General features: G+C 43.1%; 2 long non-coding RNA genes across 2 annotated transcripts; both read left to right on the forward strand.

Moving 5' to 3' along the window:
- Window positions 1-55,239: 55,239 nt before the first annotated feature.
- LOC149868799 (uncharacterized) lies at window positions 55,240-119,137 on the forward strand. Its single transcript, XR_016441032.1, has 2 exons — window positions 55,240-55,313; window positions 117,021-119,137. It is a non-coding gene; the product is annotated as an uncharacterized LOC149868799 (long non-coding RNA).
- Window positions 65,066-85,868, forward strand: LOC149868800 (uncharacterized). Its single transcript, XR_016441033.1, has 3 exons — window positions 65,066-65,188; window positions 66,137-66,324; window positions 85,754-85,868. It is a non-coding gene; the product is annotated as an uncharacterized LOC149868800 (long non-coding RNA).
- Window positions 119,138-144,179: the final 25,042 nt, after the last annotated feature.

The raw sequence follows: 144,179 nt of genomic DNA on the forward strand, positions 1-144,179 counted from the left end.
GTGAACATACCAGGTAGATAGGCGTTAAAGTACAGACACTTAGAATAAGGATAACAGCTGGTAAACAGTTGCCCAGTGGTAAAAATTCTTCAGCAGTAGATAACAAAATAAGTAGTGACACTAACAATTAGATATTTACATGGAGGGATCCTTTGGCTCTCCTACATCTCTGGTGGAGCTCTCAAACCAGCTTCAGATCCTCCCCTGAACACCTGGTTCCCACGCACCTGGCTCTATGCCTAAGACTCTGCTGCTGTGACCTGCCAGATCAGCTCTGCTGCACATGTGGGCTCCCCACTCACGCTCCGCACCTCTGGCTCACTGCGTCAGCCCCTCACAGCTCCTGGATTTCTCCTACATGTCTTGCCAGCTGCAGCCTAGCAGTCTCTGCTGCTCGTTTCACCAGCTGCAGCCATACAGGATCAGATCTGATGCAGCCTCTATGTCTCTGCTGCATTATTTGCTCACTGCAGCCTACTGCTCCCACAATCTTTCTCCCAACTGTTAATCTGCACATGCAAACCCCAGCTTCCCTTTGGCTTCCTTCCCCTTTCCCCAGTAAGCTGCTGGGAAATGGAGTCCAGCTGCCATTGCAGTCCATTACATCTCCTTATACATGTTATCACCGATAACCCAGGTCAAACTGGAGTGTAATAAATACAGTTGGGTGCCACTGGGGCTCACCCAATTGAACACTTTCATAAAATTCTCTTACTAAAATACATTCATAATTCTGTTTGATGATACAGGACACTAAATAGATTTCTACTCTCAACAAGCTACATTGCTATTGTCTCAAGGAAATTCCAGGCATCCAGCCACAGTAGGGGCACTGAATAAGGCTGTTATTTTTTTACTTTAAGACTAAGTCATAGTGTAATAATGAAAGGCTCTCAGCTGTATGGGACAAATGTGCTAACCATCCAGCCATGCTGATCTTTGGCGCCCTGTCACCTTGTTTATGGTGGATTATTACTGACAAGTTGTAAATCCAGTCTGTCTAGATTCAGATAGGAAACTTGATCCTGAGAGATGCTGAGTACCTCTATGAGTTGAGCTGACTCTTCAGTAAGTTAGTACCTCACAGAAAATGCTGGGCAAATTGCAGAAATAATTCCCTGATAAACCCCTGGTAGGATACAGGGACAGCAAAAGGTGATTCAAAATGGCAGCAGGCTTTAGCCCTCACTTTTGATTTGCTCCTATCACCAAAAGCAAGCAAACAAAAAAAGGGTGTGCAATTATTATAAGTAAATATCGATTGTCAGAACATTGTAGGCCTAATCCTGAACTTTTGACTATTGTAAGCGTGTCTTTCTGCGGTAAATTCAAGAAGGCATTTTCCTGCATGGGACCTGAGCCAAGCACCTCCCATCCCCAGGGTATGATTATTCACTTCATTAGGCTCTCCAAGATGTTTAGTTTTAACCATTGTGAGAAAAGACAAAATTCTCTCATGCTAATGAAAAATAGATCAGGGATGCAATTTTTTTTCTTTTCTCTCTTTTAATACTTACATTTTTCATATTTGTTCAAAATGGAATCACAGTTTGGCAAGTTACCCTTAGATCTTAATATTGCCTTCCTCATTTTGCAACCTCCTAAGAAGTCAGTGATTTTAGTATCTCTATTCTTTCTGATCAATATCAATGCATTATTTGACCAATGTAGGGATAACTGGATGAAATTCTTTTACCTCCTAAAAAGGCCAGAAAAAACCCACGATAATGTTATGCCTTAAAATCTATGCGGGAATGAACAAGAGATAGCAACAATTACAACTGAAAGTAACTGTCCTAATTATGAGAAGGGATAAAAGAAATGTATAATGCAGAGAGGTAGTGCAGAGGGGTAGGTGAACTCACCTATTGTGATTCAGAGCAAAAAAGTTTATGAAGCAACGGTTTTCAAGGGGTGACAAACTATAGTGGTGGTTTACTTAAAGGTATGATACTCTCAAAACAAAGTAGATCAGGAAGACTTAACGGCACTCAAGTGAATCCAAGGAGACCAATCAGGACAGGTGGGATCATCTGTGGCATGTTTGGCAGATTTATGAGCCTCTTGAAAGGCTTTGCATTGCTAACTCATGACAAGATTGTAGTACTGAGTTACTGAGCTGCAGGGCACCCTGAATTCAAGCAAGTTCACGTGTCTGAACAGTCTACTTCTTCCCTTGATTTGGTGTGACTTGTTACTTTATAATTTGTCAGCTAGCTCTGTGTTCCCTTGTGGAAGGAGGGTGATTTGTAACTCTAGGAACAGATTCTGTGCTAACCCTAAGTGTCAGAAGTGCAAGTAGTGAAAAGTAAAAGGGTATATGATAAAAACACAAGATAATGAATGGGTCAAAAAAGACAGGCAGACGGTAGGGCAGGTCCTTGACTGCTGCCTGAATTCAGATTAACATCACTAACCATCTCCTTGTGTGTAGGGAAGATAGAGTTGGAACTTCTTTACTCCCTCTCTCAAAAGAATGAGGATATTCAATTAAGTGATAAGGTGGTACATTTCACGTGATGAAAGAAAATACAATGCACAGTTAAACTGCAGTAGATAGGGTTAGAGAGGCAAGGTCTTTTTGTGGTATTTTTTATTGTACCAACTATATAGTTGGGGGAGATTTTGGACAATCTTTCATGCACACTATACTCTTATTCAAATCGGGGAAAGAAGCAGGTATAACCTATATTAAAAAATAGATAGCCCCAAATACAGCAAGATTCAAAACGTGATTTCATGTTTCTATGAGTAACCCATTGAATATTCAAAGCTACTAGGCTTTGAATATTCAATAGATTACTACTAGGCTTTACCACTTCCCCTCACATAGAATACCTATGTGAGGGGAAGTGGCAAATTATCATTTATCTTCCTGCTTCTCTGTTCCTCTGAAGTATCTATTTCTTGGCCTCTATTGGGCTAGGGAACAGACGTTACACATAAACCAGTTTAAGTGATCAGAAACTGGTTTAAACCTGTAACAGAACAGATGGTCAGTGCATATAAACCCGTTTGAGAATGGCTGAAACCGGTTTGAGATAAACCTGGTTGAATATAGTATCAAACTTAACTGGTTTGGCACAAACCGGTTTAGGAATGTCTGTCCCAGAATGTCGGCTAGTTGGATCCTGAGTGTGGTAATTCACATGTTCCTAAAAGAAGTGTAATTGAGGGGGAAAAATACATTGATAATATTCTTTCTTACATACTCTCCCATACAGGTATCCTTAAAGAAGGACACAAATTCCAGTATGATTAAACAAAAATGAATCTACAAGAATGGAAACGTGCAGGAGAAGCAGTCAGAGAATAGGTCCTTGTATGTCGTTGCTGATTGAAGCTATTACAGTACCTTTCAAACTGTGTTCATTTCAGCACTTGTAGCCACAAAATACAAATATCTCCAGAAGCACAAGCTTTAATTAAATAAAAAAAATAGGGTTTTACTGTTCTTTTGCAAAGATAATGTTTAACATCAAAAGTAGAGTTGTTTTGTTCAGACAGTCCTGAAAACTGAGCCCATAATGCAAGATGTTGGCTTAGAAATGGTCTTTTAAAGGTTTATTTTTGGGGAATTGTCTTATAGGTATAAATATACACATTATAATGGTTCAGGATAGGCACCTGGGTTTTACTAATTTCTAAGAAGCCTAGGTCTCACACATACAGTTTCTCCAGCCTTGGAAGCAGGCAGGCTGTCTAACACAACAAGGCTAATGGGTGGACACATAGCCTGAGAATTGAGGGGGGCATGCTATACTATGAGATCGCAGCCTTCAAGGCAGACAGGTTGTTTAACACGACAAGGACACATAGTCCAGAAAACAGTCTGGGAACTGGGAGCATATACCATGCTGTCCCATAACACAAGATAAAGTTACACCAGCAACAAGACCCTAGAACAGGGGAGCCTGAGTCCCAGTTTTGGGGGAACAGACAAAATTAGAAAAAGTCCAGGGATGTGAGCAACAGCAAGGCAGCCTGCAGCTGGTTGCTATCCCAATTAGGCACAGCTGCCTGATTGGGGAACAGGGCCCAGCTGTTCCCTAAAAGCACTGGGCTCTGAACAGCACGACCAGCAGTCTGCTACTTGCATCTGGGAGAACACCACTCAGCTGGAGCTGTTGCTCATGACATCTTGGAGGTAAGGGCGGGAGCTATGGGGATGGCTGGAGGCTCCTGGTCCTGGGGCATGACCTAAAACTGCACCCTGCTGGGGCTGGATGGTATGGTGGGACTGCCAATGGTGGGGCAGTCTCCAGGAAATGCCACACCTTGGGCCTCCCCAGTGAAGGGTGAGTATGCAGTGCCAGAAAGCCTCAGCCTTTGCTGCCTTGTGGGTGACCCTGTGGAGGGGAAAGTCTAGGGGAGAACACCCCAAAGGACAAAGCAGGAGCTTAGACTCACAATGAGCTCTGAGACAGGGCCCCAGGTCAGGAAGGGACCTGGGGTAGTGCCTAGACTCACTGCAAGCTCTGAGGTGGCATTAAGGGAGCTGGGAGTGAGGTTCCAGCGGTGTGGGGCCCTGAGCCTACAGGGGCTATGTATGAAGCTCCTGGGATAAAGAGATATGGGGATTGTAGCCCACTGTGGGGCAGGGGATGAGGTTCAGTGTAGGTCAGGAGATGGGGCTTGGAGCCCCGAGTGGGAATGGGGTTTTGAGCCAAGAGTTGGGATGGGGCTGAATGGGTAGGGGCTGGGAGCCCTGAGCAATGGACTGAAGGAGAGCCCAGTGTTAGGGCACAGGGACTACGAGCTGTAGTGGGGAGTGAGAGTCCCATTTCGGACTCTGGAGCACAGATCTGAGTGTGAAGCACTGGAGGAATATGGAGATCATCTGTGAGGAATGGGACATGGTACAAGGAAGGTCAGAGCCATGTACCTGCACTTGGCATCAGGGCAGGTAAATGAGCAGCCTTCTGCCTTATTGACATTTTTTTTTTTGCAGGTGAAAAATCCTGCTCACTGTAATAAATAAATAAAAGAAAAAATAAAGACAAATAATGAATCTGAGATAATTAACAGTTTTCATTTTTTAAGAACTGCCTCCATGTTCATACCCAAACCTTGGTTTCCTGGGAAAGGGAAGAACTTGTTCGGTTTTTTTAAATCTAGATTGAGTTCTGAAGTCTCCCATGTCAAAAATCTGAGGTTTTACTGATGATACAAAAACTGATAGTTTTATGTTACCTCCAACCCTCTCACACAAAAATAGTCAGGATCCTTATCCCCTTGAAATAAGAGCTGTGAGCTTTCCGTAAGCATTAGTTGGCAAAGAGAATGATCCAATCTATACCAGTTCCTCCCATACAACTTGCCTTCTGCATCATATGAACTTGTTTCTGACCCTCTTACCTTGGCCAAGTTCCCATTGACCTTGGTGGGAGTTTGACTTTAGTAGTGTTTGCAAGACGAGACCAGTAAGTGTTATATCATAAACAGTCATGTTTTATTAAAGATGGTGTTTCATTAGAACCATGTAAAAATTTGCAGAGGCACTTTCCTCATTATGTCCTGCACCAGCTTGTGACCTATAAATCTTGTTTTTCATGCTGTTTCCACATCATCACTATTTATACGCTGAAGCATGAAAAAAACCTCAGATTTCACATATTTCAATGCTTTTTTTTTCCACACAAAAGTGAGGGTACAGTGCTGCAAAGCTGTATGACTCCTCCCAGCAAGATCTGGGTGGGGGGGCTCCAGTTTTCAATCTTCAAACTGAAAATCAGTGTTTTATGAAATAATTGTGCGAGGTTGCTCCAAACTCTTATGCCATTTGGGGAGAAAGGAAATTCACTGAGGAGTTGCTCTGCTGCCTGCCTCTTTATTAGCATGTGCAGAACCCCACTGTTACTGAAAAGTATGGTTCAGTCAGTAGGAACCTGGCAAAAATCCAAGATGAGTTATCAGTAATGACTGTCCCTCCAGCGCTTGTTTCTTAGCCCTGAAGTAAGGCATGTCTTCTCTTCAAGGCAGCAGCTCATTCTTCCATGCAGTGCAAGCTTTTTAAGGACCCAGACACTGGCTACAGTGCAGGCCTGTTCCACTAGTCCAATCCCAAAAGTATCTTTGAATGTCAAGGTAACCAGTACTCAAAGGAGAGCTGGCAGCATGAAGCAGGGAAAGGATATATTGCCAGCTCTTTAACTCAGTTCTGGGCAGGCCTGCCCTTTATAGCACTAGGGAGTTTCACAGAAAAAACCCCACACATTGTGAACAAATGTGTGTACCTTCCCAGCAGAAGACAGACCATTCTGAGCCTCTGAAATGAAATGGCAACATCATGAATATTTCTTTTCTTTTTTAATACCAGAATGAGATTTTTTCCTAATACACCTGCTTTTCACCATATGTCTGCCCTGAATTCAAATTGTTATATTCAGCTACCATTGAAAACAACAGGGGTTTTTCTACGGCTTTCAGAAGAAGTTATCTGCAGGCCTACATTAGCAAGGGTTGTCTGTGCCGGGGAAAAATCCCTAGAGGGCCCCTATCCAGTTACTGTAAATCATGAATTGCAAGCAAGTTAGGGTGATGTTAGCTGCCAAATATCATTTAAGATGTACCTTTATTCACTCTGACAAAGCCACATTGCTTTCAAAACCCTTCCAGATTTTCATAAATGAACTCCAGAAAACATTAAATTGGAACCGTTCAGGGCAGGTCCTCATTACATCTTGATCTTCCTGTAAAGTACACAAATTAAACTATTTTTATTAGGAAATTGTAAAAAAAAAAAGAAAAAAAGAAAAAAAAAAGGGGGGGATGATTAATGGTAACACTGGTTTTAATGCATTTTTTTTAAAAAAGGTTGTAAACTATATTTGTGGTGATCCATTAGTGATTTGGGATTTAATGCCATACTTAACTCTTTCAGGGCCCTTGAAGGCTCCATTTAAAGTGAATCTATTATGTGTATATTACTCATGCCTGTGTTCCCTTCCTGAAAAGGAATATAATGCTTTATAAATAATAATATTAACAATAAAATGTCAGCCTTACAAAAGACCCATATATTTTCTTCCTGCATTTAAAGTTCTGGGAAGAACAAACCTCTTGCAAATCTTTGTGATTTCTTTTTGTGTATTGCTAATTCACCACATGTGGTCAGTTTGGAAAGGCAGATCTGGATTTGCAGACAGAGAAGGAAGGCACAGCCTACCAGACAAAGAGAGAACTTTTCAATCCTTGCCTGAACAAAGTGATCTCCATTGTCTCCTCACCTCTTCCAAACTCCAGAGCTATTATGGAAGCACTGCTTGGTTAGTTCTTGCTTAATGGCTTCCTTGTTGCTCCTCCAAGGTCAGTCAGTACCTCTGAGTACCTTTTTCCTTCTTATTTTTTGTTATTGGAAGGGAATGAGGTCACATACAGAATCATTCCCTTTGCTACATTGCTTTATTCCCATCCCCTGTGAAGCACCAGACATATGGGGTGTGTCCACACATGCAAGCACGTGCGCTTGCAGCAGCTCAAATAGAAGCAGTTCAAATTTGAACTGGGGCTTTTTGCTTCAGTGCACATGCTTGGACATGCACTTTGTTGTGGAGCAAACTGTGCCACTTGAGGCAAAATAACCTTGTTTTGGCTCCTCCAGGACCTTCAGCAAGGGGGAGCTAGATCCCAGGGCCAGCACCTGTGCTGGCCCCAGTAGTATAAAAAGCCGCCCTGGCAAGTCACTCAGGGCTACTAGCTCTCAGGAGCTTCTGGGGCCCAGCCAATTGGTACCTGGGGACACTACCCCCTGTGCCAGCCGGACTGCTGAAGCAGCTCTGAGAGTTCCCTGCCCCCTCTACCCACTGCAGCAGTCTGGGCCAGCTGCAGTGGACTGCAGTTGCAGGTTTGGCCTTTGTGCGGTGCTACTGCCCTTTGTGCCCCCTGCCCAGCCATCTGGGAAGCTATCACCCGGAAGATGTTCTGGGTGTGGTGGCCTGCTTTGAACTGTCAAAGCACGGCCTCCTGGCCCCATTTGGAGATTGCTTTGGTCAGGCAAGGATTGAAAAGTTTTCTCTTTGTCTGGTAGGCTGGGCCTTCCTTCTCTGTCTGCAAGTCCAGATCTACCTTCCAAACTGATCATATGTGGTGAATTAGCAATACACAAAAGAAATCACAGCCAGCTGGGTCCAAGGTGCCAGCTGTAAGCAAGCAGGGTCTTGCCACTGGCCTCCCTAGCAGGAATGCTGGTGTTCCCTATTGGAAAACTGAAAAATCCATGATAATAAAGATCCCAAAGTCACTCTGTAAAATACCCGCAAATCCACATTCCTCCACAAGTAAAACAAAAGACCACTATGAAGACAGAGAACAAGACAGAGACAGCAATCAGTTTGACAACGTTTTATGGATATAACTTACAGTGTTAAAGCAAGTCTTTTATTATAATAATAAAGTGAATTCTAAATACATGTTTCATGAATACCTGTTTTGCTGCCCTTCCACAGGGCAATGGCCCCCACACAAGGAGTTTGCCCCCCCCAACAGGGTGTTCAACCCCAAAACAAAGGGTATGGGCCCCCAACAGGGATTCAGCCCCCACACAAGGGGTACAGCCCCCCAATGGGGGCCAAATGGGCCCCCCCTTGCAAAGCCAACATGCCCCAACCCAGCCCCCCAATTGCTGCCCCACCTAGCCCCATCCCCCACCAGTTGCTGAAGCCCCCCCAATGGCTGCCCCACCCCAGCTCCCCCAGACCCCCCAATGGCTGCCCCACCCAGCCTCACCCCCCAACATGCACCCCCAGGCCCCCAAGGCTACCCCCACAACCCCAGGCACCATCACTTTTAAAAGAACAAGAAAAAACCCCAGAAAAAATGGGGCAAAAAGCCTCTGTTTACCTTAGAAGCAGGGGTGGGGGGGGCTCCAGGTCCTCCTGGCAGAACCCCCTGGGCAGCACAGGGCAGTGGGAGGGCAGCAGGGCCCAGGCTGGGGCTGCTGGGGCTGTCACCCTGCCCCACACTGTGTGGGTGAGGCCCCAGTCAGACAGAGGCAGCCAGACTGCAAGTAAGTACCAGGGTTTTTTTTTTAAACTATGGGGGTGGGAGGGAAGAGATTGGGGGTATTGGGGGGATGGGGCCAGCCAGGATGGGGTCAGGGCCTCGGGAGGGGCTGGTGGGGGGAGGGGCAGGGTCCAGTAGGGGTCAGGGGCCTCGGGGGGGCGGGGCTGGCAGGGGGAGGGGACATCCCCAGCAGGGGATGGGGGCCTTGGGGGGGGGGGGGCTGGCTGCAAATTTGCAGCACAGGGAACATTTTTTTGTTCCTGCACATGCCTGTTGCCCCACCCCAACGGGATTTGAGGTGGGGCAACAGGCACATGCATGCTCATGTGGACACGCCCATGGGCTGTATCCACATATGCAAGCACGTGTGCTTGCAGCAGCTCAAATAGAACTGGTGCAAATTTAAGCCAGGGCTGTTTGCCTTAGTGCACGTGCTTGGACATGCACTTTGTTGAGGAGCAAATTGTGCTACTTTGGGCAAAATAACCCTGCCAGGCTCCTCTTGGATCTGCAGCCAGGGGAAGCTAGAGCCCAAAGTCAGCACCTGTGCTGTTCCCAGTAGTATGAAAAGCTGCCCTGTCGTGGAATCAGAAACACAAAAAGTTGCCCTGTCAAGTAACTCAGGAGTACTCGCTCTCAGGAGCTTCTGGAGTCCAGCCAATTGGTACCTGGGGACACTACCCCTTGTCCCATCTGGACTACTGAAGCAGCGCTGAGAGTTCCTGGCACCCTTTACCCACTGCAGCAGTCTGGCAGTGGGGTCTGCTGCCTGGCTGTGACCTGCTGCACACTTCCCAGACCCAGATGAGGACTGCAGAGCCAGTAGAGGCATCTGCCCCTCTGGGCCAGCTGCCAGTGGACTGTGGCTGCAAAGTTGGCCTCTGTGCAGCATTACTGCCATGTGTGCCCCTTCCATCTGGGCAGCTATTGCACGGAAGATGTTCCAGGTGTGGTGGCCTGTTTTGAACTGTCAAAGCATGTTAGCCACAGCCAGCTGGGTCCAAGGTGCCAGCTCTGAGTAGGCAGGGTCCTGCCACTGGGCTCCCTAGCAGGAATTCTAGTGTTCCCTATTGGAAAACTGAAAAATCTCTGATAAAAAAAAAATCCGAAAGTCACTCTGTAAAATACCCGCAAATCCATGTTCCTCCACAAGTAAAACAAAAGACCACTATAAAGAGACAGAGACAGAGATCAGTTGGGCAATGTTTTATTGATATATCTACAGTGTTAAAGCAATGTGGAAGCCTACCAGTGTCTCTATCATAATAATAAAGTGAACCCTAAATACATGTTTCATAGATTCATGAAATATAAATATATATATATATTTTGCTGCCCTCTCACAGGGGATACAGCTCCCACACAAGGGCTATGGCCCCACACAGGGACGACAGCCCCCCAACAGGGGCCAAATGGCCCCTGCAGAGGCTACCACCCCCCTTGCAAGGCCCACTTGCCCCACCCCAGGTGCCCAACTGCTGCCCCACCTGGCCCCAACCCCACTCCCTCAGACCCCCCAATGGCTGCCCTGCCATGCCCCATCACCCACTTGCACCCCCAGGCCCCCATAGCTGCCCCGACCCCAGGCACCATTACTTTAAAAGAGAAAAAAGAAAAAAAACAGAAAAAGGCCTCTACTTACCTTAGAAACAGGGGCTGGGGGGGCTCTGAGGCCTCGTGGCAGAGCCCCCCCCAGGCAGCACAGGGCAGCAGGGGGCAGGAGGGCCTGGGCTGGGGCCACTGGGGCTGTCCCTCTGCCCTGCACTGTGTGGGTGGGGCCCCAGTGACCCAGACAGCATCTGGAACTGCTGGTAAGTGCCGGGGTGGGGCTGGTTTGTTCTTTTTGGTATGGGGATGCTGGGGTGGTGGGGCAGGGGTCAAGGGAGGTTGGGGGTGGTGGAGGTAGGGCCAGGCAGAGCAGGGGCCAGGGGCCTCAGGGCGGGAAGGCAGGGGATGGGGATGGATAGAGCAGGGGGCAGGGGTCCTTGCAGGGCAGGCGGGGCGGGGCTGGGCAGCACGAGGATCAGGGGTTTTGGGAGAAGCCGGACAGAGCAGGGATCAGGAGGCTGGGGGAGTGGGCAGAGCCTTTGGGGGTCCCCCCCATGGTTCCCTCCCCCTGCTCCAGCCCCCCGACCTCTTACATACCAGCACTGGAGCCCTGGTGCTGCACTGCCTGGCAAGCCTTGTGTTCAACACCAGGGCAAGGGGCCAACCATAGAGATGCTCTGGCAGCCAGAGCATCTCTGTGGAGGACCCAGCCTCCAGTTGCCTCAGGGCATGGTCCGGGATTGTGCCCTGCCCTACTTTTTCAAATTTTGTTTTTTTAGGCCCCTGGATATCCAGGGGTCTAATTTTCTACCCACGCTGCAAGTTTGCAGCATGGGGAACATTTTTTCATTTCCGCATGTGCCTCTTGCTCCATCTCAAACGGGTTTGAGATGGGGCAAGAGGCACATGTGTGCTTGTCTGGACACCCCCATGATAGCCATGCTGGTTGTTACCAAAAGAGAGCTATTGTTATATAGCTGCCTAGGTCTTCCACATGTACCTGTTTCCTGACTCTTGTTTGCACTTCCACAGAGTGGCCACTCAGTGAGGGTGGTGAGTAAATGCACCACTCATTTTATAGCACCTTGTGAGGTGCTGGCTGTTCACACTGATGTGGGACCACAGATTTTTTCCTGACACATTGGCTAACATGTCCCTATCCAAGAGCAGTAGCATACCTAGAGGTGAGTAAATGGGACACCCAAAGAGTCGTATGGGCCTGCAGATGCATTGAGATGATGCTACCTAAGCCAGAAAATGGAAGGTTTCAGTGATAATGTGTTAATTTTGTTGAATTAAATTTCCTGTAAAACCAAAAGATCTGGCCATCTGTATTCACTCTGATTTGCCTGATTGATGGCTAACTTTTAATTTAGTTTTATTGCATTTTACATTGAATGTTATCCAATGCAGGTATTTATGATGCAATAAACTACACAATATCAGACACAAAGAAGTTAATGAAAGCAATGCTCCTCTGTTTAAAGATTCCTCCCATACCCAGACATAGTGAATTTGGATTGTAATATTGAGAGAGAGGCTCAAACAGCTACCTCTGCATCTATCTTTTTGAAGCTGGGTAAGTTCAGTTATATTTAAATTTGGCGATTTTCTTTTTTGGGCTAAGGATGGAGGTTGGTTGGTTTAACCCATTTGATATATATACAAATTTGCCAAATTTAAATATAAGTCAGGCATCTCAAAAACATTTCTAAGCATGGGCTTCTGCTTGGGCCCATATCACAGAATCATAGAAGCAGGGTCAGAAGGGACCTTGTAGATCTTCAAGCCCGACCCCCCGCCTGGGCGGGAGAAAAAGACTGGACTCAAATGAGTCCAGCCAGGTAGTCATCAAGCCTCTTCTTAAAGACCCCCAGGGTAGGAGCCAGCACCACTTCCCTAGCTCCTAGCCGCCCTAACTGTGAAGTAGTTCTTGCGGATGTCTAATCTAAATCTACTCTCTAATAACTTGTGTCCATTGTTCCTTGTCATGCCAGGGGGTGCTAGGGGAAACAGCGTCTCCCCTAAACCCTTCTGGTCCCCCCTAGTGAGTTTATAGACAGTCACCAGGTCCCCCCTCAACCTTCTCTTGTGAAGGTGAACAGGTTTAGGTCCCGCAGTCTTTCAATGTAGGGTCTGCCCTGTAGTCCCCGGATCATGTGGGTGGCCCTCCTCTGGACCCTCTCCATGTTGTCCACATCCCTCCTGAAATGGGGCGCACAGAACTGGACGCAGTACTCCAGCTGTGGCCTGACCAGCGTCGCATAGAGGGGGAGGATCACCTCCCTGGCTCTACTTGAGATGCACCTGTGGATGCACGACAAGGTGCGGTTAGCCCTGCCAACCGTGACCTCGCATTGTCGGCCCATGTTCATCTTGGAGTCAATAATGACTCCAAGATCCCTTTCTGCCTCCGTGCTCTCAAGAAGGGAGTTTCCCATTCTATAAGTGTGCTGCTGGTTTCTACTGCCTAAGTGCAGCACCCTGCACTTGCCAGTATTGAAACACATCTTGTTTATGTCAGCCCACTCCTGTAACCTATCCAGGTCTTATTGCAGTCTTTCCCTCCCTACTAGCGTGCTCACCTCACCCCAAATTTTGGTATCATCAGTGAATTTAAACAGGTTGCATTTCACCCCGTTGTCCAAATCACTGATGAAGAAATTGAACAGCGCAGGCCCCAGGACCGAGCCCCAGGGGACTCCGCGCCCACTTCCCCCCAGGTCGAATATGACCCATCCACCACCACCCTCTGAGTATGACCCTTGAGCCAATCTGCAATCCATCTGACTGTGTAGGCATCAATGCCACAGTCACCTAGTTTTTTAATGAGGATGGGGTGGGAGACAGTGTCAAAGGCCTTGCTGAAGTCTAGAAAGACTACGTCCACGGCAACACCTGCATCCATTGCCTTTGTGACCTGATCATAAAAGGCAATCAGGTTGGTCTGACAAGACCTGCCCCTAATGAAACCATGCTGGTTGCCCTTGAGCATCATCCCTGAAGCCGGCCCATCACAGATGTGCTCCTTGAGAATCTTCTCAAAGAGTTTCCCAAGGATAGAGGTAAGACTGACGGGCCTATAGTTGCTTGGGTCCTCCCTCTTCCCTTTTTTGAAGATGGGGACCACATTAGCTATCTTCCAGTCATCTGGCACCTGGCCCAAGCACCACGAGCGCTCGTAGAGCCATGCCAAGGGCCCTGCAATAACCCCAGCTAGCTCCCTCAACACCCTGGGGTGGAGAGCATCTGGACCCGCTGACTTGAACGCGTCCAGCCCCTCCAGAAGCTCTCTAACCCGGTCCTCCCCAACCTGAGGTCTGGAGGCGTTCCCCTCGAGTCCATCTGGCATCCCAGCGGGGAAGTCCCGGTCCCTGCACAAGAAAATGGACATGAAGAATTGGTTAAAGAGTTCCGCTTTCTCCTCTGGCGCAACCACCAGATTGCCCAGTGTACCTTGCAGGGGCCCCACGTTACCCGGTGCCTTCTTCATCCTCCCTATGTATTTGAAAAAGGACTTTTTATTATCCTTGATCTTGGATGCTAGTCCTAGCTCTATGTCTGCCTTAGCTTTCCTGACAGCCCCCCTACAGGCCCGAGCAGAGGAGGTATACTCCTCTTTGGAGATAGCACCCCCCTTCCACTGGGTGTATGCCGCCTTTTTGGCAAGCAGGCATTCCCGGATGCCCTTGGTGAGCCAGGGGGGCTTCCGGGCACTCTTGCCCCCCTTGCTTCTTGTTGGGATGGACTCCCCCTGGGCCCTGAGTATCGTTTCCTTAAGGAACGACCACTCGCCCTGGACACTGAGTTCCCCTGCCCTCAAGGACCCCAGCGCCTCCCCCACTAGTCTCCTCAACTTGTTGAAGTTGGCCCTCCTAAAGTCTAGGGCTACCGTCTTGCTGCAGGCCCTTGACACCCTGTGCTGGATGGTGAATTCCAGCAAGCAATGATCGCTATCACCCAGGGGATCAAGAACCTGGAGGCCCCTTACCAGGTCATCGCCTGTGGCCAGGACCAGGTCCAACAGGGCGTTTCCTCTGGTGGGACTGTGCACCTCCTGGATTAAATGGAGGTCCTGTATCTCAGCTAGGAACCTCCTGGAACGGTCCGCCCTGGCTGACTGTTCCTCCCAGCAGATGTCTGGGTAATTAAAATCACCCATGACAACTACATCCCTTGCCCTAAGTGCCTCTGCAAGTTGGCCCGAAAATTTCCGGTCTAGCTCCTCACCTTGGTTGGGGGGTCTGTAGTAGACCCCCCACCATCAAATCACTCTCCCCACGGTCCCCTTGAATGTTAATTGCTCAGTAGCTTACTAATACCGGACAGTAGCGTGTCACAACACAAACAGTGCTGATACACTACTATGCAGTATTATAGATTAGTGCGCAATACTGTCACTAAAAAGGCATGCATTGGTGCTACTGTGCAGAAATGCCAGTCATTGCACGTTTCAGGTTAGGAAGGGGGAGACGGATAATATCCTCAGAAGTTTGGCTGGTTTCTACCTAAAGTAACAAACAGACTTTGGTTTGCTTCAGACTTCCTCAAGGCTCATCGACAGTCCTGCACACCCTCATGATCTTGGCCAAGATTCCTGAAATGAAATGAAGCTTTCTTACGAAAACCAATTGTGACTCATTGTGTGGACAAACTCATCAAAGAAGCCTCATTCTGACCACCAGTGTGCACACATAGCACACCCTACACTTTTAAAACACTCCCATCTCAATAGCAGGTGAAAGAGATATTCTAAATTGCCTGTTTACATGTAGAATACTAAACCAAATAGTGGGCTTGACAAGTGTAATTTATATTACCTAATGTAGAAAAAAAAAAGATATTACTTTTTCAAACATGCCTGTGGTAGTGGATAATGCTCAAAGTATATGCATTTAAAGCTGAGCATAGAAGTATGGAGGTGCCATTTCTAAATGCCTCCCTTTCAAGTCATATTTAGACCCATAAGGTACATGAGTACCAGGTCTCTCAGAACCCAGTCCAAGAGCAGTAGCATAATTAGGGGTGTGTTAATGGTTCTTCCTCAGGCCTTTGAGAAAAGAAGCAGACACATGAACTGAATAGCATATAGAACAAAGGCCTGTGCAAAACTCTACGTGTCAATAAAAACTGGATATAAGAGACATTATTAACAGCCAAGAGAAATGCAACAGAAAGGCTAACCTGACAAGCGGAAACCAATTCAAGAAGGTTGTTCTCTGGTGCATAGTTTTTGGGTAGAGTGTTCAGTAGGATCTTGGCATCATTAACTGTGAGCAGAGCATCAGTCGCCTGGAATTGAGTATCTTATGCATTCAAAATTCCTGTGAATTGGAGAGCTACAGAATCCAACCCACAATATCATAAATATGTTTGGCTAAAGTTAATTCAAAACCACAGACAGACCTTTCAGTGGCAAGAGCATGGGCAAACTGATAACAGTTGTGTCACCTACAAAATGCTGAATACTAGATTTTGCTCATTTTTTAAACAGATGATCTAATTGGTTGCCACCTTTTTATTGTACAAACCAGATTCACCTTGGATACATTAAATTTTTATGTTAACATTCCATAAATGCACATTCCCTTCTCTATTTTTTGCTTGAATTGTTCTGCTTTTACTTCATTTTATTCCCCATATCGTATAATTAATTTTTTTCACATTGTTTCTTTCTGTGGTCAGGACACATTCACTTAAATCCACTTAATTCTAAATCAAGACAGAGGACAAATGGAAGCAATTAAAAGTAAGGACCAGTTCCCCTGCTAATGCAGAGATGCCTCTTCTGTAATCTACTCCAAACTTTGCCAGTTCACACTCTGATTTTACCTCTTTGTGTTTTAAAAAATGAAAAGCCATGGAAACACTAGGAAGTGTGGTATCATCTATGTGCAAGGGAAGGATTCACAGAAGATTCACGTAAGATTTGATCTGTCTAGCTGATCATTTTTTGTAACGGCATAGCAAAAGCCAGTTTCAAACGTGGAAACTTAGTAAGGGGGGAGGGGTGTTGTAGCAATATTTCAGTAGGTGGCGCTTCAACACAGTTCACCTGCACGAGGGCTCTGATTGTGTGCTAAACCTCATAATACCTGATGTGTTTTCAGAGTCTTGTGGTGGCCTAGTTCAGTAACATTACAGCAAGATTTTTATCTCAGGCACTTACTGGCTGAAACACTGAGATGTTATTCTCCATTCCTTGCAACCAGGGTTGCTACTACATTTCTTGACTTAATGAATTAGGTTAGGGACACATGAACAGAGGTAAAGCTCAAAGCATAAACCTGGAGCAAATTGCACTGTGGCAGCTGTGCACAAACAAGCAGGCTGTGCATTTGAAGGCATGAGAAAAAAGCAGGTGGTGCATTCAGGCTGTGCATGACAAAACTGTCCCCGATTCATCCCTGGGTGAACTGGCCACTGGTGCGGCAGAGCTATTTCATGTCAAGGACTTGTGTCATATGTTTACATCTTATTTAAATGGGGACATCTTGACCTGTTACAGATTAATCCATTCACACATTCCTGGTATTAGAATAAGGCACCCTGTATCTAAAAATATGCAATTACTCCTTAATATTTCTGTTCATTTATTGTATATTCCTGATTTGATTCACTGTCAGCTTACATTCCTCTTGTATATTTGTTTCCTTAAAAAAAAAAAAGTAAAATAGCCATTCACTCCCTTCTTCCCCCCACCCAAGATGGGCTTCCTCTTACATAAAAATGCTATCAGAGAATATCAGATCTCATTTAAAGAGAATCAGTTGCAGTAGGAACCCCAGTAGACAGGCAAGTCAAGGAGTATCCAGCTCCATATAGTTAGTGGTCAGTATATTAGGATCCACCCCTAAATTTGGTCATTACTAATGAGGGAATCCTTCTATCTAGTAAAACTAAAGAATCATCAAATCTTCAAGTTGGAAGAGACTTCAAGGATCATTTAATCCAATCCCCTGTACAGATCCAGACTGTGCTGTTTCTAAACCATCCCAGACAGATGCAGATCCAGTCTCTTCTTGAAAACCACCAATGAGGGCAGGAGAAGCATCTACCTGGTCTAGTTTATGAACAGTAAATCCTGCTCATTGTCACAACACCCAAGTCTATTTACAGATTTAGCTTTTAGTTTCTCAGTGCCTCTGATTCTGTAAAAGGGGGGGAGGGTAGTTTCCTATCCTCCAGAGGATGTTGTAAAGACCAAGCCATTCAAGATTTTGAGGAATTCAGATACTGTTGTGATGGGAGCGATATAGCTATATAATGTGGACATTATGGACCTGACAGTCGGACCTATACGAATCTGAGTTTGCCTATTTTTTAATGCAGAATTTAATTAGAATAAGCTAATTTAGCCTGCAGATTTCTGAAATTCTAAGGGTTTTCTTTGTTAGCATATTTCATTTTATGAAAAATCTGCAACATAACATAGTACATGCTTGTAAAGAGGTCAGGAATTTCAATATTGAATACCAATCTTTTTTTCTTTGGGGAGGAATGATAATGAAAACAATCAAGGCACTCACTCTGCCTTCTTTGTTATTTCCACTTATTTTTCAGTCACTTTTGACAATAGCATCATTTAAAGAAACTTCAATTCAATGCTTGTTTTGAAAAAAATGGAAGTTTCACTGCAGCTTCTCCCAAATACTCTAAGGTGAATAATGCAAACCGTGATCCTGAAATGATTGTCTGAAGGAAGATGAATTTGTTTCTCTTTCAATGCCTGTTGTTCCACTTTTGTACATTTTGAACTTAAGAAACTGAAGACATGACATGAGAAAGGGGGTGAGGGGGGAGGAAATCACATCTTTGTTATTAGAATATATTGACATCTCTTGCTTCATTGACTTTTTATTACAGTCCCGAGGTTAGAAATAATTATTGTCAGTGACAGTTTTCCTTGCTTTCTGCTGCAGTTTCAAATGATAATTCTGGGCATTTCTTGCTTCCTTTCTACTCGCCACCCCTCTCCCCCTCCCACCTCTTGTCTTATTTATAATAGGAGAATTTTTTTAAAGCTTTCTCTTGAAGGTTTAGGGCCGCAAAATGCCAGCATAAAAGACAGCACCAAATCAAGCTGCCTTTGCGGCTGCTGCTGCTGTCTTGGCATCTGTCAGTGAAGAGAGCTCCAATCTGAGATCCCTGCTGAGGTGAGATATGGCCACGTCCCCAACAAAGGACCACATGACACCAGTGCCAAAACACTGCGACCATCTGATGCAAGTCTCTCCTAATGAAAGTCCAGCATGGGGCTAAATGAGTTTCCTCCACTGCTGGGTGAGGGGCTAATGATAAAAGCGCTCCCTGGGCTCACTGCTGCTGTTGGTAGCTTTGTCAGGGCATATGGCAGTTGGCTAACTGCAGCTCTTGTGAGATTTCCATCGCAGCTTTACCTCTGGAACTGGCTTGCAGGCTCGGTTTAGAAACCTCTGCCTCTTTCCTGTGCGGGGGTTGGGATGAGCAGGGCCAGGGAATTCAGAGCTTGCTCTTTTTTTGGGCATCTGGCAATTGCTTTTGTTGGTTTTTGGTGCAGCACAACCATCGGAAAACTATTCACCAATTCAGGGGGGCAAAAGCTTAACACTCATTTGCTAGTACAGCTAGCTCTTCCCTCCCCCCTCTGAATAAAAAAGGCATCTGGTGTTTTTAAGCCCTGCATTCATTTTCTTCTCTTTAAATACCATAAAATAATAATAATGACGATAACTATCCGTTATTTGTAAAGCACCCGTGGCCAGAAAACCCTGGGCACCTCACAAATTATAATTTGTAATAAGGAGAAAAAGAAGCCAGATTGTATCCTTCAATCCCAGTCTGTTTTCACTGGGTAATCCGGGAAGAAATGAGTTTGGAGAAGCACAGGCAGATTTTCAAGGGAAATAAACAGACGCGGTTCATTGGTGGAAAGTAACCCGCATAGAAACTACTCACAAAGCCTGCTGAAGAAAGGAGTGATCTTTTCTCACTTGTGGAAATTTCTTCCTTCTCTACCTTTGTAGCTCAAATTACCATTTGGCCCATAGTTTTTCTCCAAACCTGGCAGCAGGCATGTTCTCTGCATCTGGTGGTTTTATGATTTGCTTCTTGCCACAAATCCTTTGTTGTTAAGACATGATCTGAATTACAGGCACTGAATCACCATGTAAATAAAAACATAGGTGGGTTCAATCTATTTTTCAAAAATCACCTCCCTTTTCAGCCACCTCTCATTTTTTTTTCCCTTTCCTCCTACCCACAAGTTTTCCTCTCCAGCAATCCAATCTGCTTTTGCTCTCCCCACTTTCCATTTCCCACCTTTTTTCCTTCCCATTTAATTCCTTACTTCCCCGCTAAATAAAACCACAGCAACAAGCAAAATAAAAATGCTTTAATGATATAATTGAAGCATTAGTTAAAACATACCAGTCTTACACGCTAGCTACACTTCAAAAGTGGTAAAATGCGGCTTTATGCTGTTTTTCAGGTTCCCCCCCCCAGTAAAGAGCTGACTTAGGACGGTTTTAGTGTTTGATGCAACTCAGGAAAGCCCAAAGTCTGCTTTAAATTTACACCTGCTTGTCCAGGGGCTTTTTTGGCAGATGGGAAAAGCTGAGTACAGAGGCACCTTGACCACACCCCATACGTAATGGCCTGGAGGGGAAGTGTCATAGATTCACTATATGGACTCTATGCCACCCGGGGAATCCTCCTTGTCAGAGGAATTCCCAGGTTCTGAGCTCACCCGGCTTTTCAGGTACTTTTCACTGCTGGAAGGGCACAAAGTGGTTAGGCCCATAATCTGGCCCATTAGAATTACAAAAACACAACTATTCCTACAACCCTTGTCTTCCTTCCCTCCATGTTTTATCTTGTTATTCATTTTAGGTTGTGCTTTCCTATAAATTGCAACCTCGTCTTAGCAGAGGCCTCTGTCTTTTGTGTAACATGTAAAGCACCTAGTATCTTTCTGGGAACTGTCAAGCAAGCAGACAATGGCAGCATGTGCTTATGTAGCACATCCCATCAAAGCTTCTCAAAGCACTTTTCCATCATAGGACACCTCTGTGAAGGTAGATAGGTTCATACCTGTTTTGAAGATCATCAAATTCACCTTTGAGGATCTAGCCCCAAGTGTCTCAAAGCCTGTCTGCTTCCCAGGATGTGACCTCTCCCTCTTGCTCTGCGTGTGCCAAATCCTGTGAATGAAGCAAGACAGTAGACTTAAAGCAGTACTGTGTGTTTAGCAGCATGCTTAAGTCCTCTAAGGAAGTGTTTCTCAGAGTGCCACAGCACCCAGGGATGCCTTGAGCTTCCTTGAAGGGTGTTGCAGGGCACCACATAATGTCAGCACTTTTAAGTATACAAACATGATTCGTAAGATAAACCTAGAGGGCATGTTCAGATAAGCATGCCCATGTGTACCCTGGGGACAAAGAGCAGTGGCACATAGTTGTGCTGCTGCTACTTGTTCCTGGAAATGCCTGTGCATGCGTGCTCTGGCATGCAGCAAGTTGCCTTAAGTGAGGAAGGGGAGGCTGGGGCCAGCACTCAGGCTGGCTCCAGCAGCCTTACATGGAGTCCTGGGGGCCTCCCAGGGTTGCAGTGGCGGTGACCGGGCACATGGAGCTTGGTGGCAGCCAGAGCATGGCTCTGGTCAGACAAGCATACTGCTGCCATATGTGCCACCCCACTCAAAAAAACCTGCTGTGCTGCAAATTGGCAGGCTAGCAAATGCCCTGCATGTGCAGCATGCATAGACAGCAAGAGAAAATATTATTTGGGGGGTAGGGGAGAGCTGGGTGTGTGGAGGGGGCATTGGGCACAGTGCTGCTGCAGCGGGGCATGGTGGTAGTACTGTAGTAGTGGAGCTGCACGGAACTGAGCGCATGTGGAGTGCTGGAGCCACACAGAGCTGAGTGCATATGGGGTGCTGGAGCTGCACGGAGCTGAGCGCATGTGGGTCGCTGACCTGGCTGCATGCTGAGCTGTGCTGGGCATTGTGGGATGGCAACGCTGTGGTGCTGCTGCTGTCACTGGCCACCTTGAAATTATTTTAGGGGAGCTAAGCCCCACTAGCCTGGCCACCTGCCATCTATGGCAGCGTGTATGATTTGCAGCCCCACAGATGGGCCTGCAGTGCCACAAATCACATGTGTACATTCATTTGGATGCACCACGAGATTTCAAACAGGGATCCACAGTGTTAAAACTATTCTGACCTGTTGTGACCTTCCTGAGTTTTTTTGCAACAGAAGAATTGTTCTGTTACATTTTCTTAGTCAAAAAATGAGTGAAAGCTAAGAGCTGAAATTTTATGAGGGGTGCCTTGAACCTAATGAGGTTGAGAACCACTGGTCTAAGGAGTGCTTACGGACTGCTCTAAGGCAGTTGTATGGCATCAGTTCCAAGATTTGGTGTAAACAGAGTAAAAGGGAGGACATGGGGCTTGATTCAGGGTAGAGCTCAAGGGCACAGCATGAAGTGGTGTAAACAAGACTTATTTCTCTTTTAACACTGGAACATAGGTGCTTTGGAAAATTGTAGCCCTGGATCCTATACTTTTCCTTAGTGGTGCTCTCATCTTGGATGCTAGCAGAAGTTTTCAATAGGACAGCATGCCATACACCCTTAATATTCTCAAGCATTTCCCTTAATATTATCAGTATCAGGCAAAGTACAGACAGAAACAAACTGTATTTTCAGGCACACGTCACAAGTTTTTCCAACTGACTTTTTAAAATTAAGCTACAGTTTTGGATTAAAACAACACAGGCATTAGCAAATGCTTCCTGTGAGCTTCAAGTGATTCCTGTATGTGTACACTATGTTGGTGATATAATCTAAATGAGATTGCTTTTTAATGGAGTTTGCTGTTATTCAGAATATATTGTTGTGAGTCATGTGGCAGGGAAACTCTATCAGGTACAGAAAGCTTTTACCCCATTTGAATTATTCCCATGATAACATGCTCAGGTAATATCATTTTGAAACAAAGTGAAATGGAATGGAATTTTGTGCAAAACCAAAGCACCTTTCCTGGTAAATATTGTTTTTTCTTAATTGTTGATAGAATATCTATATTTATATCCTGCATGCAGAAGTATTGGCTCCAATCACAGACTGTATCCCAGGTCCTTGAAAAAGCTGGGAAAAGGGAAACTGGGTATGTCATATTTCTTATGTGGAACTGAGGCAAACTAGAGACTGGCCCAGTTCCCAGTGTAAATAAGAACAGCCCAAGCGCTGCTCTAATTTGTGCTTGCCTGCCTATGGCTCCATCTATTCCTATGGCATTCCAGCAGGTAGGAATGTTTGGGTGTGTCAGGGCAACTTCTCTAATTTTGCCCTGGCTAGGGCCCTCTGTTTTGAAAATCCTGCTGAAGGCGCTGCCAATTGCAGAAATGATTAGATCAATGGTATTGTTTCCATTTAATTTTATTTTCACTTTTTCGTCTTCCACCTGGAAAAGGGCTGTAAATTTGTGTATGATGCAGACTGCTTTCTAGAGAAAGAGCTCACCTGGAATTCTGCTGCTGTAGGTAAAAGCAACGAGAACAGACGGCTGTCGTACAAAACACCAGTAAGTGTATTCCTTTGATACAATGTGTGTGTGTGTTTACAACTCTCCTTGTGGGAATGCAGCCTTTTACAAAAAAATATAATGCTTCCTTTCTTACATATATGAATGGGCCCAACTCTACCTCATTTAGCTAATTAAAAATTAGATGGATTATAATGGTATGTATATTATTGTAAGTGAAGGGATAAGCTCTCCAGAATCCGAGTGCTGAATCTGAAACATGGAGTATGACTGTCTTAAAGCATTGTTTGTATGTCACCTTTTATTATGCATCTGTTTATGAGAATATGATCTTTCTCCAGCTACCTGTTATAGTTTTGGAATAAACTTCTTATGAGAAAATGCTGTAATTAAACAAAATAGATATTTCAGAATTGACTGTAAGGATTGAGGAAGATATGTAACAAGCTTGTGTCTTTAAGGGTGAGTGTCTTTAAAGACAAGGGCTCAGAAATGGAAAAAAAGGAGGTATTTTCTTGGCAGCTACCATTTTCTGCAGTGCCCCAGATAAACGAACTACACAAGTTGAATAGCCAAAATGAAAGTGATTAGGGGGAAAACAAAACAAAACACAAGATGCCTTTAACTGTCCTGGGAAGCTTTTCTTCTTTAGGGAATCCCTTTTTCTATTCCAAACTCATTCAAATGAATTCTTAGGTTCATTTATGAATAGAACTGGTCAAAATTTCCTTCCCCCTACCAGAAATGTTAGAAATAAAATTTTTCACATGAAAGGAAAATATCAAACCAAAGGTCACTAGAATGTTTGCTTTATTTAAATTTGAACTGGAAAAATTATTACCATTTGATTTGAATAGTACTTTTGTTTCAAATCAGAATTTTTTGAAAATATGGCATGTTTCTGGCCTCCCTACATTCTGCTGCTTTTTAAAGTATCATCAACTTTTAAGAGCTAAACTAGTATATTTACAATGTTTTCTTTTTTTCCTTTGGACTCTCATCTTTTCAAGAGTTCAGAAGTTTTGGAAAGTTTGAGAAAAAGAAATAAAAGAGGAGGAAAAAGGTAGGGGCTCGAAAGAGTTAAAAAATATTCTGGATGCTATTCATTTTGTTGTCCTGAGAAGCAAAAAGATATAAAGATGGAAAAAGATGAAAAAATAAAATTCTAATAAAAAAACCCTTTTTTTAGAGATCCAAAGTGCACTAAATATTTAATTAGACAGAACAAGGGCACATCCATTAAATTCAAATTTTACCATCTTAAAAAATGGAAAATTTACAAAACTAATATTTCTCACAGAAAATAGCATTTTCAATTAAACTCTACAGCTGTTTACAGACATTTAAAAAAGGGTGCTTTACTTTAAATTTGGTGCGGCCCTGCACCAAGCGCAATACATGCCAGAAGTGCCATTGTGTTAGTTTCACTTGGCTCACCCAATAAATTGGGTGCTTCAGCAGGGCTTTTTTGGTGCTTTTAGCTAATAACTGATTGAATCAGCTTTTGGATAAAAGTGCCAAAAAGCCCCATTGAAGCATGCAGTCTATACAGATGCTGAAGGGCTGGGTCAAACTAACGTGCTACCTGTTATGGTAAAGTACATTTTGTGGGTTTTTTCCCCCCACATCTGTCATCAGCCTACTTTTTAAATGAAAAACTCTGACCAGCTCTACCTATAATTCTAATAAAGTACTAAATAAAGAAATAAGGCACTTTTACACTACTACTCAGGAATTCTGTAGATGGAATCTGCCGCTAGTGTAGCTTTACATATGCTATAGGACTTCACCTTAGTGATAGACATTTCCAAGGAGTAGTCAACGGTATGTCTAGATAGTCTTCAAGCTTTAGCTATTTCTTTGTGCTTGGAACATTCCCTCCCTGAAAGCCATGGACTCCTAGAATAACACATACTGCTGAAAGTCCTGGGAACATGTGTTTAAGTTTGTCTCATAATTATAACAGCCAGGAGTTTGTATATATTCATCCACAGTAAGCAAGAAAGTGCATCTACACATGTGCTTTGCTGCAGAGTTGGCTAATTAGCTCTGCAGTAAAGCATCACCATCGACATGGGCACTCATATTAGGTCATTGTAGATTCATTAACTCTACTGTACGGTAATACTGTCCAGGACATGTACTATCCTACTGCAGAGTAATTTACACTGTCACAGCGCATATGTAGACGGTGACCAGCACTGGCTGGGGCACAAAGGTACAACAGTGTAGGGGGCTGCCTACTGGCTAGCCCCACACCGTAGCACCTTTGTGCTCCAGCCCGCCCCTCTGCCACTTGACGCTGCCACCCAGAACCTGGGGCTGACCCCCCAGACTCCCTGCCAGCCTGGGGCTGCTTCACCCCGGCTCAATGTACTGTGGTCCTGGGTGCACATATAAATGCTGTGCCCAGGAGCAATAAACTCTGGTGCAAACTGTGCTGGAATTTATTTCCTCACCCTAATTGCATATATAGATGCACATACTGATGCTTATCTGTCACTGATCGGTTCTATTTTTGATACAGGGGTGACCAACCTGCAGCTCCGGAGCCACATGCGACTCTTCAGAAGTTAATATGAATCTTTGCACAAGCACGACATGACGTAATGGCTATGGAAGCTGGTCACTGTGTGCTTGTGCAAACATTCAAGGAGATGCATATTAACTTCTGAAGAGCCAAGTTTGGCTCCGGAGCTGCAGGTTGGTCACTCCTTGTGATAGAATCATTACTTTGACTCTCCATTCTTTCTGGGTCCCTACGGGATTCTTCAGCCTTTTTAAAATTCCAGAGTAAGAAATTGGTTTGACCAAAATGAAACAGGAACACAAACTGTAATGCTGATTTGGTGTAATGGCTGCTACAAGAACTTTAATTCCCAATTAACCTTTAGCCATATTTTCAGCAGGGAGGAAAAAAGGAAGTGATTAAATGGAAGACTATCGGTATAAAGTATAAGATTTGATGACACTGTCTTCTGCCTCAGCCTGTTCAGCCTCTCATAAACTAAAGTGATTTGGATTACAGAAATAAGAACTCAGAAGTTTTTCTCCCGCTGCTTACATTTTTTGCATGGTTTTCACTAAATCCCTTAACTTTTGTCCCTCAGCTTCTTCTTCCAGCACGTGAGATTAAGGGTGCCCTGCAGTTTCTTGTCTCAAGGAGTTGTTCTAGAATTTAGCTATGTTATGTTTATCAAGTGCTTTATAAGTAAAAAGACTATAACATTAGTGAGTATCCTTTTTCTGAAGAGGAACACGATAAATTCAAAAAGAAATGTGTAAACTGATTTATAAACTGAGCAGCTTTGCTGAAGCAAGTGGGAACAAGTTAAATGAGAAATCACTGCTGCTATGGAACCCAAAGAATCAATGACTGAATAAATTTGCTTTGGAACACACCTAGCAAATCAAAATTCTGTCAAACCTACACCTCCTCATTTAGTAACACTGGAATTTATGACGACTCCCACAGGATGCACTTTTTTCCTTCTTATTTTAACTATCTTTTTGAAACACAAGTTTACTTCTGCCCAGGCAAGTTGAAACGTTGTCTTCATGGGATATACAATGATTAATTAATTCTTAAGTTTTTTTTCCCCAAGAAGAGTCTTCCTGTCCTAAAAATATCTTCCAACGTTTGTTTCAGTATGCTGTCAACTCCACATTTATCACATTGCATTTTGTTTTGTTTAAAAATTATGTTATTTCAGTAAGTTGGGTTCCTGCTCAAGAAAACCTTAACCACAAGTATTAACTCTAATTTTTAAATGAATTCAACTATGTTTATGCACATAGACATTCAGTTTGTTTATTTATTATAAGTTAGTATTTCATATAACTTGTGGAAAGTAGTCTGGATTTCTAATAATGAGATTCCCACTGGAAATTCATATCTAAAGATCATGGTATAGAAAGTTACTGAATTTAAACATCCAATCAAATCAGCTTAACTTTCAAAGCTCAAATACTATAAACAAGATAGTCACAACCAAGCAGTAGTCTAAGCCTCAGATTTATTTTGTTGTTTCCAATTATCAGTGCATTCAAAAAAATATCAGTCTGTGGATAATTTGTATGAAGAGCTGAGCTTCATAAGATATATTATGATATATTAATTATATTACTTATGATATTACTGATATACGATCATATTTATTCGAATACAAAATTAGATTTTCTCCCCACCAATCAGCATAGGAAAAAAAGCCCCCCATCTTATATTCATATATAAAGAAATCACTTTAAATATATTGGCTAACATTAAACTGCTGCTAAAAGCAACATGTGTCCAGTAATGTAAACCAGCTATGAAGCTGATTAAATGCAGCCAACGCTGACTGTGACTATGAAACACATGGCCCATATTGGGCAAACATAACTTTCTTACAAAAATATTTATATATATATATATATAGATAGATAGATAGATAGATAGATATAGATATATAAATAGATATATAGCTATATATCAATTTCTATAGATATCAATGTATGTGTGTATATATGTATAAAACTATATGTACATACAAATACATAGATATATGTATAAAATTATACACACACACACACACACACATATATGTCTGTGTGTATACTTCTAGCAACCTGTCTTCTGATACTATTTTTCACTTGACAGTCCAAAACATTTTTACAGTTACACCATTCTTAGCCCCATTACGAAGACCATACCATATACCAGTGCACCTGCACTCCTGTGCGCCCATCACCGTAACCTTTAAACCATCACAATTACACAAAGGACTACTTCAGTCCCCTCTCCCCTACCCCTTCTCTCCTCCCTTCCCAACTCCCCTGACTGTTTGCTCAGCCTTTTTCACTCCTTATTGTATTCATCGCTGTCTCCATTATCATCGCTGTAACTTGCCTCTGAAAATCTGTGCCAGTTCCCTCTTTTCCATATGCCTGCAATCTCCTTCCCATTGTCATCAACCATCTTCCTATAGTACTGGTACTTTTTTTTTTCAAGGAAAATTTTTCGTGTTCCAAATCAAATTAGCCAAATCAATTCCAAATCTATGAGTCATTCAAGAACAAAATGTGGCTCTACTACCAGCAAATATTCTCTCCCCCCGCCCCCAGCCTGAGGCTTCAGATACTTCCAAGTCCTTTGGCAGGCACCCTACATACAGGCCCAAGTCTGGAAGCTTGGGGTTTGGATGCCCCCAAATTTGGCTTGCCCTCAGCCACAGTAGCAAGCTAGGGAGGAGTCTCCCAATTCAATTATAGCAGCATTTAAAAAATGGACCCACCTGAAAGACTAGGAAGGGCTGCCCAGCAGAAAGACAGAGTTTGTCCCAGCGGGGACACTGTAGGCTCTGAGGGCAAGTGAAGCTGTTTTGGAGGCAGCCCTGTTGGAAGTGGGAAAGGTGACGTAACCCCAGCAAAGTTTTGAAATAGAGCCATTAGCAAAAGCCTGGGAAGGGCTCTGGGCTGGGATTGGCTGAGAGGCTTGGATAAAAGGGGGAAGTAGTTTTCCAATGGGGAAAGAATGAGGGGGGGGGGGACAGGGGGACAGGGACAGGGACAGGGACAGGGACAGGGACAGGGGCTGAGGGACAGGCTGGAGACAGAGTCTCCACACAGTGGTCCCTCGGAGTACCCCTAGGAGTACCCTGTGGAGCAGCAGAAAAGGCTGCCATGGGAGTGATACAGTATCCAGGTCCTCTCTCCAGCCCAGAAGCCTGGGCAGGCAGGATCAGAGAAGGGCTGACTGTATGGAGACTCCAAGCCTGGGAAGACCCACCTGCAGCCCAGTGACCAGCTGGGTGAGCACAGCAGAGCTGGGGGTGGGGGGGAGGGACTGCCCGAGTCTGCCCTGTTTTACCTGATGGGTGTGAGGCTCCAGGGGCAGGCAAAGCCAAGGGAGGGGCTGTGTTTTCTGGGCTGTGAGGCTGTGCGGGACAGGAGAGTTGCTATAGCCTGCAGCTCAGACATTGCTCCCTGCTGAGCTGGGGAAGGGGGTCAAAAGCAGGGGAAGGCTGTCTTGCAGGGACTGCAGAGGAGGAGCCACCACTTGATGCCTGGAGACCCTTGCTGCCTGGAGACCCCAGGAGCACGGAGACGGACATCAGTCGAAGCATTGCCAATAGATCTAGAGTGGTACTCTTCCCCATCTCTTCAGCATTGGTGAGGCCACAGCTGGAGTACTGTGTCTAGTTCCGTGCACTGCACTTCAAGAAGGATGTGGATCAGCTTGAAAGAATACAGAGAAGGGCCACCCATATGATCAGGGGCCTAGATGATAGACCCTATGAGAAGAGACTCCAGGAACTGGGTTTGTTCAGTCTGAGTAAAAGAAAACTGAGAGGTGACTTGCTAGCTCCTGACAAATATGTCAACAGAGAACAGCAAGATCTACGGGAGCATCTCTTCAGAAAGGCATCTCTTGGGAGGACAAGGTCCAATGGGCACAAGCTAGCTGAGGGAAAATTTAGGTTGGACATGACGAAAAACTTATTTTTCATGACGGTATCTAGAATCTGGAACACGCTTCCAGCACAGGTGGTGCAGTCACCATCCCTGGGGTTAAGAGGAGGCTGTGCAAAACGCGCCCTATTCAATTTGGATTTGGATTTGGCCTGAATCAGGGACAGTGATTCAATTTGTTGATTCGGATCACTGTCCCCCATTCAATTCAGTTGAATCTGAGTCTGAAGATTTGATGGACACACTTATTAAAGGGACAACAGTGAACCTATACAAGAATATGTAGATGCTTACAAGTTGGGCAGACTGGAACCAGATGAAGTTCAACATCGCGAAATGTAAAGTGCTTCACCTGGGGGCAAACAATCCCCTACACACCTACAGGTTCGGCAACGCCATCCTGACCAGCACTACAAAAGAAAAGGACCTGAGGGTAATAATGGACTATGAATATGAGCCAACAGTGCAATGCTGTAACCAGTAGGGCAAATAATACTCGGCCAGTTCTTTCAGGACTCTTGGATGCAGATCATCTAGCCTGGCAGACTTGAAAATGTCCAAATGTTCTAAGAGTGCTTTCACTTGTTCAGGACTGATTTTATGTGGACTGCTGTCTTCCTCATATTCTCTGGGCATCTGGACAGGTGACAAGTTCCCATCTGATATCAAGAATACTGATGCAAAGTAAGTATTTAGGGGCTCTGCCTTTTCTCAGGGATCAACTCTATGCTGCCCCTCCATATTCAATAGGGGTCTGATAGCACAGCTTGATTTTTTTTTCTTGCTTCCTATGTACCTATAGAAGGACTTTTTGTTGTCTTTTAATTTGGTTGCTAGCCAACTTATCTCTGTGCATGCCTTGGCTTTCCTTGTCTCGTACCTGCAGATCCTGGCCATATGTGTATATTCCTCTGGATGGTGCCCCATTTTTCCATTTCATGTATGCTTCTTTTTTCTTTTTGAGAAGTTCTCTAATGTCCCTTTTGGACCAAGTAGGTGTTTTGGCCCTTTTCCCTCTTTTTGACCACATGGGTATGGACTCTTTTTCAGCAGTGAGATTTGTCTCCTTAAAGAAGGACCACCATTCCTGAACTCCCAAATAATCTAGTCACTGGTTGCAAAGGGTCTTTTTAAGTTCTGCTGGCAGAATTCCTAACCTTTCAGTGGATGGTACATCTGATCAAATCGTGATCACTGTCGCTCAAAATACCTCCAATTTTCAGGTTGCCTACCATGTCTTCCCCTTTGGTCAGTACCAAGCTGAGAGTGGCTTTACCCCTAGTTGGTCCCTCCACAGCTTGTGTCAAGAACAGGTCATCTATAGCTGCCAAGAAGTTGATTGATATGCTGGAGCTGGCTGAATGGTCTTCCCAACAGATATCAGGGTAGTTGAAGTCACCCATAACTATCAAGTCTTTAGTGCTGGGTGCCTGGTCACTTTCCTCTTCTTAGTTGAGAGGCCTATGGTAGACTCCCACCATCAGGTCCCCTTATCCTGAGCCCCTTTGTTCCTTGACCCAGAGGGTCACAAGGGGCTTCTCCATACAATCAAACATAATGTGCAAGGATGGGTATTGCTCTTTCACATAGAGAGCTACACCTCCACCATTCTTACCTATCCAATCCTTTTTGTAGAGCCTATAGCTCTCAATATCTACTGCCCAATCATATGTATTGTACCACCAGGTCTTCATCACCCCCATGAGGTCAAATTCCTCATCTGCCAGAATGAGAGTCAGTTCATCCTGTTTATTGCTCATGCTTTGGGCATTCCCATAAAGACAGCTGATTTTGCCTCTAGTCTTCTCAGGCTTTCTATCCCTCTGCAATTGTCTCAGGGAACTGGTACTCTTCCAGATGCCCCCTACTTGAATATCCTCTTGCTACCAGGATGTTGAATCACTTTCTCTCTCTCTTTCCCCCATACCAAGAAATCCTTTATTATTTTATGTAAAGTGATACTGTTTCAGCAGAAGGGGATAGGAGGGCTATACACAAAGACTGGTAGCTAGCACACTCTTTCTGGGAGGTGAGAGACATGGCCCAAGTCCCCTTGGAGAGATGAGGGACTTGAAAGTGGGTCTCTGACATCCTAAGTAAGGGCTTCATCTAGTTGAATAGAGGGACCACTCCTCCTCTTCTTATTTATATGAAAGGGCTGGTTTAACTGCAAATCCCAGAGGGAGGCATTTCTGCAGTTAACTCCTTATGACACACCACCTTGGTTGTGTGTGTGTGTGTGTCTAGGAGAGACTATACACACACACACACACACACATATATATATATCTATATATCTACATAGATATATAGATATATATATAGTCCAAAGGCTATTTAATTGGTCAATGCAAACTGGAACAACTGCTGCCAGCAGCGAGAGCACCACCACAGAATGTATAATATACAGCAGTGGTTATGGGACTCACGGTGAAGGAAGATGTGGGTTCAAGGTGGTTGGGGTGGGGGAAGGGATTCAAGCCCCCTCAAGCAGAAGAGGAATTTGAACTTCAGTCAATTCTTAACCTGGGTGGGTCAATACTTTAATCTCTGTGTTACTGGACAAAAAGGGACTGTCACTTCTTCCTGTTTCATGCAAAGCCCAACCCAGTATGTATCCTATGAGAATCTCTACTAGATTAGATGCTGCAGAAGTAAGATGTGGGAGAACACCTAGCATTTGGTCTCCATGAATAAGGCACCTAGTTGCTCAGCACTGTAAAACTTTGGTAACTCTGGGCATGCCCTGGAGCAAACAGAAATTTTATTGGTGGAAAATTAATTTCCTAGGGACTTCAGATTCCTCCAGGTTTTGGTAATAGCTGAATAGGGGTTATGAGGATGCCTAAAATGGCAGACACCCAAAACCTTTTGTGAGTTAGCTTCATTAAATGCAAGTGTTTTTTTATTCCTACAGGGCTAGATCCATATTAGCCTCTAGGCACCTCAATGCCTAAATTGTAAGTGGCATACCTGAGGTAGGTGATCCAAGTGGACAGGGTTAGGCACTAAGGATGTTTATACTCATGGTCCAGGAGTGGAGGGATAGGGCAAGGGTTCTTTAATTAGAGTAGCTCAAACAAGCTTTAGATAAAGCACCCTCACTGCCATTTTGAAGCTCGGGGTGCTAATACATGAGACTCTGGAATTCCAATGGATCAGAGAAGCCTCCCTGCTCATGTATAGGCACCCTATAGCTTCAGGCTTCTAGCACACTTTCCTATTGAAATTAGGCCAGTAGGCAACAAAGAGCTCATCTACACGTGCAATACATTTGAAGCAATAAACTTCGGTGCTTATCACAACAGACTGTATGGGTCCCAGGCATGCCAACTGCATGTGCATTCAGGACTGCAGCACACTGAGGTGGGTCAGAGCAGCGCCAGTTAGCAGGGTCCTTAAGGGGTTACCCTGCCAGCCTGGGGCAGCTCTGCCCTCAACATGCTGTGGAGGGGCTGGCTGGGCTACCAGGGTGCTCCAGTGCAGGGATAGCAGGCAGGAAGCACCCCTTTGAACCACCCTTGTGCCCCAGCCAGCCACATCAGCATCTACACATGCAGTGCTGAGGAATAAAAAACTCCGCAATATTACCCCGCTGCAAAAGTAATTAGTTTCCTGCAGTCTAATAAGGCTGCACATGTAAACACTGAGAAGTTTACTGTGGAGCTTATTAGTCTACCCTGCAGTAAATATCTGATGTAGCTGCACCCAAAGAGTGCAAAATTCATGAGATCAGAATGAGAGCAAGAGGAGGCACCATGGCTGTCATTTCCTTTAAGCTATGTGGCATGTGTAGCCACATAGGTACACCTGGCAGAGTGGCATAAGCGTGCCTGCACATACCACGCAGCTTAGCGGGAATTCTGACTATGACTCTGTTGTCCAATGGAGAGGGTTTTTCTTTGGAAGAACTCGGTGGGTGCATCTACACATGGAGTTAATGTGAAACAATAAACTCTGGATCAGTTTGAGCCAGAGTAAACTTCTCCTGGGTGCAGTGTCTATGTGCACCCAGGACAGCAGCAATCTGAGCTGGGGTGGAGCAGGCCTAGGCTGGCAGGGGCCATAGGGGTTCAATCCTAGACTCCAAGTGGCAGTAGAGGGTAGTAGAGAGGCTGACTGAGGCATGAGGGAGCCACAAGTGTGGAGCTATGTGGCTAGGCTGGGCTTACCAGGCACAATTTATGCCCAATCAGAGTCTATGGCCACGTGTTTGTGCACAACACTTCAGTGCGGGCTAAATTCTTTTGCACCACTTTAATGGTGTTGGTGTTTGCATGCCTTGGCAGTGTATTGTGCATTAATTCCAGCAAGTGTAGGAAATTTGGTGGCATAATGTGCCTTAAATGACTTAGGGCACAGCAAACTAAAACTCCCTTGAGGAGTTTTAATTTGCTGCCCCTACAGCCATGAAGCAAAGCATCAGGCTCTGTGCAGCCCTATGGCTCTGCAGGAAGGTCTGCAGGCAGCCTGGCAGCAGCCTGGCAAAGCAGTCTCTGCCCAAGCAAAGAAGCAAGCCTGATCTATTTCCACCCCTCAGAGCCTGTCTGCCTGCCTGAGTTGTGCTGGGGCCTGGTGCTTTCCACCGTGGCTGCTCCCAGGACCACCTGAGCCAGGTATCTGTGTGTGGGTGCTGTCTAGGGGAGGTGGGGAGGCTGCCACTGCTGTGGACAGAAGAACCATCCCCCCCACAGCCCAGGGACCACTCCACCCACGACAGCTCACCCTCCCCCCCAACCGCTGGAGAGGCAGATAAGTCAGCAGGGTATGTGCACAACACAAGAGTTTAATCAGCCCTAAATTGAAGTGGTGTTTTTGGAAACCCACCACTTAAATTTACGGCCCATATTTCATCTACACATGCCCTACATGTATGTTTCATTTCAGTTATTTACTCTGCCATAAGATAGTACTATCCCCGAGGATGCAAGTACACGAGATGTTTATTGTGGTGGAGCTGCTTAATTAGCTCTGTAGTAAAGTCTCTGTATCTACATGGGCAGCCCTATTAGGTCAGAGTAAACTAATAAACATTGTTGTAGGTTAGTACTTATAAATACAAGTAGTATCCTGAGGCAGTACTATTTAGTGTGCAGCAACGCATGTGTAGACACTGAGGGGGTTGGCTGGGGCAAGAGGGTACTTCAGTGCAGAGGCTGCCTGTCAGGTAGTCCCGTACTGGAGCACTCTCTTGCCCCAGCCATCCCCTCTGCTGCACATTAAGCCAAGTCAGAGCAGTCCAGAGCTGGCAGGATGACTTCCCAGGCTCCCTGGCAGCAGGACCTGCTTTGACCTGGCTCAGAGTAGTGCTGTCCCAAGCACATGTGAAAACAAAGTGCCCAGGAACAATAAACTCTGGCATGCTATGCACCAGAGTTTATTGCTCCATGCTAATAACTTGCATAGATATACCCTAAAAGTACTATCTTACGACAAGAGTTACTGAGTTTATTGTGGCCTAATATTGCTGCATGTGTGGATCATGATAGTTTACTGTGCAAATTAACCTATTCCACCGTAGTCTACTCCACAGTAAAGTCCAAGTGTAAATGCACCCCATGGTTCTTTTCCTATTGTCAGGGTTATTTTTGTTTTTAACCACTGACTGTCTAATGCAAAAGCATAAATAGTCCTAGAAGTAGTGAGCAAAACCAGGGCTCCAGACTCCCTGGGAAGTTTCCTTTTCACTGGACTACAAAACCATGCTCCCTCTTCCTTGTTCTCCCAACCAGAAAGTTCTAGGATGTTTAGTATTTGCAGTGGTTTTATTTTTCACCAATTATGTGCACTAAAAGATTTGGGAGTTGATTTTTGTGTACATTAACAATATACAACAAAAGTATGCTTTATTTATTAATCTTGGCTACTTTACATTTTGAAGCATTTGGTTATTGCATTTTCATCCAGAAAAAAATAAAAGGGTATTTACTTCTCTACTAGACCATCATTGTTGATGCCACTTAGCTTCTTTGTGATTACTTGCAGCTGGAGTCCATTTAAAAAAACATTTTATATCACGTATGAGATTAGAGCAAACAAACTACTCTGACTACAGTACACTAAAATTACATTAATTTCATCCACTGATGTCTTTATTTCCTTCCTTTCCAATTTAGCTCTGTAATATGAAAATTGACCCTATTTTTGTTCTTATTATGATTTTCTTAAGATTTGCATTCATTTTGCATGGTGTTAGTTGTCAAAGAAGTACTCAAAAACAATTTGATATATATAAAAAAGACAACTTTTCTTATTGTATGAGTCTTTTGACAAGAATTCCAGAGTTCTAATGTAACTTCTGCTGTTGATAGATTACATTCTTAAACTAGTCTCAAAACACATAGCACTCCTACTTAATGCGATTAACTTCTTTTATTCTTTACATTAAGCAAGAATAAGCCACAAACACTAGGTTGAGTTCAATTTCTAATGAAATGCTTTGTGTTAAACTGACATATGGGATAGAAACAGATGAGTTATCTTTTTATTTATTTTCAGAAAAAATAGGCAAATGGTTATTCTGAGGGCCTGTATTGCAGCCAGGGTTATATGTCCATTTATTTATAGCACATTTTTGAATGGCAAAAACAGAGTTATAGAACTGGTCAAGTTTTGCTCTTTGTGACAGCTGTTTGGAACCTTTTTGCTAAAATGATGCTGGTGATCAGACATGACAACAAGATGCTGTATGTTTGAGTGACTGGGAAATGGGTGAGGAATGTAGATAAATGAGGTTCAAGTTTCTGGTGCACTTGATTTGAAGTAATTCAGAATTTAAAAAACTGCTCTAAATCAGGCCGAGCAGGAACTTACAGTGTCTCCGTCAGGTCAGAAACCTAATTGTCAACATACTTACTCCAATTTTCATGAAGTTATACAAACAATTCTGGTTTTGTTTAAATGAAAAATAAAAACAAGTGTCAAATCCTCCATTGTTTCCATGAACTGGAATTGCCAGCTCTGTTTATAACTACTTTACCCAGAGAGATATCAACATTGTCTCATGTTAGGATCTCCAATAGCATACAAATAAAATTGTTTTTCCCATTCTGGTCAATGTGCAAGTCTCTTGTTGTTAATTGAAGTGGTGGTGGTCATAGTAGTAATTTGTATTATGGTCATTATGGCACCACTCAAAAGTTCTGATACTAACTGGGGACCTATTATGCTGGACACCATACAAACACAGATAGAGGGATATTCCCTACCTCAGAAAATATACAGAACCCTGATCCTACAAAGGAAGGTACACAGGGGAAACCTAGTCCTTATATAGAAGCCCTTGCATTGCAAAATCACTTCAAAAAGTTAGGCCTGAGAGACTTCCCCCAGGTTTTACAGCAAACTATTGGCAGAATAGGCTTTAGTTTCCCTTAATCCCAGTCCTCTGCTGTAATCTCAAAATTAAAATGTTTCAATTTTTCCTACTTACCTGTGCTATGGCAATAACTGAGCTGTCCAAAAAAAAATGCATTGAACTGATTAAAAACAAATAAGTGATACAACTTCTAAACTAGTATATGTAAACATTGCAACATCTAATTTACACAGCCTGAAGTCTGCTGTATTCCCTCAGATACCCCCTCTCTACTACTACACATATAGAAACCTGACTAGTTCTGGCAACAGTGCTGTATATCTTTTAATTTTTTTAAAAGTAACTAAATAATAAGACTATACAATGACATATACAGTAAGTAGAGAACTAGCAATATGAGAAATGTAAAGTATTGAGTAAGCTGTTTCTTCCCATCAGAGTCAGTATGCTGGACATTATATTGGCAAATAATACTTATGATGAATAGCATAGCTCGATCTGCAGCTCATACATGTATATTGGAAAACTGAAGAGAATTAATGTGTGCAATTTTTTAATATTAAATTGAAAATGAGATATCTGTTTTGCCAACAGAACATTACGTCAAATTGTTTTCGTTATTGCATTTTTTCCCCCTGAATATGATTACTATTTTCCATTTTCTTTAAGAATGCAAGATCCTATTGTTTCTCCATGCTCACTATTCAGGTTTTCCTCTGATCTATAGTAATTTAATATTACTCGGAACAGAGTCATATCTGTAGTAGTTTTTAATTTCTTGTGTGTCAGAGTCTGATCTGGTGTCAATAGTTTGGTGCCAATCCATTGGTGTCAATAGGAAGATATTCTCCCATTGACATGCATGGACACTATGTTAGACCTCTAGTTTACAGATATTTTTTTGTCACTACTTTTTATTTTATTCTACGTTCATGGTAAAACTAGTTAATAAATGACTGCAAGTCTCTAGATGCTATTGATAGACAAGCTGATTTTCAGCCTCTAAATAGAGAACAGGCAAAATTTCTCAGAGGCAAATCGTGATCCCACTGCAGTCAAAGAAAGTCTAGTGAAAGTATTTCTTAAAATCTGTAGTATAGTAACGTTGAAACTTTGTTTATATTACAACACAGATGCATAAAAAAAAGCTCTCAGCTTTAGAAATCCAGGATACCTTGGAAGTTATGGGATTCAAAGCCCAATAATGTTCACTTACCACAAGATAGGTTTAATATTGTATATCTAGATTGGGTGTCTACTTAAAATTAGAATTGGGGGCTCCAGACAGAGAAGAGCCAGTATTTCCAATTTGGTAATACTAAGTACTCATCAAGTAATTGTATCTGGCTAAAACTTATATGAAAACATGATGGTGATGCAGATATCATGTTTTGTATTATGGTAATATCATTCTAATCTATAGAAAAATGAGAAAGAGCAGAAAATCAAAAGGGCAAAAAGTGAAGTTTGGGAAAACAGATACAGCTGGCAAGGAAGTTTCACAGCAGTGTAGCTGTATAAATGTGGTACCATTCATCTTATAGGAAGATTGGGAGATAATCTTCTCATTTGGATATTGCCTGGAGCAGCAAGGAAAATATTCAACGCACAATGCAAGAGGAGGATGCTCAAAAGGCAAATGAGGTGCAAATTCAGTGACGGTGATGAACAAATTAAAACAGCATGACAAAGACATTTTCTAACAATTTTTAATACCAATGATCAGGATCTGGGTAACAAGAGAAATTGGAATTTTTCTTTGATGAGACAAAATTTGATAGAGCTGGTATTACTGCAACCTGATTGGACAGTTCACCTGATTGGAACCAGTAAGATACCTGGTTATAATATATTTAGGAAAAGGAGATACATTAAAAAAGGTAGGAGGAGAATCTTATAAAAGCACCATTACTTGTTTTGGAGTGTTAATAACTCAGAACTGCATTATCATTCGTAGGTCTAGACTGATGTGCTAACCAACCAACCTCAGAAAGAAGTGCTGGTATATGTGGAAGAGTCTGTTATAGACCACCAAATCTAACTTGAGTACAGGGTGAATTTATTTTTCCATACATGTCTTAAGTATGTGGAAAACAACACTGATTTATAATGGAGGGAATTTTGGAGATGTCTGGTCCATGCAGACAGTAGTAAAACATCTGGGGTCAGATCACCCCAGCAAGATAAGCATCCAAGCATTTCTTAAAGGTATCCAGAATAGGTGTTTGCACCGCTTCTGGGGGGGGATCTATTCCAGACTCTGGAAACTCGGAGGGTAAAGAAGTTTTTCGTTATGGCCAGTCTAAAATGGTCTTCCAGCAGTTTGTGAGCATTACACCTTGTCTTCCCTTGGGGTGCCCTGGTGAACAGATGTTCTCCCAGTTCCTGATACACACCCCTTATGTACTAATAGGCTGCCACCAAGTCACCCCTGAGCCTTCACTTCTCCAGGCTGAAAAGTTCCATCCCTCTCAGCCTCTCCTCATAAGTCCTGTTCTCTTGACCTCTAATCTGTTCTCTTGACCTCTACAGTGGGAGGATGATTTCTTGGGTCTTGTTTGAGATGCATTGGTAGATGCAAGCCAGAGTTTTATTTGCTTTGCTGGCTGTGCATCACACTGGGGGCTCACGTTCATCTTGTGGTCAATCATGACCCCCCAAGTCTCTTTTGGTCATGGTGCTAGTAAGTGTTCCACTGACGAGCCTGTGGGTTGTGGGGTTTTTTTCTGAGGTGGAGCATTTTGCATTTCTCTGTGTTGAATATCGTGAGGTTTTGATCCACCCACACTGCAAGCCTCTCCAGGCTTGCCTGAATTGCCAGCCTATCTTTGAGTGTGACTGCACTTCCCCATAATTTGTGTCATCTGCAAACTTAGCCAGTCCGCTTCTGACACCTGAATCCAGATCATTTATGAATATATTAAAGAGTATGGGTCCAAGTACTGAGCCCTGGGGGATACCACTGGTCACCATGCACCAAGTTGACTCGGTTCCATTGACTCTCACTTTGGGTCCAACCGCAGACCCAGTTCCCCAGCCATTGGACCAAAAGGTTTTTGAGGCCACAGTTCCCCAATTTTACCATGCACCCAGCATGTGGTATCTATTTTAAACCTCTGTAACAGGATGCCAGTCCTCAGCCCTGTTGCATTCCATTCCTTGAGAGTAGTTCAGCAAGGTGCCATCACATTCTGGAATGCCAGAAATACTTCATATGGCATTGGGAGAGTTAAGTCCGATGTGCATTGGACAAGTGCTGCAGAAGCCAGCCCCAAGGAGGCTGTTGGTTTTGACTCCCTTTAACAGGGAAGCAGCCAGCCAACTCTGCCCTGAAAAGGGAAGTGAGGAGATATATACCTCATATCCATGTGGAGGCACGGGATGAGCTTGGGGACAAAGCCAAATGTCACATGAGAAAATAAGTGAGCAGGAGACAGGTGCCGGGCTGTTGCCCATACATGCCTGGACAAGTGGGAAGGGGTCCTGTCTTCTCACCAAAAGGGAACCATGCCCAGGAGGGTGCAGTAAAAGGGGATGTGCTGAGATTGAGCATGGCACAAACCTGGGGATTTAAAGGGATAAGACTGAATTGTTCTTTGGCTCTCTGTCTTCACATGTGCTTGGGACCACAGCATGTTGAGCCAGGTCAGAGCAGGCACAGCCACCAGGGAGTCTGAGGAGTCAGTCTGTCTGCCAAGGGCTGCTGTGACTCAACTTAATGTGGCAGAGGGTCTGGATGGGGCAAGAGGATGCTCAAATGTGGGGCTAGCTGGCAGGCAGCCCCTGAACTGAAGTACCCTCATATGTGTTATCAATTCCTGATAAAGGTGACTCTGAATAACTCAGCAACCATAGGTGAGTGATTCTGGCCATAAATATCATTTAATGGACCATTGGGTAAGTAGCAAAATTTATGAATTGATTCAGGATTGCAGGGGTGATTTGGCCATTCTTGGGAATGGTGTTGTAAATTGAGAATTATTATACAATTAAGCAATATCTGGTTACTAGGAACAGAAGGTGCCATCTGTTGTCCAGACCCCTTTGCTCAAGAGGTCATCTGTCTTCCAGGAGCCAGGATCTGAGACATAATGGAGAGGGTCTTAAATCTGGTTTGCCCTATGGACCACTACCCCATGCTCCTTGTCCACATGGGCACAAATGACACAGTAAGAAACAACCCTGGGAGAATCATGAACAACTATAAGACAGTGGGGCTGAAGCTCAAGGAACTAGGAGCTCAAGTGGTCTTCTCATCAATCCTCCCTGTTAGCGGCCATGGCTGTCAGAGGGAGGAATGCATCAAAGTCAGCCAAAGGCTTTGGAGATGGTGTCACCAAGTTGGTTTTGAATTCTTTGACATTGGTGTGCAGTTCCATGGTGTTGGTCTGTATGCAAGAAATGGTATCCATGAGATACTATGAGAATTGCAGACTTGCTGAAGAGGGCTTTAAACTAGACAAGCCTGGAGGAGTGGGGGTAGATTTCATTACTGGGCATAAATCCTCTGGCCAAGATGACCCAGTGGAACATATTCATGTAGGGAACATCCAGATAATCACCAATGCCCCAAGACACTTGCAGAGGGGCAGAACCTGGGATGACTAAAGGTGAACTCAGCTGTCTTTATGGGAATTCCAAAAGTATGGGCAATAAACAAGATGAACTGGCACTCCTTCTGGCTGATGAGGAATTTGACATCATTGGGTTGATGGAGACTTGGTGGGATGATACATATGATTGGGCAATGAATATTGAGGGCTATAGGTGCTACAGGAAAGACTGGGTTGGGAAGAAGGGGAGAGGGGTGGCCCTCTATGTGCAAGAGCGGTACCCCTCCCTGCAGGTCACATCTGATTGCACAGGGAAGTCCCTTGAAACCCTCTGGGTCAAGAAACAAGGGGGATCAGGAGAAGGGGACCTGATGGTGGGAGCCTACTGTAAGCCTCCCTACCAAGAAGAGAAGAGCAACCAGGCATTCTACAGGGAACTGATCAATGCAGCCAGCACTAAAGACTTCGTTGTCATGGGTGACTTCAATTACCCTGACATCTATTCAGCCAGCTCCTGCAGGTCAACCAACTTCTTGGCAACTTTGGATGACATGTTCTTATCACATGCTGGGGGGGAGGGGAGGGCAGGACAACTAGGGGTAAAGCCAATCTGTACTTGGTGCTGACCAAAAGGGAAGACATGGTAGGCAACCTGAAGATTGGAGGCAACTGTGATCACAAGTTGATTAGATTCACCATCTACCATAAGGCTTGGAATTCTACCAGCAGAACAGAAGTCCTTGACTTCAGAAAGGGAGACTTTGGTAAACTCAGGAGTCTAATAAGAAAGGCCCCTTTGCAATCAGCAACTGGATGACTTGGGAGTTCAGGAACAGTGGCACTTCCTTAAGGAAGCAATTCTCACTGCTCAAAGATAGGCCATCCTAGTCAAAAAGAGAGAAAGGAGCCAAGAGACCTGCCTGGCTCAACAAGGACATCAAGGAACTTCTCAAAAAGAAAAAAGAAGTGCACAGGCAATGGAGAAGAGAAGAGTCCAGCATTCAGCATCCAGAGAAGAGTACACTCATATGACCTGGGCCTGCAGGTATGAGACAAGGAAAGACTTTGCATCCACATGACATATTAAACATTAAGAACTAGCTAACTAACCAATCTCAAAACATAATCATCAGTGGGGATTCAGCATTAAGTGGGACATTTCTAGTGGGCTTCAGCAGAAATCAGAAACAGAGCCAGGACTATTTGGCTAGGGACAGAAGTTACACATAAACTGGTTTAAGTGATCAGAAACTGGTTTAAACCTGTAATAGAATAGAAGCTCAGTGCACATAAAATAAACCTAATTGAATGTAGTATCAGACTTAACTGATTTGGGTCAAACTGGTTTTCCAAACTTCTGTCCTAGACCCCTTCTTGGTTCAAGTTAAAACAGTCCCCCAGCATCCCAGTATGCTTTGCAGCCCTGGGCTGGGCTATGCTGTCTGCTCCAGAGAGCAAAGCTGTCCCCGCCCCTCTGCTCCCTAGCCAGAGCTCTGGCAGAGACTGCAGACACTGCAGTCTGCCTGGCTTCTCCCTGCCCAACCCCCACCTCACCACTTGCTATTCAAGCAGGGATCCCCCTCGCCCGCCCACCCTCCCTCTCTTCCTCCGTCCTGTCTCCCACAGCACGGACTCCAGCCCCATGGACCCTAGGCATGTGATATGCTAGCTAATGCTGAAAGGTCTCTCTGTGTGTATGTGTCTCCAATTTCCCTGGGACAGGCAGACAGAACAGTGTCTGCTTAAGGTTTTTTAGAGCTAATCAGCAGGTCAGCTGGTAATGTCCTTACATTCCTTCCTTGGAAAAAGCTGTTTAAGAAGAGCTTGAACTAATGAGAGAGGTTTTTGATTTGCTGATGGGCTGATACATGCTGTGTTATCAGTTCCCTGCTGGTTCCCTTGCCTGTCAGGTTTGCAGACAGTATGAAGAAGCAGGGAGAGGGATATTTGAAAAGCTCAGTATCATCAACAGATGCATGCACTCCACATCCCGCCTTTGCTTCAGAGTGCTAGCCCAGGGCTGGGGTCTGGCAACACTCCTGCCCCTTGAGCAGTTAGCAGGACAAAGCCTGAGGCAGTGCAGGCAGGGTGGAGGTTCATACCCCTCCCTAATCAGAGTGTCCTGCTGAGATGTGGCCATTCCCCCCTCAGCTCAGCAGTGTAGAAGGGAATGGAGGGCTGCTCTAGCACCCCCTGGCTTCTAGCCTGAGCCACTGCAAGCATGTGCCTGTATTTTCTCAGTCCAAAGACAATGTCTGTACAGTTGCAAACTGGTTCAACTTAGGCAGGTTAGGCCAACTTGCAAAGATTGAATCAATTCAGGCTTTGGATTTTTGAATGTCTGTCTCTAGCCTAAGATTTGTAAAAGAGATTTTGAAGAAAATAAAGTCACTCATAAAAGTTCCAGGTGCCACCAAGACTGGCAGATGGACTAATTTGTTCCACAAATTTATCTGTATCACTTGGTAAACTGGGCCTATTAGGCCAAAATCATTTTAATACAGCTAAATATATAGTCTCTCAGAAGAGAGCAACAAAACATAATAGAGGTTTAGAAATGTGACATATGGAATTACTTAGACTAGAGAAGAGAAGAGAAAAGAAGAGAAAGACCAAAAGCACAAGTAATTGAGTAGGATACAGGGATATGTAAGCAAATGTTAATGGTCTGTGATACACAGGAGGATGGAATAAATGATCTAATAATCATGTCTGGCCTTGTACTCCATGAGTATATGATACATACAATCCGCAATATTTTCAGCACTTGCAAACCTTCTCAAAATTTTCATAGAATCATAAAGTTGGAAAGGACTTCACAGATCCCCCTATAAAGTGTACAGGTTTAGAAAGTCATTATTTTAAGCAAACCACTGGCTTATTCATATTAAAAGATGCTCTAAAAACTAAATGCTTTTGTTTAAAAAAGGGGGAGATGAGATTAATGATTTCTATATTTACCAATAGTTAAAATTAAAACACACTTTTCTATTCAAGCTTTTTGAAAGGATATTTCTAGCTTTCTTTCTCCCAGGCACACACATGGCATGACAGAGTTCTTAAAATCCATGCTCAATTCAGCAAGTGCTAGCAATTTTGTTCCTACTGAAGTAAATAAGAGAATGGTAGGTGCAGTGGGGAAAAATTTCACTCCTAATTTGCCCTTTATTTAAACATTTTCCTTAATTTCGTGTTGTTTGAGGTCTTGCTTTTCCCCACTCTTATTTAACCAATTCATTCATTCATTCATCTTCTTTACTAGATTTACAGGTTGGGAAAGCTCTCGGAGCTAATGTTAGAACCTGAATCCTTAACAGTCAACAAAGCAGAGAAAGGAGACAGATGTCCAACTTTACTCATCATATGCAATAACTTTTGTTAAGCAAATAGATCCTGTTGTCACAAAGAAAATTCTTCTTCCTCCCAATACTCCCCTGCTGTGGATAATATGGTACTAGTATATTGCTGACTTTGTGATATTTAGTAGTACAGTATGATCAGTGTAGTGTACAAACGGACTGAAATCATCTGTATCTACATATAAATAGTGATGAAACCAGGACAAATACTTCCTGCTTAAAGAAGGTAAATCAGGAATCCCATGTTCAAAAACAGAAAAAAGCCAAGCTTTTTCAATAAAGACTATGAGGCACTCAGATACACTGGAGCTGGGGGGGGGGGCACTCAGGAGTGGGGGGAAAGGGTTAGTGGGAACCTGTAAATATCTAAGACAGTGTTCAAAGTAGGTCTATAATTTCACATTTCATAGAATCATAGAAAATTAGGGTTGCAAGAGACCTCAGGAGGTCATTTAGTAGAACCCCTGGCTCAAAGCAGGACCAGTCCCAACTACATCATCCCAGCCAAGTCTTTATCTAGCTGGATCTTAAAAACCTTCAAGCAAATTCCACAGCCTCTCTGGGTAATCTGTGCCCATGCTTTATTACCCGACTCATAAGAGGGTTTTTCCTAACCTCTAACTTAAACTTCCCTTCCCACAACTTAAGACCATTGCTCCCTATTTGGTCACTTCTGTCCTTGTTGTGCACCTAAATCTGTATCTTAATTTTCAAAAGGGCCAAACATCCTATACTTGTCACTGTCAGTGGGAATTGTTGTATAATTGGCATGAATGAAGCCAGACCATTAATTTGGATGGAAAAATATGGACAACAACAACTTAGAAATGAAAAATGGATTTAAAAGGTCAAATAACCCATGAATGAGAATATTTCATTTCTGGTTCCATGAAATGTTTACAGTTGACTGGAAATCCCCCCTCATTTTTTGTTTCACAGAAAAAGCTGCAAAATTTCCACTTTAGATTGACCTCACCTACTTATTTTTTCATTTTTTTTATTTGGATAGGGAACTGAAAAATCCATTGTTTTTTCTTCTCTATTTAAAAGCCTAATTTGTCTACCTGTTCTTTAAAATCATGACCTAAAGGCTTAGCCTCTGTTAGTAGGAGTATATTTCCTTATAGTGGTGGTCTATGATGTAAATGTAGCCTTATACCTGGGAATTAATTTTATCTCTTGCGAAGACACCTACTGTCACCCCCAGTTACCTTCTATCAAGTATAAAAATGCCAGTAGTTTGCTAATCCAAGGATCTCTTACACAGCTGTTTGATATTAAAGTCCATAGAATTTTTTTTTTTAAGTCTGCAATGAAAACATAATGGAAAGTGAGGATTCAAGAATGGGCTCACCAGTGTTAATCTCCATGGAAGCTCCACCACAGCCGTCCTAGAGAAAATTGGATGGGAAATCCTAGAAAGCAGGGCTAGTAAAAATTTATATAAAAGTGAAGCTGGCTGGGACAGAAGCAACTCATTGAGTTCTACATGAGCAAAAGGAAGTATCAGGCCCAGAATCTCAGTGTTGGTAGACCTATAACTTTAACACTGGACAATCAGCCAGGGAAAGCACCCGACTAAGGAACTGAGTAAACTCATCTCAAACCTGTTGCTTCAACCTTGGAAAACAAGCACTCTAACAGGTGGGCTATCACCCTAATAATGAGCTGAATCTTTGTGTTCTCCGGCTGTTTTAGTGATATGGATATCCTGACTAATGCTGCCTTTTTCTGATGCTTTCCTAGTCCCTTCAAACTCAGTGATATAAGGGAGATGGGGAACCTTATACTGAAATAATCATACCCAAGGCCAGATTATGACATGCTGGGATCCTAAACTAGGGGTTCCCAACTTTTCTATGCTGCAGCCTAGCAAACTGCAGATCACTGCAAGGAGCCCCGCAGCTGAAATTTCCAGCTAGAGCACAGGTAAAGATACTTCCACCCCCTGGGCGAGGGGGTTGGACCCAAACCTCAACTGCGGCTGCCACGGGCCCTGCTGGAGGAGTTGCAACCTCTCTGCCCAGCTCTGCAGGGCCATGGTTTGCCAGCCCACAGTCACTTCTGGTCCAGCAGCCAACCCTTTGCAGGAATTGGTTTTGGGGCCCCTCATAATGTGAGGCCCTAAACTGAAGCTTTCATATCTTATGCCTATATCCAGCACTGACCACATCTCTGTGGGACCTTGTGGTGGCAGAAGACCCTACCGAGGTAGAACCTGTTTTGATTTCTAGATGTCCCAAAAATAAAATTGGCTTTCACTGTTGTATAGTTTTTCTTCTCTTTTATAGTGCCTCTAAGTCACAAAAAAGTAAACTCCATTACATGGGTTAAAGACGTGTGTAGATGAGGGTGGTGCCAGCTTTCCCACCCAACTCTGTTAATGCAACTAGGGGCATGTTTACAGTGATTTTAGGATTGCTGCCAAAAATTAAGCCTAATCCATCTGCTCCAAACCCAGAACTGAGGTAGCAAGTGTACTCCAGGGATACCCCAGCTGCTGCTCTGCAGATCTCTGTGTTTGAAAGTGGCAGGAGGGATCTCCAGACCATCCTCAGCAATTCATTTCCAGGTCTGAAGGATGAAGAGCAGAGGAGGATTTGATTTTCAGCAGCAATCTGAAATGTACTATCAAGGCAATATAGGCATGCCCTTAGCAGAAGCGGATCCCAGGATTTTACAAAGGCGGGGTGCAGCAGCTGCAAAAAGTGTGGCAGATGTGGCTGCATCCATACTCCTAGGTTCCCCCAGATACTGGTGGTCACCCCAATAAACTTACAGGTGGCCATCAGATCACCCCTGAGTCTGTGCTTTTCCAGGCTGAAGAGCCCCATGACTCTCAGCCTGTCATCGTAAGGTCTGTTTTCCTGACCTCTGATCATGCCCGTGGCTCAAAACTGGACGCAGTACTCCAGCTGCGGCCTCACCAAGGGCAAGTGCAATGGGAGAATGATGTCCTGAGATTTGCTTGAGAAGCATCTACGGATGCAAGCCAGCGTTTTGCTCACTTTAATAGCCGCAGAATCACATTGCAGGCTCATGTTCATCTTGTGGTCGATGATGACCCCCATGTCTCTTTCTTCCGTAGTGCTAGCCAGCGTAGCACTGCCGAACCTATAAGGATGCTGCAGGTTTTTCTTCCCAAGGTGGAGAACCTTCCATTTTTTGGTGTTAAACACCATCAGGTTCTTGTCCGACCATTTGCTGATCCTGTCCAGGTCAGCCTGGATCACCCTCCTGTCTTCTGGTGTGGATGCTTTGCCACAAAGTTTGGTGTCATTGGTGAACTTGGCCAGTCCGCTTCTGACTCTGATATCCACATCATTAATGAAGATGTTGAACAATATGGGTCCAAGGACAGAGCCTTGAGGGACCCCACTGGTCACAGGACACCATGATAAGTGACTGCCATCAATTACTACCCTCTAGGTCCGACCACGGAGCCAATTTTACAGCCAGTGGATCATGGTGGACCCAAGGCCACAACTGGCCAGTTTCACCAAGAGGTGATCATGTGATACCAGATCAAAGGCTTTTTTGACGTCAAGATATATGACATCAATCTCTTCTCCCTTGTCCAGGTGATAGGTCACCTGGTCATAGAAGGAAATAAGTCTGGTCAAGCAAGACCTACCCGCAACAAACCCGTGCTGGCTATCCCTTAGGATGTTGGTGTCGGCCAGTCCATTAAGGATGGTCTCTTTAATAAACTTTTCTAAGATCTTCCCCGGGATAGAAGTCAGGCTGATGGGCCTATAGTTAGCCAGATCCACTTTCCTCCCTTCCTTGAAGATCGGCACCACATTGGCTTTCTTCTAGTCTTTGGGCAGTACACCAGAGCACCAGGAGTTTTCAAAGATCCGTGCCAAGGGCTGAGCTATGATGCTCGCCAGCTCCTTAAGAACCTTGAGGTGTAGATTGTCAGGGCCAGCTGACTTGAAGGTATCCAGCTTCTCAAGGTGTTTCTTCACGGAACACCTAGTTAGTCATGTGAGTCCAAAGCCAGGCAGAAGGCAGCTTAGAGTGGTATCCCTTAAAGACTAACTCTAGTATGCCTATTGGCAGATGACCATTTCACTCAGTTCCCCACCTTTATATGGCTAAATATTTCCTTTCTCCCACTTTGATTCTCATCTTACTGTTTCTGTCCATAACTACCAGAATGGGTCCCTAAATGAAGCAGCCAGGGGCTTTTTAAAGTCCCCAAGCAGGTAAGAATTTCCTCCCTTCCTCTTGCTGCTCAGAGGCACATTCCTTCTCTTCTCCTTCCTCCACCTGCTGCTGCTGAGATCCCCACTGCCCCATGGGCAAGGGGTGATCCAGAGTCACTCTATATGGACTATGCAAGGGGTGGGCTCAGCCCAGGACAGAGGCGGCTGCAGGTGGGTGTGTTGTATCTCCTTTGGGCTGGTGAGGAATGACCAGGGAGAGATGGGGAGGAGAGAGAGAGAGAGAGACCAGATAAAGAGGGGAAACCTTCCTGCTTGATGCTACCACTACTGTTCTTCCAGGCTGAACTCAGCCGTCATGCAGCCTGGCTGGAGAGGGACAGTAGCCACCCTTACCCTCCGGACAGCAGGAACAGCAGCAGCAGCACGTGGGGAAGGTGGAAAGTGGAGGGAAGGGGAAGGCACATGCCTCTCAATATGGAGGGGAAGGGGGTGGGATTTTTACCTTCTTCAGGGACTTAAAAACATTCCCAGCTGCTGCTCCTGATGCATGCTCAGAAAGTAGAGCACTGGTATGCTACTGTACCCCTCCAGATCTGCCCCTGGCTCTCAATGATATATAAAGCATCTACTGTGGTAAATTGAATTTCTCTATAAATTAAACTGGTAACCATAGGACTTCCGTAAGGTGGATATAAGGCTATACAAGCTTGAGATCACCATACTCATTTCATATTATGCTAGTCTTAAAGGAAAACAATCACCAGTTGAACAAGGCTAGGAGCCAGCTGAAAGTGTAGTCCTGCCCTGAAGAATTTTGGGGGAAAAATTAAGAAATATGCATTATTTTCTTGGGGAATCTTACTGCATTCAGTTTTAAGTAGCAATCCAACTTTTTTACATTCAGTTGCACAGTAAGTGATTTAACTCTGACTATAGAAGATAGAGAAGTCTGAAACTTATAGTAAGAAAAGAATTAGAAAATCCTTCTCCTTTTTGGGTGCTCTAGGAAAATGCTAAGAATCTTCTAATGTTTTGGAGTCCTAGAGCAAGAGTTGACAACCTATAGCCTATGAGTTCCATCCATCCCACAGGGTCATTTGAACCTGCCTGAGGATGTGGGGCTTTGGTGGCATTTAGCAGTGGGTAGCTTTGTCTGTAGGCACTCTCCCTATGAGAACAAGTACTGGCTATGGCTTGGTCCTGGCACCTGTCTGACCATCCACCCTGGCCCAGGGTGGGTTGTTCCAGCCTGCAGCCAGAAAGGTTGCCTCTCCCTGCTGTAGAGCACCAGAAGCTGCTAACAGTGTTTTTACTTAACAACTTTCCTTCTGAGAATTACAGTAGATCCTGAGGATAATGCAATTTATGCATAAGCATGCACCACTGACTTCAGGTTAGTGTTTATGAATATATTACCATTTCTTTCACATTTTAGGGAACATAAGTACTTTTGAAATAACTGAATTGTTTTAAAATCTACTGCTTCTTTTACACATATTTGTTTCCTGAAGGATTTAAATTTTAGCTTAAGTTATGGACAGGTTTCATATAAAACGCACACAGAAAAACTCCAAAGTGGCATTCTAAACAACAAGCAGAACTGTCCGTTGTTAAAGAACTTTAGTCCAGCCACCTTAAATTGAACTGAACAAAGAAAATGATCAAACAATTCACCACGAATCACATAATCAAGCAAAAAGCAATGGGGGGGAAAAAAAACTTTTTGTACATTAAATAAGGTTGTTGAATACACTGGGGTTTTTTCCCCATTTATTTCAGTGGGCATTGCATCGTGTCTGGAATATGCAGGAGGACTGTCTGGTTCCAGGCCGTCTACTGTAAATGCTCACCAGTGCTTACTACTACCGGTGCCTGTTTTTCAGCCCTTCACAAAAAACTGTGCATATGGTTTATAAAATGTGTGCACTTTGACCATGTGCAGAGTTCTTCTGTCTTCACTATCCACAACAAACCAGTCTACGCATGACCTTAGACAGAAAGGTGAATACTATGGTTATGGCACTGGACTGGGACTCAGGAGATTTGGATTCAATTCCTGTGCTTCAATTACCCATCTGTAATATGAAGGTAACAACTCTTTGTTCCTATCACCCTTTGTATTATTTGTTTAGACTGGAAGCTCCTTGGGGCTTAGTATGACTTTTACTATGCATGTGTATAGTACCTTTTAAAATGGGGCTCTGGTTACAGGTTGAATTTGTAAGAGCAACTCTGACACAAATATTAATATTGACAAAGTACAAAAAATAATCAAAAGGTAAAAACATTTTTGTGAAGCCCAAATGAAAGAACTGTGTATGCTCTTTGTTTTACTCCCTATGGGTGTTGCATATTGCTATGGCCGCCACTAACCATTTCAGAGCAGGACAGCTGACCTTCAAAAGTAAATATGATTAAAGCTGAACAAATCAGGTAATTACAATAAAAACATGGCTTGACAAGCAGCCTCTGGACAGAATTATGGTGCTCTACACAGACTACACATCCAATTAGAATGATTGGAAATGGTGAAAATATTTCCTTTGCCAATGTTTGATATTTGTGTGACATTGGCTTTAAAAACTGTAGTAGAGTTTTTTGGGACAGCAAAAAAAAATAAAGAAACTCCACTGAGATAACAAAGACTTTACTCCTTATAGTGGAAACAATGGTACACTTATACTTTTATCATACATCAAAGGGATGTATAGGTCTGACAGCATGCGGTAGGCACTTTGGAGGGTCCTGCCCTCCATTCCTTCATTTTCTAATTTCTTACTACAGACTGAAATGCAGCATATTTGAGGGAATTTTCCAGTGATTTAGGTACCCATAAACTTAAATACATCTGACTTTCAAAGAAAGTGAGGTCACCATTGTCTTAAGAGCCAGATTTTGGATGTAAGCATGCAGCAGGATTTTCTATCATAGAATCATAGAAGTCAGGTCAGAAGGAACCTTATAGATCTTCAAGTCCGACCCCCTGCCTGGGCAGGAGAAAAAAAACTGGACTCAAATGAGTCTAGCCAGGTAGGCATCAAGCCTCTTCTTAAAGATCCCCAGGGTAGGAGCCAGCACCACTTCTCTTGGAAGTTGGTTCCAGATCTTGCCACCCTGACTGTGAAGTAGTTCTTGCGGATGTCTAATCTAAACCTACTCTCCAATAATTTGTGTCCATTGTTCCTTGTCATGCTAGGTGGTGCTAGAGGAGACAATGTCTCCCCCAAACTCATCTGGTCCCCTCTAGTGAGTTTAAAGACAGTCACTAGGTCCCCCTTCAGCCTTCTCTTGTGAGGGCTGAACAGATTTAGGTCCCGCAGTCTCTCATTGTAGGGTCTGCCCTGTTGTCCCCGGATCATGCGGGTGGCCCTCCTCTGGACCCTCTCCATGTTGTCCACATCCCTCCTGAAATGGGGCGCACAGAACTGAACGCAGTACTCCAGCTGTGGCCTGACCAGCATCACACAGAAGGGGAGGATCACCTCCCCGGCTCTACTTGAGATGCACCTGTGGATGCATGACAAGGTGCGGTTAGCCCTGCCAACCGTGACCTCGCATTGTCGGCCCATGTTCATCTTGGAGTCAATAATGACTCCAAGATCCCTTTCTGCCTCCGTGCTCTCAAGAAGGGAGTTTCCCATTCTATAAGTGTGCTGCTGGTTTCTACTGCCTAAATGCAGCACCCTGCACTTGCCAGTATTGAAACGCATCTTGTTTATGTCAGCCCACTCCTGTAACCTATTCAGGTCTTGTTGCAGTCTTTCCCTCCCTACTAGCGTGCTCACCTCACCCCAAATTTTGGTATCATCAGCGAATTTAAACAGGTTGCATTTCACCCCACTGTCCAAATCGCTGATGAAGAAATTGAACAACGCAGGCCCAAGGACCGAGCCCTGTGGGGACTCCGCTGCCCACTTCCCCTCAGGTTGAATATGACCCATCCACCACCACCCTCTGAGTACGACCCTTGAGCCAATCTGCAATCCGTCTGACTGTGTAGGCATCAATCCCACAGTTGCCTAGTTTTTTAATGAGGATGGGGTGGGAGACAGTGTCAAAGGCCTTGCTGAAGTCCAGAAAGACTACATCCACGGCGATACCTGCATCCATTGCCTTTGTGACCTGATCATAAAAGGCAATCAGGTTGGTCTGACAAGACCTGCCCCTAATGAAACTGTGCTGGTTGCCCTTGAGCATCATCCCTGAAGCCGGCCCATCACATATGTGCTCCTTGAGAATCTTCTCAAAGAGTTTCCCTAGGATTGAGGTAAGACTGACAGGCCTATAGTTGCCCGGGTCCTCTCTCTTCCCTTTTTTGAAGATGGGGACCATGTTAGCTATCTTCCAGTCATCTGGCACCTGGCCCGAGCACCACGAGCACTTGTAAAGCCATGCCAAGGGCCCTGCAGTAACTCCAGCTAGCTCCCTGAACACCCTGGGGTGGAGAGCATCTGGACCCACTGACATGAACATGTCCAGCGCCTCCAGAAGCTCTCCAACCTGGTCCTCCCCAAGCCAAGGTCTGGAGGCGTTCCCCTCGAGTCCGTCTGGCCTCCCAGCGGGGAAGTCCCAGTCCCTGCACAAGAAAATGGAGGTGAAGAATTGGTTAAAGAGTTCCACTTTCTCCTCTGGCGCAACCACCAGATTGCCCAGCGTACTTTGCAGGGGCCCCACATTACCCGGTGCCTTTTTCATCCTCCCTATATATTTGAAAAAGGGCTTTTTATTATCCTTGATCTTGGATGCTAGTCCTAGTTCTATGTACCTACACAAGGTAGCAATTGAAACCAATTGGTGCTAGGTGCCAAATCAGTCTTCAAACATTTATGAGAACAGGACTTCAGCTCATATGCCGTTTAGGTCCAGAAGGTATTTAGGCACCTATTCCATTCATTTACATTTTCATTAATCAAAGGGGCTGACAGGTGTAAATATTTGTGAGGATCTGGGCCCAAGATTTTTTTTTCAAAATATGACTAATAAATAAGATTACCCATTTCCCTTGGCAGCCTCAAAGATGGAAAGGTTTTATTCTGATCCGCAAAGAAAAGAAAACCCTTTAAATCTGTTTAATACTTTCCTGTTTACCACCATTTTTATTTCCCTCATCATCAATGCTCAGACTCCTCATGGGTTTGAGAATAAGGGGCCCCTTTCGTTGACAAATGAGAAAAAAAGTTCAGCTGACTGGTTATTCTACACAAAAAAGTAGACTTGGTAAGCCCTTTCCATTGCTGGGGCCACCGTTTTGTGTCCACGAACAGAACATCTCCTCTTTGGCATTAGACAGCAATCAGGGTTTCTGGGTCTTATTGTAGCTATCATGCTAGTCATCCCTCAGAGCTGGACAAGAACAATCCCTCACACTCACATCCTCTTTCCTGTTGGGTCTGTGGTGCTGCATTAAATACTTAGGTAGAATTTGGCCCTTAGGGTTGACCTACATTTCTTGCTATGAACACTCAAACTTTTCAGGAGTTTACCTTACTATAAACTACAGTCCAGGACAACTATATACACTTATGTGTGTTGTCTACATAAACCTAACTAATAATCATCTAGAAAACATTTTCTGGGCAGATTTTGCTTTAGGTGACTCCTAATAATTTGTTATCCAACAGTTTAGGTAAGCTGTGTTTCTGGTATGCTTTCTTTTTGCTGATGCCAAGGCAACAAACATATTGCCACCATTAAAAGACACAGAACAGAGGGGTGTTACTAAAGCCAAATCATTCTTTCTTATACAGTATTTTCTGCTGAACTGGTCAATCAATCTTTCTGACTGCCAGTTCTAGTTCTTTTATGAACATTATATCCACTGTGAAAAAAGGCAGATGCACAGAGAAGATTCAGACATTCATTACTTCCCAACCATGAAACCTCTCATTGATTCCAATGCAGGGAAGTACTTACATATGAACAAATTATTTATTCAAGTGAATGGAAATAATTTTCCTTAAAATTAGTTGTGTGCTTAAGTGCCTGGTTAAATTGAGGACACTAGTTCTGGATGAAACGGACATCAGAAGACAATACTATATGCATTACTGAGAGCAAAATCAAGCTTTTTATTTACATGGTAACATGGATAGTTTACTTTAGTCTCTTAAATGGCGCTCTGTATTTAGGCATTAACTTATATTGAACTTGATTCTTCAAGGTGCTACATTTTGACCTCCAACAGCAGGACATTTAAGAATATATTTAAAGTTATGCATGCGAGCAGTTACAGTGAAACCATTGGGGCTAATCGCATGCTTATATACTTAAGTGCTTTGCTGGACTGAGACAGACTATTTGGCACTTTTTCAGAAACAAAGCCCCACCTGAAAAGTGAGGAAGGAAAAAGCAGCAGAACAAGGACCTGATCCTGCAAGCCTGTAGGTGAGCAAAGTTATGTGCATTAGTGTTTTCAAAACTGCACACTTATTACTATTATTATTTGAATTACTATGGATCCTAGGACCCCAGATGGGGGTGAGGTGGGGTGCCAATGCTCCAGAGTCTGTACTGACTTCCAGTCACTTTCCAGATAAAATGCAAAGTGCTGGTTTTGACTTAGAAAGCCCTAAACAGCTTGGGCCCCAAGTACTTATGAGCTCTTTGCTCCTTCATGTCCCACAGTGATCTATCTCTAAGGTCAGTAGAAAGCAACCTCCTGCAAGGTTTATATCAATATGTCAACTCTGCTTGGTAAAAACATATGGGATGTCATTCTCTGCAGTCACTCCTGGGCTCTGGAACTCCCTTCCTCTTGAGGCCCACCAGAGCCTGAGCCTAGATGTTTTGTGGAAGTGCTGTAAGTCCTTTCTATTTGGGCTGATATTTAGCAAACAAAGCTAAGTTTCTGATTTATTTTGACATTGCAATTGCCTGTTAAGTTGCTTTGCTCTCTTGTTTGTTCTCTGGCTTTACAAGTTATTCTGTTCCCATACTGTAAGTGGTCCTGAGTCTTTGTTGGGAAAGGTGGCATAAAAATCAGACAGATAGACAAATACAGAACAATAAGACATCCCCTGTCCCAAAGAGTTTACAGTCTAAATAAAATAGAACTGATAAATAGTGCAGGTCCCTTGGGTATATGAAGAAACAGAAGGTGTCACTTTTTTGTCAACTGTGTGTTAGAAGAACAGCTATTAAATGTGGGTGGCAGATGGGCTATGTACTCCCATAATTTTGCAAAGTATTGTACAGCTATCAAAGCTTTTCATAACACACCTGACTCCATAAAAATCCATATTTATATGATAAAGAATGACAAAATATCTCAGGTTTTTTGAGCTATAGCTGCATCATTAATACACAATTTACTTTCAGTGAGCTCAGATCTTTTGAGAATGACGATTACTTGAGGTTTTAATAAATGAACCCTCTGCTAATGAACAGTGTCGCTTGCCTCCTCTTAAAAAGACACTATTTATATCAATAATCCCACTGAGGGTGTTAGTCCAAGCTTCTGAACAGAACAGTGACAAGTTAACCAACCATTTTTGCAATAACATTTACTGCCCTTTATGAAGTTAACAAATCTATTTTTCAAATTTCAGTCATTTAAAATACAAAGGAAAAGCCATTTTTTCATATGATAAAATGTAGCTGTTGCTGGAATCAAACAGTCAACTACATTTTTTTAATTAATTTGATTATTCTGAGATGATTGATCAGCTTAATTAAAACTGGCTTGATTCAGAGATCTTCAGAGGGCCAGTCTACACAACTCTTGCAATTCCACTTGAATAAAAATGCAGTAGTATCTACAGGGCGACAGATATACCCACAACCTGCCTCCTTGCCTCTCTAACCATATGATACAGTTCTTAGGCCTACCGTTTGCTTTACAAAGTTCCATTTGATACAGAACATTTTGTGATTCTGGGATGCATCCACATGAGACATTTACTGTACAGTAGACTAGCTGCACAGTAAATATAGCACATCTATACATGCACCCCTGGAGTGAACTAATTTACTGTGTAAAGAAAACTCCATAGCAGTAAAGAACTCCACAGTAGCACACGTGTAGATGCTGGAAGAGCTGGCTAGGGCATGAGGGGGCTTCAGTGCAGGGCTGCCTGCAGGCAAGCCTTGCACTATAGTACCCCCGTGCCCCAGCCAGCCCCTCAGCAGTACATTAAGCCAGCGGGGAGCCACCCCGAGCTGGCAGGCTGACCTCCTGGACCACCTGCCAGTCAGGGCTGCTTTGCTCTGGCTCAGTGTGTTGCAGTCCCAGGCACATGTTACATGTAAAACACCACAGTTTATTGCATTGCATTAATATGCACATGTAGACATGCCCCTGGAATGGCACACAAGGAAGAAGAAAGGCAAAAAAAAAGGGTAAATGCCCACCTGGTTAACTAATCAATGGAGAAAACAAGCTGGACTGCAGTGAACATTTTGGAGTTTCCCATCTTTCTCCCCTCCTGTAATATCAAACTACAAAGACTCCAGAAAAGCTCTTTCACAGATAACTGATCGGTACTCTTCCTTTAAGTATCCCATCTCTGCCATTGAATGACATGGGGTAGATACCAGGCGGCAAGAAGGACCTATGGTTTGACCCAGTAAATGGCAGTTTTAATTTTGTTATGTACTTCCATGGATTATCTTTTAGAAGTTAAAACACATAAGAAATCATTTCAGTAAAATGAAGCCTGTGCTGAAAATGCTTGCAAGATCAGGCCTTACGTTCTCAGTATTTTCCAAACTAAATATATCATTATAAGCAAGAACAGCCACAGCAAACAGTGGATGTACAGTGGAAGTATCCTTTTACAAAAAATCTGTCCTCTTCCTCCCTTCCACATTTGGACCAGAGTGAAAATTCAGTGCTGGAGGCCAAAGTGCTCAGTCTTAGTATAAAATGGATACAGCTTTGGCACTGGCAGGGAAGCTCTTCCACCAGAGCACTCACTTGAAGATTATCTTGAGGCTATTTGTCTCTCTTGACCCTTTGTTTTTTTAACCTCTGTAGCATCGGTCTGCTTTCTTTGCCACTTTACAGTCATTCCCAAGAAAGAGAATGCTTTAAATCTAAAAGCAGGTATTTAAGGTCCCAACTTAGCAAAGTCCTTAAGCATATGTTTAAATCCAGCCCTAGTCGGTGAAGGATTTCAAAAGAATATAAAGTGTTTTACTAAATTTGGGCCTTTTAAACTTAAGCCAGCAATTCATTTTAAATGGACTACTGGGAATAAAAAATAGACCCATTTTTAAAAGTCAGTGAGTCTACTTCAGATACTTGAAGTTGTTTAAATTACAGTAACTTGTCACTATCTCTAAGAGGTTAGAAATTCCCTCCTATTTTTGCTTAAAAACTCAACACATTTTAATAGTCCTATTGACTACGGCAGAACTACTGTACATTTTTTTCTGTGCTTAGTCGTGTAACAAGGTTGAACAAGGTAAATATTAAGAATAACATTGTATTACAATTAGTCAGAGTTCGTATTAATCTTTATAGTATTGTGTAAGGATTTCTACATCTGCATAAGTCTATTTTTTGTAAGCTCATGCACAATGTAGGCCAGTATTTGCATATGAAAAGTCATCAAAAATGGTGAGTAAAACTGCCTACCTCAGTCATTTTTAAATAACTCAGGCCATTAATTGGTAACCTTTGTTTCTCCTCTTTGCACAGCTATAAATTAGTTTTATGGATTAAGTAAATTTGAACTTTAAAAAATGCATTTATAGCTTAGAAAGCAAAATACCCAAGTTGAAAGCATGCTGTTTAAAAAGGGGTGGGGGGGAAGTGATTGGGAAGCTGTAATTTCTTGCACCTTGGTTCTAAATTGTTACTGTACAAATTAGTCTAGTTAGTAATTGTAGCACTAGCCCAAAGGTTCACAGCACAAAAGATTCCAATGTGTAGTTATAATTGCTGTCCACAAAAAATGTTTTTCAGATAGACAGAGGTGCACTTAGCTGCATTGTCTGAAGTCAGGCAGAAGGCAGTACAGGGTGGCACCTGGAGACTAACTTGTCCATGTCACTCTGCCATATCCTCAGAAAAAGAGGGTATATTTTTTTTTATTAGAAAACAAAAACTAGATTTATAGAGCAATTAAAACAGAGAATAAGAAAGCCCTGAAGGTGTAGGATAAAATAATAACTTCCTCAAGAGCTACTTTTGATCTTGTTATCACTTGATCTCCTTACTTACCAAGATTATAAAGACCCTTCAGGCTCCTCTACACATGGAGGTAAAGGTGTGATGGGATCTAATGCATGATCCACAGAATTTCACCTCCACCGTGCCACACCTACATGGCAGGAGGCATAATCATGGGATCACAAATTGGATTGCATCACACCTTATTGCTGGTGCAGGGGGAACTCAATCCCAGCCTCCCCCTGCACCAGCAAGGTACAAGCTCTCACAGCTGGGAGCCTCCTCAGCTGCTAGTTGCGGGGATGCCCCACACACCTCTGTTGCTGGGAGAGTGCAGCTGCTGCACTCTCCCAGCTGTGCAGGCATACCTCAGGGCAGGGACCTGGGAACTCCCAGGGTCAGTGTGCACACAGACCCTTCCCAGCTGGGACCGCTGATCAGCTGATGGGGATCCCAGTGACAAGGGCCCCTGGCCACAAGTTCAATTAGTGTTATGACAGGAAGCAGCTACAAAGTTATTACACATATTTTGTGGAATAATTTTGTAGCTTATTCCTCTTTATCATGCCATTAATTGATTGAACACATGGCCAGGTGACCACTCAAGGTGTGATTAACTGGTTAATCATACCTTATGTGTAATGTGTAGATGGTGGCTTCATGATCTTTTAAGCACTAGAATAACATATTTTCTGTGGGCTGTGATGTTATTTCAATTCAAATTGCTTAATACTTTGGATTAGAAATGGAAAAGATGGTCCGAATTACAAAATTAGATTGATGGTTCCTGTAAATGCTATACAGCCAGGATTTTCAAAAGTAAGTAGTAAACTTGGGTGTCTCGGGTTTGGAAGAGGACGCTGCAGTTTTTTCTGACAGCCTAACTCCTATCTCCATTTGATTACTCTGCATCACTCCTCACTTCTGAAAACCCCTAAGTCTTCTAATTACTTAGAAACATATAGTGTAAATAAAGGGTGGGGTAGGGGGAGTCCAAACTTTCTAAAGGTAACGTTAGAAATGCTCCAAATCAAGGCTGGGTCTTGTTTGTCCCCTTCCATACCCTTGGAAGATGTCCCCATAAAACTGTTAGTACTACAGACCATAAGATTCAAAAACTCCTGTGTCAGATCCCCCAAAATAATAAAACATTTTTAAAATAAATTTGGAGTCTTGCTTATGTGCCTTCTGTGTTTGACCCTTTGTTGTTCACATTTTCAAACTTTTCTCTGTAACCATGAGGATGCAAGCATTTATTTTAAAGGAAAATGGAGATTTTTGCATGATTGCATGACTCCAGGAAATGTGATTTTTCATAAAGAAAAAAAAAAATCAAATATTCTAAGATGCCCAGTAAAATATTGAGAGTTGGAAAAACTCCAGGAAGTTCCTGTAGGAGCTTTTGCTTTCCACAGTCCCTTTGAAACAACTTCTGTGGAAAAGCAGAGGGTCCTACAACTTTTCCCCCTTAACCTTCTCTCATGATATGAAACATTTCTGTACAAAGTTGGATTTCAGAGGTGTTGTAAGCTGCAAAAAATATCTTTGTAGAAGTTCCTAAAGGATTCAAAGGAGAACAGTCTCTCTCAGACGGGGGTGAAGTTCCAGCTCCCAGTCAAAGCAGCTTCATCCAAACTGGCCTGCAGATGCTTCCTCAGCTAATAATGCCGGGGGAGCCTACTCTTACAGGAAGATTTTCTAGTGCTAAAGAAGTTTGAGGGAAAACTCTGTAAAACACCCTAAGGGCAAAATTACAAGTTAGATTAGCAAATGCTAATTCTGAAGAATAATAGTCTGTGTTAAAGTTAACCAGTTTTAGTGATCAGTCACATGTTTAGGGTTAATACCTGCTCTAATGTGCACTACTGCTCAGACCTGCTGCTAGAAGGCTGGCAAGCAGGTGTGTGGGGCAGGCCTGCAAGTCTGCTCCATACCTGATCTTCTCGCCAGCTCTCATGACAGTAGAGGTTGGGGAGGGGGGAAGGAGAAGGCCCCCCCACCCATGCTATTTGGATTGCTCCCTCAGCCCCTCAAATCACCCTGCTGCCCTCCATCACACCCTACATACCCCTTCCACTCACCTGATTGCCTCCCCCCACTCCTGGATCTTTGTCTTACCACTCCTATCAGCAGTGGCAGTCGTAGGGGGAGGGGTGGGAATATCTCTCCTTGCCTGCTCCCCACCTCCCTCAACCCCACTGCTTGGCAGATCCTTGCCCCCTACCTCCACCTTTAGTTGCAGGGCTTGATGGGAGCTGGAGCTTGGTGCACAGGGGAAGTGTGGTCTGCAGGGACCTCAGGAGCAGGCACAGAAGAGGAATCCTTCCTACTGACACCTCTGCCGCACTCAGGCTGATGGGGTGGCAGGGCAATGATCAAGGGATGGAAGAGCCAATGGGGGCCAGAGGAGAAAGTTGGAGTGGCAGAGGAACAATCCAAGGATGGAAGGGTTGATTTGATCTTTATCTAATTTACTTATAGTTGGTATATATGAAAACTTTGAGTAAGCTTGCTTGTATCCGGAAATTGGCAGGGAAGGGGAGAATATAACTTCTGTCAATCTTTAGTTCAAATGTGAGTGACTGTATTTACATCACTCCTAGAAAGAACAATTGAATCCATCAGGCTCACAGCCTTTCCTTCCTTCCCCCGTCCATATCTAACTTCATAGGCCAACACCAACTTAATGGTTGACTGGGGCATCCCGGCTTTGATTTGCTTGTGACAAAGTATCTAAAATATTTCTTAGCTTGTTTTTAGTGCTTACTCTCCTTTGCTTGTTGATTCGGTGACAAATAAGCACATTATTGCTAATGAATATGTTTGAAATTCCATCCAAGACCATAGCACCCCCCACCCCTCCAAAAAAAGGAGAGTAGAAGTCCTTGAATGCGACTGCTATTAATAATTCCTAAACTTTCATATTTGTCCTAACTGAAAGTGTTTGTTCCATAAAATATTTTATGCATGCCACACCAGTGTTGAACACCATAAATTTAAAATTCTTATTTCTTTTATTATACAGTACGCCAAACTGCGAAATTAGACCAGAAAAACAAGTAAGGTGGGGGGGGGCAGGGTGAGAAGAGCTGTTTATTTGTCTCATGCTGGGAACTTTCAGTCCCCAACTGGGCTCAGCAGAGCGTGTGTCATCATCAAAAGCATGTTGAGTGGGAACTGGGGATGGAGAGACATCTGCATTTGACAGCTATGAAGAAGAAAGAGAAACAAATACTCTCAGTAGGGCAGCATCTTTTATGAAATAGAAATGATACATGCATGGCTTTTATTTAACCTGGATTGTTTCTCCCAATGCATAAAGAAATCACCTTCTACAAAATAAGCTCCACCCTTCTATTCATACAAACGGGAAAGGTTCAGTTGCTCTGGTAGCACTGCACCACCTGCTTCTTCAGATCCTACAGAGGGCATTGTGGAGGTTTCACTTCTAAGCTGGGACACCTAATGAGGTGTAGGTGGTATGGGCAAATACTCATCATGCCCTTCTGACTACGTACAGACATTCAAAAAGCCAGGGGAGGAATCAATTTAAGTTACACAGTTGTCTCTAAGTGACCTAGTTTAAATTGGGAACAAATAGTATACATGTTCACCCTTGTGCCGAGGTGGGGGGGTGGGGGGAGGGAAGGCTAATCCAGGCAACCTGCATTGACCAAGACCTGCAGGCAGGGGTGCTCCTCCGCAGGCTGCTGGAGGCTGCCAAACATAGCTGAGCACCCAGGACAACTCTGACTGCTGGGCATGGGCAACCATGCCCCCAAAACCCCTGCTGCCTCATCATGGACCCTCTCCCTGTCTAGAAGCTTCCAGAAGAGCCTCAAAGCAAGTGCCCTCCCTTGTTACTTGCACATGACTATGTTCCAACCTGCCTGCATCCCACCATGGTGACCCACTGCCCACACCCAAACATGGAGATCCAAGCTGTGGCGTGTCCTGCTTGTCCCGCTGTATGACTCTCACCGGAGGCGGTGAGATATCATGCATAGCCATCTGGACATCCTTCAGTAGCTGGCTGCCATGAGAAGTAGCTTCCCGCCCCCGAGTCAGTAGTCAGCTGTCCCACACAGGGCCAGCTACCACACCCTGCACTCACCAAGCATCCTGGATTGGACCACTGACTTCCAAGTGACCAATGAGGATGAGGCCACCCTGGACACTATGCATACTGGCATCAAGCACTGGTTCTGGGCCCATGCCACCAACAGCAACTGGAAAGAGTAGATTCTCCTGGACACCTGGGATAATGAACAGTGGGTCCAGACCTTCTGCATGTACTGAGCCACCTTCATGGACATCATTTTCCAGGTGGCCCCCGATATCAGCATGTGGTTATCCCTCACTCCAGACAAGCAGGTGGTCATTGCCTTTATGAAGCTGGCCACTTCCTACAGTATCCACTATGTCGCCAACAAGTTTGGTTTGGGCAAGTCCCAGTCTGGAGAAGCCATTCTGGATGAACATCCAGAATTTCCTTGACAATTACTTCATCAACTTCATCACCCCAAGGGATGTGATCACTGACTTCCACTGGATGAGCATTCTTAACCGCATGGGAGCTGTGAATGACACCCACATCCCCACTATCTGCCTGCCCCAATGTGCCCAGGTATTCATCAACCAGAAGGGCTACTTCTATGTCACCCTGCAGGGCATTACTGACCACCAGATCTGTTTCACCCATATATTCACTGCTTGGTCAGCAGCATCCATGATGCCCGCATTTTCTGCAATCCCCCACATCCTCCAGAGCATACTATAATCCTGCGGTTCCCAGATTCATTATTGGTACCATCCTATTCCCTCCCCTCATCATCAGGGACCCAGCTTACTTACCCCCTCCTGCCCTGGCTCATAAACTCCTCTATGAGTCAACTGCACCACCAAAAGGAGCACTTCAACAACTGCTTAAGCAGGTACCACATGACTGTGAAATGTGCCTTCAGCCACCTCAAGGCACTCTGGCACACTCTCAGCATGTGTCTCATGGTGGTGAAGGAGCACCTGTCATACCTTATCATTGTCATGTGTGTCATCCACAACATCTGGGAGATCAGAGGTGGAGGTCTTTTGTGAAGCCTGGGCAAAGGAGGCACAGCACGCAGACTAGTCATGGCATGCTGGAAATGTACTGCACAGGGAGGCTGGGGAAAGTAGAGCCTCTGGCTGATGTTGGGAGCACTGACCCCCCACACAAGCAGGAAATCTGTGTCTGCAAAGCCCTGGCCAACTACCTCCTGGCCCATGGGGACTGGGAGTGCTCCCCTGATTAGCATGGCAACAGAACTTTGAATCCCTGAGTGCTTGTGCCCTAGCACTGGGCAATGAATCTCGTGACCCAGTTCCTCTGACTCAGTGTCCTGACACCACCTACAAACCGGGCTGTTTGGACACTATTCCCCTGCCAGCACTACCCTAAGGGGCAGTACTGAGACAGCCTGGGGTGTAGCTAGCTTAGTGCCTGGCTGGAGCAGCCAACCATAGGCTGAGTGTACTACGCTATGAGGGAAGGGGGTGGGAGGGGAGGGCACAAAGCAGACCAGGATGCTGGTGAACAATGATTTAAACTTGAACTGATAGGGAAACAGCACGTAGGTTCAATACATTGGTTTAACATGAATTGATTTCAATTGAGTGTACCTCACATGTGGGCTATGTGCATCAAACTTCTATACAGTTATGGGTTTTGATTGATCTATGTTCACTTAGACTGGTCTAAGTCTGATGTCTGTACATGCCCTCTATTGATCTAGCTGGTCTCTGGGAAAAATACAAAACATCCCCATATATGGATATTCAAGTTGTACAGCTACTGCCATGCTAAAGGTATCTTTAGGTGACCTCTTTTGCAAATTTTGCCAAATTTATAAAGATACTTGAGATGATGATTTTCCTGTGATGGGAATCCCTGTCCCCACAACAGATATGATTGAATGCTGGAAATGACAAATTATCCTTGCAGTTCACAAAATATATTTCTCCTTAAAAACAATTTTTTTAGGAAGATCATGGTGACATCAGACTGAGCTGATTCTGAGCTACAGCGGTGCCAGTCTTGAGATGTTTAGCACTTAAAATCCTTTGGGCAATTTTCTACATATAAAAATTGTCTTCAGAATTTGGAAAGGTAAACACAGCTGCTATAAGAGTTGGCTTTCTACATTTCCCCTGCTTAAGAATAAACTTCCCCTTACCCCTTAAATGAGGAATGGGATGTGTGCACTTCAGTTTGTGCTTTAATATGATATCACCTAGCTAGTGGAAAACAATGTCACAACTCAGCTAATCTGTGACATCAGGATAGCTAATGATTCCTTAGCTTACCTGCAAGAATGTTGTGGGAGACCATATCAAAACCTTGCTAAAATCAAGGTCAAGTTACCCACTGCTGTGAATAGGCATATATTACAGCTGTTTTTGAAAAAGGAGGGAGAGTCTCCATTCAGAGCATGCATCAGCTTCTCTGATATTGCTTCTCTGGTAGTGGGATAAGAGCAAAACTGTTGTAATTTTAACCCTGTTTATTTCAGGGTTAAAAATTAACAGTTTCACTGATCTTAAATTGCTATAGGAGCAGTAGCCCAGACTGTAGTAGCAGTATAATCAGACTGTCATGTATCAGGATTACTTAATACTAGTTTAACAATTACACCAGTCCACCACTTTGGAAAATGGATAGGTGAGTCAGAGGGAGGTGGGGTCCAAGATAGCAAACTGAATCTGTGGTAGAGCTATAAAACCCAGGTCACTAATTCCCACATCATTGGCAGCCTCTGATCCATAAGCTGCATACATAAAAGCAGATGATGTAACATTGAAAAGGGACATGAATGCAATGTCTGTTTCTGCTGGGTATTGAAAGCAAGCAGCCAAAACCAAAGCCAGGACTATGAGAAGTCTACAGTAGCATTTATAAAAAGAAATAAAGTACCTCAGGAAATAAAACCTTCCTTCTTAAAGTCCATATGAAATTGTAACCCTGAGGGCTTCCTGTTAGAATTACCTTTGGCAAATACATAGATCATTTAATTAATCCACTTCATTTTAAGTTGCCTGCTCTCTTACTTTCTTTCAGTACTGCATTTCATTCATTTGTCCCGCATGGCATCTTCAGAATGTGTCAGGCCATGACGTATCCGTGATGGTTGCAAGTACAAGGAAGCACATGCATGGGGGGATATGGTCCCCCAAGAGACCTTGCCACAAGGCCTCCATTCCACCCTGCAATCACACATACGGCCTGACAGAGCCTGATGTCCAGAGGTATATCCGAGGTTACACCCATGTGGTACAGACGTGTCAGCTTTTCTTAATGAGATAAGGGCTTAGCTATGCTCTGGAGTCTGTGATTCAGATGCTGTCCTTACTGTTCAGTTAATGGGATCACAGCAACTCCATCTGTAATATGAGGTTCTCTCCTAGGTAATCTGCCTTAAGGAGATGGAATGAGAATCTTACACCTTTAAATATGATGCAGTGAAGGGGAATTGTAATTATTGCATGTATTAGCACTAGGTGCAGGGCCCAAAATATATGGCACAGGAAATATGAACGTAAAAGCAGAATATATAGAAACAACATCAGCAAAATTAATCAATAATGAGTGGTCTGTGCCATCAGGAAGTTTGCTACACAAAAAAGAAACAAAGAAAACTCACCAAAATCTATTCTCAGGGGTCCCCTGTTTCTAAGGTAGACAGGTATGTTTGGCCCATGTGAAAGGGATGTGAAGAACCAAGTTCGCTCTTTTTTCTCTCAGCTTTTCTTATTCAGACTTAATCCCTCCTTTATTCCTTTGAAGATCTATGGTAAGCATCACATGCACCTTTTCCTCACCAATTACAAGAGTCAACCTGGTTCATTTAAAATCCTCAGGTTGGTGAAAAGGGTCTCCACTCTAAACCTCATTCTGTGCCTAAGATTCATGGGAGTATAGCTTTTATTTAGGTGCATAATTAGCTATACTTTAAGATAACTGAGAATTTAACAGTCTGCACAGAATTAGGCATTTCCTGCTCCAATGAGCTCTGAGACACCAAGAGTTTTGCCCATGCATAGCTCCGTGATCACAGTACTGAAGATTGTACAGGAATATATTTTAACATATGGTCCTAAGTTCTATTCTTTGCCATCATAAATGATTCTGCTTGAAAATTATACTCATTATGGAAAGTGGACACCAGTTTCAGCTAATTATAATGTTTGTCTGGTCCAGTATAAGGATGTCTAAATGTCAAAGTTAAAGGTCTTCTATATCAAATGCTACAATGAGCCAAAGTTGTAAAATAATAATAATAATAATAATAATCCGCCTTATTTACAGTTTAAAAGCTCAACACCGTCTTCCACAGCACCACGAAGTACCCAAATAGAGATAGTGAACTTTTTTTCCTAACATTTGGAAGATTTTGCATGGAGCAATTAAGTCCAAATTCTACCATTTTAGTCATAGACTCAAATGAATTTCAGTTTATTTCCAAGGTCAGATTTTTAAGAGATCTTCAGCCCAGTTTCCAAAACTGGAAGTGTACATTTTTACTTTTACATGTATGGTTACTCTGTTTTGTATTGCTAATATCTATGGCTTCAGCATTGATTCACCTAGGTTTGAAATTATAAACCAAATTTTGTATATGAAAGCAGTGTAGCTGCTATGCTATTTAGACACATAGGTGAAGTAGGCACTGACAAAATGGAATTTGGTGGTGCTTCACTGTATATATTGAAAACTGTATCTGCTCACTGTGAAAGTTTGGTCAAGACAAAACAAAATTTAAAGGATGTATTATTTGTATTAGGAATATGCCTAGAAGCCCTCATTACAATTCTATTATATGAGATACTGTACAAGCATAGAGTCCATCCAGCGCAAGGTGGCAAAGGCATGCAGTAAGGCAGCGGCCCTAGATTTTAGGAAGGCAAACTTCAACGAGCTAAGGAGGATAGTTGGAGAAGCGCTAAAGTCCCGGAGGGGAGGGGAGCCAGGTGTCCAAGGAGAGTGGTCACTCCTTAAGGAGACGATCCTCCAAGCCCAAAGGAAGGTAATCCCAATGAGGATCAAAGGGAGCAGGAGAGCACACAAGCCTCCGTGGCTCACCAAAAGCATCCGGGAATGTCTCCTTGCTAAAAAGGAGGCTTACACCCAATGGAAAGAAGGGGTCATCACCAGGGAGGACTATTCTGCAGTTGCTCGGGGATGTAGGGGGGTAGTTAGGAACGCCAAAGCAGAGATGAAACTGGGACTAGTTTCCTAGATTAAGGACAATAAGAAGTCCTTTTTTAAATACATAGGGGGGTAAAAAGAAGGTCCCGGGTAATGTGGGGCCGTTGCAGAACGGGATGGGAAACTTGGTCGTCACACCAGACAGCAAAGCTAACATGTTCAATGATTTCTTCGCCTCCGTCTTCCTAAGTAGGGACCAGAACAGCCACCTCCCTGCTGGGCCCCCCTCAGGCCCCAGGGGAGGCACACATGGACCACGGGTTAGCGAGGATTTAGTTAGGGAGCTTCTGGAGGGGTTGGACGTATTCAAGTCAGCCGGCCCGGATGATCTCCACCCTAGAGTTCTAAAGGAACTGGCCGAGGTCATTGCAAGTCCCCTGGCACGGCTTTACGAGCACTCGTGGTGCTCTGGAGAGGTACTGGAGGACTGGAAGAGGGCCATCGTGGTCCCCATCTTCAAAAAAGGCAGGAAGGAGGACCCGGGAAACTATAGGCCGGTTAGTCTTACCTCAATCCTAGGCAAGCTGTTTGAGAAAATTATGCTGGCACACATCCAGGAGGGGCCAGCAGGGCACTGCATGCTTAGGGGCAACCAACATGGGTTCATCAGTGGCAGGTTCTGTCAGACCAACCTGGTGGCCTTTTACGATCAGATCACCAGATCATTAGATGCAGGGGTAGCAGTGGACGTAGTCTTCTTGGACTTCCGGAAGGCTTTTGGCACTGTCTCTCACCCCATTCTCATTAAGAAACTGGGGGGCTGTGGTTTAGACACTCACACAGTCAAATGGGTTGCCAACTGGCTGGAGGGTTGCACCCAGAGGGTGGTAGTGGATGGGTCCTTCTCAGCCTGGAAGGACGTGGGCAGTGGGGTTCCCCAGGGCTCGGTCCTCGGGCCCGCACTGTTCAGCATCTTCATCAGTGATTTGGATGAGGGGATAAAAAGCACCCTGTTCAGATTTGCTGATGACACTAAGATGTGGGGGGACGTGGGCACACTGGAAGGATGCAGCAGGCTACAATCAGACCTAGACAGGTTACAAGGGTGGGCGGATGAGAATAGGATGGGTTTCAACACAGACAAATGCAAGGTGATGCACCTGGGGAGGAACAACCGGCACCATACCTACAGGTTAGGGAACTCCCCTCTTGTCAGCACGGAGGCGGAAAAAGATCTGGGGGTCATCATTGACTCCAAGATGAACATGGGCCGGCAGTGTGGAGAGGCAGTCAGGAAGGCCAACCGCACCTTGTCATGCATCCACAGATGCATCTCGAGCAGGTCTAAAGAGGTGATCCTCCCCCTCTATGCGGCACTGGTCAGGCCGCAACTGGAGTACCGCGTCCAGTTCTGGGCGCCGCACTTCAAGAGGGATGTGGTCAGCATCGAGAGGGTCCAGAGGAGGGCCACTCGTATGATCAGGGGACAACAGGGCAGGCCCTATGAGGAGAGGCTACGGCACCTGAACCTGTTCAGCCTCCAAAAAAGAAGGCTGAGGGGGGATCTTGTGGCCTGTTATAAACTAGTCAGGGGGGGATCAGCAGGCATTGGGGGGTCACTGTTCCCCCAGCACCACCAGGAGTGACCAGGGATAACGGTTACAAGCTGGCAGAGGGTAGGTTTAGGTTAGACATCAGGAGGCACTACTTCACAGTCAGGGCGGCTAGGGTCTGGAACCAACTTCCAAGAGAAGTGGTGCAGGCTCCTACCCTGGGGGTGTTCAAGAGAAGGTTAGATGAACATCTTGCTGGGGTGGTTTGACCCCAGTATTCTTTCCTGCCATGGCAGGGGATCAGACTAGATGATCTGCTCAGGTCCCTTCTGACCCTAGAAACTATGAAACTATGAAAGAGTAAAAAAAGGCTATCCCTGCTCCAGACGACTTCTCTTTTTGAAGATTAAATCATAATAGATAACAGGAATCACAAATACATGCTCATTCACTGGAGTGACTTATTTTCATTCTATCCCAAATGCAGTATTTCTTAACCTCTTGAGGTCCCTTCCAACCCTAACTTTCTATGATAGCCTGACTTTACTTCAGAATGTTATGAACTACTGGAGTCAGAAGAATCAGAAGTGGTCCAGACTATTCTGTTGGGAGTAGATCTTCTAGTGTTTCAGGGAATCCAATGGAATACTACAGCATGGCCTGGATTCTGCAAAGAAGTATGCCTGTGCCTCACTTAAATAATCTGGAGCTTCACTGACATCAATGAGATTGCTTAGACTACTGAAATATAAACATGAATGAAAAGGGTTGTTTTTTCCCCCATTATTGGATCTGGTTTTTAAAGGAAATATTAAAGTACTTTTGAGAGATGCAAGTAAGGAAGGGATCATAACTGAGGTTTCCAGACAGACTCATAGGAAGCCTTTAAAACCTGCAGAAGATTGCACTCTGGAGTTAAAGAGCTTGATATGGAAGTAATTAAGAGGCAGACAATAAGCAAGATAGAGGAAATAGTGGAATAATAGCTCTTAAGAAAACTAAATGACTGATCAGACCTCTCCTTCCCTTACCAGTCCTGACCTCCCTTAAATTTTTGCAGGCACGATGAAAGATCTACACACTTTCTTCTTCTAATGATTTCCTCAGTAATCAAGGAGCGGAAGTTGTTAAATGTAGTATGATCAGTTGGGAGAGATTTTTCTCCACAACTTGGTTCTCGTGCCAAGGGTATAAAGCTGTTTAACAAAAAGGCCTCCCTCTGTTGTGGGTGGGGAGAGTGCATCTGATGTAGCAATCAGCAGATGATTGAGGCAATGTGACCACAGAACAGCTGTCCAGGCAGGAATTTCACAAGTCATAGGTAAGCCATTTCAATCTAATCTGTAAATCAGATAGTACATAGTAGTTATACTTATTGCTTATAGTTGCTTATACAACTGCAAAATGGACAGGGGTGGGTTCTGAAGAGGAGTAGAAAGCAGAGAGATAGCAGAGATCCCCAGTTTACAGTGAAGTCAGGTTCTCTGAGAGTTCTTTACATAACATCCTAGTGTAAGTGCAGGAATTACTGATGCCTGGGGAGACTTGTGAGAAAGTGGAATAATCTTTGTAGACACTCCACTATGTGGGGAAGATGGGAGGAGATAGCTAAGAATGGATCCTTTCGCCCAGTATAATCACTAGCATTAGGAACTTGAATGGCATAGGGCCAGTCATAGGGGCACATGCCTTGGTAACATCGTTCCTCATTAAGGCCTGCTCACTTTGTGGAAGAGAATAAACTTGTTATGTCACCAGTAGACCACCTCTGATTCTGGGGGTGAAAGTTGGATTTGGGCCATCTTGCCTGAAGTGTAAAATGCTAATTAAATGTAATAGAAGGTAATGCAGGGTGGCCCCTTACAGACAAACTGGGTCAGAGAGGCATGCAAAAATATACTTTGTCAGAAGTTAGTAAAAGAACACCATTCCTTATAGTCCAAGTCATTCCTAGAATCTGAGAAAGTAACTTGATGCCCATGAAAGCTCATGCCTCTAGCTCATTGGTGTGGCCGCAACTAGAGTATTGCGTCCAGTTCTGGGTGCTGCACTTCAATGAGGGTGTGCTAAAGCTCTAGAGGGTCCGAAGAAGGGCCACCTGTATGATCAGGGACTTGCGGCTTACTGCTATAGAAGGTCCTGGGTAATGTGGGGCTCTTGCAGGACGTGATGGGAAACTTGGTTGTCACACCAGTGATTGCGGCTTACTGCTATATCAGAGGCTTACATCAGGGGCTCAGTGAACAACTATTCACCAGGGCGCCTGTTGGAAAACTAGAAACAGTGGTCACAAACTCCTAGAACATAGTTTCAGGCTGAACATTAGGAAAAACTTTCACCACTAGGGTGTCCAGACTATGAAACAAGCTCCCTGCAGAGGTGGTGCAATCATCTACCCTAGAAGTTTTCAAGAGAAGACTGGACAGTCACCTGGCAGGGGTCACCTGACCCCATGTCTTTCTTGCTCCTACAGGGGACTGGACCCAACCATCCTTTGGGGTCCCTTCTAGCCCTATGATTCTCTCTAAACTGGTTAGTCTCTAAGGTACCACCCTGTCCTACCTTCCGCTCAACTTGAGACTAACATGGCTAACTATCTGTTTAAAAGTAGTACTTGTACTGTATAAAGGAGATTGCTACCATTCTCTGCATCTCCTCTGTCTTGTCTTTTTCTGTGCTTTGTCTGCATGCTTGTTATTCCTTTTACCAATTACATAAAGGGCACCTCATAAGAGTTAGTGAATGTATTTAAAAAAAACATGCATGAGTCAGGGAAATATTACAAATCACAGTTTTAGCAATGGAGACAGAGAAAGACCAAGTGATTTGCTCAAGGTCAGAAAATAAACCTCTATCAAAGAACAAGATTAAACCATAGTTTCTGGAGTCCTATATATGTGTCTCAACCACAAACTTATGCTCCCTACACATTTCAGGCACCCCAGTGCAGGCACTATTTTTATATTTGTTATGCATAGAATCTTGGCTCTGTCACAGGCATACTACAAATAGATAATATAGGGTAGTTTACAGGCATAAATTGTGATTCTGTAAAGTATACTGCTGATTGTGAATAAGGAATAGCAATCATTTAGATTTACCAATTCCAATGCAAGAAAAAACATTTTTTTAAGCTTCTATATAAAGATCAGCTGAAGCAGCTTGAAAAGATATCACTAAAACCTTCAAGATGCACAACACTGATGAGCAATTGATTAGAAATTGACATGCTGCACTTTACTTGTGAGCCTTGGGAAGACAGATAAAAATAGCATGAGAAATAGTAGTGGTATCAGAGTGGGTGAGCCTGAAAATTTTGCATATGCTCCTACATGTAGTGAATTAAAGCTGGAGCTCAGAGTTTGACAATCCCAGAGCAAGCAAATCTCTTCAGAAAGTCTCACTGTAAGATCATCAGCCTTTGAGAAACTGAATTAAAAAAAATAAAATAAAACAGACAAATTTAACATGGAGGCAAAAAAAAAAACAACAAAAAGAGGAATCTTGAAGCTCTTATTCAGTCTTGTTAGTGTGATGATGGGCACACTAGATTGTCTTCTAAAGGGCTTTACAAACATACAGCAAAAATCTAAGGGCCAGTATAAAGCAACTAGATAAAAAGAAGCTCCCAATAATCTGATCTCAGTTCTGGGGTCTGAAAAGGAGGATGCTAAGGACCTTCCAGAAAACATATAGCATCTGACAGCATCAGATCTTATACAGTAATCACTTAACCTACCACTTAAGCACAGCTATCTCTGAGGACAAATGCAGCAGTTGTTTAACAGAGCATGGTGCCATTACACAACAGTTCAGGACAGGAAGTGAAGCAGAATCCCATAGCCAACTGAAGCTGCAGGGGGAATTTAGGTAGGCAGAAAGTAATTAACTGATTTGGAAACTGGCCAGATAAAGAAATAAAATAAACAGCAGTAGTTCATCCCCATAAGTGTGTTTAAAAACAAAGTCCTAAGGTTTAAAATAGAAAATAGTTTTACCGGGAGCATTTTGAAGCCTGGTACTTGCATAAGTAACAAAACCCTTTTGATATTTGCTATAACTTTGTAGACATGCCAGCTCATCAGCTGTTATAAGGCACAAAGCTCCACTAAAATCGATGAACTAGCCTGATTTAAATCAGCTGAAGAAACAAGTGATCTTTATGTAGATAATGCATTTCTCATGGAGACAAAGTGGAGTTGTTTAGGATTTTATCCAAGATATTTTTCTGTTCTCTACTTCGTAGGAATGTTCTGGCCAGAGTTTAATCCAATATCTGCAAAACCTATCAATGTATTTTTAATCAGTAGTGCATTAATTAACCCTGCCCCAACACCAATTGAAACCAGTGGGTGCCTCTTCACTGATTTCATTACTCTTTGAATCAAGCTCATTAGCATTATCAGGTTGATCTCGTTTTTGTTACTGTAATCTTACAAAGTCAGGCAGGGCAAGTGTGTGAATTGGGTGTAGCCTACAGGGAGTTGCAAATAGCAGCCTGTGTCACAATATCTTTCCCAAGAAATGCAAAGATCCTTTTCTTAACAGAGTTCCTGCTACCTTGCAATTTCTGCCCCAAGTCAGGCATTTCCCACATACTCCTTATTTTATGTAATTCTTTTACAGCATATAAAGTACACAATGCAATCAGTGATCTTGGAAAAGAAATACTGACTCTGATCTCTTTTCTTTTCTTAAAATATAGACTTCTCTATATCACAGGCTTACTGGTGTTTTGGAGTAAGTTATATTTTTCATCTTTGTTCCCAATAGCAAGGCTTGCAGAAATGTAATAGAGGACTTCTGAGAACCTGTGACAGCAGGGTAGGTCCCTGGGGATATTTCAGAAGTCTACACAGATTGATACTGTTCAAAGAATAGACATTCTTACATCGGGGTTCCTCTATTCCAGTAAGAAACCAGTGTATCACTGGCCTACTTTCATACTTCTAGTCCCAAGTTAAAAAAAATAATTGGGTAAGTGGGTGGGTTTTTTGCTAGATTTTCCTCCATCTCTTAGATTTCTTTGAAGTTTTGTTCTTGTGCAACTGTTGAGCAAGAAAGATGAAAAGGCTGTTTTTAAAGAAAAGAGCATTGCTCTTTGCCACTCCTACCTTGTTCTCTATCTGAAAATCTAGCCAAACCCAGGTATTATCTTTGGGTAGGAAGCAACTGAACTGACAATCTCCAATAGTTACTCAGAAAAATAAATATTTCAGTACCCACGCACCCTAATAATTAGCTGTTTTAAAGGTGGCAAGTATTCACTTGTACCAAGAGACCCATCCTGATACTATATGTATATTCATGTACCTTAAAGTTAGAGTTTATAAGACAAAACAAATAGAAACTTGTAAAAGGGGTCATATTTATTCATTTTTTTCTTTCAGCTTCTGAAATCCAGTGTTTGGTGCTGGTATTTAATCAGCCTTTTTTTCTTACACCGAGATTTGCCCTGTAGAATGATACTTTTCTGGTACCAAAATTATAAACCATGGCAAATGTGGAAACTTTAAAATAAAATGATGTCAGGACAGGGGCTAACAATTCCTGGTAAAAGAGTGGTGTGGACACAATTAACTAGTAATTCCATATTAGCTTCCCTGTGTTGTAGAATGTTGCCTTAAGTCTAGCTTAATTAGAGGTATTGGATGAAAGTGGGAACTTTGCTGTGGCCAAGAGATGACCTCTGAAATATGCAGAAGTCTCACATTACCAGGACTAGTTTTCCTCAGTGGTGTATCAAAAAGCCTGTGCCTATTGTCAGGCCATTCTTGGGACAGCTTTAATGTGCCCCCTCCCCATTAGAATGAGAGGATATATTACTAGACACAATGGGTGCTAATAGTCTAAACTGCTTATTCTGGGAGAAAATCTTTGATAGGACTGAATAGTGAAACCTGATTTTTTTCATTTTATATAGGAAAGTCCAAGCTGAACTAAATTTAAGGGCCCATTCTGACAACTTAAATCTGAAAGGTAAATTTTTGACTTGTGCTTAGTATGAAGTACAGTACAAAGAGAGACACAAATAGACATGTTTAGCCAATTTTGCAGTTACATATTTTAAAACCTTACTGATTTCTCTTATTATCTGGAATGGAACAATTTTGAGTAGTAAATCATATAGTGAATGTTTGGAGGATTGAACCCTGCTTCATGGTAAGCTCATTGTCTCTCCATAATCTAACTAATAGGCATTACAATATATTTTTGGTAGCAATTTTTGCTCTGTTTTGTTCTTTTATGGTTTTCTGAAACAGCAAAGCAAAATGAAGACTATTTTAAATTTATACTGTATTAAATTATACTTGGATTAGTTATTAAATAAAGGTTATTATTAAATGTTAATGAATGGTACTATCAATATTATATCTGTCATGAATGGAAAACCTATATATAGCACATGGTTGAGTGCAAGCCATTTATTAATTTAAAGATCCCAACTCCTCAGGAAGTGTTGCAAAATTTCATGCTTTCTCTGCTAGATCACATATCTAGATTTCTGATTTAGTTGAAGGATGCATAAAAGAACAGAGATTAAATGTAATTTAGAGTCTCTGCAAAAACTTCAGGTCTAGCGTTTCAGGTGGATGCATGTAACTTGAAAACTTAGCTAATACAAGTCATATTTATTCAAACCATGCCTTTGGGAACTTCCCATCACAAACTTGTAAGATATGAACTAGTCAATCTTTGTATTTTACAAGCTACCAGCAGGCTGGTAAATCAGAAGGTAAGCACCGATGTTGCTTCTCAGTTTATTATAATTAATGTGTATTCAGTTTCACAGATACAGAAGTAATTTATGGTAAAATGTATTCCTTGGGGCCAGATTATTTTATATTCCAAAGAGAGAAAGGGTGTATGCATAATATAATGCCTTATATATAATAATGAGTATGTGCAGATGTTACAATTTGATTGACCTAACCCTGTTTAGGATTAGGTCCATCTAAGTGCAGATCTGTACCCTTTGGGCAAAAAAATGGCTGGCCTCATCTAATTCAGTTCACCTAAGAGGGTGAACTAAGTTACAATGGAAATAGATTAGCGCAACCTACCAAACATCTGTATACATTCAGAGCACAACCCCAGAGCTCAGAACGGTCTGGCCACTCACTCCAGCCCTGAAGCCGATTTTTCCTACCTCTCCTAACCTCTCCTAACATGACTTGGCTATTTTTGAGCCCCCTGATCTCTAACCTCCACACTTTGGATCCACCAAACCTCCCGGGATGGACTCACTAGCCCCTCCCAATCCTCCTCCCCTCCCCACAATTAGACCGCATTCCTGGCATAGCTCCTAGCACCGGCAAACATTTGCACAACTGGGACCCTTAAAGTAAGCTGTGTGGTCATAGATCAGGTCTCAGGCACATCTGCACATACCCAGTATGTATAATACCATAGATATATATATAGAAATAGATATCACATGCCCTTCCTCTCTTCGCAAAGTACCTCATCCCAGTTTTGTTTCCACTGGAATTGGTCTTGGTTACTACTCAAAGTGAGTAAGGGTATGTATATCTTGATTTTTATTATTCAGTATGTCATATCCCTTAACTGTCTAAAACTTCTGTAACTACAATAAACCCACTGTTTTAATGCAAATGAGTCTGGCTAAGATCACATAAAAGATATTTTGAACTTCTGTTTGTCTTGGAGATATCACAGGCATCTGAATGCTTTACAGTCAAGCTCTGCAGTGGGTCTCTCCAATCAGAACCTGAAAAGATTTTACAGTGGCACATCATCCACTGAAAACTGCAAATCTATTGGACCCCAAAATTAGCAGAGCCTCAGATTAGCTGAAATAAAGTGTATAACCACAACCAAGTTGGGCTAGGAACGAGTCTTATCTTTGTATAGGTTCCCTCACACCAAGGTCATTTACTTCAGCTTTGCCAAGCACCTGAGAATTTTATCTTTAATAAAACCTGATAAATGCATTATGCCACCTCAAAATAACCTTAAGCATATAGTTCTGAAGTTCTTAAGAGAAATACTGCTTGATTATGTGTGATGGTAAGATTTTAGATCAAATAACTGACATGCAAATATATAGAAAGGTGGACAAGAATGTTCTTGTGAAGTATGGAATCATACTTCATTAATTTGGTATAGGTCTTGAAATAAAATGATGGGGTGACATGGATTGGTTCAAATGAGTTTGGGAACAAATTTTGATTGATGTTCCTGTAAGCCATGTTTTACAGGAATGTTATTTCTTATAAAAATGCCATTCATCACAGTGACCACAGGTACTCACTGAACCCATAGATGCAGTACATCTGTGCCCACACTTTTGCATGGGAACTTTAAAGTACCTAAGGCATAGTCAAATAAAGAGGGACAAAACTGTTACAGCCTCTACATCCTTACAAAATAAATGCCTTATGTACTATTAACTTAGCATATTCCCCACCTTGGTAGCTCATAGTTTGGTAAATCAATTTTGGTAGCTAAAAAGAATGACATCTCAGAGGGTAGCAGATGTTTGGTGAACAGGATATTTTGATGTAAAATTTTAACTGATCTCTCTGATCTCCTGGGCTGTTTTTCTCTACTGTTGTCAAACTAAACTCACATATCTTAGATCAGTGTTTCCCAAACTTTTCTTCAGCATGACCCCATTTATGACACCGTTTTCTCAGTGTAGCCCCTCCCTCCTACCTCACAACTCTCCACCCCCCCTACGTGCCCCTCACTCCCCATCCACAGCCCCCCACATCCCCAGGTGCCCCAGGGCCTGCAGTCCCCTGCCCTCCCCCCCGTTAGCAGTCAGTCCCTGGCTGCTGTAGCCAGACTGGAGCACAGAGCACAGCTCCTCCCCTCCCCTTGACCCCTTCCCTGTGGGTGGCACAGTTGGAGTACAGCCTGTGGGTGGGGGGGAGGATGTGGGATGCCTGCTGCAGGCTTGGGTCTCCCCATCCTGCTGCCCTCCTCCCAGGGGCTCTGCGGCCCAGCAGGCTGGACTTGGAGTGGGAGGGAGTACCACGCCACCATGGCCACCAAATTGAGGACCTCCCTGCCTGCCCAGCAGCAGCAGGAGTACAACTCCATGCTGCCACTGCTGCTGCACCTCATTTTGACCTTGGCAGCCATGGCGGTGTAGTGCTCCCCCCTGCACTAGGTCCCACCCACTGGGCTGCAGATTCCAGTTTATCATGACCCCATTTGCTGATGTTGTGAGCCCATTTGTGGTTGCAACCCACAGTTTGGGAATCGCTGTCTTAGATACTGATTGGAAGATTCTATATCACTATTACTGGTGTATTTCAACATATATCCTGTCTTCTACTTGGTATCACTGTTGTAAATTACTACTTGCTTGGTAGAATTACTGATTATAGGGGGGAAAAACAAAATATATTTTTATTGCTGTTTTCAAAAATTGATGTTTATTATATTAAAAACTGGGCACATAAAAATATACTTCTAAATCTGTATTTTGGCAATTAAGTAAAAGTGGTTGATTTTTTCAAAGCACTCGTTGATGTCAATAGGATTTGTGACGATTCAGGATCTTGCAAAAGAAAGCCATTTTTATTTAGGTTCTTAACTATGGATTTAATAACCTGTCTTTAGGCATCCACTCTGGAAAAGTGTGACCTATGTGTCTTTTGGGTGCATGAGAGAAGGAGGGTTAAGGTGGGAAGAGGTTAAGGTGGGAGGGGTCCCTAGACTCTTTTGCTCTGTTTCAGCCCTCTGATATTTGAAGCCATTCACCAGAGGTCTCATAAGTGTAAAAGGCTTGGTCTTCTCTTGTTAAATTGCCACCTGTTCAGGGAAAAGCTAATCCATTAAAGTCGAACAGTTCTGAGAAGGTGCTGCACTGCCCGGGGCAGCCTCTTGAGTTTCACTTCTGACAGCTGCAGGGAAATGGAGTTGGGGATGGTCCTTGTTACAGAAATTAGACAGATCAGGAAGGAAACAGAGCTGGCCTTTCATGTGATCTGGCTTTGAGATGGGAGGGTGGGGGAAAGGGCGAATTCCTTTTCTAATTACTTTACGGGTCAGTTCTCCTCAACTCTTGTTAATGTCAGACACTCATAATCTTTTAAAAATATTAGGAAAAGGGGAAAAATCATGAACTACTGAAGATTTTTGATGTGCCTGATATTCTGCTTTGTATATCTGTGACCTTGGTGAAGATTTTTTTTCCTCTTGAACTAGCAGGAGGCAGAACTGAGACAGAGGAAGAACAGTTTTCCTGATGTGAACTTACTGCCTTCTTTAAATAGTAAAGATTTTCCCCTCTGATTTCATGAGTTCGTTCTTTTCCTCTGCAGTGAATTTAGTAGTCACAGAAAGTGCCAGATTGACATTCCTGCATATTAAGGACTTCTGCTTATTCAGAGAACAGGTACAGATTGGGCAGCAATACTGGAAGCTTCATAAAGCCATCCACATAAGACTTTGCTCTCAACATATATCAAAAAGGATAACCTCCAGGAGTAAGAAGTTGCTTATATGCCATTCCCTAGGTGGTGGCTTTCCCTGTATTTCTCTTTTTTGTAACTTGTGCAAGGACCCTCTAAAACTTGTATGTTTCTTTCTTGTGTCAAATCACTAATACATCCAATGCTGTAACACTTATTAAATAATCATTTATTGGATCAAAATGGAAAATGAAATGATAGAATATTGTTTGAAACAAAAATATACTAAGTATATATAAAATATATACTATATATTAAGAATAAATTGTAAACACAAGACATGTATGGCCCGTACACAGTCACACATGAATAAAATGGACACTTGTTTTCTTACTGGAAGCCAACATAGTCTACGTATAAGCAAAGCAGGATAGCTCAAAAAGCAGGATTTTTCAGTACCTTTTAATGGATATGTCTGCCAAGATGATGCAGACAACCTTATTACTCCCTCCCCTCTTTTCACACACCCACTTGGAGTCCTATTTTCATAGGATTTTCAAGAGCAGCTTTAGAGAGCTGTGATAATCTGGAGGATTAGAGAAAGCCAGAGGGGAGCCAGACACATGATGCCCCACAACTGAAACATGCAGATGGTTTGCTTTGATGTGATAAAGAAATGAAGCCTTTTAAGCTGAAATAAGGGAGCCGTTTACATAACAGTGCCGTATCCTAACTGTACCAGGGCCCTCAAAAGCCAAGATGGTCTCAGGTTTGCTGTGAAAGCAACTAGTCAAATAGGTATTCATTTATGTTTTTCCTTTCTTAATTCTGCTAAACCAGTAGCCCTCACACATCTGTAATTTTGCAGGGCAAAGGTAATGTCCAGTCAAGTTATGGTTTCCATATAACCTCCCCAGTGAGAAGTCAAGGGTCCTCTCCTCAAAATTTTTTTTTTGGATAGTATCTTTTATTACACCAGCTGTATAGTTCATATACAAATCGCCCTTCCTTAGGTCTTCCCAGGTGGCCTACAAACACTTTGTGCCCAAGAGCATGTCCAACACCTCTCCCAACTATATAGTTGGTCTAAAAAAAGAATACCAGAAAAGCCTTTCTTTTTGCATATTTTCTGGATGATCATGGCTACAACAATACCCCAGCCCAACCTTTGAGCCCTACAGAGCCTTTGGATTGCCTTAGAAGATCCTTTTTTAGGCAACACAAGATTCAGACTGATCCTTGAGCTCTACCAATTGTTTATACGTGCTTGAGAGCAAGTGACTTTATTGGAAACTCAGCTTCCCATATTCAACCCAGCTAAGAGACACAGGAATAATGCCTTTTTTTTCCTTGGTGCTCAAAGGGTATTTTAACCATGAAAAAAGCAGATGATTATATTATAATGTTGCATGCATATACCAAGGTGGGCAGATGTAATATTGCAGCTGAACTTTCCTTCTGGTGTTTCATAATTTTGAGTGCTTTACTTTGTGACCTTACTGTATGGGCCACCAATATAAGCAAACATCTATCCCCATGCCATGAAAAATCCACTAGTTACATAAGCACACGTAGTAATTACATGCACAGATTTAGGGTCAATAATGGTGTTATGCTATTATATGTAGCATGATCAATCATGTCCCCTTATGCAAAATCATTGAAAATGTGGGTTGGAAGAGACCTCAGAAAGTAATTGAATCCAACACCCACCTGCTCAAAGCAGGAACATCCCCAACAATATCATTCCAGCCAAGGCTTCATCATGAGAAGAAGGAATAAAGGAAATAATTTTTTAAAACAAAGGCTGTTTAATCTTGTATATTCTTTTGTTACAGTGTTTTATCAAAGACCAACAGTATTTTTTGACTCTTTTCCTCATAGGGATTTTTAGGATGAATTATCTTTTTGATACAGACCAGCCCAAAAAAACATTTTCTCAAAAGCATTTTTTATTTCCTGTGGATAGGTGGTAGGAGGGAAGTGAAAACATTTTTAATTATAAAAATGCAAAGTTTCATTAAAATAGTACCTTCTGCCCAGCCCCAGAAATGAGATCCGGGGGCAGGACCCTCCCATCCCTTCAGAGTCATTCAGAAATGTAAGTCCTGGAAGCCAACTGACAGGCTCAGATCTCCATACAATTGTGACTTCAGCCTAGTAAAAAAGGTTGCCTTTAAGAAGTTACAGTGTAAATAGCCAGTTTGACAGTGCATCTGGGTGCCATGGAGAGAGGCACATTAGAAATGTACCATCGTAACTGAAGACACTCCAGTTTATTTTTTTTTATTTGTTTGTAATAATTTCTTTCCTTATTATTTTCGTTACAAAGGCCTATCCTGTATTTTTCCTACAAGCCAGATAAATGCCCCAATATTATTGATTATTCTGTAGTGGGTACTCTCCATCTTTCTCTTGTTTTTTAAGTGAAAATTTTCTAGCAAGTCTTGTGCCCCTCCCCCCCCCCATTAGAATGAAAACAAATCTCAAAACCTCGAAATTTTTCATGAAAGGGAATTATTGTTTTCTGGCCAGCCCTTCTTCATTCCACCATCTGCTTGGCAGTTCATCCTGTCTTTGGGACACAGTTGGAAGAGGTCTATAATGATTAGTAAAAATGCTGCTGGAAAATAAACTCTTTATTGGAATTTTTATGTTGTTTCATCAGACAAGGAAAGTCTTGCTAATTGGATCCTATCCCTCAACTGCCAGTTTCAGTTAAGAAGAAATGTAAGCAGTACACAGCTGGGGTTTTGTCATTGTGATTAAACAAGTAGTTATTAAAAAAAACCCAAAAAACCAAAAACCCAGAGTACATGCCATATACAGTACCACGATGTGTATTCCTTCCTTGGGCCAAATGTTTGATTATTGTTAATTGGCTCAGTCTGACAGTACTTCCTCAGTCAAAACACCAACAGAAGTTTAAACGCATTTGAAGTCAACAGAGAGTTTAACTGCAAAGACCAGGCCCAGCCCCAGTATGAAGGTTTTAAAAGAATTACAGTGAAAAAACAAACTAGAGACATTCTGAAACTGGATTTAATCATCAGAATAAAACTACATGCTGTACTGTGATTTTCCTGCCCTGACAATACAAAAACTGTAAAACACTTTGTGATGGTCTTACTTTGGTAATTCTCTTCAAGACACTCTTAAGCTACACATAGTTTAGTATCTAAGTAAGTGACTCTCCTTCATTTTAATATTTGAGAGATACCACACATTCTTTCAGAAGTTCCTTTACAAAGAGGTCTCTGTCCTGTCACCAAGTGGAGTGCTTTTAAAAACCCTTATTATTATTCGTTAAAATGTAAACAAAGCTCAGGAGGGGTCCCCTTTAGAAAGCAATTTGTATTTCTTGCAATGGTTTAAAACTAAGATGATGATTTGAGTGACTGCTAACCCTCAAAGGATCTTGAAGGTTCTGGCAGAAAAGAAAGTTAAATATTAAAATTATTTTGCTGTTGAAAGTTATAAAAACTGATGTGACATTAAGGCTTTCTGTCCCTGCTGCTGGGCCTTTGGCAAATTCTCCTCTGCGACCTTGACACGAGGAACCACTGATGCTATTCTATCAATACCTGATGGCTGAACAAGCTCATAAATATATTAGCCAGAAAAGTAGTTGCTTAGAAATGGCACCTTACTTAGCAAATCTGTTCCTAGTGGCACATCTGCTGACAACAATAAAATATTGAAAACAGCCATCATGGAGGGAGAGTAAGCTAGGTTCTTTTCTGTTCAAATGCAATCAACATAATTTGGGTTTTTTTAAATAAATAAATATATGTACACACATACATATTTATAGATATTTTCTAGGGTCATCTACATACGTTGTTTGGGCACATTCAGATGAGCACGCATGTATGGTATGTGACACCACAGATGGGTCTGCAGCACTGCTCACTGCACAAGCCACACATGGAGGCATTCCCCATGCTGCTAATTTGTAGCTCAGGAGGAAGGGGATGCATTGAAACTGGAAGATCCCATTGCCAAAAACATCCCCATGCCTTAAAAAAGTGAGGCGGCACATGTGGCAGCAGTTTGGGCCGCTTAAAACTGGAACCCGCATAGCAGGAGTCATGCTCCAGCTGCCAGCTAGGCTCCTGCTGCCAGATTGTTGCAACTGTGGCCCCTACAGGCCCCCAGCACCCCAGGTAGGGATGCTGGGGCCAGCCCAGGTGTTGGCCACAGCTTCCCCACCCCCAGCCGGGGCAATGCGTTGCACCCTAGAGTACATGTCCATGAGCATTCCCTGAGCACAAGTAGCAGAAGCACAATATTTGTTTTTTTTTACATTAACTTTTCCCCTTGCCGTTTGTCCTGAGGGAAACCCATGTTTCTGCTTGTGGGGATGTGCCTTTGTCTTCAAATGTTATCTTCAGAACCGCTTTTGCAGTGCTTAGGAAGGAAAAGAATGCACGTGCATGCAACTAAGGATGTAATCTGAGGACAATTAAGATACAGGGTTGTTAGGGAGGATGCTGTTGACCCAAAGTACCCTTTATTACAAGTGATGATACGCAAGTCAGGAAGATCCTGGTTTAAGTGGACTGATTTTGCTTAGTTGGTATACAGGACAAGTATTGTTTCAAGAGTAAATGGAGAACATTTGTTATAAATATCACTAGTACACCTCAGACAAGTTGTGTAAAATAGGTTTTCAGAATACATTACCCTGTTACAGTACAGTTCATTATTACCATTTGGCCATCTCCTGTTATTTTTCAGAAGTCAGCAAATGTTGACAAATGACTTCTATAGTAGCTACATGGAACTTATGCCACAAACTTTCTACTGGATTTGTAAATCCTACATGCCTTAAAATGTCTTTGAATGCTTTTCAGTCTCTTATTAACAGAGCAAATCTTATCTTGTATTCTTAATTGTACACAAAGGCAAATTTGAAAATTCAGCTAGAGTTCCTTTAAAAAACTTAAATATATGAAAAGAAGCCTGATCTCAAGGTGGGGGAGGCGGGAGGAGAAAGGATGAACTAAAAGCAGGTATTTTAAATATATTACTTTTATTAACATTACTGTGAAGTCAATGGAGTTACAGCAGGGAGAGATATAGATCAGTGTGGCCAAACGTTTATTCTGTAACATGTAGATTCAAAAAACAGTTCAGCATGTGCTTAAGTCCATTTTTATTCAGGAAAGCAATTGATCAATATTTAAATTCATCTTACTGCCATAACTTAAATATGTACTTAAGTTCAGGATATTTATTTGACTCAGACTAATAATCAATGGGAGTTATATGCATGTAAAGGAAGAAATGGACCTAATTTTTCCCCATAGACAATAGAAGTATCAAAGTAATAAAACCCAGCATTTCAAGCCAATATCTGCTGTGTTCCAATAAACTGGGATTTTGTTTAAATTGGAAAAGCGCCAAAAAATCCAAATAAATACTCCTTATAAACTAAAGGTTCATCAGCATGAGGGGGATACAAAGCAATAAAGCAAATAACTTAGCTGGGAAGATGTTATTAGAGAATAGTGAATTCATTACTTAGGTAGCTAGTACAATTTGACTATGGTGACTGAGAATTACGTATTTTTGTACTGTTTTAGTTCGTAGAAGTTTCAACATTGACTTAAATGGGAGCTGGAGAAGACCCTAAGGAAAAAGGTGGAACAGCATGCAAAAATATGGGTGTCTAAACAACCGAATAAATCTCAAAAAAACTATACATTCTGGTTGTGTCATTATTTGATGCAGTTACTAACATGACATACAGAACCATACACCATGAAACTAAATGGTGCTAATTAAAGAAAACAGCTATGACACAAACAAATAGATTTTCACATACTGGATTTATTTCTTTTAATTTACCACACCCAACCTGCAAAGCTACCCATTGTACAGGACCTGAAATATATGTCACAATTATGTGGTGAAATCCTGACCCATTAAAGTCAAAGGCAAAGCTCCCATTCACTTCAGCAGTGGTAAAATCTTACTCATAATCACACCCACTATACATAATGGAATCTTCTTTACATTAACTTTTCTCCCCAGTTTTATGATGAAAGTAATGATAAAAGGAGTAATGGGGTGGGTGTCTACAGGTATAGAAAGATATTTTTGATGGACTAGAGTGTTGTTATTGGTTAAACTGAAGAACACACAGCCTTTGGCATATATATCAAATATAGTAACGTATCCAGTATCTATGACTAGTTAGCTGCCAGTAGAAAAGGCTCTTTGGGTAGTAGAAGTATAGTAGTCCTTTTAATATGTTCAGTTCTCCTCCTCAATAGCTGCGTCTACACATGCAATTAATGTGCACGACTAAACTCTGAGGCTTCTTGTTCCAAGGTTTTTTGCTCCTGGGTGAGATGTTTGAACATGCACCCAGAAGCAAAAAAATTCCAGAGGATATGTCCCCAGAGTTTATTCATATTCAGCATGTGGAGCCCAGGTGGAGCAGCCCAGGCTGGCAGGGGACCCAAGGGGTCAGCCTTCCAGCTGGCTAGGGCATGAGGGTGCTCCAGTATGGGGCTGGCTGCCAGGCAGCCACCACACTGAAACACCCTTGTGCCCTAGCCAGACACATCAGTGTCTACACATGTACTGTAGCACATGAAACAGTGCCACTGCAGGATACTATTTGTATTTAGCTGGACTCCCCCTGAGCTACATTTATTAGTTTACTGTGTTGCATGTCTAGACAATGATATTTTACTGCAAAGCTAATTACTCAGCTTCACAGTAAATGTCTCACATAGACACACCTAATGTTAGGCTTATTGCTCATCTTGGATTAATTCTGAGAGGAAAAGAATGTATACTGAGTGTGCCTACACATGCATTTGATCTGAGATCAGTAAATGTTCCCAGGCAGGCATCTACACATGCAGGGACTTGGCAGAAGATTTGCTGCTCTTAGTACCAAACCAAACTGGTGCCATTTCCTGCAGCCCTGCAATGGGCCCCTGCTGCCACTAGGGAGAGCTCCATCAACCAGCAGCCATCTTTAAAAGCCAGCCCCGCTCTCTGTTCCCTGGCCAGGAGCAGTATGCACAGTGCAGGGGCAGTATATGTCAGCTCTCTCCTCACCATCTCTGCCTCCCCACTCCATGGCTGCTCCAGCCCCAGCCCCAGCCCCAGCCCATGGCAGCGATGACCAGAGCCCTGGGCTCCTTCTGATCAGTGTGCTGGCCCTGATGGCCTGCCATCCCAGAGCTACCACGCAGCTGCTGCCCAGACCCCATCCAGCTGGCTGGTGATGCAGGGATACTGACAACATGCTGCTGGACACCAGCAATGAGGCTGCCCTTGCCCTCCTAGGTCTCCAGCCCCACCATCTCTGGGCCTCCTGGGCCAGCCAGGACTGCTGGCTGCATTTCATCCAGCAGACTTGGGATGATGAGCAGTGGCTGGAGGAAATCAGGAAGATCCAGGCCACCTTCTGGGACCTCCTGCAGCAGCTCTGCCCAGATCTGGAGCAGCAGGACACTGCCATGCAGCTTCCCCTCCCTGCAGATATCCAGCTGACTCTTGCCCTGCTCAAGCTGGCTAAGCCTGCCATCCTCCATTATGTGAGCCATCTCTTTGCGGTGGGCAAGGCCAGTGCTGGGGAGGGCATCGTGGAGGTATGCAGCATCCTCCAGGATGACACACAGTGCTCTGGGTAAATGACCTTCTGATGGAGGTGGTGGGGTTCTGTGCCCTAAGATTCTACCAGGGCCCTGGGGCCCTGGACAGGACCCACATCCCCATCACCTGCCTGCCCCATGGGGACTTCCCCTACTGCAGCCGGAGAGGGTTTCACTTTGTTGTGCTCCAGGCCATTGTTGACCACTGCAGTGGCTTCACAATTATGAGTGCTGGCTGGGTAGGCAATGCCCATGATGCCTGTGTCTTCAAAAACTCCACCCTGTCAGTCCTGATGCAGAATGGATGCTTCACACTGGGATGCTGGACCTGCAGCTGGGTGCCATAGTGGTCCCACCCCTTCTCATCAGGGACATGGCCTATCTGCTCCTACCTGGGTTCATGAGGCCCTATACCAGCCAGATGGGCCCCCCACCATGTCTTCTTTAGCTGGTGTCTGGGCTGGTGTAGTATTCCTTTGGCCATCTCAAGGGATGCTGATGCACCCTCACCACGCACCTCGAGTTCACCAAGAATAACCTCCCATGGGCCATCATCATAGCCTGCATGCTGCATAATATCTGTGAAGCCCAGGCTCTTCCACAAAGCCTGGGAAGAGGAGGTGTGGTGGCAGGAGGACACCCAGGACCACTACCTGTAGCAGCAGTGACAGCAGAACTCCCCACCTTCCTGGCCAAGGCCCCAGTCAAGCCACACCTGCCAGCAGGGGCCAGGGCATCAGGTGTGAGAGCCACTTTCTGACCACCTTCTCCTGCACTCATCACTGTAGCCAGCCTGGACCACCACCCACTGACCGCACATCCACTCCCCCGCCTCCAGCACCATGCTCACTGCAGACATGTCTCACAAGAACAAGTTTTTAATCCCCTCACATCAAACAGTTCCCCCCCTCACCTTGGGGTGCCTGACCCACTACACCCTCCTGCTGCTGATTGCCAATGTGCCCCAGGCACACCTGCACACCCAGCATGAGACCCTGAGCTTTGATGGTGCAGGGTCCAAGCCCAGGCTGCCCCACACCCTCTGCCATTGTCTGGAGGCCTGCCTGTGGCTGTACTACACATTCATGCCCCCTGCAGCTGAGGAGGACATTGCTGCTGGCATCAATGCATTACTAAGCATGTGAGAGGCCTGTGGCTGCCTAGCTGTGGGAGGCATGGGCTGCTCAATGAAGTTTTGCAGTGTCTCATGCCTCCCTGCATTCTGGGGGGGAAACATGGGGCCAGGGTGGGAATGTCTCTCCCTCCAGGTGGGGTATGGAGGGAGGACAGGGGCAGGGGCAGGGGCCAGGGTGGGAATATCTCTCCCCCCAGTTCAGGGCTTACCACATTGCCAGAGCTCACATGGCTAGTGGCTGTACTTGGTCTCAGTTGGCAGTGATGGTGTGTGGCTCCAGGCAGCACCCAGATGGTGGGATGCAACATGTGGGCGCCCAGCTGGGGGCTCCCCCAGGGAGGAGCTGGCGCTGCTGATGGCTGGCAGTGACATGCAGCCATGGCTCGTGTCTAGGGTTGAGGCTGCAGAGCTGGTGAGGCAGGTGCTGGCCCAGGCGTTGCAGATAGAGCTCAGTGGGAGAGGCTGCTGCAGGCCCAAGGAGTCATCCCTCGGTGATGTGTCACCAGGGGTTCCAGGCTGGGATTGGGGCTTAAGCAGGCCACTCATGCTGCTGTAGACAGCATGGCTGTCCCTGGGTTCCAGGGCACAAGGGTGGCTGTCATTTGCTACATAAAGGGCATGGACTCACAGACACCCTCTGACTGATGATCGTGGCTGGTCACAGTAACCCACTGTGCTATCAAGGCCTAGACTTTTATACAGCACTGCTATGCTGGTCGGTCATGCCTGCACTCCCGCATCCGGCCTGACAGCCCCTTATAGACATGGGTGGATGCGGGAGTGCAGGCATGACCGACCAGCATAGCATAGTTCGTGTTCACTCCGCATGAACTGACACTGCACCTCTGCCTCACCCCACAGTGCTACAAGGTCGCCAGTTTCCTCTATGGACCAATTGGGGCCCCAGGTGGTGCACATGGGTGTGGGCAAGGATGACCCCATTGGGGGTCCTATGCCAGCTCTCTAATGTTGCTGGGCCTGGGCAGCTGCCTGCAGAACCCAGTGCAGGAGCATGGCATGGAAGTGACAGCTATGTAGCTGAGGCAATGTTTCACAGCACCTGCAGACTCAGGGCAGGCTGTTGGGGATGGGCTACAGACAGCTGGAACTGGCCCTGGCAGCCAGAAGCTGCCTGCAGCCGAGCCTGGGTGCTGATAGGCCTGGCAGCAGCTTGCAGCAGCCTGCAGCACCATGCAGACCTGGACAGTGTAGGCCTGGCAGCCACACAGGAATGTGGTGCCAGATAGTGGAGCCAGGATGCAGGCAGGTGCTGCATCCTGCCTAGGGGGCACAGGGGCCTGAAGTGCCCTCAGCCTCCCAGCTTGTGTGCCCCAGGGCTCAAAATGCCTGCAGGCTTTTAAAGGGCCTAAGGCAGGGGCTGCCACAGAGGCAGCCCAGCCATGGGGCAGGAGAGGCTCTCAGCCCAGGGCCCTAGGACTAGCCTCAGGCAGTCCCCTAGTGGCAGGGCTGACTGGGAGTAGATTTGCTCTCAGTTGGCATCTACACGTGTTACTGTGCAGTAACTACTCTCAAGTAAATTTGCTACCTGCATTTGCAGTTAGCAATTTATTCATGAGTAGTATCTTTTACCGCGCAGTAAGCATGCTCAGATGTAGACATGCACAGTTTTACTGTGCAGTAAACTACGCTACTGAGCAGGTAAGCATCTCATGTAGATGGGCCCACGGAGATCAGAAAGTCACAAGCCTGAGCAAGGTTGTTTCCTCTTCTAGTGCCGTGACACTGTACACGAGAAAAAATGTCTTAAGCCTCAGTTTGTTCAAATGTGTTTCGTAAGGAGATCCACTTGTTTAATCTTCCCTGCCATAGTTAATAGTACTCTAATGATAATAATAATCCTTTCCAACTGATGTAATACAACACATCTTCAAAGCATTCTTTAAACATGAATAAGATTTCTTACAAGTTAAGTTCTAGAACTGATTGTGGGTTTTTGGTTTTTTGGTGTTTTTTTTTCACTTCAGAATGTCTTTTGATGGAAAATGCATTTTTCCATACAATTGATTTGTCTTTTTGCATAATTTCTTTTTTTTTCCTTTCTTTTTTTTTTCTTTTTGCTGAACTTGTACAATTTTTTTAATTGGGAAAATTGGATCTAAACATTTTGGTAGATGCAACCTAAAAGAGGGTTCTGAATATTGGGATTTCCTAAAGGATGGAAGTTCTAATTATTGGGCATATGTGTTAAGTTTTAAACCTTATGACAAAGTGGTTCCATCACATCTTTTTTCCCCATAATGAATAGCAGTGCACACGAACTATGCAGGCAAGTAAAACCCTGTCAGAGTACCAGAATGTGCAGCTGTATAACAAGTCCTGCTACCTTTGTGCCCACAGATTACAGAAGCACATGGAAGGGAGTTTTAGAATGGACAAAGATCAAGAGAAAACTTTGGTTTTACTTGTTAAGAAATATCTGCCTTACAGAGTGTGAGGTGAATTTCCACTGTTTTTGAGCCCTGCTTAAAACGAGAATGGATTTTAAGGTCCTGGTGGCTTCTTTGAAAAAGTGCATGACAACTTAGGACTCGGTCCACAGACCCTATTAAATTATTACATTCTACAGCAAGGCAGACAATTTGACAAAAAAATAACTACTTCCTTGTTCAAATCTATATGAGATTATTACCCCAACTATGTATATTAATGAGTTTTGAATGAGTGACATTTGATAAAATATTCAGTATCTCTTCAACTTTCCTCCATTTCATTTTGCTGCAGCCCTTTCATATTTGAAAATTAATTATGCACACCATCTTTAACCAAGCTGAAAATGAGACTTATGTGGAACCTTTCCAAATATTCATTACATATTTAATTGTTAAAATAATCAAGTCATCTATCAAGTGCTCCACCACCTAGTCATTTGTCACCTTGGAACCATTCTGAAAGATTACCGAGGGAGAGGTCTAGAAAAAAGAATTTCACGTGGATCCTATTGAACTTCCCTATTTGTGACCAGAATGGTCTGATTGGTAGACATCTGAATTTTGTTCTTGCAAAACCAGCAACTACCAGTTGCCATATTCATTGAGGATGCTCCTTCCAGAACATGAATGCTCAGACCATCGTTTGGTAAAGGACTTCAGCCAATGATAAATTTAAGTTACTGAGGATTCATTTAAATCCAGATTTTAGGACCAAGGCTGATCCAGAGCTTTCTGCACACAGAAGACCTACATAATGGTCCTGATCTTGCAAACATTTAATAATAATTCTTAGCTGTTATATTGTGCTTTTCATTAGTAAATCTCAATGCCGTTTACCAAGGAGCTAAATATTATCACACCCAGAAGGAAAGTAAGAAACAAAGATCAAAGCAGGTCCTCTAAAGAATTCAAAATCAATAACATTTGGGCACCAAAGTCTCTTGAGCTATAATCCAGTCCTCTTAAATAGGCCATGCTGCACACAATTAAGTACATAAAGGTCAAGGTCAGTGGGAGTTTTTAAACACTTAAGCATGTGCCTAAGTGTTTTCAGGACTGGAGCCTAAGATGATTACATTAGTGAAGCTAGTTTGAAAGATCTGGGGTATACAGAATATAATTCCTTGGATTTTGGATAGGATGCTGAAAGTAACATGTTTATTCTTTTGGAAACTACAGTAGTATTAAGGTTATAATCCTTAGAAACTTTGAGTAAGAGGTGCTATTTTAGCTCTTGTGGTGTTTTCTTCCAACTATTTGAAGTTCTATGCTGGTCAAAATTTCCTAACACTTAAAAACAACATTTTGTGCATTTTCACAAAGAAAAACTTTTTTCAAATGCAAACTTTTATAGAAGCAGGACATTGGATGCTCTGGTTTCCTTGCTTTACCTGTGGCAGGGGTAAGGGTGTTATATCTTGGTTGTGCCAAGGTTCCTGACAGTTTTATGAAGTTTAGATTATGGATTGTATAGGATGGTTTGGAAAGGGATGATCCTGCCTCAGGCAGGGCTTTGGACTCACTAGATGACTTCTGGAGGTCCCTTTCAGCCTTTCTTCTCTATGATGTCTAAGAATATATAGCAAAAGGATGCTTTAGAACAATAATGGGCCAAATCCTTACTCAGTTTACGTGTATTTCATACTGAGGGAAGCCTCCTTTCATAGTAATACTAGCAATTGTATTTTGCAATATTGTAGGTTTTGAAAGAAACATAAAGATACTAACTACTTACCCCTTGCAGCATCCTCAGTTAAGTATTATTAGCTGTGTTTCACAGGGGGGGTATGTTGAGAAACAAAAATTAACTGACTTACTCAAGACCACACAGTGAGCTGGTGGCAGGGTAAACTTCACACGCAAAACATATTGACATTCACAGTGATAATCCTGCCAAGCCACATAATAAGTAGGAATTTACCTGCAAAAGAATTGAGTAAGGAGCTCAAGCTCTGGCCCATTTGAATTTGATTTATGAAATTAATATCTGTAAATACACGGCACTCTACACTCTTCTCTTCATTGTTAAAAGTACTGATTTCACACAGTGATATCACTTTAAAAAAACTATGGAAAATCATATTTCTAACATTTCCCCCCATGAGGAGCCAGGAGTTGGTGTCTAGCCAGTATGTTTACAAACTTTCACTCAGTTTGTCTAGTTATTAGAGTGACTCCACTATATTTAAGTTGATCCCTAGGTGCTAAGTTGATCCTTAGTTGATCCCTAATTGAGGCTGGGCTTTCCTCTCTGCAGAATGCCTGTGAACATTTCATTACAGCATATGTCTGTCAAACTATGAACTTTCTAAAGGGCAACTGAAAATCTATTAATTTGACAAGTGGGTTTTATGGTACATAATCACCAAGGTCCCTGATTCTGCTGATACCTCCTGAGGTTATGCACCACTCACTTGATTCCACTTGCATGTGACAAATCTGATAATGTGGCAGTGAAACAGGGGACATTCTCTGTGGCCAGTCCATGCGTCTGGAGCATGTCAAGTCTTTGAGGGCCAGCCCTCGATTGTTTTCACTACTACATTTCCAAACATGGTACTTGGAGGTGGGAGCACATAGGGTATAAGTTCAACATCAGAGAAGAGATGTAACTTGTAGAGGTAAAGACTGAGAGTTTGCATGTTATCATAATGTAGATATTTACTGCTACCACCACCATCACCACCCTAGAGTTCTTCTGATCTTCATTTTTCCATGACTTACTGGCTGTGGTGGGCCAAACTGTGTCATGTGTTAAGGTCTTTCTGTTTATTTGTAAAATGAATGCACTGATACTTTGCCTACTTTATGGGATTAAGGCTTAATTAATGCTTCCTTTTGAGAACCTATGTTGAAAGGTACTAGATAAATATAGATCACTACATTATTTTATTTTATTTATTTTTGTTCTGCCTCCCTGCCTTTTATTCTGTGCTTATTATGACTCCTTAGCATTTATTTTACACAAGCAGATTAACAGCTCTTTCAAAATAAAAGGAGGCTTGTAGCAATATGGAGGCAATAATATTACAGAAGAAACACTCCCTAGGGTGAAATTTGGTATGGTACAAAGCATGAATGCCACTTAAGTTACACTTCAACCTCAAAATGAGGCATAAGTGGGATGTAAGTAGTGCGTAGCTCCTAGAGGACAGGAAGGGTTTGCACTATAAGGCAAGCTGCCCATGCAAACACATTTTTATTGTAAACAATGTCTTTTCTTAACATACCACCTTATTCTTGGCCAGAAATGTTAACAGTGCAGTCTATCCTTAGGTAGAAGTACAAGCCATTGCTATTTGTAGTTAGTAACTTGATATTAGCGAAGTTTCTTGTGTAAAACAAGAAAAGGAAGAGTGAAGAAGTCTCTTCTCTTTTAGGCCTCTTCTAAAAGCCAGTGGGCTACAGCCTGTCAGTAAAATGTAGTGTGATGGGAAAATACTGGTCCAATGAAATCAATGACAATACTCTCATTAACTTCAGTGGGGGCAAGATTTTATACCTGATATCTATTTAATCCTTCTTACCACATTGGGATTAATAAAAGTGAACATTTCATTAAGATAGTCATACTTCTACTGACAGTAAACAGATAACATTAAAAAGGGAAGTTCCAAGATTTAAGTATTAAACTATGGACCTGTGTCCCTAAGGAAGTCAGACTACTGTCATTTAACATTTTAAAACATGACAGCAAAAAGACCCTAAAGGCATAATTCTTTCCATTGAAGTCATTAGTAAAACTGAGACTAGGCACTAAATTGTACATTTTGCCTTGGATTAAACAGGGATAATGAATTGTGCTTGCCCACCTTTGTAAAGCACAATGAGATCTATGAAGAAGTATGTCACATACTAATTATTTATTTTAATATTTATATACCATATAAGACAATTCCAAACTGGAAGAAAGATGGATTGGATTTACTGGTGACTATCCATTTATTTGCAGGAAGAATTTCAAATAAATAAGGAAAACAATCTTGGATCATATGAGATCCCCCCAAAAAGGGAGAAGAAATCCCTGTGAATTTTCATTTGCTGGAGTTTGTTTTCAATTTCTGGCATGTTTTAGAAAATATGATTGTTGATGATATGGGAGTCAAAGAATACATCTTGTTTTTTCAGTCTTAGGCTAAGTCTGCCTTGTGAATATCTATCTATCTATAGACATCTAGACAGAGATAGAGATACAGATATGTAGAGATATAGATATATATCTATAAATACACACACACCTTCTTTTGAACTGCAAATTGAGCAAAGTTCATGTGAAAGGAACTGGGAGAGAAAAAACACAGAGTCCGCTAGCAACATTTATCCTCATCATTTCTCAGAGTATGAATAAACTTTGCTGTCATATCCCCCTTTTATATACCACAGCAAAAAAAGGCCACATTCCTCCACAATTAACATACATGTTTAAGGTTTCATTTTTAAGCTGAATTGTGGAGTCAAGGCAGCAGCGCAGCAGTGGGGGAAGTAGTAATGGCCAGTTTGGAAGCAACAGCCCACTTTCAGACCAAGCTCCATTAATTTGGCCTGCCACTCCCAAAAGGTTGCCAGTACCTACTATAAACACACATTTACCAGGGTCAGGATCCATCCTACATTCTGCTATACAGGGATTACCACAACTACAGTCTAACCAGTTAAATTAACAAAGGAAAGATAATCAGCTTCATTTTATAGATTGGAAACTGAGGCACATACTAATAAAGTGACTCGTTTAACGTCACACTGGAAATCTAGGAACTGAACTAAACTTTCCAGTTTCCAGGGTCCCAGCTTAGTGCCTTAACTCCAAGACTATGTTTCCCCTTTATCATCATAAAGGTAGTTTATGTGCATTAAATGGTAGTTCCCTAATACTACTTTTCTGTCTAAGCAATTCTGCAGTTGCCACAGAGAGGTGGAACAATAGAATCCTGATCCTGGGTAAAGTATCGTTGGTGATACAATACTGCAGATAAAGAATGATGATGATAACAACAACAGCTACAACAAATAGTCCAAGCAAGCAGTTACACCCAGAAACAAGCTTTCCAAACAAGCCATGCAATTCATAGATTTCATAGATTTCTAGAATCAGAAGGGACCTGGTAGATCATCGGGTCCAACCCCCTGCTCCAGGCAGGAAAGAGCACTGGAGTCAGGTAACCCCAACCAGTAGCCTGTCTAATCTCCTCTTGAACACCTCCAGGGTAGGGAAAACCACCACCTCCCTTGGGAGCCCATTCCATATTTTGGCAACCCTCACCATAAAGAATTTCTTCCTTATGTCCAATCTAAATCTGTTCTCCTTTAGTTTGTGGCCATTATTTTTGGTAACGTTGAGGGGCACCCTGTTAGAGTGTTCCTTATTCCTGCTGACCCCCCCGATGAGTTTGTAGGCAGCCACAAGATCACCTCTCAGCCTTCTCTTGTAGAGGCTGAAGAGATTCAGGTCCCTCAGTCTGTCTTCATAGGGTCTTACCTGCAGGCCCTTAACCATATGAGTAGCCCTCCCCTGAACCCTCTCAAGGTTGTCCCACATCCCTCTTGAACTGGATGCAGTACTCCAGCTGTGGCCTCACCAGTGCCACATAAAGGGGAATTATCACTTCCCTAGACCTGCTCATGATGCACCTGCTGATGCAAGAAAGAGTGCGGTTAGTCTTGCTTACTACCTCGTCACACTGGCGGCTCATGTTCATTTTTGCATCAACCAGGACTCTGAGATCTCTTTCCACTGTTGTGGTATTCAGAAGGGTACCCCCCAGTCTCTAGGTGTGTTGGAGATTCTTTCTCCCCAGGTGCAGCACCTTGCATTTATCTTGTTGAATTGAATCCTATTCTGATCTGCCCACTTCCCCAGTCTGTCCAGATCTGCCTGAATTTGCTCCCTGCCCTCCAGTGTGTTTACTATGCCACATAGTTTAGTGTCATCTGCAAATTTGGACAAGGTGCTTTCAACACCTTCATGCAAATCACTGATGAAGATATGAAACAGTACTGGTCCAAGGACAGAGCCTTAGGGGACACCAGTGCCCACATCCCTCCAGGGAGACACTGACCCATCCACCACCACTCTCTGGGTGCATCCCATAAGTCAGTTTTTCACCCATCTTACTGTGAAAAAATCCGTCTGCTATAAACCCATGCTGGTTGCCTCTTACCATTGTGTTACCCTCTGGCCCCCTGAAAATGTGATCCTTTATGATTTTTTAAAATTGAATAGAACTTTTTTGCTGGCCACCATTCCTGCCTTAAGACACAGACAGCTACCATGCCATGTTTGCTTTCCTCCCATTCCACTAGGCTAATGGCACTGGATTTCCACAGTGGTTGAATCATGAGTCCATTTCTTGGTTGGTTGTGCCATGCCCTTAACTCCCCCCATGTGATAGCACACAGGAGCTGTGTATTCCTGCAGTGATTCCTAAAGCTTTCCCCACCACGTGGCAAGACAACTATATCTTTCCTAGGGTCCCTCTGGACCTAAGGCACTGAGAAGACTAGAGGGAGAAGACACACCCTTTATAAAATACAGCTGTGAACCCCCACACCCCCAGGCCCCCTCCCTACTCCCTCTCTTCCAAAAACCGCCCCACATAATATAATTAATCTGTTTGCTTTTAGTTTTTCTTAAGAAACAGCTTTGTCAGTTGATTCTCTACATAATTATAAAGCTATTGCACAGCACCTTCTCTACTGGTTGAATGCTACAACATACTTGCAGAGTTATTAGTATTCTTGTATGGTTGTTTGCTGTCTGCTGGGGCAATTATCTTACTTTAATTTAGGTCACTAATGATATTATAAGATAGTTTGATGATTGTGTAATTTCTTTTGATGTTGTTACTGGATATATCAGCTGGTTTTGATACCATAAAGCACAACATTTCATATCCTCCAAGGGAGGGGAAGGGGAAGAAAGGGTGGTAGCAATGAGGCAGTTGAAGTGGTGGGGGGGGGAGTCAATCAGTGTAGAGCCAATCTGCTATTTGGAGTGAATGATAATTTCTTAGTACAACAGAGCTGGCAGCAGTGCTTTTGCTATCAGGATTTTTACTGTGTTTCTCTGCTTATCTCTCAGCATGACCACTGAAATCTGTGAGATCACACTACGAGCCCTGGTATCCTGTCAGGTTTGAAATTATTTCCGACAGGCTACAAAAACAATTGGGCCCTCACTTCAGCTGCTTTACACTAGTTGAAGTCTAATTTATAAGATAGATTATTTGCTTCACTGGTTCTGTCCCTGATACTTTTCAGGCTATGGCTGGTGTTCGTGACTCCTGTTTTGTGCTCCCTACATTTTTTTTTTCCAATTCATATCCCTTTTTGACAGGGACAGCTTCTCTGATTTAATGCATTATTTCTATGCAGGTAGCTCACTGTGCATATGAGGTTTGACCTTCACAACACTTAGCAATCTGGCTTAACAGGGGTTTAGTTATAATGCTCTACAGTGAACTCTTGCGTTAGCTCTTAGTTCTTCATGTACCATGGTCCTGAATACAATAAGAAAGAATTTATTTTTACACCAAGAGGCAATGAACTATTAGTTAGAGCCTTAGTGTCAGAACATTAACAGGGGTTATGTAAAAATCCTTCATCTTAGGGAAGTGGTGTTAACTACAAGGCAAGTAACATATAGAAGAGCTTTATTATGGAAGAGAGGTATCACACTGTAAGTGTATTCCTGCCAAATCCAAAAGATAAAGGAAGAAGGAAAGAAAGAAAGAAAATCTGACTCTTATTTTTTTTAATAAAAGTGAGATCTTCTCCACCAGTGGGAGCTCCTGTATGAAATGGAATAAAATTCACAATGAACTTCCAAAAGTTCAAAATTTGAACCTGTTTGCATTCCACCATGAATTTACAAGTTCTGTTTTCAGGACATATTGATGAATGTTTTGTGGTGAAATGGGTCTGTATTTGAGAGTCCGGTGCTCTCTACTATTTTGTTTGCTATAGAAATTCCATGATAGTGTCACCTATCCCCCAACCTTACTCTAAGGCATAATAATATGGTTAAAGTTTAAAACACTGAGATGGAAATTTCTTCACTGGCCTCATCAACTTGTTCATAATAACAGTACTTGATTTACAATCCTTGCTAATGTTGATGTTTTTCATTTTTACAGGAATAAAATACTGTATAGATTAAATATAAAGGGACAGTAGGCAAATCTTAAGACAATTGGCGGGGGAATGCATGCTCAGGGGCAACCAACATGGGTTCATCAGTGGCAGGTCTTGTCAGACCAACCTGGTGGCCTTTTACGATCAGGTCACCAAATCATTAGACGCAGGGGTTGCTGTGGATGTAGTCTTTCTGGACTTCCGGAAGGCTTTCGACACTGTCTCTCACCCTGTCCTCATCAAAAAGCTGGGAGACTGTGGTGTCGATGCCCACACGGTCAAATGGGTCGCCAACTGGTTAGAGGGCCGCACCCAGAGGGTGGTAGTGGATGGGTTCTTCTCGACCTGGAAGGGCGTGGGCAGTGGGGTTCCGCAGGGCTCGGTCCTCGGGCCCGCACTGTTCAACATCTTCATCAGTGACTTGGATGAGGGGGTAGAAAGCACCCTGTTCAAGTTTGCTGATGACACTAAGATGTGGGGGGATGTGGGTGCACTAGAAGGGTGCAATAGGCTACAAGCTGACCTTGACAGGTTGCAACGGTGGGCGGTTGAGAATAGGATGGGGTTTAACACTGATAAGTGCAAGGTGTTGCACATGGGGAGGAAGAACCGGCACCACACTTACAGGTTGGGGAACTCCCCTCTTGCCAGCACGGAGACGGAAAAGGATCTTGGAGTCATCATTGACTCCACGATGAACATGGGCCAGCAGTGTGGGGAGGCAGTCAAGAAGGCCAACCGTACCCTGTCATGCATCCACAGATGCATCTCGAGCAGGTCCAGGGAGGTGATCCTCCCCCTCTATGCGGCACTGGTCAGGCCGCAGCTGGAGTACTGTGTCCAGTTCTGGGCGCCACACTTCAAGAGGGACGTGGACGATATGGAAAGAGTCCAGAGGAGGGCCACTCGTATGATCAGGGGTCAGCAGGGCAGGCCTTATGAGGAGAGGCTACGGGACCTGAACCTGTTTAGCCTCCACAAGAGAAGGTTAAGGGGGGACCTTGTGGCCTGCTACAAACTGGTCAGGGGGGATCAGCGGGTATTGGGGGAGTCCCTGTTCCCCCGTGCGCTGCCAGGAGTGACCAGGAATAACGGTCACAAGCTGGCGGAGGGTAAGTTTAGATTAGATATTAGGAGGCGCTACTTCACAGTCAGGGCGGCTAGGGCCTGGAACCGGCTTCCAGGGGAAGTGGTGCAGGCTCCTAGCCTGGGGATTTTTAAAAGGAAGTTAGATGAGCACCTTGCCTGGGTCATCTGACCCCGGTGCTCTTTCCTGCCAAGGCAGGGGGTCGGACTAGATGATCTACCTAGGTCCCTTCCGACTCTAGCTACTATGATACTATGATTGCAGATTCTACTAGCTAATGTTCTCTGATGACTGACAGAAACTGCTTGTGCCACAGGGAATTGGGAACAGTACATTTTTACTCCTATCCTTCCCATTTTAAATACATTGTAAGAAATTCAATGAAAACAGATTTAATTTTTAAGTGACATCCAGGGTTATCAGTAACAAGAAAACAATCCATGTAGGTTTCTGTTTATTACTTTTGCAATTAGATTTGCATGGCATTGGTGCTTGCTCTCAGGAGTCTATTTGAAATAGCGGGAAAGTTGTGAGTGAAACGAGGGCAAATCCACAGCAAGTTTCTACTTAGCCTACTTTTCCCTCTGTCGCTTATGACATTTCTGCTTTTCCAGCCTGTAAATGAGATGAAAACCAGGAAAAGCAAGAACGGGTAATAATAGTGCTTACTCTAGCTGGAAAAAACTGGTCCAAAACAGCAGGCCTGGCTTTGATTACATCTAGTAATCAAGCTGTGTTCAGAATGACTTGACTTAATGTCTCAGGAAATGTTAATCTGCACACTGGAAAACTTGGTTCTAACGATTGTATGATCCATTGGCTTGGATGAACAGTCACAGTTCATCACGTCTTTTCTGTAGCCCTGCATTACTGTTTTACATTTGGGGGTGGCTTGAGGTAATTTAGAACCTGGTTAATAGTTGGGTAATTTTAAACTTAGCATGATATGGTATTTAGTAAAGAAATACACAACAAGTCAAATAATTTGCATATAGTTTATATAGGAATTTTGAAGTCTATCAGTGTGACAGAGCACATTTGATAGCATACTTAAGTCACTTAGACTATGCTGCACTTACTGAACCTACACTGCTTTGCAGCTCTTGTGTTATAATGAAGGGCAGAGCATACACTTTGTTGTTTATTATGAACGGTGAATTGTCTAATACCCAACTTCCCAGAAACTGTAAAAGAATAGGTAAAATTCTTTCAATATGATCTAAATAATACGGTGAATATATGGTAGTGTAAAATAACCACAGGAACTTGGGGTTGGAAGGCACCTCCTGCTTTATCAAGATCAAACCTCACTGTCACTGGCTGCCACATCCAAAATCAATCTCCTAAAGTAATCTAGCTCCATATAAATGCTAATATATTTTTTGTCTATGCTGTTCTTATTGGAAGGCTGTATTTACCACGGAGGTCAGATGAACAGGCCTGTAGTTACCCAGATCACATCTCCCCTGCTCCTTGTTAAATACATGTGTCCATCAGGCCTATTGTATTTTAAAACAAAGGCCATTAAAACAAAGAAACCACTAATAATAAAGAACATGCTCCAGTTAGAGGACCGCTGTCCTCTGAGTGGTGTGGAAAGATTTACCTGTAGATGTCAACAGCTGCACATATAATCATAGTTACTACAAACTACAGTGAATCAAACTGAATCGAACCATATTTTTTCCTGGAAGCATCTCTTTTCAATGTGTCATAGTTAGACAGCATTATGTAACATGGCATACACCTTAGATGTGGTACAGGCAAAAAAAATATAGAAATGTCTATGGCTAAAAGACAGAGAATGGGGAAATGCCTGATAACTAAGGGATCTCCAAACACTTCTCCACTTCTTGGAGACACATTAGTCCCTTCCAGGTAGAAGTCATGCCTAAGGTTAATTCTCAAGATTGCACCTTGAAAATTTCCATTGCATTGCTCGCTGTTACAAAATGCAGATTGGCACAGCTACCTTTGAGTGACTAATATTACTGTAATCAAGGACAGCTGTTTTTTGCAGTGCTACCAAATTTTCTTCTGGAGTCCCAGCTTCTAATTATCTCTAACTAGAAGCAGTCTTTACCTTTCCTTTCATTCACAGTTATACAAGAGCGCATAGTACAGCAGCAGCCCCCCACTCTGACAGCTCGAACTCTTGTTCTTGTACAATGAGATGCAGCGTATTAAACACACAATGTGTTCTAATAAGTGGAGCCAACAAGAGCTAAGAGGTTACAGCTGCTGGTGCCACCTGTGTCCATCAGCTTCCAGCTAGAATAATCTCGTCTTTCCAGTCCCAAGTTGTGGCAAGAGATAAAAGAGGCAGAAAGTGAGCGTGACATGTCTGGCTTGTGTCCTGCTCTTGTCATGAAGAAGCTGGTTGACACAGAAAGCTCTATTTTTCTCCGCAAATGTGGGTGGCAACTTGTCATTCCCCAAAAGTACAAATACACAAAATGGCCATGTAGATAATCCCCTCTTACACACCTGTGGAACACGCCCACCTGTTTGTTGTCACAGTTTTTCTGGGTTGGATTTTATTAGTTACTTTTATTAGCTCTCCTGGGCTAGCATTATTTTGGAGAATTATTGTAGTGCAGTGAGCTTGTATTGGGTAGATTACAAGCCTGGTCTGCAAATATAACTCTGGTAGAGGGAATGGAAATTCAACTTGAAATATCTTTTATTTTAAGAGATATTTTATAAATGCTTTTGTCAGTGGGTAGGGCTTGCATGAGTGAGTGGGGAGATGGATACCTTTCAAATTATCCTTTGGCCATTTCACTGCCTAGAGATAACTGGCATTGATTCATGAATCAGAAGGATGATCAGTGGCTTGGATCACTGTTCCCTTGCTTGGATTTTTTGTTTTTCCTTTTTTTCCCCCATCTATGTATCTCATTTCTGAGATAATGTTTTTGAATCAGAGTCCTCCACGGGCCAGATTGTGGCCTTGCAGCACTGACCACCACTGCACTCTGAATGGAGGACAGGGTTAGCAGAAGTACCCAAGCACACACATACATGCTTGACTATTAGCAACCACCCTGATGAAATCACTTACCGTAACTTCTGTGGCATCTAAAGGAAGGGCTGTCCTTTCTGAACAGAGTTCTTCCCTACTTTTCCAAATCCTCTTTGTACTTCTCTGACAGACCAATAGTTCTCCCAGTACAAGGGAAGGTTCCTCAGTCACACTGAAAGACCCTCAACCACACTTTTACTTGTCCTCTCATTTCTTCTCAGATCAACCTTCTGTACTCCTTATAACCCCTTGACCCTCTAAAGTGTTGCTGCTGGTTTGACAGATAGGACGCATGATGAAAAGTGCCACCAATGGTCCAGTGTGGAATTGTTCCCTCTTATTTTAATTTTAAGCAAAGCAGTGTTCCTGATCCTTAGTATTTTGTAAATCTTGTGATTTTACTGTATTTACTCAAATATAAGATGCCCCCCCCCATAATTAAATTCTATATTTGGAAAATGTATAAATTTATTACAATGTTTCATGTATAGAATTTAATTATAGAAAGTTTGCATTGGATTTATCCCTGCTCTCTGCTACAGCAGGGAAAATAAATCTGGGGAGAAGGGTCAGCTAGCCCCTTTACCCCTTTCTTCCAAACTTCTTCCCCCTGCAAACCCTTCTCTTCCTCCTTATTGTTAGATCCTGCTCTTCCTGAACACATGGAAGTGAGGAGCAAATTTGAAAACACTGGGTGCATCTACACAAGGTGTTTACTCTGGAGCTGACTAATTAGCTCCACAATAATCATTAGCCTCTAGATGTGGGGACCTATTAGGCTACACAAAACCAATTAACTCCACCATAGGTTAGTAGCACCAGACACAAACACTATCCTATGGTGGAGTTATTTACTCTACCACAACACACGTTTAGACACTGACTAGGACTAGTTGGGGCACAAAGGTGCTACCGTGTGGGGTGCCTCCTAGCTAGTCCTACACTGTAGCACCCTTGTACCCCAGCCAACCTCTCCACAACACATTGAGCCAGGTCAGAGCAGCCCCGGACTAGCAGGCTGACACCCAGGGCCCCCTGCCAGATGGGGCTGTGCTGCCCTGGCTCAATGTACTGCAGTCCGAGACACATGTGTAACCACTGCACATGGGAGTAATAAACTCCAGTGCCATATGTGGTATAATCTATTGTGTTGCATTAATTCCATGTGTAGATGCACCCACTGACCTTCAAGTCAGCATACCTTTAATAATTTGCATATAGGCAAATTACTATAGGTATCCATAGAATTAATTCATCCAGAATTGATACATTTTGTCTCTTTTGAAACTGATGTTAAGTGGCCCTGCAACTGGCAAACATCTTCCACCTCCACCAGGGGCTTCAGATATTTCCAAAGTCTTTTGTCAGGCATCCTACATGCAGGCCCAGAGGCTTGGGGTTCAGATGCCCCCAAGTTTCACCTACCCTCAGCCATATGGCTGGAGAAGAAAGCTAGGGAGGAGCCTCCCATTTCCATAAAGTGAGCTTTAAGTCCCAACACCTCAGTAAGTACTAAACCATGCCAGAAGAACAGTTATCCCTGGGAACGCTTAAGGAAAACTGCCTTCATGGACCCAGATACATAGAGTTTCCCCTCTCAGGTAAGTATGTCCCCTGCCAGGTAAGCCCGCCTACATGGTCACAGTGCTTTATGATGTTAGTCCAAAGCCAAAAGGCTCATGACTTATAACATAGGTCATTGGGCTGGGCCCCAGCAGAGTCAGCAGCATTTCAAGCCATGGTCACCCCATAATTTAGCACTGTTCAGTATGTGTTTGTACTTCAGACACCCCCAACAAATGATCCACATGCTAATTAGCCTCCCACACATGACTGAAACCAGATGTTCTTGTCAGGAGTCCTGGGATCCTCCAAAAATTTAAATTCAGGTAAGGTACAGGGCAACCTGGTCTTGCTCCACTTCATGGAGGGAGGGACCACTTTAATCACATGTCACAAGCTGAGAGAGGGGCTGACAGGGGCTTGGGGTGAACTTTTGGGGGCTCTGTTTGTTGTTGTTTGCAAGACATTTAAGGCTGGTTAAGAAACAGGAATCACTGGAAGTGGGAAAGAAAGGTGCAGCTCAGATGTGGGAGTGAAGAGGAAGTAAAATGTATTTAATTTAGTAGCTCATCATGACTTGGAAAGAGTCTTAGGGCTGAGGGGGACTGTGCATAACTGACACCACCATATATCTTATTCATATACAATGTACTCACCTATCCTTGTGTTTACCCAACATGGGCTTTTTATTTTATAGTCATGCTCAGTGTTGGCTGCATTTATTCAACTTCATAGTTGGTTTCCATTACTGAGCATGTGCTATTTTTTGGAAGCAGTTTAATATAATAAACAATGTGTTTAACACTGTTTTCTTATTTGCAAATATAAGACAAGGGCCTTTTCCTCCTATGCTGATTGGGAGAAAAAAAAATCTCTTGTATTTGGTAGTGTTTTCCTTAGGGCCATGGCTCCTGTGGCCATAGATTAACAAAAATATTAAGGCAAATAAATAAAAATTCATAATTATCTTGGGCATGGCTTGTGATTTATGAAAGCTCCTTGTTGGCAAGACTAGAAACCTGAAACTCACCACTGATTTAAACTCAGTCCAGGATAGGAGTATCACTGCACACAATATAAAGAACAAGAACAAAAAAGTGTAACATTATTTTTATGTATTTGCTTTATATGTTCTTCTTCCCAACAAATGTTCAAATGTTCTTATGTTACAATAAGAAAACAGAATGATTTAACAACAGGAGAGTGACAAGAGGAACAAAACAGCTTCAAAGGGAACTAGAACATGGTTGCCTCATTCCTCTTCAGCCCTTATATAAGTTTGGGAATGATGGAGAGCCATACTCTCCAAGTGGGAGATCTGAGAAACTCACAATCCTTCTCTGAGGGCCCTATTTCAGATACAAGTGGGGAAAGCATAGGCAATACCATTTTTCAGCTGCATGGATGAGTGCAGAGGTATAAGGGGAAATGTCTTCACCTTCAGTCTGGTCCTTGTGAAGCAGTTATGCCAACAGGGGCATTGACAGGAAACTCCTTCCACTGGGCTTGTCTTCTCGCCTGTCCTCTCAATGACTACAAATAGTCACATCACAAAACAACTGTCAAGCTGCACAGACTGTGGGCAGAGGAATCATTTAGTTATGAGGGAATCAGTTAAATGGGAAAAAAGAATGGGGAGAGGATATTGAGAGGAAGAAGCAGAGAAGGAATGGGCAAAGGAGAACAGGGCAAGAGGGGCAGATGAAGCGTGAAGCTGAGGTGAAGAGACTGTAGAGAAGCAGGAGGGGAAAGCCTGGAACAGCCAAACAACAAAGGCATAGGAAGTCCATCCAAAACTGTAGGAAGTTCTCTATACATAGAAAGGTCCTTGCCTTGACTCCTTTGGCAGCAGCTTCTCTGGCTCCTCCCCTTGGTCCATTTCCAAGACTACATGACTGTGGAGACAGACCTAGGTCCTACTGCCTCCGTGTGGTCTTTTCTGCATGGTTACGCCTTTATGTCAGAGGAATGATGATTTTGATTGGGCTTCCTTTTAGTCCTTTTCCCACCCAGCGCAACCTGCTTTGGCCATTTCTATTCCTCTAGGCTAGGGTCATCTTTGCAACTGAAGCTCTAGGGCCACTATTGCTGGAGGTAGAAAAGCAGCAAGGATGCAGTAGGCCGAGTTAAAATAATACTTCAGCAACTGACATTATCACTCAATGCTGCTAATCAAATCACTCTGTGTCACTTGCGTGTTGTTTTCAGTGCGGTCAGGTTCATGAGCAAAGCTCGCTTGTATAAGGTAACCCAACTGTACTGACTCAAACTGACCACTGCAATGAAGAAAGCCCTCAGGCCACATTACACTGCTGTAATCATGTAAAGGGACCCTAAAATGATCCCTTAAGGTAAATGAAAGTGAAATCTAGATTTTGCTGGGTTTTTTTCCTGTGGCCAGGCATGTTAGATTTAAGAGGCAAAAATTATACTACACAATGCACACAGTCAAAATATCAGTTGTGGATGTTGGTATATTGGATTGTGCCCTCTCGCCATACTCTATGATCTTTTCACTCTGATGAGGATAATGTACAACGAATAATTTACCCTATGAATTTTGCCTGTTTCTATCTTCACATTGTTCTGAAGCAAATAATAATTTTCTTCAATAATTTTCTTGCAAGTTATTTGTTGAATAATTTCTGTGTCTAAATCCTTGACTGTAAATTGTTCATGAGCAGTTTATTGTAAATATTTAATATTAATTTCAGTTCCTTTGACTAACTCCTTATGCCCAATAATGCATTTCTGTTTCCCTTATTAGAGAAGTTTAAATTAAAGCCAGGTTTCTGGGGCAGACATTTGCAATTACCAATTTTGCTTTCTGTGAATATTTTGCAATAAGGCCTTCAAATGTTCAGTTTAAATATTAGTAAATTAATGTTACACTGTCACTGACAGTGGATGCAAAGCAAGCACTGAGTGAATTTGTTTTATTTTGAACTATTTGTGGAACATTTGTGACCAGTGTTTTCCAAGATTTATCCAACTCCATTTAGGATCATAACCTGTGTAAAAATTTAACCTTAAAGTAGCTGAACTTTTAGAAGGGAGTTTGGATTTGTGTCTCTTTCTATTTCATTTATATCACTGTGTTTCTATGCTATTACCTATTTACTATAGTAAATATCATTTATTGTAAGCTTATTTGTACATATTGCTTCTACTCTGTAAAGCATGCCATAAAAACTTGGATGCTGTATTGAAAGAAGTCTGTATACAGTGGACTGATTGATTATGACTGGCCTTGGAACCAAGGGAGCACAAGGCATTCTATAAGGAACAATTTAGGAGGCAATATTTTTGATATTCCTTCCAGTAAATATATCAAGAAGAAAGTGACCAAGTAAAAAACATGCCCTACATCTATAATACTTGTTCTGTTAGTAAAGAGGGAATAGATAAGTGACCCTCAAGCCCTCCATGTTGTCCCAATGCAGCTCCAACATTGTATTTTGTATTCTCACTACAGCTCATTCTTTAAATCAATAACAACTGGCACCAGGCCAATCTTATTTCTCCTGAACGGCTTCATACTGACCTGCTATGTTTACTAACAACCTGATCCTGCAAGATAAGTGCCCTGCTGAAGAGACTGAGAGATGAACACATTGCATAGTTCCTTGCAGAATTAAACCATAAGATAGGGTTTCCAAGACATCTCCAAACTGTGCTGAAAATGTATTTCCCTCTTTTCCTTTTTGGGAGCATATAATTTGTTGTTTAGTCATTGACCATGTGTAGTTCTACTGCACAGGGAACTGGTGTAGAACGTGCAACACCCAAAGAGAGTTTTTTGTGTGTGTGTGTTGATTAACTCTTCATTTGAACTTTATATTTCTTAAATTATTTGTATAATTTACTTGGGTAGCTAGACACCTAGGGGAAACAGACATTCTGTTTTTGCTGGGACAGTTCCATTTCAAATGCCTGTCCTGGGTATCCTACTGGTTTGGTCAAATGTGTTTGTGCTGTTTTAAGCAGGATGCCCAGGACTGGCTGTCCCAGTGAAAACTGGACAGCCCCCCCACAATTCTCCAACACTCTGCCCCCTCCCACCCCTCATCTCCATTCTGCTCAAGTGAGCTCAGACCTCAGAGACAGCTAAGCATTAGGGCAATACAAAGCTTTGGTTGATTATTTGATTCGGTGAAAATTTAGCCCGATTTGGCAGCCGAATCTCCAAATCCAAATCAAATCAGGAGACCCTTTAATCTCTCCCAATCTAATTGGAGCCCTCTGAATAAATTTGGAGCGATTCAGAGAGATTCAATGATTCAGCCATAGACACAGTTTTAAATGTTTTTTCTACATACCTCAAGGTAACAGGCAGCTCATGATTTCTGAGAGAGGGGGGAGGATGGAGCACCCCACAGGAGCATGGGGTGGGGGGGTTCCCAGTGCTCTTGGCAGTGGACCTGAAAGTGGACCACTATGACTGTACTTCTGGTCCACTTCCGGGTCCGCTGTCGAGCACGCGGCCTCTCCTCCCCCGCCCCCCTGCACTCCTGTGGGATGCTTCATCTACCCCACTATCTCAGTATTCACAAACCATGCCTGGTACCTTGAGGTATATAGAAAAAACATTTAAAGTTCTGTCTATGGCCAAATTGCTGATGTTCCAAATCAGCATCGAATCTTCAGATTCAGATTCAGCCAAATCAAAATGGGAACAGTGATCTGAATCAACAAATCAAATCACTGCCCCCCAATTCAGGCTGAATCTGAATTGAATACATTTTGCACACCCCTACTAAGCATGCCTGCGGGCAGGGTCTCCTGTTTTGGAACTGGGGAAATATAGTCCCACTATTGACATTGGCGCACAAAAGATTGCATGTACAAGCTCAAATTTATAGCATGACAGGAGTCATCTGGGCAAAACTGGGGTCATATGTTGAGAATGGCCCTTAGAAATGTGATTTTCAAAAAATGACATTTTTTTCTTTTGCTGCTCTGTGTAACACATGACTTATGATGCTTTTTGCAGAGATGTCCTTACTACATCTGAAAGCAAGCTATTTTTCAATACCTCTGTTTTATTGAACTTGACTGTAAAAGAAATGCTTGGCAACATTATCATTAGTTATTCACTAGGTGGTGTTTAGTCAGATTGTTAATATTTATTTTAACATAGTTTTAATTTAATTATTTTCCACTGCAGTAATGTTAACACTGACATTCTATAGACATGGTGCTTTGCTAATTTCCTTATAAATGATATGGCTTTTTCTTGTGTGCTAGTCTTGCTATGCTCCCAAAGCTCTTTTTAAACATTTCATATGGGAGCTTTAATGCCCAAGTAAAAAGTCAATCCTTTCCTCAAATAATGAATATTAGACCTGTACGAGGTGGCTAGTATTCGCTTCGGATTCAGATTTGGCCGATTCATGGGACAGTGATTCAATTCGGTGATTTGAATCACTGTCTCAAATCGATTCTGCTGAATCAAAGAGGCTCCATCCCCCGCCCACTCTCCCAGCCCTGTCAATGACTGGCCCCAGCATCCCGGCACTTAAAAAAAAAAAAAAAAACCACAACACTCGCTGCTGCCAGGCAGAGGGGGAGGACGATCCCCACTGCCCCCCCACTGGTCTGTGCTGAATGGGGGGGGCTATGCCACTTGCCCTCAGAGGCCCCAATGGTGCTGCAGCAGCCAGTAAATGTGGGGCTTTTTTTTTTTTTTAAACAGTCGGGACCCAGGCAGTGCAGGCATTGATGGGGCTGAGAGAGCAGGCAAGGTCTGGAGGCACTCAGGAGGGCTGGGAGAGCAGGCAGCAGACAGGGCCTGGTGAGGATCCCCTCCATGGTCCCCTCCCCCCACCCTCTACTTACCAGCGTGGAACCCAGGTCCAGCTCCCAGCGGCAGCAAGCGGAGACTGCCAGAATTGTTGAATCTCCAAATCTTTCTCCAAATCTTTTCTGAATTGATTCGGAGGCTTCAAATCAATTCAGACCTTTTTACTAGTCTCCTGATTTGATTCATATTCAGAGATTTGGCTGCCAAATCAGGCTGAATCTCCTCTGAATCAAATCAGCATCCAAAGCTTCACACAGCCCTAATGAATATAATTTGTCAAAACCGATATTGAGGATCAGGGCACCTGTGTCATGCAGCCATCCCCAGTTTTATGTGTGTAGGGAAGCAGCAGACAGTCCTACTGCTACTTCTGTATATAGACTTGTGACCACATAGATCTGCACTCCATGTAAAACCACTGATGATACCATTGTCAGCACCTCTAGCCAAGTCACATTTTCCAACCTGATCCTCTGTTCTTCACCCAAAGCAGTAGCTGATTAGAATTTTAAAGCTGATTTTGGTCCATCCATGTGGTGTTTTGCAAATATAGATTAATAGTAAGACTTTCAAAGTGCTTAGGTGACATAGAAATCTTAGTCCTTGTAATAGTATGCTTCACATCATAGAATCATAGAAGAATCATAGAATCATAGAAGCAGGGTGGGAAGGGACCTTATAGATCTTCAAGTCCGACCCCCTGCCTGGGCAGGAGAGAAACTGGGCTCAAATCAAAAAATTCATTACAGAAAATGGAGTAACTAACTTGGAAAATGGACTAAGTAACTTTAGTCACTTAGAAACTTTTAATTTTTTTCTCCAGAATTCTTCTTTTTTTAAGAAGCCAAGTGGAAGTAGCATTGCATGAGGAGAGTTTTTTTATTTAAAACTTATTTACAAACACTGCACAGAGGCCCAAAATTCAAATTCTCTAAATATACCTGCATTGATTTGTATGTGGAACTGACCAGTTTACATGTACATTTCACTTGGTGGCTTAAAAATATTCAACTGTCTTTTTATTTTATGTTTAAATGTGTAGAAATGTCACTCTACATGCCAATTCTCATATTGGCCTGCAGCAAATTTCTACATTTACTAAATACCATAGAGGTTAATCACTGATATGTTGACAGAGCCATAAGTTTTTTCTGCAGTTAGCAGTAATCGCAACTCTACTGTAGCAACCAGTTACCAGCTATTTCACTGTATTGCATTGTTTTCTCATGATAAAAGGACAGGCTGAACAACATTTTCATGTCATTACCAAATGTATGTTACAGCAAAAAAAAATCCAGTAATTATAGTGCAGGCAAAAGATACCTGTAAATTTTCCAGTATATTTTTTACAGTTGTGATAATCGAATGACATATCCACAAACAGAAAGGTTTGCTATTGTGTTGGAATTCCAATTTGTAATAACAACTTTCTCTTGAACTGAGCTTTTAAATTAAAGGTATATTATCTTACATGGTCACATGCATAGGAATATTGCAAACCATACAGTAATGTTGAGCCTGAAGTGAGGAAAAAAATGCGCACAAAAAAGTACAAAGAGAAATTTATAGATTCTGGGCCTTCCTTTTGTTGGTAGCATGCCAGTGAAGTAATTCTAATGATGTTAAACCAGTGTTCATGCTAGAATAACTTAGTGGTGAATCAGACCTCAAATGGCACAAAACGGAAATTCTGTCATTGTCATAAGCATAAATCAGAAATAATTCCATGAAATGAAATAGATTTAAGCCAGGTTAAAATGATGATGAGACAAGAATGAGACTCATAAAGTACAGTTTACCAAACAACTGGGTACCTCAAAGTCTTTCTATTCACAGGTAATTATGCAAATTATGGGTTTGGAAAACGATTGAGAAAGCTGACCTTCATAAGGGCAAATGAGGAATGCAAATGCCTTTTATTTCCAGTAGCTACAGATCTGAGAGTAAGATCTTGTTATTAAATAATGCTAGAAACACACATTCCATTTATCCATGGACAAGTTATGACTGTGTCTGTCCTGGAACAAAAATATCCTTGGATTGGTGTGTGCACACATGAACCTTCTAATCAGGGTTTAGCAAATGGCTGAATTCAGCGCCACTTTTCTGCCACTGATTCAGTGATAACTGTATGGATATACTTTGCAATATCCTGGGGTAGACTGTTACTACCTTTTGTCTGGGAAACTTTTTTTTTAGGATTTATCCCAAGGCAACAGACAAGGACATCTGTGCAATTTCACTTTGTCCCAGGATTAAATGGTTTATCCTGGGATAAATGCAACATCTATTTGCAACCTAAGAGTAGGAATGTCAAATGTCCCACATAGATGGATGTATGAACAGCATAGCAATGACGATCAATGAAATACATTATCTTTCAAAGCAAACTCAGGCATGTTATTGAGCAAATCTAAATTTATTTTCTAGCACATATCTCTCTCTAATTCAGTGCGAATGCAAAACTAGGTAGATTTAACTGGCACAAACATATGTTGGTTAAAGTAAAAAAATGTTCATGTGAACCTCTGGGCTTATAAAAACATCAAGATTCAAAGAACTCCATTTCAGCATCATAAAATAAAATAGAGTAAAGTGCAGTAAAATATGCAAAATAATGGATCAGCTAATTGCTTTAAATTTCAGGGTGATGCAGGAACAGTTAATTACCACTGGCTACAACAAAACTGGTTGTAGGTTTTAGGATATATTTGTTGGAAGTCCACATAAAAAAAACTATCATGATATATATGTTGATTAGACAAAAGTATATGCCCCCAGATCCTGTTAAGCTCCCCATCCCACCTGCCCCTCCCCCCATCCCAACTTACTCAGATCACATTCCCGGCACAGCTTCCAGAACCAACAGAAGTCTGCACAAGTGAGACCCAATCTATGATCATGCAGCTTAAATTAAGCCACATGGGTCCTGTGGACATCCCCCGAAACTAAGGATCTCTTCATTTGTATTTCTGTTTTTATACTGTTCCTTTTGGTAGTGAGATTTAATAAGTCTGTAAAATAGCAATGAGGATAATGTTATCTGTTTTTATATCATAGTACAGGAGGCCAGATTTATTTACGTAGACTGCACAGTAGACTAACATTTTGAACTTTTTTTCAGCTATTTCATTAGTTATTAATTAGAGTCATATTCATTGTAAGTTTCACATCACAGCATATCTCTTGATGGGCATGTCAAGCAGTACATGGGCAGACACAGAGGTAGGAACAATCTTGTATAGGCAAACACTAGAGTTGATGACCTCATAAACCTCTTTCATCGATAACTTTTAAAATTCTGAATTTCTGGATTAGAAGATACCTGGTCATAAACTGTTATATAGGCAGAGCTGACTCTGGTCAAGGTGGTTTAATTGGCCAAGAACATGATTACTTAGTTACCACTAACTGATTCTCCAGTTTACGTTGTTCATAGTCAGATGAAGGAGCATTATGAATGAAGTCAGAATTGACACTAGAACCTCAATGTCCAGGAGAGGGCAGACCTACAGTACTTTTCATTAGACTATAGAATTCTGTGAGAAGGAAGATATCTTAGTTGTGTAAACTGTGGAAATAAAAACAACTTTGGAGTCCTCTTTTTATTAATCAAGACTGCTCTCAGTCCTTCGCCTTTTACTTAGGCAAACCTTTAATTGCAGTATTTTCCTAATACTGAACCCCAAACAGAATTTTGCTCAGTTAAGGTTCTCTGGACTATGTCCTGTCTCACTATTTTACCTCCAATCAAGTTGCAATGCATGGACTTTTCTTTTTAATCGTCTTAATTCGGCTGTGTACCAGAAAGCTAATCCTAACTGGAAGCGAGGCTTTTAGAACAACTGCTTAGGCTACTACTTCACATAAATGTTTTTATTTGCCTTTCCATTTTTAAAACAGTATTTCTATTTTATATTTCTGTAAAAGTCATATATAGTTTAATAAAGATTAAAGTGGTTGACACAGAAATTATGCTAAAAGACCACAGAATTTAAAGACATCCACATATGTTTTTATCAAACCCACCTCCTCTATTACAGGGATTTACTTTTCTATAACTAAATTACATAGGATGCATGTATAACAAGTATCAATTATTTCCACAGGATTTCCATAAATGTCTATCTGAAACCCTATCCTTATTTTGTTTTGAATGTACATATCAAATATGTTTAGGATTGCATTCTTTTGTTTTGATTTTAAGAAAGAAAGAAAATATAGAGGATAATATCACTGAAAACTTTAAATTTCTAAACTACAACAAATATTTGATTCCCCATGAATAAACCAGATCCTAGCCTTTAAAATGTATTTAAACTGCACCCCTATCACTCTTCATAGGTTTCATAGACATTCAGGCTGGAAGGGACCCCAGAGGATCATCGAGTCCGGCCCCCTGGCCCAGGGGCAGGAAGTCAGCAGAGATCAAAGGATCCCAGCAAGATAAGCATTCAAGTGTGTCTTGAAGGAATGCAAAGTGGGTGCTGGAACCGCCTCCCATGGCAGGCTGTTCCAAACCTTGGAGGCTCAGACAGTAAAGAAGTTCTTCTTTATGTCCAGCCTGAATCGGTTGCGGCAGAGTTTGAATGACATCCCGGTATTTGCTTGAATCCCTCCTCTTGGAGAGGGATACTCTCAAATTCATCCTGTTTACCTGTTCCTGCTCATGTGCACCAAACCTAGAAACATTTTGTTGAAGCCCCTAAGAACACTGAACTCTGCTGCTCTGTAGTGCAGAAAGAGGTCTTGAGAGAGACCCCTATAGCAGCTTCACCACAGTATTACTAGGTTTAGAGTTCACAGGCAAGTGGTTGCAGGTGAATGAGGTTTGCTCATGAGGATTCCTACCATGGTGCAGACGTATTCCAATATATCTGGGGAGTTTTTGTGCTTCAGCTGCCTTAGCCTGTGGTTCTCCTGTTTGTATGCCATCCTGGCCCCCTACCAATAGGATTTTGCTGGATGAAAAAAAGAATAGCCAGTTATGGATTTACTTAATATTGCAGATTAACAAAAGCAATAGGTTACATTTGGTAGTCACTTTTTAAGCATTATTTTCCCTATTTTCAGAGGGATACTGAGCTACAAGGGAAGCTGAAATGTTAAGTAACTAGTGAAAAGCAAGATAGCCAAAGTTGGTGGTGGCGGCAGATGGTCAATACAAGAATGACAGCCTTCCAGTAAATAGGGAAGTCATTGGTGTGTCCATAGATGACTGGGAAGGTTGATCCAAGATCTATATGTTCAACTGAAGACAGGGCAAATAGTTCCAGATGGAAAGAGTAGATCTTGGTGATGTCAGGTCACAGCTGTTTCCCTTTGTCCCTTTCATCTCTGCCTCCATAGTGAGGTAAACTTGCTCAAAATGATTGATGCCTTATCATACATCATGGCACCTTTGGTGACAATTTGGTTGAGTTGGGCTTGAGTCTCCCAGGTGTCGGTGTTAATATTGCATTAATTCAAATTGACCTTCAAGGCGTCCTTGAATCTCTTATTTTGCCCACTTATAGAGTGGTGACCAGTGGTGAATTGGGAGTACAGGATCTGTTTGGGAGCCAGTTGTCAGGCATCTTTTAGACATGTTCTGTCCAATGGAACTGGTACCATATAAACATAGTTTCAATGGTGGTGTTTTTTTGAGCCAAAGTGCTGGTGTTCATTCTTCTATCCTTCCAATAGATATGGAGAAATTTCTGAACACACTGCTGATGGTAACATTCCAAAGATTTAAGGTGTTTCTAGTATGTCTATGTTTCACACCCATACAACAGGGTAGAGATGACAACAGCCTGATAGATGGGCCTTGAGGTCATGATCATCACAGACACAATTTCAGAGATGTCCAAAGGCAACACAAGGAGACTTTATCTGGTATTGAATTTCATCATCTATGTTTACTTTTTGGGAAAGGTAGTTACCCAAGTAGGAGGAATGCTTAACGTTCTCTATGGATTACCCTCTATTTGTAATGTGTGGAGGAGTATCTGGTTAATATAGGGGGGTTAGTAAAGATTATTGTTTTTTTTTACATTGACAGTGAGCCCTAAAATTTGAAACTCTTCACAGAAACAGCCAAGAGTGAACTTGGAGCTTTCCAACTGAGAAGGCACACACCACACAATTGTCAGTCTATTGAAGATCAGTAATGGAGGTGTCGATTATCTTGACTTTGGAATGTAAGGGATTGATATTAATGAGATTCCCATCCATATGATACTGGATGCTAACTCCAGATGAAAATCTATTACCACTGAGATGTGGAATAGCTTCAATATAGATGGAAAAAAGTCTTAGTGCAAGTACACATCCTTGTTTGACTACAGGTTTAATAGTGAATGGGTCCATTTCCAAGCCACTGCTTATGATGGTTGCTTTCATGTCATAATGAAAAGTCTGACAATGGTAACAAATTTTAGCCGGTATCCGAATCTCAGCAGGATCTTCCAAAAGGCCTCTCTATTGATTAAATCAAAGGCCTTTGTCAGATTAATGATGGCTATGAAAACATTTTGGTGTTGCTCGCAGAACTTCTCTTGCAGATGTCTAGCAACAGAAGTCATATCTGTTGTACCTCTGAGCGGTCTGAAACCATACTAGGACTTGGGTAAAATTTTCTCACTGAGTAGAACTCAGTCTATTGAGAATGTATGAGAATCTTCCCTATGAACAGAAGCACAATACCATGATAATTGCTGCAATTCCTTTCTTGAATATGGTAATAATCCTGGCAACTCTCAAGTCACTGGAACTCTGTTCATACATCCAGATTTTCATAATTTTGACACATATTTGGAGAGCGAGTTTTTTCCCACATTGCTTATACATTTTGGGTAGTATTAATTCACAACCATATGCTTTGTTGTTTTCCATTTGCTTAATGGCTTTCAAGGCTTCTTGACACGTTAGTAGATCTACAAGGCAGTCCTTAATGGAATATTGTGGAATGGCTCTGGTGGTATTGTCTTTAACATTAGAAACTTGCTTCAGGAGCTCTTGAAAGTGATCCTTCCATCATTCAAAAGACTGGCACCTGATTGATGATGTCATAGTATATATCTGGGACCACCATGATATCCATATTACCAGAAGATTGTCAAGTGCAGATGACTGCTGGATGGATCATCATTTGATACCTTCCATCATATCTATTCAGAAACAAAACAAGGAAGCAAGGAAGAGGTTCAATACTGAGTGCTTAGAAGACTCTGGTAAAAGTGATCATCTCTAGCAGTGCCTCAGTGAGAAACTCTCCAACTTCCCTGATGATCTTGACACCGCTGATAACTGGGAGAGCTTCAAGAAAGGAATCCAAGAGGTGTATGAAGAACCTCTAGGCTTCTCCATAATGAAACATCAGGACTAGTTCAATGAGAATGATAAGGAAATTTAATCTCTCATTGGCAGAAAAAGTAGAGCCTTCAAAGCTTGGCAGAATGAATCAACTGCAAACACAAGCAAACGTATATCACCACATTAAGGCTGAGACCCAGAGTAGAATTCAATGGTGCAAGAACAAGGGATAGAAGGACAAAGCAAAAGAGAATCAAAAGTTTGCCAAAAGCCACAATGCACATAGTTTTTTTAACACAACCAAAGCAATCTATGGGCCAAGCACACAAAAATTGTCAAGGAAAATTTTAAATGTTGTTGTCTTGGTTCAGTTTTTCAACAAAAATATTGTCTTGGCATTCCATTTTTTAATTATTTTTTCTCCTTTTATTTGTCATTTTCCCATGAAAATGAAATTATTGAAAAACAGATCCTGAAATAATTCTGCAAAAAAGTTTGAAGGATTTTGTTTCCATTTCATTCAAAACATTTAGCAGGAAATTCATAGCATTTTCCCCCCACTCTTGTCTTTTGCCATCATAATTCTATTATTGCCATGGTTAAGCAGTGTTTCAGAGAGACTGTTCTGAGAGATCCTATTAAGTTACATGATATGAAATAAGAATATATAACAAACATTTCATAATTTGTATCCAGTTCTCATGAAGACTTGATTCATGCAAAGTGTTACTTATACTTTCCTATTCCACCCAGAATTTTTCTACTCTTAATTTTAGCTTCATGAATGTGTTAAAAACTCAATCATTCTGTCTTAAAATAAACAAAAATACTAATATTTTAATAAAAGCACTGGTGGCACTGAAACATATATGCTTCAAGAATTATTTCTTTTTTTGCTGCTCCTGTTATTACTGTTGAAGATTGTCATTGTTCTTGTCTGCTGTTGTTGCTGTCTGCTTAACTTAAAGTCTTACCAGAGGCACAGCACACCCTGAATGCATCACTGGAATTAGGATACATTAGCAGGAAACTTGACCCAAATGAAACACAAGTGAAACCCTTGAACAGTAAAACATGACATAGTTTCTTGATGTTTTCTGCTGTAAGTATTTGTCTCTCTTTCTGCATTTAATAAGAATACAATCCTCTTAAAGTCAGGCAATGTCCAACATGAAAGATATGGTATGTAAAACTTATCATTACTTATGTGTTATTCTTTCTGGGCTAGGTCATTGCAATTTGTTCATACTTGGGCTTCCCTTGAAGTTAGTTCCAAAGATGCAAGTGTTACAGAATATGCCTGCTTTCCTGTTGTTTGAAAGCAATGTTTCAGTCAGACCAACCATATTTGTCAACTGCATATTCTTCTATAATCACTAAGATTTTAAGCCATTAATATCTAAGGGCAAGTTATTTTCCCTATTTATTTTTATATCTAATCAAAGCGACTGAGATCAGATAATTATTGAGATATAACTAAGGTGGACCAAAACAACGCAGGAGGAAACAGTTACAGCCTTTATGTAGGAGAGGGGCTATGGGCTTGGAAGGGACATTGGGGGAGAGTAGTAATATCTCCCCTGGGGATGAGGCATGGGGGGTAGGAGATGGGGGGAGTAGGAAGAGATTTCATATCTGCATTTAAATGGCAGTTGGGAAGTATGGTTGGGATTGGCCTAAGGGTTTGATTGTATGGGCTTTTAAGCATGAAATTGGTAGTTGGGGGGGAGGGGAGAAAGGAATTCTCGGGTTTTGGGGTGTTGTTTGGGGAATCCTATCTGTGGGTTGTTTTCTATTTATTCATGAGCAGAGAGAGAGGTAGTTAAATGTGTTAATCTAACATCAGGCAGAAGGTAGGGCAAAGTTGCACTTTATATATTATAACTAATTCAGAAAGGCCGGAGCTTTCATCGACATTCTATCTGATGAAATAAATGTTTCCTCATGAAAGTTTGTCTGTCTCTGAATTACTTAATTTATAAGGTCCCAGTCTGCCTTGTCTTGTATCTTCTTAAGCCACTCTTAAATTTTTAGATAGGGTAGAATAGATATCTAAGGGGAAAAAAAGCAAATCAATTACTTAAGTCAGTGCTTGAGCCTATTAATATCAAGGGTTCCACTTTGGAACTCAATCCCTGAGAAGGTCTGTCAGAGTCCACCTGTGACTCATTCACCTACTCCTTCATTCATCTGCTTTTCTACCAACATTATATACACCATCACCTGCTTACAGTGCCCCTCTGCTATCTACATTGGACAGGTGGGGCAATCTTTATGTGAAAAAATGAATGGACATTAATCTGAGGTCAGTTTCAGAAAGATAACAAACCTGGGGAAGAACATTTTAACTTCTCTGGACATTCCATCGCTGACCTCAGAGTTGCTGTCCTTAAACAAAACAATCTTTAAAAACTGATTTGAATGCCAAACTTCAGAACAAGGTCACTGAGAGACATGCAGGCCCTGGCTCTAACTCATGGTGCTTTACATAAAGTGCCATGAGTTAGAGCACCCTCCCCTTTCCCTGCCCAATAGACAATCACCTGTTGGGTGGGGGTGGGGGATCAAGCAGGCCTGCCAAAGGAGTTGCCTCTCTCCTTAAGCCCTGCAACCCCGCTCCCAGCCCAAGCTGGATGGAGCAGCTGCTCTCTATTTACATATCAACTGAATCAGGAAGTGCTTAATCCTTCCCTGCTCCAAGTTGTCAGTGGCATCTTCGCACACACATCTTCTGTCTCATACTTTCTTCCCCTTCAGGCTGCTTCTCTCTCTCTTCTGCCTCTGCCCTCCTCTCTTTATCCATCTTTCCTTCCATCCTTCCCTCCACCCTTCTATTCTTCCTACCCTTCATCCTTCCCTCCCTTCCTTCTCCTCTCTCCCCTCTTCACTTCCCTCCTGCTTTGTTTTGCTCTCACCTCTTTTCTCCTCTCCCCCACTTCCCCTGATACAGTCTCTCACTCTTCCAGAGGGTCCAGGAGAACTTTCAAACTAGGAAACAAGCTGTGGAGGGCAATGAGGGAGAGAGAGAGAGAGAGAGGTGACTACAGCTCGGAAACCTCACCCAGCACTGGCAAAAAGGCTTATGACTCATAGGGAAGTATGGGCTTCTTGCTTCATCCAGCCTTGGGAAGTGAGCCTTGAGAGACAGCAGCAGCAGCAGTAGGGGCTATGTGAGCTACAGTGCCATCCCCAAGGTACTGGCTCCAGGCTTGCCCTGCAATCTGCTTGGCTGTGGCTGCTGGGCTCAAGGCAGGAAAGAGAGAAAGGAATCCTCAGGGCAGCACTGAGGCACCATGCACTGGTGCTCTGTCCCTTCATTGCCCTGGGTCACTCCACTGGGGACACAGCCATCTAATCTGGGAATCTTTATGATACCCCCCTTACCACATGAGGCTCCTTTTGCACATTCCTGCCTTCATGTTGAAAGAGAGATGTCATCTCCTGCAGCCTTAGTACTAGAGCTGGACAGGTTACAGGGGTGGGTGGATGAGAATAGGGTGGGGTTCAATACTGACAAGTGCAAGGTACTGCACCTAAGGAAAAAGAACCAGCAGCATACCTACAGGATGGGGAACTCCCTTCTCATCAGCACAGAGGCAGAAAGGGATCTTGGAGTCATTATTGATTCCGATAAGAACATGGGCCACCAATGTGAGGATGTGGTCAGTAAGGCCAACCACACCTTGTCATGCATCCACAGATGCATCTCGAGCAGGTCTAAGGAGGTGATCCTCCCCATCTATGCAACATTGGTCAGGCTACAGTTGGAGTACTGCATCCAGTTCTGGGCACCACACTTCAGGAGGGATGTGGACAGCATTGAAAGGGTTCAGGGGAGAGCCACTTGCATGATCAAGGGGCAGCAGGGCAGGCCCTACTTGGAGAGGCTACGGGATCTGAACCTCTTCAGCCTCCACAAGAGAAGGCTGAGATCTGGTGGTCATCTATAAAGCACTACTTCACAGTCAGGGTGGCTAGGATCTGGAACCAACTTCCAAAGGAAGTGGTGCTCACCCTTACCCTGGGGGTCTTCAAAAGGAGGCTAATCATCTAGATGGGATCATTTGACCCCAGCATTCTTTCCTGCCCGTGGCAGGGGGTCGGACTTGATGATTTGCTCAGGTCCCTTCCAACCCTACCAACTATGAAATTACTTTTGGGAAATTCTATTTTCTTAAATAATTAAATCTTTGCTAGACACCTACAAAATATTGTAGGGTCATAAAGTAAATTTATTAATTCTGCTGTAGGATAGTAGTACTGTCTGGAACAAGTACTGTCCTATAGCAAAGTCATTTAGTGCACAAAAATGCATGTGTAGATGGTGACTAGGGCTGCCTGGGGTATGAGGGTGTTATAGTATGGGGGCTGCCTGCTGACTAGCCCTATACTGTAGCACCCTTGTGCCCCACCTATCCCCTCTGCCACCCACTGCCCACCACCTGCTGCCACCACCCAGGGCCTGGTCCTGACCCCCCTGAACTGTATTGATGTTTATTGCTACATGCTAATTGCACATCTAGATGCAGCCAGAATCACTCAGAATCACAGCCTGATTTTAGAGATGAAGCAGAGATGTATATCACCCAAAACAACTATCTCTACCTACCACCCAAGAACCTCCTGATTTGTGTTACAGGTATGTAAAAAATGAAGTTAATAATTAGGAATGACACAAGTCCATACTTCAAAGAAATCCATGAAAGAACAAAGATACTTCAGTCATTTTCAGATATGCACCTGGCCCTAAAGTTATCCCTGGCATCACTTGGTTCATTGAGTCACACTGAAAGTGAATTTGACCTATGAACTTCAGGCCTGCATATCTGAATGTAGGGAAAAGAGAAAAAATGTTTTATTATCCCTATTGAATATGTCACCTCTCAGTGTATATCTTCAAGTAATGTTGTAAAATTAGCTAATAGAACATTATCATCCTTAGAAAAATTAATTTTAGGGGAAGTAGTTATGGTTATTATGTTGTTCTAAATTGCAATAGTCAATGGTAGGTCAAGGCCTGTTCTTTTAATTTCTTATTAAGCCTTTTAACAGCTTTTTTGCTGTAGTAAACCACATTCAACTCTTGAAGAATAAGTAGTGACCAGTAGAAAAGCTATTAGACTTCTCATACATTCAGTAGCTCCTCATATGTACTGTAGCTACCAAAAAAAGTTAGATTTTGACAAATGTCACCACATACAGTAGTTTCTGAGACAACACAATACTTGTAGAATTTAGTTACCATCAGTGATAACTCTCAACAAAACTGTCTCTTAAAGAAGACAAGTGCCTATTCATATCAATGGCCAGATAAAGTGCTGAAGCTTTTCCTTTGTTTTATAATGTCCAAACCTAAGATGCTGCATTTCCTATTTGATGGAAGGTAGAGAAATGGGATGCATTCTTATTATTTCACAGGTCTAATCAAACCCACATATTTTATCATGTTTTTAACAGCACAAACCAAAATACTTCAAGTTAATTTTTTTCTCCTCTTTGAACTTACATCTATTTTAATTCAAACCATAAAAAAATGAAAAAACTCACATTAGACATTTAGAGCGACTCCCAAATAAAAAGCTGTTTTTCTAGGTTCTTTTCTGTATTTAATTTATTCAAAGACAACTGTCATCTATAAAAGCGTAGAACCGGTCTATGGGCGTGTAGAGACAAGCACATACATGCAGTATGCAGTGCCACAAACCCATCCGTGGCACTGCACACCACACATGCCACATATGCCGTCATTCCCCATGCTGCAAATTAGCAGCATTTTTTGGTATGAGGAGATCCCAGTGTCAAAAAAACCCCCACACTATAAAAAAGTGGAAGGCGTATGTGGCAGCACTGTGTGCTGCCTGAAACCAGAACCTGGCTGGTCACAGTCATGCTTCTGCTGCTGGCCAGCTTCCCTCATTCCAGATTGCCACAACTGGAAGCCCATGAGGCCTCCAGGACTCCAAGCAAGGCTTCCTGGTCCAGTCCAGGTTCTGGCCTCAGCCTCCCATACCTCACTTGGGGTATCTTGCCATGTGCCAGAGCATGTGTACATGTGTGTTCCCTGGGGACAAGCAGCAGCAGCATAACTATGTGCTTCTGCTATTTGTCTCCAGATAAGTGCATGTGTGCATTCATTTGGATGCACCTTAAGGTGCCACCCTGCCCTGTCTTCTGCCTGACCTTCAGACTAACATGGCTAGTTACTAGGCCTATGTGAATAAGGAAGTATTCGATTCAGATTCAGATTTGGCCATTTTTGAGGACAGCAATTTGATTCAGAGATTCAGATCACTGTCCCAAATCAATTCAGCTGAATTGGCTTTGGAAGATTTGGCGCTGATTCAGAGAGATTTGGTGATTTGGCCATAGACTATAATGGGGAATCACTGAAATACCTATAACTTAGTCATTTTTTGGGCAGATTTAGATGCAAACAGCAGAAATGGTAGCCCCTTCTGAGGGCATGAGGTCTGCCAAGTTTCAAGGAGATAGGTGCAGGGGTTTCTGGGAAAATGCACCTCAAACTGTTTAAAACAAAACTCGTGACGCATGACTCTGCGTGTTAAGGCACAGTGGGATAAAAATTGCAGGGATGGTAGCTGTTTCTACATCCCTCCCCTAGAGTACTGTGATTGGAAGAGGAATCAGGGAAAGATCACAGTCACTGGCCAGCTACAGATGTCAGTCTTCCCCCCCTCTCCTCTCAGTTTCTGTTTTCCCGAAAGACTGCCTTCCAAATCTCTGAATCTTTTTCTGAATCTTTTCTGAACTGATTTGGAGGGTCCAAAAAGATTTGGAGGGAGTTTTTGTCTCCTGATTTGATTTGGATTCAGTAATTCAGCCTCTGAATCCAGCCGAATCTTCTCCGAATCGAATTGGTGACTGAAGCTTCTCACACCCCTACTAGTTACTTCTCTCAGCGTGCATCTACACATTAATTAACATGTTGTAGTTACTGTGGATTAAGTTTAATACTTGCAAAACCAAGTACTAAACCAATGTGTAGTAACTGGTGCTACTGTGCATTAACATTGATGAATGGCCTTTTAGTGATGCTAACTGTGCCGTAGCATATTGGCATGGGTTTTGCCCTGCATGCTACTGCACAGTAAAATTAGGCTACGGCACAGTTAGCATCCCATGTAGATGCACCCTCTGACTCTTCCTAGAAATCCGTCACACACTACATGCTAACTCCCTCTATTTCAGAAACAAGTTAATGGTAAGAAGCTCATAATTTTCATGGGATTTCCCATTTGTATTGAATCCTCTTTGCCATTTAATTCAGAGTAAATATGTTTACAATAAATCATACTAATAGAGAGGGTTCAGAAACAAGGCATTCAAATAAGCCCATACTTTTATATAGACAACTGTGGATAGCTCTGATCTAAATTTTGCATCTAGTCTTCACTTCTGCTGTGAGCTGAACCATTACTATTAACTTCTAAAAATAATCCATAACAGTGGTTCTCAACCTTTTTAGATTTAAATCACCCCTTGATAGACTCAAGACACCCCTCACTAGACTCGAGGCCCTCCTCAGAAAATGTAAGCTCTCAGTTTTCCCTTGTTTATTGACTACAGAAAATTAATAGAGCATTTTTTCTGATGCAAACAACTCAGAACACAGCAAGTCAAAATGTTTTTAATATTATGGATTCCTATTTGAAATCCCTGGGCTTATCTTGTGAATCATGTCTGCACACTTAACAGTGCTAACATTGCATGGCACCCTGTAGCACTCTTGAAAAGATCTCTAGGGACCCCAGGGTGCCACAGCATCCTAGTTGTGAATCACTGGACTGGAATATATAAATGGGCCTTGAGATATATATATATAAACCCTGAGATCCCTATTTATCTAAACTTTTGGGTTTCCTCTCTCATATTCGATATTCTCAAGATATTATGGTCAATCTGACAGGTTTGAATTAGATGAACTAAAAATAGCTTTGGCGAGATTGTGTTATACCACTAAACTCACATCTACATTATAACTTACCATACTCTTTACTTCTCCAGGTGAGCTGTCTTCTAAACTGGAAGCAGCATAGCTATGCCTGCACAGCACTCTGGATAAACTAATTAGCAATGCTGAGCAATAATGCCAGATAGAGTGCCCCCATGCTAATTAGCCTGCCTATAGTCCTATGCAGCACAGATGTAGCAACAGAGCTTCATACCCACGGCAGCCGTGTGGCACCTGGGGCAGCACTGGCTCCTGCTGTGCCAATGATGGCTGTATGATTGACTGCTGCTGCAGCAATGGCTGCTTTTGCGGCCCTCCACAAAGTCTACTCCTGGTGTAGCTGACCTGGTTATGTTCTCCTGCCCCCTCTCCTCTCCTCTCCTGCCCATCACTGTCCCCTTCAGGCTAGGTACAGATGTTATACTTGTATTGGTACAAACGCTCAGCTACTGGTCTGTATGAGTAACCGAACAGAAGTTCAGTGCACATAGACAGCTTTGAATATGGTGGAACCAGGTCTAAGACCTGGATAGATATAGTATCAAATTTAAGTGATTTAGGCTAGACCAGTCTATTGAACTTCTGTACCAGATTCCCTTCTGACTCAAGCTAGGTCACAGTCTGCCAGCATCCCAGGCTGCTTTGTGGACCCCCACTAAATCCTCCTCTCAGGGTGGTGCATTAGCTTTGGCCCGTGCTCGTCTGCTCAAGCTGAGTGCTGGGCCAGCCTTGTCCCTGGGCTATCACAGAGATGAGCCAGAAAGCCTCTGTCCCCAGGCCTGGCTCCTGCTTGCCCCTGTCAGTGGCAGCTTGGTGGTACGGAAGTGGGGGAGTGGAGGCCCCTGCCACGTGGGCCCTCCCCAGCTGTGCTTTGAGAACTATCTATAGATGAATTTGGACATTGCAGAGGCTGATGAAGAGAGTGTACAAAATCAGTGACCAGCCATATTAAGGATCCTTCTGCCACACTGACTGGCCCTGGCACCCCAAAACCCAAGCCAGCACAGCTGGGGTGGGGTGAAAGGGCAGCACCCCCCCAGCTGCCACTAATAGCTGGTCACTGGTAGGGAGGTGGGGCTGGGGAGAGGGGCCTTGCTGTTTAATCAGGGGTGGCCTGAGTGCTTGGCTGCTCAGCTGGCCTCAGCATTCTCCAGTAGCTGGCTGGGAGTCACGAGAGAGCAGCCCCCAACCTGTTGGCCTCAGCCAGTGTAAGCAGCCTGCATGCCCCCACCTCCCTCCCCCAAAGGATGAATGTGTATTCTGTTTGCTCCCAATCTTACCTAGGGCACTTAGAGTAAAGTGTGAAACTTAGAGTGCTTCCACCTTGGGCTTTTGAACGTCTGTCTGTACCTAGCTTCAGCTAGGCTACTACTATGCAGACATGGCTGCACAGCTTTTAGCTTAGAAACAGCCTGCCAACACAGCATGCTTAAGAATAACACCCTTGAGCCCATAAGTTAACTGTGCAGTTATGCCCGAAAAAATGTAGCACAGATGCACTTCCAGCCTAGAGGAACATTTTTATAACTAGCCTTGTCAATCAAATAATCCTGGCTGCTTCTTGGTGATGAAAATCCTGTGGTGTAACTTAGATAGCCCTTGGGTCTTGCCTGAGTTAGGAATGCCTCCACAGGTTGCTATATAGGCCACAGCAATGTTTTGAATATTAGCAGGATTGCCTGTCGCTGACTTGTCTATGGTGTGCCCTCCCTGCCCCCAGTCTACATTTGGCCTACATTCAACACTAACCATGGAGCGGGGATTTCCCCCACTTTCTGCACAAAGGGATTCCCTCTCAGCTAGATATGAAGATTTTTGGAGCCTTTCCCATCCCTCTGGTCATTTTTTTACACAGTGTTGAAAAGCTGGAGCAGGGATCTCATCTCAGAAGAGGGAAAACATAGGTCTCAATACAGAAGAATAAAAATAGTGAACATTTCAGGGAATACAAAGAGAGGGTAGTGTTTTCTCTCTTTCCTTCTCTCCCACACTGAACTCTAATAAGCCTGCCCTGATGTTGAGAGGTCTTGAAAAAAAATCCTCCTTACTGGGCAGGTTTTCCATAGGTCTTCTAATACCTCAACTGCTCATATATATGGAAGCAATTATCATGTTAACACATATGATTCACAGCATATATGTTTGCAAATAGCCTGTATGTTGACATAACTATTTATTCCATAAGGGATTTAAAATTCCAAACAGTCTAAGCATTTGAAAAAGATTAAAATGAATAATAGGGAAACCACATGTTCACTTCTTTCAGTTTCCATAATGTTTCACACACTAAAAAACAGTCATGTAACCAAAGAGAGGTAAACAGGTCTGTATAAAACATTATTTTGTCAAAGTAAAGCCTTTTGAGGCAAACCTGTAAATTTTCAAATTGGTAAGTTTAGTATTGCTGGAGAGAGAGGTGCTTCAGGACAGAGACTTGTTGCTAATATTTTAAATTAATGTAACATTAAGTAGAATTAGTGTAGGCACAACAGAAATTGCTCCAGCCCTATGAAGCTAAGTCAGACTCAACATTAAGAGAAACTTCTTCATAGTTGGGGTGTCCAGACTGTGAAATAAGCTCCCTCCAGAGGTGGTGCAATCACCTGCTCTGTAAATCTTCAAGAGAAGACTGGATGATCACTTTGCTAGGGTCACTTGACCCCAGTTGTCTTTCCTGCTTGGTGCAGGGGGCTGGACCTGATGATCTTCCAAGGTCCCTTCCAGCCTAACAATCTATGAATCTTATTTGGCCTACCAAGAACAAAACAAAACAATACAAATACATACATAAATAAACAAGCAACCAAACAGCAACAAATAAACCAAAAAAGAACACATTTAATTTCTTTCCTGAAACAAAACATTTTCAGTACATTGCTTTAAAACAGAAGTTGAATACTGTCCATAACTTGAACACTGTATTCATGGGTCTTAATAACAGAGTGTCTTAAAGCTTAATCTTTCTCTGATTAGAAATGACTTAGTGTAAAATAAATGCTTTTAAGCATGTGGTCATATGAATTGAACTTATCATATTGATAAGTCAATCCAAAATTTCAAATATTGGAATCATTCATCCAAATGCCTCTCTCTCATTTTTACCTAGAGATAATATGCACTCAATGTGATTACAAATGTTTGTAGCTATTGCACAAATACATTCATCATTTAAATTAAAAAGTGATCACCAAGACTATATCCTTTGTATTTGTAACTGGTACTGATAGTATTCTTTAAGTACAAAATGCAGTTTTTAATACACGCCTTTGTTTTCCACTATTTTATTTAAAATATACTGAGCTAAGAACTAATCCTCTCCTAGCCTTAATAGTTTTATAGGTTTGGCTGTTAAATCAAAATGTACATACAGCATTGCCATCAATGGCATTGTAGAATACTGGACAAAGGAATTTACTCAATAATCTCCTTAACAAATACTACAGCTCTCTTTGAATAAACTGGTCATCATGTAAGTCTTTGAAGTTTGAACCAACCTAGCAAACAGCCTGTTAGTTTTATGAAAATAGAGTTTTCATGCCAGAAAGTTATATGGCACCCACCATTGTATCTGAGCCACAGAAATGTTATCCTCACTAATCTCCTTTAAGATGAGGAGGTATTCATTATCTCCTTTTTACAGACAATGAACCCATGGCACAGAGAGATTAGGCAATTTGTCCAAGGAAGCTTCGGAAGCTGTGGCAAAGCCAAGACCTAACCATGAGAACAGACCTTGTGCATTATAGTTATAACAAATCTTCCATTCCTTTCTTGTACTCCGAATATCCCTTGTGTCAATGAAGTTTATAAAGTAGGCAGGGCCACGAGCCATTTGTACATTAGCCCTTTTCCTCTCCACTGTCTTCTTACCCTCCCTGCTTATAGCCACAGACTCTGGTGTTCCATGACCCTCTTTCTTTGGGAGGAAACCTGTGCAAACTTAATGCTGACTTCCTCTTACCATGGCTTCAAAACAGGCATGAAGCAAAGGAGACCAACATCTCTCTGGTTCACTACCCCAAGCCTCAGCTCCATGGACACTCCAGAAGGATGGTTTTTCCCTGATACAAAAGTCAGGACCGCAGTGCTGGCATGACTCCCCTAGCCACCATTTTCTAGTTTCAGCTGCCCTTCATTCATCCAAGTGGAAGATAGGGTCCTATCTTACTTTTCCCTTCATATGGGGCACATGGACACTTTCATTAATGTGCCTTAGATACTGAGCATTTAGTTTAGTACTTCCTTAATAAAGTACTAACTAAATGCTCAGAACCTAAAATTACTGTGCAGTAGAACCAGCACATGCTTTAGTGGTGCTTACTGTGCATTAGCCTAATAACACTGTGCAGTAGGCTATTAGCAGGGTTTTGCCATGACACGCTACTGCGCAGTGTTATTAGGCCAATGACCAGTAAGTGTCTCACATAGACATGCCCACAGATGATAATTTGCTATGCCACATAAGTTCAGGTGAGGTGTGGTTAGTCCTTATTTAATATGAAGAGTCTGATTTCAAAACCTTTTCTTAGTTTTTGGAATGCCAGAGAACAACATGGAAAGAAATTGCCAAATGTTTCTAAAGCAAATTATTTCTAAGCCAAACTTTGGTCCTAATTTTCTTATTAATCAGGATCCGAGGAACTTTCCTATCCTCCAGGTGAATGGAAAGTGGAGAGTAGAGAATCTAGTATCATCTTAAGGAGAACAAAGTATTAAAGGACATTCAGGTAAAAAATTGTGGGGAAAAAATAAAAGTTCTTACTTTGACTCTGGCAGTGACTGGACAATTTCTCTCAAATGCTGTATCAGGACTTTTCAGCAGTGAAGAATTCATATTTCTTTTTATTCTGTGCAACGGAAAAGCTTTACAATTTTGTGAAATGTAATGTACAGGTTTAATAGGACTGTACTCTTGCCTAATGTCATAGTAGCAAATAAATGCAATAGAGAATTGCTGACACAATAGGAAACTGCTAGTTCAACATAAATGGGTCCCTGTAAATAAATCTGATGTAATTTCTCTATACATCTTGAACTACTGTTCAGTAGAGAGACTGTATGGCATTAACAGAGGGAAAAAAACCTTACTGTTACCTCTTCAGCATGTTATAGCAGGTTGCACCTTAAACATGTTGGAAAGGAAGTAACAGTGGTTCAAGGTCTTCCCATAGTACCTCAATCTTTGTGTACCATAGGCTAGAACAGACATTGTATTTGACCCCAGACAAGCTGTGTCTGTGTTTATCCAGGAACAGAACTGTCCTGGGATTGGTGCATATATATATGTATAACCCTTCCAATCAGGGTTTAGTGAGCAACTGAATCCAGAGCCACTTTCCTGCCATTGATGCAATGATGAAATCCCAGAACAACGATTCAGATGCACTTTCACAATGTCCTGGGACAAACTTTTAGCATTTTTTATCCTATAAACCTTTTTAGGCTTTGTCCCAGGACAACAGACACAAATGTCTAATCAAGGGCACTTTGTCTGAGAATAAAATGGTTTCTCCCCAGATAAATTTGACACTTGTTGTAGCCATAGATACCCACAACAGCATCTATGTGGAACACCTTACTCAGGTTAAAGCTCCCATTGCAGCCCATAAATTAAACTGGGTGTATCTACCTGTGAAAGTGCTGTGGGGTGTGTTTACTCTAGGGTGCTGTGGGGTGTAGAGTCTAGATGCTGGACAGGCATGTACATGTGCGGGGATGCGGGAGCAGATTTCCTGCTCCTAGCAGCAGTCTGCTTCTGCCCCCTCCAGCCCTGTACTGGTTCCCTGCAGCAGCAAGAGGGAGCTCTAGGCTCCCCATCGGTGCTATCTTAGAGGCTGGCAGGCAGCATGAGGCCAGGAGACAGCTATCTTCTGGTGTGGGCTGGGAGATTGTTCCCTGCCCCGGGAACTGCCTGCTGCTGGGGCGGGCCCTGCCACGGGACCCCAGGTGGGGACAATGTCCCCCTGCCCCAGCAGCAGGGAGCTCCTGGCCCTGGCTCCCTAATCAGAGGTAGTTTTGGAAAGAGCTGAAGGGGAGGAGCAGGTCCCAGCCCCCTACCCCAGTCTGCTGATGGAGCAGCTAGTAGTGAGCCCCCCATTGGGCAGGGATTCCTAGCTGCCCTGCTGGCAGATTGGGGCAGCGGGCTGTGACCTGCCCCTCCCCTGCAGCTCTTTCCATGCCCCATATCTCATTTGTCAGATTGGGGCATGGGGCTGAGACCTGCCCCTGACCAGGAGAGTTCCTAGCTCCTGCTCTGCAATCGTTGGGTGATTGCAATCACAGAGGAACAGGTTGGGGAGCTTGTTTCCATCCCCTGATCTCTGGTTACAACTGGGGAGCAGGGGCAGGAACTCCATGCTGCCAGAGCATGGGGACATTATCCCCACTTGGACTTCACCACTGGAGCCCACCCCAGCAGCAGGCAGTTCCCAGGGACAGGGAGTAATCTCCCTCATCTGGTTGTCAGGTAACTGGGAGCAAGTTTGCTCCCAGTTGGCCGTCTACACATGCTATACAGTACAGTAACTAGTCACAAGTAAATTTGCTACTTGTATTTATAGGTAGCACATTAACGCATGATTAGAGCAAATTTCTATGCAGTAAATATGTGCACATGTAGACAGTGATGTTTACTGTGCAGTAATTTGCTCTAATCTCGAGTAAAGCATCTTGGGTAGATGCACCCACTGTGTAGCACAAGGCTCTTCATAAGATGATGATAATGTAACTGTGAGTAAAATAGTGGTATTTCCATGTACTACATCAACAGTTCCCAATCTGTGGTGTGTGTGCCACCAGCAGTACACAGACACCATGTCAGTGGTATGTGTTAACAGTTTTATTATAATTACTTTATATTACAAAAATTTGCTGGTGGTACTTAAGGTGGTATCATTTTAAATTGGTGGCGCACAATCTGTCTGAGTTTGGGAACCACTGTACAAGATGATAACAATAATTCTATTGCATCTAGCTCAATTTGAATGTTGCAACTGTAACATTGATGATTTTTTTTGTTAGCTTTAGCTAATACAATCCTTGCCAAAAATGCAACCTCTGCAAGGAAAAAGTTAGCAAGCAACTGACAAACTTTTATTTATTGCATTGCATTCAAAGATAAGTCACGAGGTGGCTACCCAGAGTAAAAGTGAGCAAAAAAACACTCCTTAAAGTCCTACCTTCCCTGGCTATCTTTGATAAAATGGTAATGCATAGTATAGACTCATTTCATACTACTCCTCTCTTCACTTTGAATGCATCTATTTCTTTATTAATGTCAATTTTTCATTATCCCCACATCAAATGTATTCATATGTTGACCTATCCCAGGCTATCTTGGATTTCAGGGTTATCAGTATTCTGCCTAACATGGCTATGCAGAACTTCCCAGCAACAATACATAGAATTCATATTGTCTTGTACCAAAAGGACTGGCTTCACTTATGCGACATGGTAGACAGCCTTCACGAACTGTTATTTATTAGTTTAGAGTTCATTGTAGGATCGGGTATTTAACCAGTCAAATAAAGTTCAGTAAACTGACCAGTCAAATATCAGTCAAAAATTGTTAAAAAACCCCCCTGCCAATAAATCCAAATAATTCACAGAAAAAGCACAAATATTCCATTAAAAATGTGTCCATTAAGAAATGTATTCCATTAAGAAAAACAATAAAAAAATTATATTGCCGTCAAAAAAATCTACAAAAAAAGTAGTCTTTTTGTAAAATTGCTATAATCTTTGACTTGTCAAAACATACAGAGTTAATTTACTGGTCAACTGACAATATTTGACCGGTCAGTTGACTGGCTTGCCTACACTAGTTCATTGCACTCAGTTTCCCATAATTAAAGGCACAAGTATGTATATATGTGATCCAGTTTATTTCAGGTATTATATGATTTTATATACCCACAGATCACATTTAACCCACATATTAAATTGTATTATTGTGTTCATGGAGAAAGTCCATCTAGTTCAGTACATATGTATTAACTACTTTGAGCTATATCAACAGAGATTTGGTGACAAAGGACAAAAATAAAGGAAGTTTGCTTTTATGCATACATATTTTCCTTTTTAAAAACTAGGATGACAACAATCATTTTGAACCAGGGCCTCGGGGGGTGTGGGTCTTCTTATCAGGTGTAATTGGGCATATCTTCAGTAACTTTATTGCAGAGGCAGGCAAAATACAGCCCATAAGCCAAATCTGGCCCACCAGGCAATTCCATCTGGCCTGCAGGGCCCCTCTGTAAGCCCTGGCCCTCAGCTGCTCCTCTTTAAGTTGGCACCTCCAGGCAGAAGGTTCAGCTCTTGTTGCTAAACAACCAACCCCATCACCTCAGCCTGGCCTGACCTGCCCCAGCACTGAGCTAAGGGGCACCAGCGACCTGGTAGAGGCCTATGCCTGGCCACCGTGTGCCTGTTTCCAGCCCTTCTTGCCTGTGAGAGTGGAAATTCAAGTAAGAGCTCCACCAGGCTGAGGCCAGGACTCCCACTGGGAGAAAGGAGGTGGGAGCATGGGGAGCCATGCTCTATGGGGCCAGGCTGGGCTGTCCCCATGTGTTGCAGGAGCACAGATGTGCACTATGGGACTGGGTCGGGCTGGCCCCACATGCTGCCACCACATGCAGCTGGGGACTGGGGTGGAAGAGTGGGAGCTGTGCGCTATGGGACTGGGAGGGGCTGTCCCTGCCCCCTGCTGCCATAGAAGGCAGGGACTTGGGCAGAAGCTGTGTGTTAAAGGGCTGGGTGGGGCTGGTCCCACACACTGCTGCCACCTACAGCCAAGGACTAGGGTGGGAGTAGCAGGCTATAGGGCCTGGTGGAGCTGGACCTGCACCCTGCCACCATGAGTAGCCAGGAACTTGAGTGGGAATGCTACTGGACTGGGTGGAGCTGGCCCCATACACTACCACCACCTGCAGCCAGAGACTGGGGTGGAATGTGGGGAGCTGTGCTATATGGGTCCAAGTGGGGCTGGCCCTCTTCACTACCACCACATGTAGATCCAGGGACTTACACACCATTGGAAGTCTGAGGATCACCTGCACACACACACACACACACACACACACACACAGCCATACCCTCAAAACACAACCACACCTTCCACAGCCCCCACACACACTCTCACCCCCCTCCACCCCATCATACCTGCACACACACCAACATCCTCCCATGCACCCCACACCCACCATACCCCTAAACACACCTACACCCTCCCACACACCCCTACATAGGGGAGCCAACATTGAGGACATTCTGGTTTTCTGCTACTCTGTCCTCTATTGATTCAAAACCCAACACCTTTATGTCCTCTATTTTTCTCTTGAAGAGAAAAATAGAGTACATAAAAGCATCCAGTTTCATATCAATAGAGGACAGAGGGCAACCAGACTGTCCTCTATGATGGCTACTCTACCCTTGCTGCACACCTACACATCTCCACACCCACCCCCCACCACACACCCACCCACTTTCCAACCACCACCCCACATACACATCCCTTACTCCCCTACACAATATACAAGAGTAAGACTATTATGCAATTGCCTCTTGATACACTGTGCAAACACAGATAAATCATGATGAAAATATATTTTAAAATAAAATTAAAATAAATTATAGTAGATGTTTGAGTTTTTTTAATATATGATTTGATTTTTTTTTCCAGTTTCAAGGTGGCAACTCCCCCAAAAGGAGTACTTCTGGGGCAAGGGGAGAAACTTCCAGTAGCATAGGTCAAGGGTTAGGGGAAGGACTTCTGGTCCCAAAATGGTGACCAGGGGGTGGGGCACCCATCAAGGGGTGGGGATACCTTTGTGGCCCTCGACAGCTCAACAAAACTCATTAAGCAGCCCTCCAGCTGAAATAAGTGTCCACCCCTGCTCTATTGGCATTAAACCCAATGAGATCAGGTAAGGAAATCAGACCAAAAATCTCATCTTCCACAACTGGAAGACTATTTGATTAAAAATATTCCATTAAAAATAGGCATTAGGTTATTAAGTGTTGAAAAGCCTTTATAAAAAATATGAAATTACCTCCTTTTTGTTAAAATCTGGGGCTGTAATGTGTCATGGCAAAAACATAGGGTTCTATGGACCTGACAATAGATAGTCCACATGTGTATGGAGAATCTCCATGGGTGGCTCAATTAACTCAAGGGCAAATTCTATTTTCCCCCTCTATTGGTCTATTTCTGTTTGTAACATTTAGATGTATTTGATTGCACATGTGCTTATAGTTTAGATAGGCAGATTTGGGAAAAAAATCTAAATAAGTAAATATATTTTATGAATATTACCAAGTAGGTACCAAATATTTATACTAACCGTTTGCCTTACTTGCATGAATGCATAGTTGATGCAAACAATTGCTCAATAGGTTACAAACTTCCAACCTTGTAAGTTCCTTTGCCTCCAAAAGCATTAGGTTCTTTAGACTATGAGGAGTGTTTATCTCATACATGTTCCGGTTTAATTATCTTTTCCATTTCAAAATCCTTCTTTGAACTGAATCTTTAAAATGTTCTCCACTAAAGTACCAGTGAATATATAGTAACTTGGACAACATAGCAATTTGTCAGAGGAACTGAAAACTCACAACTTAACTGCCTTCAATAAGAATTATGAGTGCTCAGCATATTTAACAACACCAACAGTCTTCAAAGCCTAATTTCTATCTCGTCCTGAACAAATGCTTAAGGGTAAAAGGAGGCACATGGAACATTTCTTTTCCTCAAAACACATGCACAGCTGAACATGTGCAGGACCAAAAGAAAATGATGACAGTAATTTTTCTTGAGAGCTGAGAGAAGTAAAGGAGACTAGTGTTGGCTTGTACATCCAGTGGAACTCTACACTCTTGAGTTTTTGGGATCATCTAGCCATGGACTGTGATCAGGGACTGATCCTTCTGCTTGTTTAGTAGCAAGTAAGAGGAGGTTATAGTACAACTGAAGGTTTAAGGAGTAAAATATTGCATGTATATATTACAATATTGAATGTCAGTTTGTACTTTCATTTATTGTAGGCCAAATTTCAGCCCCTTAGGAGAATCTGGAAAAATGGAATTGGTGAACTTGTGGTAGCTTAAAAAAACGTATCTGGGAGATGTCTTGTCAGCTTCCTAAGTTGATCCCACTCTATTTCAGGGTCATTGCTTCACCAAGAGCTCAAGGCATATACTTTCTGTTACACAGATGGGCACACAAAAGCCCATGCTCTGATGTCTGGAGGCTGCTACCTCAAAAAGTTTTCAAAAGAGGTGAAATCTGGCGTTTTAAATATTTTATGGAATGAATCACTGTTATATGAAAACATGAACCCTTTTTTTCCCTGCCTATTTACAACATTGCCCAGGAGATAAAAAGATACATATTTGGGAAACTTAAGTTGAAAATTGCAGCTATTGTGTAAAAGATCTGGGTTTAAGCATATGCTTTCTTCAGAGGCAGGGGCTCCAGGTGAGTCATGGAGGTGAAATGGACTCCAAAAAAGGTGAATTAGGAGGCAATGTATGTCGCCCTATCTATAAAGTAGCATTTACATCAAAGAGGCTCATCTGTTTTTGCTTCAGGCTAGATGGCCACAGCAGAAATCTCATTTTTAAAAATGGCATGGAGTGATTAAAATATAATTATATTTTTAAACTTGGGATTCAAAAAAATTCAACCCTGCTTTAACTCAACAAAGCTCTTTTAATAAATGCTCCTGAGAGCTCCTTTTGCTCAAAAAGGCTTTTTATTTTTTTTTTAAACCAGGTCATTATGGTTTTACTTCAGGATCTCCTAATTACCCAAGTCTGTGAGGCTTCCTTTCCCTCTTTTTGATGCTGAATATTTTGAATATATACAGTCTATACAGCAGTGATCTGAACTGCAGTATAGAAAATCATGTCATACACAGAGGAACTAATGTCTTAATTGTTGGCAACATTTACCCCTGTAAGAACACAGGGAAAGGTCATACTTGGCATGTCTACAAATGCCATTAATGCGACTGAATAAACTGCAGCACAATTTGAGCCAGAGTCAACTAATTCTGATGTCACGGTCTACACATGCATTTAAGTCCAGTAATTTACTCTGCCATTCCATAATACCAGTGTTTGATGGGACTAACCAGTGTTGTAAATTAATCTATTTGGCCCTAATGGCAGCACATGTGTAGATGGTGACTTTTTACTGTGCAGTAAATTAGACTAGTGCACAGTAAAGCGCATGTGTAAACATGTTCACTGTGACCTAAGGACTACTTAAGCCTTGTGTTCTAGAAGTGAATTTCACTACAGGCAAAACATTACCAAACAGAAGGGGCATAACAACAAGATCTAGGACAAACCCTGTGGGAGAGTTGGCACAGGTAAGCATGTGGCTGGGAGAGAAGACGTGGGGAAACATGGGTTCTGAGAACCACTTGTGGTGCAGGATCTGAGCAAGAAGGGTCTGAGTAAGGGCAGGGGGATATGAGTTCTGAGGGTAAGGGCAGAGGAGTGGGAAGCACTCTAACCCATGCCAGGAACTACTACACAGTCCCAGCTGAGCTGCTGCTGCTTCACATGCTTTCATAGTTTCATAGTTTCTAGGGTCGAAAGTGATCTGAATAGATCATCTATTCAGACCCCCTGCCATAGCAGGAAAGAGTACTGGGGTCAAACAACCCCAACAAAGTGTTCATTTAACCTCCTCTTAAAAACCCCCAGGGTAGGAGCCTGCACCACTTCTCTTGGAAGTTGGTTCCAGACCCTAGCCACACTGACCATGAAGTAGCACCTCCTGATATCTAACCTAAACCTACCCTCTGCCAGCTTGTGACTGTTATTTCTGGTCACTCCTGGCAGTGCTCGGGAGAACAGTGACTTCCCCAATGCCTGCTGATCCCCCCTGACTAGTTTATAACAGGCCACAAGATCCCCCCTCAGCCTTCTCTTCTGGAGGCTGAACAGGTTCAGGTCCCGTAGCCTCTCCTCGTAGGGCCTGCCCTGCTGTCCCCTGATCATGCAAGTGGCCCTCCTCTGGACCCTCTCCATGCTGTTGACATCCCTCTTGAAGTGTGGCGCCCAGAACTGGATGCAGTACTCCAACTGCGGCCTGACCAGTGCCGCATAGAGGGGGAGGATCACCTCTTTGGACCTGCTCAAGATGCATCTGTGGATGCATGACAAGGTGCAGTTGGCTTTCCTGACTGCATCCCCACACTGCCGGCCCATGTTCATCTTGGAGTCAATCATGACTCCAAGGTCCTTTTCCGCCTCTGTGCTGACAAGAGGGGAGTTCCTCAACCTGTAGGTATGGTGCCATTTGTTTCTCCCCAGGTGCATCACTTTGCACTTGTCTGTGTTGAATCCCATCCTATTCTCATCCGCCCACCCTTGTAACCTGTCTAGGTCCAACTGTAGCCTGTTGCTTCCTTCTAGTGTGCCCACATCCCCCCCACATCTTAGTGTCATCAGCAAATTTGAACAGGGTGCTTTTTACCTCCTCATCCAAGTCACTGATGAAGATATTGAACAGTGCGGGCCCGAGAACCGAGCCTTGCGGAACCCCACTGCCCACGTCCTTCCAGGTTGAGAAGGACCCATCCACTACCACCCTCTGGGTGCGGCCCTCCAGCCAGTTGGCGACCCATTTGACTGTGTAGGTGTCGACACCACAGTCCCCCAGTTTCTTAATGAGAATGGGGTGAGAGACAGTGTCAAAAGCCTTCCGGAAGGCCAGGAAGACTATGTCCACTGCTACCCCTGCATCTAATGATCTGGTAACCTGATCATAGAAGGCCACCAGATTGGTCTGACAGGACCTGCCACTGATGAATCCGTGTTGGTTGTCCTAAGCATGCAGTGCCCTGCTGGCCCCTCCTGGATGTGTGCCAGAATAATTTTCTCAAACAGCTTGCCTAGGATCGAGGTAAGACTAACTGGCCTATAGTTTCCCGGGTCCTCCTTTTTCCCCTTTTTGAAGATGGGAACCATGTTGGCCCTCTTCCAGTCCTCCGGCACCACACCAGAGCACCACGAGTGCTCGTAAAGCCATGCCAGGGGTCCTGCAATGACCTCGGCCAATTCCTTTAGAACTCTAGGGTGGAGATCGTCCAGACCAGCTGACTTGAATACATCTAGTCCCTCCAGAAGCTCCCTAACTAGTTCCTCACTCACCCTTGGCCCAGGTGTGCCTCCCCTGGGGCCCGAGGGGGGCCCAGCAGGGAGGTGGCTGTTCTGGTCCCTACTTAGGAAGACGGAGGCAAAGAAATCATTAAACAAGTTAGCCTTGCCATCTGGTGTGACAACCAAGTTTCCCAACGTGTCCTGAAAGGGCCCCACATTACCCGGGACCTTCTTTTTACCCCCTATGTATTTAAAGAAGGACTTCTTATTGTCCTTAATCTAGGAAGCTAGTCCTAGTTCCATCTCTGCCTTGGCCTTCCTGACTGCCCCCCTACATCCCCGAGCAACTGCAATATAGTCATCCCTGGTGATGTCCCCTTCTTTCCATTGGGTGTAAGCCTCTCTTTTAGCATGGAGACATATCCGGATGCTTTTGGTGAGCCATGCTTTTTGTGTGCCCTCCTTCTCCCTTTGATCCTCATTGGGATTACCTTTCTTTGGGCTTAGAGGATCGTCTCCTTAAGGTGTGACCACTCTCCTTGGACACCTGGCTCCCCTCCCCTGCAGGACCTCAGCGCTTCCCCAACTATCCTCCTTAGCTCGTTGAAGTATACCCTCCTGAAATCTAGGGCTGCTGCGTTACTGCAGGCCTTTTCCACCTTGTGCTGGATGGTGAATTCCAGCAGGCGATGATCGCTGTCACCCAGGTGATCGAGCACCCGCAGCCCCCTCACCAGGTCATCTCCCGTGGCCAGCACTAGGTCCAACAAGGCGTCTCCCCGGTGGAGCTGTGCACCTCCTGGGTTAGATGGAGGTCCTGCACTCTAAGAACCTATGTGAGCAGTCAGACCTGGCTGACTGCTCTTCCCAGCAGATGTCCGGGAAGTTCAGGTCCTCCATGACTACCACATCCTCAGACTTCACTACCTCTGTGAGCTGACCTAAAAATTCCTGGTCAAGCTCTTCCCCCTGGTTGGGAGGTCTGTAGTAGACCCCCACCATTAAGTCTCTTTCCCCTCGATTGCCTTGTATTCTAACCCAAAGCACTTCAGAGTGCCCTTCCTCTGACTCTTTGCTAATTGATGAGGATGTGTATTCCTCCTTAATATAGAGTGCCACCCCAGTTACAGCTCTTAAAGCAGCAGCAGCCAGGAACTATTTTGTAGTACCCATGGGCATGCTGGTGTGTGGACTCCATGGAGGTAGGGTGCGACTCCGGTACCCCTCCTAACTTGGGATTTGGGGCAGGTGCTCCTGTTGTTCATCTCTAGTTATGCTACTGGTAAACAGAGATCTACTACTGGTAAGAAGTGGACTAGCAGCAAAACAGAACAACAGAAAGGTAGAAATTTTCAGAGCAAAGCAAATGAAGTTTTTATTAATGGAAAATTTTCATAAGTATCCAATTGTAATGGAATTTTCTGTGACAAAATTCTAAATAAAAGGTGTCTTTTTAAAGTCAGATTTACTCTCTATGTCTTTCTGAGTTTCACTGTAGTAGTAGTAGTTACAGGTAATTCATGCTATTATTTCCCCAGTGGGACATATTACTCAGTACTCTGATGTAGTGATGTGATGTACCAATCCTTTTTTTTTTGCGGCAAGGGCACTATGATGTATCACAAGACTATCACACATATTTCCAAATAGATTTTCATTTCGTTTTCTAAAATCTTCAATATTTCAAAGTTTAATTTCACTAGCTGGAGCAGTGAGGGATGGCTGACAAGCAGGAGGGGGGAGGCAGCCCAGTCTACGGAGGAGCGAGGGGGACTGGCCCACCTCAAGCAAACCCTGGCTGGGATCTGGGGCCAGGGAGGGAGCTTAAATACTCCTTCCCCTGCTCAAACTTACTGCTGACTACAACTGTGGAGTACAAATCCCAGAAGCACCTGGGAGCAGGAAGAGGAAGTGATGAGCAACCCTGCAAAGTCCTCCTGCTGTAATTCTGAACTGCAAATCCCAGAGTCCTTGGGGGCAGCAGAAACAGGAAGTGAACACACAGTCAGAGACCAGTGCTCTAGTGCCCCCCAGCTTCTGGTTTGAGCCACTGCAGGCATGTGGCTGAATTTCCTGAATCCAAGGTAAATGTCTGTTCACTTCTGTTTCAATTTAATCTCTGCAGTTTAGAAACTAATCTGCAAAGACTGAAACTTTTGCATCAAACTTTTGAACTGTCTGTAGCTAGCCCTAGTGGTTTTGAGTTTCTCAAGTTTTGGAGAGCACAAAGAGACTCCATAAAGGGGCTTGATTTTTCAGAGGAGGTGATCTGCATATCTTAAGTATAAGCTCTTGGTATCATATATTATACATATGGATGCCTGCACGTACAAACATATGTGCAGACACACATATCGGCTGAAGATTTTCTTTTAAAACAATTTTTCAACAGAAGTTTTTTTTTTCTTTTCTGTGGAACACCCTATCTGAGGCCCCTGGCAGACACTCAGTTAAAGGCACAGTGGGATCTGATCCATGATTCCAACAATCACGCCTCCTGCCATGCTTCACATCCATGACACAAAGCATAATTATGGGTTCATGGATCAGATTCTATTCAGTCATGCCATATGATCCCAGGCTCCCTGTACCAGGCAAGTAGCAAGCCAGTCAGATAACTGGCACTCCCAGCTTCAGGAGCATATAAGAAGCAAAAACTCTGAAGTGCTCCTGAAACTGGGAGCCCTCATCAGTGTGGCCACATGTCTATTTTAATGTGCAATGGGAACCAGCCACAAAGTTATTACTCATGTTTTGTGTAATAACTTTGTGACTTATTCCCTGTTTTATCATGCCATGAAATACATGACCATTAGGGGTGTGCTAAGTGGGCCCTATTTGATTTGGATTTGGCCCAAATCAGGGAGAGTGATTCGATGAGTTAATTCAGATGACTGTCCCTGATTTGATTCAGCCTAATCTGAATCTGAAGATTCAATGCTGATTCGGAAAATTGGCAATTCAGACATAGACACAGTTTTAAATGTCTTTTCTACATACCTCAAGGTACCACCACAGCTTGTGACTGCTGTGATGCTGGGGTGGATGGAGCATCCCATAGGAGTGTGGGGGGGCCCTTCACATGCTTGGCAGCGAACCCAGAAGTGGACCAGAAGTACTTCCGGGGAGCATGCAGGGACCCCACCTGTACCCTCTTGGCTCAGCGATCAGCCACGGGGGGACCTTGGGTGCTCCCCCCCAGACCCAGGAAGCATCAGTCGCCAAGTTGGGGGGTACAGGGGAGGGGCCCTGCACACTCCCCAGCAAACCCAGAAGTGGACCGGAAGTGCTTCTGGGCCACTTCTGGGTCTGCTGCTGAGCGCACTGGGGACCCCCCCCCCCCCACACACACACACACTTCTGTGGGACACTCCATGAGCCCCAGCATTGTAGCACTCATGAGCTGCCTCCTACCTAGAGGTATGTAGAAAAAACATTTAAAGCTGTGTCCATGTCCAAATCACTGAATCTTTCTGAATCTCTCTGAATCAATTCAGGCGGTTCCAATCTGATTTAAAAAGATTAAAGGGTCCTCTGATTTGATTCAGATTCAGAGATTCAGCCACCAAATCAGGCCAAATCTTTGCTGAATCAAGTTAGGGACCAAAGCTTTGCACAGCCCTAATGACTATGTGGCTGGGTTACTACTTAAGATGGGATTAAATTATCAATCATGTTGTAAAGGTAATGTCTTCCAGGGACCATACACACATTTCAATTAATTCCTATCTATCTATAAAATAGATCCAAATACCTATGTAGTTTGATATATCTGTATACACCAATACCTGTAATTTTTCAGAAGATACACACATTGTATAG

Source organism: Crocodylus siamensis, chromosome 3 (assembly GCF_052110815.1).
Source record: "Crocodylus siamensis isolate JL-2025a chromosome 3, ASM5211081v1, whole genome shotgun sequence".
Classification (NCBI taxonomy): Eukaryota; Metazoa; Chordata; order Crocodylia; family Crocodylidae; genus Crocodylus; species Crocodylus siamensis.